The sequence below is a fragment of the Micromys minutus genome (assembly GCF_963924665.1).
Source record: "Micromys minutus genome assembly, chromosome: 1".
NCBI classification, from domain to species: domain Eukaryota; kingdom Metazoa; phylum Chordata; class Mammalia; order Rodentia; family Muridae; genus Micromys; species Micromys minutus.
In genome coordinates this window covers 180,960,869-181,105,047 of record NC_137969.1, presented here as the reverse complement: position 1 = coordinate 181,105,047, position 144,179 = coordinate 180,960,869, and the positions used below count along the sequence as shown (strand labels likewise).

Below are 144,179 nucleotides of genomic sequence, written 5' to 3'. Positions count from 1 at the left end.
CCTCAGAATTCTGCTGGCGAAAGCAGGAGCTTTCCCCCAGGTTTGGCGCTACAGGTGTGTGGGTAATAGGTTCATTTGACAAAGGCCTCTCATTGGAAAGCAGAGCAGACTCGTGGTATTTCCTGTCATTCTACACTCCACTCATGTTTGATTTCTGTCACCACTTGCTAAGACTGGACTGTCTCCTGTGTCTCTCATCCCTAACCCCAGGCCTTGGCCAACACACTCAACACAGATACCAAATCCTGCACAGTAAGGGTCCTGTGCACCAACAGGGTCCTCTGGGGCATATGGAAACAAAACAAAACAGCTTTAGAGGAATTCACATGCCTGTGCTTTTTAAGGAAAGTTTAATTCTCATGTTTGTCACGCTCTCCAATTAAAAGGGCAGAGGTGATAACAGGCAGACAGTGTGCACTGTGTGCAAAGCCCCCTGGAATTGCAAATGCTGTTTGGTTATTTATGGATTTCCCAAAAGAATTTTAATACTGTCTGTGGGGAGGAAAATGTCTCTGAAAATAGAATACAAGTTCACACATAGGGAAAGGCACTTAGATGTGGAGGGAGAGTACCAAACTTGTTTTTGTAGTTAAGTGTCTCATCACTTGGTAGGAGAAGTTTCTATTGCTTTATTCGGGATGGCTCCTTAATTCTTCCTAACAGAACAGCCCCCTCAACCAGAAATAATGATTTGCCCTTTTCTGTTATTTCTGCATGTCAAGCAAGCATTTCTCTGGAGGTACAGAGCTACCTTTGCAGTGTTATGGGAACTTGGGTCAACCCTGAGCTGCGGTTACAAGTTTTCAGTGCCATGGGTCGTGAAGCAGGCTGTGTTTCAGAGGGAAGTTCCTTCCACCTCACTGCTTTTTGAGGTCAACCTTTTGCTTTTCTGTCTTGAGTGTGCACACCCAAGAGGAAAGCAGGAAGCTAAGGAGAATGGTTGTTGGCACACAATGGTGGCCTTTGATACTGTGAGCACTTCCTTGACATTTTCATGTGTGTTTGTTACAAAGCATACAGAGGCTTACAGAGATCATTATATTAGGGTTTGGGCTTCAGAGTAATTTTATAATGGCAAGGCAACTGAAGTAAGACAGGCAGTGCTGTATATTGTCACATATACTAACAACATAAAATCATAAACATCATGATCGTTATCTGTGCAAAGCTTTATACACTTGTGCCTTTAGAAAAATACTCACAGGAGGAAACATAGATAAACTGTGGTGCAGAGACTGAAGGAAAGACTATCCAGATACTTCCCCACCTGGGGATCCATCCCATACAGTCAACAAACCCAGACAACATTGTAGATGCCAAGAAGCACATGCTGACAGGAGCCTGATACAGCTGTCTCCTGAGAGGCTCTGCCAGAGCCTGACAAATACAGAGGTGGATGCTCGTGGCCAAATATTGGACTGAGAACGGGGTCCCCGATAGAGGAGTTAGAGAAAGGACTGAAGGAGTGGAGTGAGGTTTCCAACCCCATAGGTAGAACATTACCAACCAGAACCCCCAGAACCCTCAGCAACTAAACCACCAAAGAGTACACATGGAGGGACCCATGGCTTCAGCTGCATATCTAGCAGAGGATGGCTTTAATGGGAATCAGTGAGAGGAGAGGCTCCTGGTCCATCCAAGCTTGATGCCCCAGGGTAGGGGAATACCAGGGCAGGACAATGAGAGGGAGTGGGTGGGTGGGCGAGTGAACACTTTCATAAAAGTAGGGTGAGGTGGAATGGGGAAGGGAGATTTCGGAAGGGAAACCAGAGAAGGGTATAACATCTGAAATGTAAGTAAAGAAAATATACACCAAGAAAAAGTCTCCAGAAAATTTGCCAATGAGCTTCCTAGCATCTCAGGCTGGGGCAAATATCTATCACCGAGTAACATAACAACCCTCTGCTGTCTTAATTAGGAGACACGAAATTAGCTAAGCAGGCCTTGACTTACAACCCTCCTTCCCCATTTCTATTAAATCTTTTGTAAGAATTCGTCTTGTAGCACACAGCGGGACAGAGGCAGAGAAATGGGCAGTGGCACAAATATCACTGAAAACTCTGTGCTGTGTTGATTTGTGAGTGGTTTGTCTGCTTCAGGTACAACGGTGAATGGCAGAAATTTATAAAGCAGAAGACAGGTTTCTATGATACCATGTGTAATAGTAACCCCAACAGCAATTTACATAAGACTGCCCACGTATATCTCTATATGCAAGTCCAGATTCATGACCCCCCTAGCACTGAGTTAACTATATCAATGTCTGCACTAATACTTTGGTAAATACTTAGGGTGAATATGTATAAAACTTCCTACCATCATAACTGATTTATTATGAAGAAGGAAAAATCAGCCAGACATGGTGCAGAACTGTGATCCCACTACATGGAAGGCAGAGTCAGGAAGGTCTTGAGTACAGGGACAGCCTGGGTAACATAGAGAGACTGTGTCCTACAAACAAATGGGACATATGTTGGCATATCACTAACCAGAACATGTTTTGGGTCCCTGAGATAAACATGCTTCTTCATGAGACCTGCTCAGGAATCCCTGCACAATGGAACAAGGAGTTAGTTCAACTTCTTGCCCACATCAGCCTGCCGTCCTCTTAGAGGTTTCCAAAGGTCAGGGGCAGAACATCTTTCTCCTTGGTCAACAAGGCCCTGCATACAGAGACCCAGCAGTTATCACCAGATTCTCCAACCTCGTCCCACCCAGCAGACAGAAGTCTCATGGTGTGCTGTCCTTTGAGTCAGTACACCTGGCATCTGCTGCTTCAATGGGTCATCTGATGATTCTGAAACACACCAGTATGTCAGTGCATCTAGACCAGCACTCCAGGACATGTCCTCTGTGATGCATTGGAGCTTTTTGTGTTCTCAGCATCAGTGTGCCTCTTCATCCTCAGGCTACCCCTCAATATTGGTGAACCAGGAAAACGCATATTAGAATTTAGGCTCCCCACTAGGTTTAAGGACATATATCCCCTGTTAAACCTGATACCTGGCTATCTCTCTGGTACAGAAACTTTGGACACCACAAATACTATACAGCCAGAATCCAGGCTTTGCAGCTTATGACTGCTTTTGAGTCTGGCTTCATCAATAGCACTATGTTGTCCTGAATAAAAACATGTCCTTCAGGTAGTTATGTATGGTGCATTTCAAAAGTACAGCTTATGGCTTACAAAATGGATTAGTGCACAGAGACAAACATGCTGACCTGACACTATGAATTCAAGTCACCAGATCCCACAAGGTGACAGGAGAGAACCAATTCTTGAGAACTGTCCTCTGAGCTTCAAGTGTGCACTCTGACATATAACTGTGTGCCTGCTCCAGCACTCAACTTCACCACACACTCACTCAGTGAACTCAAGAAACTTTCTCAACATTTCCAGCTGAAGAAGCGATAATCTAGGGTTTAGGATTGAACAATTACAACGTATATCTCTTTCCACCGTACCTTCAATTTTGATTTTAAAGCACATTCCTCTTTTCTGTAGTATCTCGAAGCAGCGTTATAATATTAACATGGTTGTCTCAAGAATACACACACAGGGCTCAGGGTTAGAAATACAGTTCCCTGATCCACATAAATGAGGATGAAAACCATAGATGAGTAATGGGCTGAAGACAGTTACAAAGTGCTTGCACCTCAGTATAGTCAGCAGCATGAACTCTGGAACCTTACTGGACCTGTCTCCCCTGGACTGGTTTATGATGTTATAGAAAACCCATGGCTTACCTTTTAAAGAACTTAAACTTGGTTTTATATTTTAACATGGCAATCATCCACTCTTGGGACCATTGGCACTGCTTCCTTAAGATGCTGCTATTCTCCAGATACATAGGCAGCAGAGGATAGCCTCTTCTGACATCAGTGGGAAGGGAGGCCCTTGGTCCTGTGGAGGTTTGATGCCCCAGGCTACAGAGGATGGGATGCTGGAGGGGGTGTGGCAGGAAAGGGTGGGTGAGGAACACCCTCATAGAGGGGAGTGAGGAGAGGGAGATTGTGGGATGGGGGACTTGTGGAGGGGTAACCAGATAGTGGAATAGCATTTGAGATGTAAACAAATGGAATGATTAATTAAAATAAATAAATATAAATAATAATAAATAAAAGTGAAAAAAAAACCCATGATGCTATTTACTGCAATGCAACCCCAAAGCAAGTTAATTAAAAATGCAGCTTCCAGAGCCTGACCTCCCACTGAGTGGATCTCAGCTGGTGCACTTCTGAGAGCTCCTCACTGGAAAGGCAGAAGCATAGGAGATTGGGGCCTCACCATGGGGCTCACTTTGCCCCAGTAAGAAAATAACATCTCCCTTTAACTTCTCTCAGGGGTTGACACTTCAACATTATAAAGATGGATTGTTTCATGACTTTCTCAGGAAATAAATTCTGCTCAGCACAGAGAAGAGATCAAGATTAAGAGCAAAGAAATTGCACTGAAGTTTCTACTTTTGGACAACCAAGGAGTTGAATTTCCAGTAGTGTGGGCATCTCAAAGGTGGCTACATCAAGAAAGGACAGTCTCTTTCTCCTGGTCTTCATTAGCTATTTGGCATCTTCAGATAGCTAGCACATGCACACTACCTCTTGAGCAGTGTTAGGGAGCCCAGCCTTGTATTTCCTGCAGGCTTTCACATCTGTTCTCATTTTAAGACTGGCCTGGCCATACCATGCTTGCAGAAGAGTTTTATGAGAAGGCAGAAGTTTATAAAATCAGCAAAACTTCTATTATTTAGAATGTAGTGATGGCCATGACATTTCCCTCATATTTGCCCTTGGCCAGATGGTATTCTAGGTCCTTTACTTATATATCAACAAGCTGGATAATCACAGCACTATCACTTTGACATTATTAATATAAAATCCTTTGCATGCATTCAAGACCGTGAACTGAAGTTCCTGAAATTAAAAGCCACATCTGTTTTTAATACTCCATAAGGCAAACTGACAGATAAGAACCTCGGATATTGTAGAGACACGGACAGTCATGCAGGCCAGAGCAAAACTATCCTGGGTTACTTCAACTCCCTTTGTCTTCTGTGTTTGACTTAACAGTCAAGCCTGTGATTATTAGACAAATATTTATGAAATGCACAATCAGCTCCCAGAAAACCAAAGGCTGAGGATGTCACTGGATCATCTGAGTCTATAGCAGAGTCTGTCTTACTTGGGCATAACCTACCTGACAGTCTCACCAATAAATCTGAAGAGTGCATTGATTTATAAAACCTTCATGAAACTATTACACTGGAACATGCTATTTTGTGTAAACTAAATGAGCACCTCCAGGCTGTAGTGACACATTTTTCAGCCCTGGAATAAGCTCTCTCTTATTTCATCTGAGATGAATGCATTTTTGAATCAATAAGGCCCAGTCTATGAAGATTGAAACCAGTAGAGCCAAAACTTGAACCATAGGCAGTAAACACGAGTCTTCACTCCTAAACACAGCAGTTCTTCCTTTTGGGAAAAATGACTTGATGCTAAAAGATGGGGGAAATTTTTATCAAAAGTGGGCTGGCTAAAGAAACCACTCTCCCAAGAAAACACACTATAAACAAAGTACCAGAAGCCCTCATTAAACTGAAGAACAAGGTGAGAATGTGTACCACACACTCACTGCCTTTCTAGTGAAAATGACTTTGTTAAAAGTGACTGGGGGGGGGGGACCTGTGAATATTGTGTGTATTTTGGTGGCTTTCAGGTCAGTTACAAGTTGTCGGCTTTGCTTATGAGAAATTTACAAGTTAGAGGGATTGTTATGCATTTTAATGAACCCTTATTTCATGTCTCTTGGATTCTCAAGTCATCATTAGAAATATCCTCCTCATTTCAGGAATACCAAGGAATTCTCTATTTTCTTCTGGTGCTCTTAAGATTTCTTTACAGTGTGAATTTGTAGACTAGTATAAGATTGTTATGACATACAAGTGGGATACAAGAAAACCTATTTATGACAGCTCGCTCTGTTAACTTGCCTTCTTCCTCTGTCCTGATTACCACTTCTGATTTGAGATGCCTTCTCTCCTGAAGTAAATTCTTGTACAAATTTCAGCCTAAGACTGGCCTCATTTTATTTCATGTGTGTGTGTGTGTGTGTGTGTGTGTGTGTGTGTGTGTGTTTCATTTCTGAAGTAGCCTGAGTCCTTTGAGCTCAACTATCATTTTATCCCTTGAGATAAATTTATGGTGTGTTTAGGGTACTGCACTTTTACCAACTGCTCAAATCAGCCTGGGAACGTCACAGACATGCCTTTCCTGTGATGCTTTCACCAGAAACAGACCTCAAGAAATATTTTCCTGGCCATAGGATAGGACCTCTCTCCTGATGACTATCAAGTTTATATTTTGCCTTCTTAATTCTATAGGTGACCTGCCTTTTGGAAAATAGTAGTAATAAGAATCTGGATGGAATTCACTGTGCATAGCTTGGAGCAGAAAGTTTAGACGCCTCTAACGTGTGGTGCTGCTTTACAATGGTACAAAGGCAAGAGGTGTTCAATAGTGAGCAAGCTGGAATATTTAACAATGGACCTCTTTCCTGTGTAGCAATATGCAGAACATAGTGATGATGCTGGGTGGCAGGAAAAGCCACAGTCACAGTCTTAGTGACAGACTCTGTGCATGGTTAACATCTGAAAGGGAATTGAGCACATTCTCAACTCATAAGGACTTCAACTTAGAATGTGTTTATAGGGCATGAGCCATACTGCCTCAATGCATACTGCCTCTGTCCACCTTTATCTGCCTGGCATAGTGGGAACGCTCAAGACCCAAAGCAATCTTTCTAAATACTTAGGGATGTGCATCTGATGTTAGCTCCTAGAGTCTTCCCACATTCTCCAAAAACTCCACCAAAATTACAGCTTCAGAAGTATGAAGAGGTCATGGAGGCTACTCTAATCACAGTCAGTTTCATATTACAAAGGCCATGGAGGTAGCACAGTATGAGAACTTGCTAGGAGTTACAAGGCCCTAGGTTCAATTATAGAAAGGGAGGGAGGGAAGGAGGAGAGGAGGGAGCCTGACTCCTCACACCACAAAGCTCGCCATGGGCCACTCCTTGACCCAATGTCCCTTTAAAGTCCTTATAAATCTCTTGTTTGAATACAAAGAATGTCCTGAGATTTTGAGCTTTGCACAGTACACAAAAGATCCACAGTCTGAAGTTACAAGTAATGGGATAAGGCACTGTTCTGTTTGGTCCTCAAAGTCTAGATGCAATGTACATAATGTAGCCAGCACTCTTGGCCTAATCCCTGATCCATGTCAAGCTTCAACATCACCAGCTGCAGTGAGAGATCCTGTGTGTGCCACGCTAATTCTCACTTGCACGTGTGCATATTGTACCCCCACTCCCCACATCCCCAACCCCCACCCCCCACCCCCAGCCCCCCACCCCTGTCTGCTTCGCTCTCTTCCCCCAACCCTCTGAGCCTGGACAGCTGGCAAGGCAGGCAGCCACAAACAAATTAAGTTAAAAGGTGTAAAATTTGGTGAAAAAAAAAAAAAAAGACAAAATAAGTGGCAAAAACAGGTGCCCAAGGGCTTTTGCACATGACTCCGTGAGTTTCAGCTCTTTGTGCATGATTGGCAGCCTGGTCACAGCAGAGCACATTACATGCTTATTTGGTCTTTTGATGCCCTGGAAAGAATAGCACCTGCTGCTGAGTATTGCAAGACAATGTCCAGTGCAGCTGGTTCTGCACTAGGCAGAGTTCTAGATACTGGTCTTTCAGAAGCTCCTCAACAAAGATGGTTAAACAGTGTAATGGTGCCCCTTATTGTGATGTATTGACTTGTGAGATGAACATCTAATGCCTTAGCTTTTCATTAGGAAGCTGCAAGCTTTCGTGACAATAGCATTGACTGGCTTGGCACAATCAGTTGTCTCTAAGATGTCCTGGTCATTCATAAATTCTGAGCCCACTCTGGAGACAATGGCTCTACAATTCCATCCTATGCTAGTAGGCATTGCCTGTGTCACCTGCATTCCATCGCTCAGTTGCTGTGTGGCTGTGACCAGGACCGGTGGCTGTATTTAGGCTTCAGTTCATCCTGAATTAGTCTAGGAAGTATCCTTGTTGCTTGGCCTAATCCTTGGGACCCTCCCTTCCTGATCTGTTCAGGTGTGTATTGTGTTAACTGCCACCTTGTGTTAGAATGTCCACCATGGCTGTCCAGGACCTTTTTATTTTTCTTACAGCTTATGAACTCTGGGTCAAAGGGCTGTCTCTTTGTGCTAGCATTCAAATTTCTGACACCATTTGTTCTCTGCATGCTGGAATGACTCATCTTGGCCTACCCTGGCACTATAGTCTTCACCTTTTGAATTCAAAGGGGTAGGATTTAAAATGATCTAATGAGGCATCAGGCGTCCTGCTCTTCTCGTAGAAGTCTACCATGCTGAGTCCTCTTCCTTCTCTTGGGGCACACTGTATCCCAGAAGGGTCTCAGTCCCTGCTGGGAATACATCTCTGGCCTGTCTGCTCACTTGTTCGGGCCTCAATTTAGCTCAGACCAAACCGAAGATATGGTAGTCTTATCTTCCTTCTGTTATTCCAAGTAAAACTTGGACATTTTGTTTCTTCTTGAAATTGGAGTTCTGAATATATAATCGTCATGAAAATTGCTCAATAGTTTCACCTCTGACAATGATTAGAAATTGCCTGATTTCTTTCCAAATTATCGAAGAGAAACTGGTAATACAAATGTATTATAATACATACTGATAATACAAATTGATTAAATTGATAATACAAAGAACATGATCCCTTCCTGATACTTCACAGAAAACTGCCCACTAATCAAGACAAGGTGATAATGACATCGTTGTATCCAGAACACTATGATCTCAGATTCATGAAACAGCCAAACATTTATGTTCACCTCTCATGACCTATGATATAATGTCCTGGGTTTACCTCAGTGTTATTCAAAATCCAGTCTTATTCCTTATAAGCTAGGATTTCAATCTGGCCCTGTTTTACACACTATTAATAGGTAGAATTGTGCGGTCTCTGAGAACAAAGTGGAATTCTGGATCTACCAAGTCTTAGCAGTATGACTTTGCACTGATTGTGTAATTAAGTCCCTGGAGGTACAGAATAGGGCAATACTACCATTCATCATGGTGATCCTTTCAATGACACCTGAGATAAAGTGTGCAAACCATTTGAATGTCAAAACTCAAGAAATATTACCCAGTATGATTAATCATCAATCAAAACCCTAAAGGGCCACTCTAAACTTCAGTGTTAGGAGATACAATGCTATTCTTATGAAATGTAAACTGAGTCTGATGAAGTTTAACCTCCATGAATGCACCTCAATAAAAATAAAACAGATTCTGAAAGTGGAAGGCTTACTAACATGTTGCACTCACCCGCAGTAACAGCAGAGGGTGGCTTCTGTGTCCCTGCTGCCAGATAAACGGAAGAGATAGACATTTTAAATACTTTACTGCTTGAAAGAAAACCCCCCAAAGTAATCTGTACAGTCAGTGAGAACTGAGAAAGTACAAACAGTCTGGGGAAGGACAGTGCAAACATCACTCCAAACAAAGGTAACCCTGGCCTGGCAGAGTATACCTCTAATCCCAGCAGACATCACTACAAACAGAGGTAAATCTGGCCTGGCAGAGTATACCTCTAATCCCAGCAGACAGCACTACAAACAGAGGTAACCCTGGCCTGGCAGAGTATATCTCTAATCCCAGCAGACAGCACTACAAACAGAGGTAAATCTGGCCTGGCAGAGTATACCTCTAATCCCAGCAGACAGCACTACAAACAAAGGTAACCCTGGCCTGGCAGAGTATACCTCTAATCCCAGAAGAGTAAATATGACCTCTGAGTTCAAAGCTAGCCTCATCTACAAAGAAAGTTTCTGGACATCCAGGGCTAAAGAGAGAAACCCTATAGTAAAATCCACAGGGGGTATGGTATAGGCAGGGGATTTCTCTCTCCTCTGACTGATAGGAGAATAACCCATAGGGAAACATGCACAGGGAGAAGGGCCAGGTCAGGACAGCTAGGGACCTCATGCCTGCCAGGTGTCATGTGCCTGACACTGACTCACAGCTATCCAAGATGTGCCCTGTCCTCCTGGGACCTGGTATAGCAATCCTGCTGATGAGAATTCATCTTGGCTCCATCTCTGGGCAGCCACACGCCAGCTAGGTAATGGTCCTGTGACAAAGCTTTTGTAGTTCGGAAAAGTCTGTCTGAGACAATGCCCCCATTATTTCTTCCTTTCAATCATCTGGGCAATGTAGCTTGCCAGACACTCCCTCACTGGCCTTAGGGATTTCTCTTGTAAGAATGTTCTAGTAAGCTGCCTGAGAATAATGATTTTTATCAGTGACCGGAGAACTCACTGTTAGCCTGGACAGTCTGACTACTCCACTGTCCTTTTACGATGCCTGTTGCCTCACTGGGTGAAAAAACTCATTTGAACTGTGAATAGCAGCCATAGTTAGGAAGGGTCAGGATCTCAGCACAACTAATACATTTTCTTACAATTACCCTTCAGCAGAGGGGATTAGTGAATTCTTAAAAGCCCCTTCTTGTCCCACTCTGCTTTGCCATATAAGGTTAGGAAACCCACACATACTCTGACCCAGCTGCAATTTACCACTGGAGGTAGGGAACACATCCAACCCTTCAGCCCTGGTCTCTTCACCATTTGAGGTTTGAGAGCCTGCCCACACTTCATCCTTAGCTCTGGAGTTAGCCACCTGAGGCCGGGAGGGTACTCACACTTTAGCCACAGTTCCTAGTCACCATTTGTGGTTTGGAAGTACATCCTAATTCTGGGCTGCATATCACATGGCCCTACTAGCTCAGGACACCAGCCAAGGCACAGCCCCACACCCTGTCTCCACCCAGCTCTTGTTCCTCTCTCCAACTCTTGTTTATATAATACCCAAGGTCCATGTGGCCGGCCCTGTCAGTTCCTGGTTTTTGTTTGTAACCACCATATCCCATCATCTTTCCTTGGCCTCTCCCAAAGAACACGGGCTGACCCAGTTTACAGTGTCTGTGGCACAGCCTCCTGAAGGAGGACTGTTCCTTACCCCTCTCTTCATCTACCATCAGTTACAGTCCTTTAGCTCACTATTTCCCTTTGCATTGCTTCTGCCCTTGTGCCTCTTGTCTGCTGCTCCTGCAGCTCCTATCAAGCAAGCACATACTATCTATTCTTTCTAGCAGTTATTCCTAATTCTTTCTCTTTTCTATTTTTATTCATAGTCACAATAAGTGGTGTATTATATAAAACATAATTATACATGGCATATAACTTTAGGAAGTTAATTGGGAGTTGCTCTTTAAATAGGAATTTATACTATCATTTAGAAATCCTTCCCTAAAGATTTGTCAAAAAAATTTTGTACACATGTCCACGGACTTGTACATGAGTATTCTGATATCACCTGGTTTTATGCTAATATGACAGCTAGTCTCATACTCCACAAGCTTAAAACATAATCCAAAGACTTATCTTTGTCTCATACAAGTTTTACTTGCCAGTAAACAGCTCACTGGAAGTTTGGATCAAGTGTCAATAAATCCCACAGGATTTATTCTCAGGGGCTTTGAAAGCCCAATAGAGTGAATTCAGAATTCAGGAGAAAGCTCTGCCTCAGACTGTAGTATTAGAGTAATGGAAGCAATTAGGACCAAGCAAAGAAAGAGGTGGGCTTAGAGGCTGTGCAGCACACTGTTCCAGGTGACCCGTGGAATCAGCTATGACGATGGGTAAAGGATACAGCAAAGCCCAAACAGAATCACATGTGCTAAGATTTTTTCCATCCCCAGACTGAAACCTAAGCTGTTTGCTTTTGAGAGCTGCCATTCATAGAGAGAAGGAAATGACAGCTAAATCCAGTGAAGCCAACAAGATTCCGTTTATATCTTATGAAAAAATGTCCAACTCACTACTTCTCTAATCTTCCCTCTGCTTGTTGCTGCTTATAAACCCATTGCTTGATGCAATTCACTGGCACTCCTTTTGATTTTGCAGACAGGACGCTGCCCGGCTCACAGGTTATTTTTCAAATGGCAACTCAATCTTGCAAACTAAATTTGTTGACATTTTGTTCTTTGTATCTGTTTTGCACATTTAACGTGCTCTCCGATCATACAAACGTGCTGGTCTACCCAGACTTCTCAGTGCAGCGTCACCCCTCTGTCACAGTTGATTAGTCATGCCTGAAGGTCAACCTTCTTCTCCTTTTCATGGATGATCTTTCTGGAGAGTCGCTCCATCCTAAGTATCTCTTGATTTTTTAAAAAACTTTATTTATTTACATTCCAAATGTTGCCCTCCCTTCTCAGTTTCCCCTCCAAGAGTTTCAATATCATCCCCCTTCCTCTTTGTCTCTGAGAGGAACGGTTAACAGAACACTCTTCATATCCAGAAAAACTTACAAATATTGTCCCTTCCAATCTGTGACCATGTTGTTAACAATCACCAAAACTGTAAAATAACTCAGTTTTCCTCCAACTGGGTAAATGGATAAACTGTAATTCATCAAAACAATGATTTTATTAACAATAAAAATAATGTTAAAGGCAAATTTCAAAAATTAATAAAAAGGTATATCAATATGCACCATTCTTGTAATTTGTAACTGCAGAGGAATAATCAGCTTTTATGATGCCGATTGAACTCACTTTTCATAACATCAGAGCAACTGTGTGGATCAGCTTGTTCCGTATGGTAAGCAGGGATAGAAAGGTAACATCTGTAGCCTCCAGCCATTAAAATACAAGTCGAAACTTCCCCAGTTATGATTACCAGGCAAGTCTACTAAATAAATAAAAAGTCCAGTGGCGAGTACAGGACACTTCCTTTTGAGTTTTTGGCCACAGAGAACTCAGTCTACCCCACAAGGCACCCTGCAACACACACACCAATATAAGCAGTTGCCACTGTTTTAGATTGCCCACTAGAATGAGATAAACCCTACTGCTCAAGATACACTTTGGTCATAGAACATAGGGAAATCAAGCAGGAATTGAGTTGGAAACTTCTCTGCTAGCTTTTACAGAGCTCAAAGATGCTGTACAGACTAATGGGAAGTTCATTAATGGTGTTAGGAAACTCTGAGCCCTGAAAGTACAGTATTAACCTGTCAGGAAAGATGTGCCCATTGGTGCAATAGTGGCAATGCTATTACAGGTATAACCAATTGCTTCCTTGTAGGGTTCCAGGTATGCTCCACAGGAGGGAATCCACACCTGTTACTGCTATTCTCATCAAAACCCCTTGCATGACTGGGAAGGTCATAGGCCCTAGATGGAAACTATTACTGTTGTTTTGCAATATGGACTTGTAAAACTGGCTTCTAAACACATTTTTTTTTTAACCAGCCTATTGGTGTGGTGTCCAGGTCCAGACTTGATCAGAGAAGTGCTTCTTGCAGTTGACTGTGGTTAATGTACACACTTATAACTGGTGATACTGGGAGTGACTGTTTAGTGCTCAGACCTAATGTGACATGTATTACCTCCTTCAAGGTTCAGGGAACATCACAGGAGTCTGAAAATATTTAAGAGCCCGAGGATGGGGAGGATGGGAAATGGGTGCTATGAAAAGCTGTCTTCTGAACATGACATAGCCTGCTGCATTCATGAACTCACGGCAGCAGTGGTTGGTCACTTGTACAAGATTTACAGTGTGGGCTCATCAATACTACCATGGAGGTGGGGCTCATAAAGCCCCAAACACCCATTCTAGGAGCTACAGGCAAGTTAATGGTTACTGGAGAAGGGGAATGTTCCTCACTAGAAGCTGCTGGTTAGGTTGTCCTTGCTCAGGGAAGTAAAGCCTATCCACGGTCATGTCAAGTGACCCTATTCAAATGCAGTGAGCAAAACACAAACCATGAAAGATGAAGAGGGAGTTACCAGAAAGAAAGGGGGTTGGGGCTGGCAGGAGTAGGAAGGATAAGGACACTTCAGATACATGGATTCAAGAAATAGTGGGTCTAGGGGTATTCTCAAATATTCTATGGGGATAAAAAATCTTCCAGCTTGGGGAGAAAAAAATTCTCTGAATAAGTTTTTTTTTTTTTAATTATCAGAATCTTAAAATCCTTTGAGGATACAAACAAAAAAACCTTCTTTGAACCACTTAATCAGAGTTAGAAAGTCAGTACTTAAATTGGACTTTCCAAAAGAAAAATACAAACAAGTTTTATATGATTAGAAAGTTTAATATTGCTATTCACTTTAGGATAAATATCTTTGGTTATTTTAAATGAAAATTATCAAACATACACACTTTATCCAAATATTCTGTTTAGTATTAACTGAGCTTCTTTTATATTTAAATATCAAATTACAAACAATTTGCATTTTATTTTAAATCAAAATACTACTGGCATTCTTGTAGTTATTTGATAATACATGTATCTTAACTTATTGTAATACAGCTATTGAGGCCATTGTTTTAAACCTCTTTCCCCACCTGCTTTCTTTGCCAGAGACTTGAGATGCCATAAATACACTAAGTTAGTAAACTTAGTCACTCCTGCTTTTGTTGAGTACTAAAAATTATTTGGTTCTCTTAAATTAATGGCAATCCTACTAAATTAGCCTGTTTAGGTCAATTTGTGTCCATTAAATTTAAGATGACCTACTGAGTGTGGTGGTATATATTTGTAACAGAGTACCCAGTGACGGTGAGGTGGAGAGGATACCTGAATCGCACAATGAGAGTCTATCTCAAATATTTCACATCATGTCATAGTTATACCCAAGCCTCCTGGTGCATTTAGTGATGGCCTGCCTCCATATTGCAGTATTTATATATGTTTTGCTGGTTAGCACTAAGCAGCAGCCCATAATCTGATCATCTTCTAAATTAAACTTAAAAAAAAAAAGTCAAACTTTTCAAGGTGCTACAGGTCAGCAAGTTCCACATAAGCTGAAAGAAGTCTCTCAAACGAGCCAGCTCAATCCAGATCAAATATGCATTCTCATTGGAGAATAAGCACTATAAATCCTAAAAAGTGTCTGAAGTCACTGCCATCAGAACTCACTGCCTGCCCACAAAGAGCCAAACACCCAGGAGCAATCTCCCTCCTGAGCACATGAGCCTTCAGACCCACAGGAGAGACAAACACTAGTCAAAAACAAAAAGATCACCTACAATCACTGACAACAAAATGGCAAGAGGAAAGCATAAGAACCCAAGCAATAAAAACCAAGCCAACCTGGCAACATCAGAACTCAGTTCTCCCACCACAGCAAGTAGCAGATTTCCCAACACTCCAGAAAAACAAGATTTAGACTTAAAAATCATACTTCATGACGATGATGGAGATCTTTGAGGAGCACGTGAATAAATTCCCTTAAACAATTATGGGAGAACAAGGAGAAATCACTCAAAGAGCTACAGGAAAACACAAAAAGGTGAAGGAATTTAAAATGGAAATAGATACAATAAAGAAATCACAACAAGGGACAAACCTGGACACAGAAAACCTAAAAAAGAAATCAGGAGTCATAGATACAAGATTACCAACAGAATACAAGAGATGGAAAAGAGGATCTCAGGAGCCAAAGACAACATAGAAAACATAGGAAAAAGTCAGAGAAGATGCAAAAACCAAAAAGCTCCTAACCCAAATGTCCAGGAGATCTAGGACATAATGAGAAGACCAAACCTAAGGATAATAAGTGTAGAAGAGGGCAAAGAATATCAACTAAAAGGCACAGTAAATATCTTCAGCAAAATCATAGAAGAAAACTTCCCTGCCTTTAAGAATGAAATGACCATAAACATATAGGAAGCCTACAGAACTCCAAATAGACTGAACCAGAAAAGAAACTCCTCCCGACACATAATAGTCAAAACACCGAATGTTCGGAAACAAAGAAAAATTCTAAAAGCTGTAAGGGAAAAAGGACAAGTACCATATGAAGGCAGACCAATCAGAATGACACCAGACTTCTCAACAGAAACTATGAGAGCTGGAAGATCCTGGACAGACATCATACAGACTCTAGGAAAACACAAATGCCAACCCAGATTACTATATCCAGCAAAACTCTCAATTACCATAAATGGAGAGACCAAGATATTCCAGAATAAAACCAAATTTACACCACATCTTATCACAAATGCAGCACTGAAAAAAATAATAGATTGAAAATCCAACACAAGTAAAGTATACTCTAGGAAAAGCAAGAAAATAACTATGCAAGAAAACCAAATGAAGATACACAAACATAATTCTATGTCGAACAACAACAACAAAAACAAAGACAAAACAGAAATCAACAATCACTATTCCTTAATATATGTTAACATCAATGGACTCAATTCCCCAATAAAGAGACATAGACAATCAGACTGGATACATATAAAAAGGACCCAGCATTTTCCTGCATACAGGAAACTCATCTCAGAGACAAAGACAGTCACTACCTCAAAGCAAAAGGATAGGAAAATGCCTTCCAAGCAAACGGCCCCAAGAAACAAACTGGAGTAGCCATTCTAATATCGAATAAAATAGATTTTCAAACAAAAGTTATGAAAAACGTTAAGGAAGGACACGTTTTACTCATCACAGGAAAAAAAAATCTATCAAGACAAACTCTCTATCCTCAACATCTATATTCCAAATACAAGAGCAAGCACATTCATAAAAGAAACCCTACTAAAGCTCCAAACATGTATTGTACCATACACAATAATAGTGGGAGACTTCAACACCCCACTCTCATCAATGTACAGATCATGGAAGCAGAAACTGAACAGAAACACAGTGAAACTAGAAGAGGTTATGAATGAATTTGAATAGACATCTACAGAACATTTCATTTTAAAACAAAAGAATAAACTTTCTTCTCAGCACCTCATGGCATCATCTCCAAGACTGACCATATAGTCAGTCATAAAACAAGCCTCAACAGATATAAGAAGAATGAAATACTGTCATGCATCCTATCAGGTCACCATGGACTAAGGGTAGTCTTTAATAACAACAAAGACAACAAAAAGCCCACATATACATGGAAGCTGAACAATGAGCTATTCAACAATTAACATGGTCAAGGAAGAAATAAAGAAATTAAGGATTTTCTAGAATTTAATGAAAATGAAAGCACAACATATCCAAACCCATGGGATATAATGAAAGCAGTACTAAGAGGAAAACTCATAGCTCTGAGTGCCTCCAAAAAGAAACTGGAGAGAGCATATACTAACGTTTTGACAGCATACCTGAAATCTCTAGAACAAAAAGAAGCAGATACACCCAAGAGGAGTAGAGAGCAGGAAATAGTCAAACTCAGAGCAGAAATCAACTAAGAAGAAACAAAAAGAGCCATATCAAAAAAAAAAAAAAAATCAACAAAACCAGGAGCTGATACTTTGAAAAAAATCAACAAGATCTATAAACCCTAGAGGGTACAGAGCGAGTATCCAAATTAACAAAATCAGAAATTAAAGGGAAGACATAACAACAGAAACTGAACATATTCAAGAAATCATCAGATCTTACTACAAAAGCCTACGCAACAAAACTGGAAAATGTGGAGGAAATGAACAAATTTCTAGACAGATACCAGATACCAAAGTTAAATGAGGATCAGATAAACCATCTAAACAATCCCATAACACCAAAAGGAATAGGAGCAGTCATCAAAAGCCTCCCAAAAAAAATAGCCCAGGACCAGATGGGTTCAGTGCACAATTCTATCAGACCTTCATAGAAGACCTAATGACAATATTTTCCAAACTATTCTACAAAATAAAGACAGAGAAAACACTACCCAACTCATTTTTTAAAGACAATTACTCTCAGTCCTAAACCACACAAAGACCCTACAAGGAAAGAACTTCAGACCAATCCCTCTCATAAACACTGATGCAAAAATACTCAATAAAATGATTGCAAACTGAATCTAAGAACACATCAAAACAATCATTAATGATGATCAAGTAGGCTTAATCCTTGGGATGCAGGGATGGTTCAATATACAAAAATCCATGAACATAATCCACCATATAAAGGAAATCAAAGAAAAAAAAAAGAAACACATGATCATCTCACTAGATGCTGAGAAGGCATTTGACAAAATTCAATACCCCTTCATGTTTAAAGTCTTGAAAAAAGTGGGAACCCAAGGCCAATACCTAAACACAATAAAAGCAATGTACAGCAAACCAATAGCCAACATCAAGCTAAACAGTGAGAAACTTAAAGCAATCCCACTAAAATCAGGGACTAGATAAGGCTGACCACTCACCCACTACCTATTCAATATACAACTGGAAGTCTATAGCAATTAGATAACAAAAAGAAGTCAAAGGGATACAAATCAGAAAAAAATAATTCAAAATATCACTATTTGTTGATGACATGATAGTATACTTAAATAATCCCAAAAATACCACCAGAGAACTTTTAAAGCTGATAAACAACTTCAGTAGAGTGGCTGGATATAAAATTAACTCGAACAAAGTAGTAGCCATCCTCTACTCAAAGGACCAACATGCAGAGAAATAAATTAGGGAAAAGATACCCTTCACAATAGTAACAAACAATATGAAATACCTTAGTGTGAATCTAACTAAGCAAGTGAAAGACCTGTATGACAAGAACTTCAAATCACTGAAGAAGGAAATTGAAGATCTCATAAAATGGAAAGATCTTCCATGCTCATGGACTGGAAGGATCAACATTGTAAAAATGGCCATCTTACCAAAAGCAATCTACAGATTCAATGAAATCCCCATCAAAATTCGAACTCAATTCTTCAAAGAGTTGGAAAAACCAATTTGCAAATTTATCTGGAATAACAAAAAACCTAGAATGGCAAAATTTCTTCTCAAGAACAAGAAAACTTATTTGGGAATCACCATCCCTGACAAAAGCTATAATACAAAGCAATTGTGTTAAAAATCGCATGGTATTGGTACAGAGATAGGCAGGTAGATTAATGGAACAGAAAGGAGAAATGAACCCTCACACATATGGTCTCTTGATCCTTAACAAAGGAGCTAAAAACAGTCAACGGAAAAAGGACACCTTCTTCAACAAATGGTGTTGGTTCAACTGGCAGTCAGCATGCAGAAGAATGCAAACCTATCCTTTCTTATCTAATTGTACAAAGCTCAAATGCAAGTAGATCAAAGATCTCCACATAAAACTAGATACACTGAAACTACTAGAAGAGAACGTGGGGAAAAGCTTAGAACACATAGGCACAGAGGAAATTTTCCTCAACAAAACACCAACAGATTATGCTCTAAGATTAAGAATCAATAAATGGGACTTCATGAGATTGCAAAGTTTCTGTGAGGCTATGGACACTGTCAAAAAACCAAATGGCAGCCAACAGACCAGGAAAAGATCTTTCCCAATCCCACATCTGATAGAGGTTTAATATCCAATATATACAAAGAATTCAAGAAGTTAGACCACAGAGAATCAAACAATCCTATTAAAAAATGGACAGAGTTAAATAATTCTCAACTGAGGAATATCGAATGGCTGAGAAGAACCTAAGAAAATGCTCAACATACCTAGTTCTCAGGGAAATGCAAATCAAAACAACCCTGAGAATCCACCTCACACCAATCAAAATGGCTAAGATCAAAAACTCAGATGACAGCAGATGCTGGCGAGGGTGTGGAGAAAGAGGAACACTTCTCCACTGTTGGTGGGATTGTAAGCTGGTACAACCACTCTGGATATCAGTTCCATGGTTCCTCAGAAAATTGGACATAATCCTACCTGAAGACCCAGCTATTCCCCTTCTGGGCATATACCCCAACGATGCTCCAACATATAATAAGGAACATACTACACCATGTTCACAGCAGCCTTATTTATAAATAGCCAGAAGCTGGAAAGAAACCAAAAGTCCTTCAACAGAAGAATGGATACAGAAATTTTGGTATATTTACACAAGGGAGTACTACTCAGCTATTAGAAACAATGACTTTATGAAATTCCTAGGCAAATGGATGGCATGAGAGGATATCATCCTGAGTGAGGTAACCCAATCACAAAAGAACAGACATAATATGCAGTCAGTGATAATTGGATACTAGCCCCAGAATGCTCTGAATACCCAATAAACAACTCACAGACTGTATGAAGCTCAAGAAGGAAGGCCAAAATATGGAAGCCTCAGTCCTTCTTAGGAAAAAAAAAGAATTGTGTATTCATCATATATTATTATGTAAAAAGTTTTGTGAGATATATTTTATAAAATAAATAACTTAAAATAAAAAAAGAAAAATCAATCTTACACCTGAGAATTGAATGCTTAAGCTTAAGATCTGCACTATACTCTCTGAATATTTTGGCCTCCCTAAAGGGAATGGTATGCGGTCTGTTAAATATCATCATAAAATATCTTTTTGCGGTCTTAAAAATGTGTTAGATGCTTAATCCATTCAGTCAGGGCTACTTGTAAAGCTAAGACACCAGTCCCCAAGTCCAAGACTGTTCTCTTAGTCTACAGACATCAGAGGAAGGAGAGGAAATGTAAAATGAATAGCCATAACAAAATTAGAATAGAAATGCATGTTCCTACCAAAAGCAATCTACAGATTCAATGCAATCCCCATCAAAATGCCAACCCAGTTCATCATAGAGTTGGAAAGGGCAATGTGCAATTTCATCTGGAATAACCAAAGACCTAGAATAGCAAAAAATCCATCCTCAACAACAAGAAAACATCTGTGGGAATCACTATCCCTGACCTCAAGCTGTGTTACAAGGCAATTGTGCTAAAAACTGCATGGTTCTGGTACAGAGATAGGCAGATGGATCAATGGAATAGAATAGAAGATCCAGAAATGAGCCCTCACATATATGGTCACCTGATATTTGACAAAGGAGCTGTAAACATTCAATGGGAAAAGGACAGCCTATTCAACAAATAGTGTTGGTCCAACTGGCACTCAGCATGCAGAAGAATGAAAATAGACCCTTTCCTATCTTCTTGTACAAAACTCAAGTGCAAGTGGATCAAAGATCTCCACATTAAACCAGGTACACTGAAACTATTAGATGAGAAAGTAGGGAAATCCTTAGAATACATAGGCACAGGAGAAAATTTCCTGAACAAAACACCAATAGCTTGTGCTCTAAGGTCAAAGATTGACAAATGGGACTTAATGAGATTGCAAAGGTTCTGTAAGGTTAAGGACACTGTCAAGAAAACAAACCGGCAGCCAACAGAATGGGAAAAGATCTTTACCAACTGCACATTTGATAGAGGCCTAATGACCAAGGTATACAAAGAACTCAAGAAGCTAGACACCAGAGAATCAAACAACCCTATTAAAAAATGGGGTACAGAGCTAAACAAAAAGTTCTCAATCGAGGAATATCGAATGGCTGAGAAACATCTAAGGAAGTGCTCAACATCCTTAGCCATCACGGAAATGCAAATCAAAACAACCCTGAGAAATCGGGTGTGATTCTGATTGGCCTGCCTTAATATGTTACCTGACCTTTTTCCCTTACTGCTTTTAGTATTCTTTCTTTGCTTTGCACACTTGGTGTTTTGACTATTATGTGTCGGGAGGTATTTCTTTTCTGGTCCAACCTATTTGAAGTTCTGAAGGCTTCTTTTATGCTTGTGGTCATCTCATTCTTGAGGGTAGGGAAGTTTTCTTCTACGATTTTGTTGAAGATATTTACTGTGCCTCTTAGTTGATACTCTTCTCCCTCTTTTCTTCCTATTATCCTTAGGTTCGGTCTTCTCATTGTGTCCTAGATTTCCTGGACATTTTGGGTTAGGAGCTTTTTGTTTTTTGCATCTTCTCTGGCTGTTTTGTCTATGTTTACAATGTTGTCTTCCACTCCCGAGATTCTCTCTTCCATCTCTTGTAATCTATTGGAAATGCTTGCTTCTGTGACTCTTGATTTCTTTTTCAGGTGTTCTACCTCTAGGGTTATCTCTTTTAGTGTTTTCTTTATTGTGTCAATTTCCGTTTTAAATTCCCTCTTCCATTCCTTCATCTCTTTGGTTCTGTTTTCCTCTAGTTCTGAGTGTTTTTATTGTTTCCTCTTTAAAAGCTTCTGAATCTTTTTGCTTTTCCTCCCGTTCTTGTTTAAGTATCTCTATCAGCATCTTGAGGTATGATTTCAGATCTGCGTCTTCTTTTTCTGGAGTGTTTGGCATTCCAATGTTTGCTGTTATGGGAGAGCTGGGTTCTGGTGTTGACAGGTTGCCTTGGTTTCCTTGGGATATACTCTTTCGCTTTCCTCTTGCCATTTTGTTGTCAGTGATATGTTCTTACCTTTCCCTTGTATCTGGTCTGTGTCCCTGGATCTCCAATGGTCCAGGTGGCAGATGGGCCGAGCCCTGTTCTACACCTCAGTGTCGCCGGGTGGGAACAGAAGTTCCAAAGTTGTGTTCCTGGTCCCTGGATCAGGCAGGGCAGGGGGGGGGGTGCGCTTTCTGTGCACACACCGAAAAGATCTCTCTGCTCCCTGGCTGCCTAGATCTCCTACTCACCAGTTTTTCAACCTTTAGGAGCTGCCGGTCCGGGTGGTAGATGGGCCGGGCTCTGTTCTGTTCTGTGCCCTGAAGTCGCTGCCTGGTGGAAACAGAAGTTCCAAAGTTGTGTTCCTGGTCCCTGGATCAGGCAGGGCGGGGGGGGGGGTGCACTTTCCACCATCTTGAGCAATTTCTACTGGTTGATAACTAACCTCAGAAGGCTGCAGATATAGGAATGGAGCAGAAGAAGCAGGGGACTGGGGAACCCCCCACTACCACTGCCCTGGTAAACACTGTGCTAGGGCCTGCTTGACCAAGATGGCACTTAATGTCCTTTCTGGTCTAACTCTATGAAGATATAGGAATTTCCCTCCTACAGCATTTTAAAGTGTGTTTTCCTTGTACAAATTGTTTCATTATGATACTTCATCTAGGCATATAAAGTAGTTATCATTGTCATCACCATATCCTTTTCCTTGTCTTAAAGTTCTTTTAAGCATGTGAGATATGCTTTTTCTTTTATTGCTTTTGTGGGTCTGAATTATTTAATTAACATGATGATCTTCTGTTCCATCCAGTTTCCTGCAAATGACATAATTTCATTCTTCTTTATGGTGGAGTAAAACTCCATTGTGTATATATATGCTACATTTTCTTTAGGTATGTTTGATTCTAGACAGATTCCACATAATGGTGTAGCATAGCTGAAGTGTACGGCAGTTTTTTTTTTTTTTTATGTACAAACTTTTAAGCATTTTTGCATAAAAGTATACAAATACATTTTTTAAGGTTTTAATTAAGTATTTGTGGGTACATATACATACACATATGTATATATGTAACAATAATATAAGAAAAGAGGTTATTAATTTGAGGGGATAGGAGAGAAACTGGGAGGGGCTGTAGGGAGAAAAGGGGAATGTGATACAGTTCTATTTTAATTAAAATATATTCTTTTTTTTTTAAATCCTTACACACCAAGAAAACTTAATCCTTACACACCAAGAAAACTTTGACTAATTACGGGTTACATCCTGTTTTACATGTACTTTATGTTCAATGTAAGATCTTAATGCACACTATCAAACCTTAAAAAAAAACAAGCACTGACAAAAATGTATTTGTATACTTTTATGCAAAAATGCTTAAAATTTGTACATTTATCTTTGTTTTTAAAAATAAAGTTGTTAAAAAAAATCATATTTGTTGTACATTGATTAAATGTGCTTTAACATCATATATACACATTTTCATTTCTACATGGGATCCGGGAGAACACTAAATTCTCATCTCACTTCTCCTGAGAGTGACCTTAGAAGTGCTGTTCAGTTTTCTGTATGTTACATGATATTTTTTACAATAATAGTTATAATAATATTACTGTAACAAACAGAAAAGTCAACATGAAAATGTATAGACTAAAAACAAATAGGATATTTGAATGAAAAATGTCTTTAGTAAATGCCACTGTTACTCAGTTAAATAAGCAGAAAGCCTGGGAAACAAATGATCAATTTTCTCATATAATTGTCTAACACCTTCATGCACCTTGAAAACCCTATTTTCTTTATGCCTGTAGACCCAGTTATGGAGTGGTTATGACCTAATGGTAAGGGAAAATTTTATGCCTTCAGCCCACCCTACTTGAAGCAAGTAGGAATTCACTTACCTTTTCTTAGGGAAACCACAAGCTTTCCTCTGAGCACAGACACTCCATTTGCTGTAAGGATGGCTGACACACCTACTAAACAGCACAAACTGTCAAATGTCTGTGTTGAGAAGCCTGACCATCTGGGGCTGGTTGTTTTAGTCCTTGGCAGTTGTGCAGCTATGGAGAACCAAGTCCCATCTATAAAGTCGAGTAGGGTAAATAGTACCTAAAGCCCTTGAAGCTGCTGAGACCATCCGTGAACTGTTCACTTTGGTCATCTTTATTAGAAATGCGTATTATTCTTCCCACTGCTTGGAATGCAACAAACATTAACTACTGCACATTCTCTTCTCCATATTCATGTAAATCTTTCTGCCATGATTCTACTTGAGGGTGTAGATGTTTCAACGCTGTCCAGCTTCTTATCCATTCCTTGGAACAACTGGGCTAATGAAGTGGTAGAGCTGGCCTGGCTGTTGCCCCCAAAGTAGGGCTGTTGGTCAGCTTGGTCCAGTTCTCAGCTGTCTGGTAAGTTTGTTGTAGGAGTGTTCCCACTAGAATAGCTCACTGAACCTAGATTGTATAAAAACCATGGTTTGTACAGAGTCTATGTGTCCTTTGAGTCTGGCTTTTAGTAAAACCCAGGAAGCCAGGGACAGGGATGTCAAAGATTCTGTTACAATGTACTGGGCTGTTACCATTATGGCATTCTGGATACTACTACTGACAGTTCTGTCAAAGCACACAATTCATCCTGAAGGGGGTAATATTTACAGTAGTATTCTAAGAAATATTATGCCACTTCTTAGTAAGGTAACAGGTATTGATTTGATGTCTGAACAGTTTCTGGATGTAGACCAAGAAAGCTATACATATTTTGGCCGACCAAGCAGGTCAAATCAACTATCTTTTAGAAGAGAACATGTCTAAATACCAGCCAAAATGTGAATTTAAATGACATCAATTAAAACCTGCTAAGTTCTAAATGTTTGTCTTTCAGAAAATCACTAGCTTTATGTAACAATAAAATATAAAGTTTCCTTAAGATTGCGGTAGCCAACATTTTACCCCATAAAATAAAAAATTAAATCCATTTAGTTTTAATTATTCTGTAGCTCATATACAATCTTGGAACTTGACTGCTCCAATTATAAATTGAAATTAAACTACTCAGAGACTATAAAAACAAGACTATTGAACAAGTATTTTTAAAAATAATACATGTTGCCAAGTAAACTCAACAGAATTGTTTGTTAATACTTTATTAGTATTTTCTAACAGACAGAACATAACACAAACCAAATAAAAATTTTAATTTCTGTAGTTAATAAAAATAACTGACATTCTGATTCTTTCCCCTTAGTTAAAGAAGGAGAGCATTGATAGAGCGGTTAGGCACAATTGACACTTATGTACAATGATATGCACAAGGTAATTTTTTAACAATTAAAATCCTAAAATGTGCTCTTTAGTTTTCCCTTATAATACAGGAGCCATGCTCCCATAAGCGAAACTTTCTACCAAGAAAAGAATTTTACAAGGAGTGACAAAAAGACTTTTAAACAAGTCCTTAATTAAGGTGCAGCAACAACGGAATGAAGTTGTTGGGTTAAGAAGACAGTTAAATTAGATCTCAAACATTAAAAATGTAGTTATTTTACAATTACTCAAATAAACATGCACTAAATGAAAATATTGCACAAAATTAAAACTGTAGATTATGAAATTTATGTTGTTCTTAATTTAAAAAATATGGTACATTTTCATTGCACTTAACTGTTTTTCCCCCAAACACCTGCAGCAAACTTATAGTGATCAAACTGATATATTCAAGAATTTTTTTTTGTTTTAAATTAAGGCTAACAAAGTGCATCCACTGGTAAATGGCACAACTGTTTCCAGCAACTACATGAAACACTCAAATTATAGGAAATACTCATCTAAGTGCTACTTTTGAGTCATACAATCAAATTTTAGGTGAGTGAACTATGATGGTTTCTTTGTAGTTTTATACTATGTGAAAAAAAAATCAGAAAGCCCAAAAGAATGATTAATTTTGATAGTTCTTGCCCAAAGGCACCACTGACTTAAAAGCATTTAGCAGAAGACATAAAGCCTCTTTGTGTATATGTTCATATGTGCAACAAATGCACACAATATACTAAGTTTATTAAACGTAGAACACTGTACTTTGCTTATGGGTTAAATACTCTACACAGTTGGACCAAGCCTAGGTTATCTGTAGTTATAGCAAGACCATACTCTTCGTCATAAAACACAGATGTGCAGACACGTGGTTGTTTGATATTTCTGCTCCTGAAACATAAATGCTTTTCAACCAAAAATTACCTTAAAAAACCATTTACTCAAATAGTTTTGTTTTTGCTCTTTGTTTTGTTTTGGTGTGATTACAGTTGTCTTGTAGGGCTGTTAGAAGAATCTTCACTTAATATGACCTCTTTTTCCCCTGGTTGACAGTTTTGCCACTTTATGTAGAAACACTTTCAAATGTACACTCTAGGCTCTTGCATGAATCTTTCTGTATACACTTAAATGTATTCATGTAAAAATATAATTAAAATGGGAGGCTATGTATCAAATTATTGCACTTGTGGCCAAGCTGATGCTTACTGCAGACTTGATGCATCGAAATTTTAAGCCTGGGGCCATGGAAGGGCCAGCAGGGTAGGGGCAGGAGCATATGTGAGTACAGAAAACATTTCTTCTGCCAGAGAAACAGAATCTTTTCTCACTTGCAAATTTCAAAAAGGGTCTACTTAGTAATTCTGAGAGACATGCAACACATGCTGGACGTGTGCATACAATACATATGCACGCAGCACTGGTAAGCATCAGAAAGCTCCACAGGGAGGCTTCCCTCTGATGACTAGGCTTTACTGGGTAAGAAGGATCTGAGTGACAGCAAGACACTATTCCAAACTTAAAGCTCTCAAATAACTGGATTATCAATACTCTGTCCCTTTACAATAAGCACCCAAGCATTCTTTAAATATCAGGATACTGGCTCAGTGGTCTGAAAAGTAGTTTCACTATTTTAAGGTTTTAGTGTTAAATATTTTTTAAAACAAAAAGAGTTGATATATCCAAACCCTTAGTCATTGGAAGTATTTAAAAGTACAGAAATCTTGCATATATGGGATATGAAGACTTCCTAATGGACAAAATGGAGAACACTAGGAAATGCAAAGGCTTCACACCTAGAAAAGGTATTTGTTTCACTGATATAAAATATTAGGGCCTTAAATGTATACACCAAAGGGTTTTATGGACTAGCTTTATTTAGAATTTTACATTATGCGAAGTATAAATAAAAGTATATTTTAAAAATAGTACAGTTCTGTTTTCATTATTTATTTTCATATATGTACACATAGTAGAATTAGGCATTTGTATGTTTACATAGGACTATAAGCTCATTAATCCTTTGATTTGCTATATTGGTAGTTACCTAAGGCATGTCTAGATCATACGATTTAAAGTTATCATATGGTAACTTTCAATAAAGTACTGTTTTAATTTCCAATTTTTAGAAGGACAATGTATTTGGCAGTTCTTACAATAAATAAATTCCCTTCTGTATAATCAGTAATCTGTTAAAAGATTAAAAAAAATTAACTCATAAGACAGCTACCACATGCTTCTGCACAGAATGCCAAAGGAAAAGTGGAGAGCTGAGTAACAAAAGAGCAAGGCCAAGCCCTTAAAGCACATAGAGAAAAGAACACCAATGAAAATTTCTATCAATGAATAATAAATCCAATCAAATTGTGGTTTTGACTGGTTTTATTGTATAGTGCTTTACTTTGCACAAGACTGTAATTTGGGAAGGGCTATTTCCTACACTAAGGGCATTCTTTCTCTCACTTTGCCCTGCCTTGAAACAACTGAACAATTGTTCTAAAGATCACTCTTACCTGCTAACCCACATGATAGCAAAATGTTGACAACCCACAAGATCCTTGAGTGAAGCAAAGCTCTCCAATTATGCACTGTGTTCTGCAGCTACTAAACTAATAATTTAAGTTACCTATGACCCATGAGTTTGTGCTTCCCTCACTTTTCACACATATACTCTGGCACTGGGAAAAAACGCTGATTAGTTTGGAACAGAAGAGACCAACTCCGTTCTTGAACGAGATGGGGCAGTATCCTCTCAATGTTGCAAATTATGCACCAAATCATGTAAGACACAGGAATCTCTCTTGGTAGTGGCTGGATACAGATGAGAATGAGAAGAACCAGTCTTATGGATGTACTAGTAATCCGTTTGGAGACATGGAAAGACTGGTGTAGACACAACTGTATGTGAGTTACACCCCAGAAGATCTGTCCACACCATTAGTTCTGGACAAAATGAACACCAGCTTCACAAGTTGGAGTGTCACCTTTTTTGTAAAGAAGGCGCTTGAGTACTTTGAAGTTTTTGTTTATATTTCTGCATTTGCTTTGACCTTGAATGAAGTTTGTTGAAAAGTTCACGAAATTTATACTGTGGAAATAAGGTTTCTAAAAAGCCTTCTAAGAAGACATACACCATTCTCCTGTTTAACTGGTTGTGCTGAAACATTTCAAAAACACGAAGAATACCTTTCCGTGTTGTCTCGGCTCCAATAATGTGCTTTAGTTCATCTGAATGAAGTAGAGAAAAATACAAATATTCATTTCTCAGAAGAAAATACAAAAGTAAGTTATGATCATAAATAAAGAATCTAAAGCAGAGTAACTCATAAATAGTAGGTATACAGTTAAGCTCAGTATAACTGAGTCTCAAAGCCTACACATACCGGCATATAGCATTATCCATGCACCTAAACTAGAGAGAGAGAGCGTGCGCGCGCGACAAGAAAGTTAGGAGCCATACTCATAGGTTACAGACTACAGTCACAGTTCTCTCTTAAATCCCATATGGTACTCACTTTCTTTCCTCCACTAGTGAATGAAGATTTCTCTAACAAATATCTTTATAGCTGTATAGATTTGTAAGACTTTAGTAAGATGCAGAAGCAATGACTGTAGACTATTTTGTTAAGTGGGCAGGCTGAGAACAGATACAAGAAAATTAAGAATTATCCCAGTCGCCAGCACATCAATAACCAATGGGAAGTACATAAAAAGTGGTAAGAACTGAGGTAGAGAAATCCGGCTGAGGTTTAGAACGCCTATAAGAGAAAGTATAAGAACACTGTCCGGACTGTGAGGGCAAGCAAGTGTGGTGCTTACATGGACAAACACTTATGACAGAAAGAACATTAGAGAGCCACATAGGACTGTCCTGGAATTATTCATAAGAACCCTCAAAACAAAGCCATTATTTTGCTGTGTTAGAAAAAAAAGCAAAATTTATAAGTTTACAGATAATATTGAATAAGCAAGGCCATATAATCTCTGAGAAAAAAAGATTATGTTCTCCCTCATATTTGGAATCGACTCAATAATGTAGTACATATGTAAATAAAGGCACATGCCTGTGCTGTGGACCTTGTAAAACAATGAAGGCTAACTATTAGCTGAGGAACAGCTGGAAGCAGGTAAGGTACATGAGTTATGGGAGGTGTTATACGACTAGTTGTTTTTCCAGTTCTAGTTGTGGAGTTTTCATTTTTGGGTGGTAGATAAATACACAAAAAATATTCAATAGTGAAAGAACAATTATTCTAACTGTATAGAAATCCACTGAAGTGTATAGACTCTGGATTTGGTTAATATTGGTGTATTTATTAATAATAAAAGATTTTGAAAATAACAAAAAAAAAAAAAAAACCAAAAAAAAACCTTGCAACTTCCAAAAGGTCATCATTTAAGCAGAAACACTATAATTTAGCAAAAATATGTGACCCTACTACAAACACGCAGGATTCAGTAAATACAAAATAATCCAGTTTTCATCCACCATCAACCTCTATAGGTCTCCTTCACAGCACGAACTTCTCTGGCAATCCTCGCTGTAGCTGGAACTCATGTGACACACTTCTCTCCTACTGTATTTTTTCTCCTTAGAACTGATCACTATAATGTTAAGTTTTATTTGCTTGTTTTGTTCGTTATTCCCTCTAAAATAACATAAACTTTGGGAAAGTAAAGCAATGTGTACGAGTGCCTAGAACACAGGTTCATACTTTTCAAGTAAGTACCTATGTGACTACAGAGTTCCTGCAGCTGTGCTGGGCCACAGAGCAAGCTCCTTTACCATAAAGGTGCATGAGAAATAGTCTAAGTCACTGTTCCTTGTAATTTTTCTATAGTATTCTTTCTTTATGTCACCAAATTTAGCCACATATGGGAAGAAAGTAACAGCAATGTGACAGATTTCTAATTTAAGATGGAAAACTAAACACTGAAAATCTAATTTTAAGTTATTCGGAAAGTCAGGCATATCGGCTTATGTTCATGCCTATATGCAGTATTTACAAGCCTGAAGTAGGACTGCACTGAGGTTAGACCAGCATGGGCTACACAGTAAGTATGTGGCTAGCCTGAGCTACAGCATGAGCCAATCTCAAAAATAGTAAGAAAAGGAAAAGAAACAAAGTAAAAGAAAATAGGTAACTACAGATGAGAGAACTTATAAATTCATCTTATCCATTCTCTATATCCACCAATGACACAGAGGAATATACCTAGGCATTGGTTAATAGCTATGTGCTTTTAAAGATGCTCGTGACCCAGTGACAAAACTACCCTCATCGTCTCCTAGCCAGAAAAGTCCCTTGGTCACAGGCTCTCTTAGAGGGAAAAAAAGGACAAATAAATCTATATTAATGACACAGGAGTATCACAAATAAATATTCAAATAAAACCAAGAGTGCTCATTTAAGAATTAAGCTTTAATAAAGACTCATTATGATCAATCAGTTACCTGTAGATAAATGAACTTGAATATTCTTTCTTAAAAACTCATATTGGTTGTTGTTGTTGTTTAGTTAGGGAAATATGTAAACCAGGCTGGTCAAGTGCTAGCATTAACGGTATGTGCCTGTGATGCCCACTATATTCCATGTAGGGCTTTGGCAATGCTAGAGGCAAGCACTCTGGTAACTGACCTACAACCTCAGCTACACTCATTCCTGTCTTTCAAAAAAAAAAAAGAAAGAAAGAGGGGATGGGGGAGGGAGGGAGGATAAAGAGTCAGAGAGATAGCAAGAGACAGAGACAGAGAAAGGCTGTCCCCCAAACCATGAGTTATCTAGTTCCAGGTCATACTCATAATTCTATTAGCTCATTCATCTTTCATGTTTTCTTTACATAATTGTCAAAAATATTTTAAGGTAATAGAGTATGTTTTAATCATTCAAAGATTAATTAGAATCCTCTACTCACTAACTACAAATCTTGGGTAGGTGACTTCAAGCCTATCTCCTCATATACAAAATTATAAAATAAATAGTGACTTGTTTCAAAGGACTTGTTAGAATATAAGAAACACACCTACATAGTCCTTGGCAGATAATAAGCCATCATCTGGTGGTCCTTATAATAACAGAAATGAACTAAGCTAGCATAGTATCAATGTCAAGAGTCAGAAGAAATACAAATAAATCAAATGTGTTCACTCACCTGGCATTATCGCAAATAATTTTGTTTTTCCTGCAATTCTTGTTCTCATTCGAATAGCTTTATCTCTGCAGGGAACAGTCTCTGCTAAAATGCCATTGGGCCAAAATGCATCTCTATTTAAGAAAATGAAATAATGATTGTGAGCAGTTTCATTTGCCTATTGACACTAGTTGATAACTCATTACAAACTGCTAAAAATAAAGATATTCAAAAACAGCAGTTCTAAAATTTCATATAGACATTTTGAATAAACAACATCCAACAGCAGGGATCAATTTAGAGGTGAAAGAATATATACAGAAAAAAGTAGCAGATAAATTCTGCCCCTGGTAGTTCACAAACACTAGTAAAATGGGGATATGTGGATCAGAAAGAGATGGACATTTAAACTCAAAACTGGGACCTGTTAAATGAATATCCACTCATAGCACCCTGAAAATGGACAGCCTAGCATCTTAATAGCTCATTTCTCTTGGCTATGTTATTCTATTCTTATCCTAACTCAGCTAGCAAGAATCTCAGGTTAATATCTACAGTGTACCTCACACAATCAGTTCATTCTCCTGGACTCCAGTCCTACTTATTATGGTTTGGTTCATGGGTACTTGTACTGAACAAGTCTGGACGAATGAGACTCTATAGGCCACAGAAAATGTCCAACGTTTTGCGACAGAGACATCATCTCTATTGTCATGTACAAATATGCTAAGCCCCTTCCATTGCTAAATGGGTTGACTATGCCCACTGAGAAATCATCTTAACATGCCCTAGAAACGCTCTGGGTATCAGGAAATAAGCCACTTATTGTGCAGACCTTCTACCTGTTAAACCAACCCGATCATCTGGAGAACGGTTCTACAGGGTTAAACTTCCCAGGTGAGTCCAATCTATAGTCAAGGATGAGAATCAAGTGCCACAGAATTCAACTGCACTGACTGAAATGAACAGGCCAGGGCAAGATAGTCCACATTTTTGAAACAATGTAGTCTAAAAGAGAGAAACTTTGCTTCTGAGCAGAAAATCAGATTCCCCTCTTCCTGTCACCAGAGCCTTTGGACAAACTGCTTTTCTTCTCTAACCCTCTGCTGCCTCACAACCACATGAAGAGAAGCTGCTCATACCTGATGAAAAGGATGTAAGATCAGAAAGCATATGGGGCTCAGGGAGAAGCAAGTTAGGGCAACACTGACAGCCCTTCTCATTCCTTCCTGACAGCTCAAGCCCAGTGTCAGGAGTTCCTATGCATGCTTATTTCACAATCATACACGGGGTTTATTTCTCTACTCACCAGCTGTGCTTTGCCTTCTGATCTTCTTGCCGCTAGCCCAAGCCCCATGACCAGTTTTCTAATATTATGTCAATCATTTCAAAAATATTCTATGAAGTAAAAATCTAGCCTATCATTTTAGAAATGTTTCCTTTGTGTCTAGCTCTACAGAACATATGCTTAGGTATTTGTAATTACCATGTGTATACATGCACAGTGTATATATCTGTGTGTAGGGGTGGGTACATGGGCTACAGGGTACATATGGAGGTCAGAGGACAACTGCATAGAAGTTGATTCTCTCCTTCCTTCTTTAGGTGGATTTTGGGATCAAACTCGGGCTGCAAATTGGTGTGCCAAGTCCCTTTTCCCTCTGAAGCTTCTCTACAGCCCCAAATGCTTATGATTCCTGTAAGTCTTTGCTAATCAAACCTAATGTTAAGGTCAGTAAAGGAACAAAGGCCATTAAGTAAAAGTCACCTGGGTATAGCAACTCTAAACTCTGTACTACAAGGGAGAAGCGACTGTCTTGAGATATACCTGAAACGCTTCACTGAGTCAGCTACTTGTTCCGGTGAGGTCATCCAGTCAACATGGTCAACTATTTTTCTGAAAGTAAAGGATCTTGAATGAGTAAGCTTAAAGTCTTTAAGGCAAACAAAACTGACACAAGTTCCACAGAGTGACATTTTCATTGGAGAATAAGTTACTTTTGAGAAGGAGATGTAATGCTCTTTAAAAGCCCCGAGAAAAAAGGCCATAATAAAGGCCTAGCAAGTCATTGACAAATAAACTATAGTCATCACTGGGCTTGCAGCAGTGTAACAGGAGATACAATTACCTGTTAATAGTATCACCATATGTAGCTCTAATAAGTTGCTGGAGTAAATTCTTGATATTCCTTCTCAACCACTGGTTTCTCTCTTTTAGGTCAAACACCTCATCCATGAGAAGTAGCATTACCCTAAGTGGAATATTGTCGTCCACCTAAAAGAATGAGAAAAAATTATCATAACTGCAGTTAGCTTTGTACTGTGAATGACTATTTCTATTGAACAAATAGTACCACTGAAAGAAATCAGACAATTTGTAACATTAAAGCCTCTAAAAGCTCATATTACATATGAATTCAATAAAAAGTATTTCTAACAGCCTCGTTTATATGGGATATAGAATTTTAAAATCCTATAACGTTAAGTAAGTTCTTAGGCTGTAGTTTAAAAAAAAAGCTTCTCAAAGTGGATTGCCAATGATAGTTTTATAGAAATATGACTTAGGTCTAACTTAACAGACTGGTAATGTAATGATAAAATTGAGAACTATTTTCTGGCAATATTTTTTTATTCGAACACAATTGTTTGGCTGAGTGGTAGTGGTTCATGTCTTTATCCCTCCTTTCAGGAGGCAGAGGTGTTGTTTGAGGCCACACTGGTCTATTGAGAGAGTTCCAGGGCAGCCAGGAAAACACAGAGAAACTGTCTCAAAAAAAAAAAAAAATCTTGTTATCCATATTTAGCAGATGAAACAATGAAAAATGTCTTGCTTAATTAAGATATTGTACATCTATAGAATTATATATACACACATATATATAAATTTTTAGAAAAAGTAAGCCAAATTATGATCTAATAAATAAACTAACGTAAAGCATGGATTTTAATGAAAATGTTATACTTTACTTGGTATAATTAATACTATGTTATGAATATTGCCATACTTGATAAATTGGAAGAGTTAGTTATTAAATATGACTAGAAACTTAAAATGAACTTAATTAGTAGACCTAATTATATTCAGCAAGAAAACGAATAAACTAATGCACTTTACAGACATTTTGTCTCATATTGCTCTCTTTGGGCACTTCTTGTCTTATTGGTCTTTTGCTAAATGTTACGGTTTCCAATTATGCATTTTTATGATTTGGGGGGTTTTGTGCATGTGTAATCTTTCATGAGTATCTTCACATTTTAAAAATGGTTTGTTTGTTTTCTAAAAACAGAGAAGTGGGCTGTGGAGTTGGGTGGGTAGGAATATGGTGAGGACATGGGACAAGTTGGAAGAAAAAATGCATGATTAGAATATATTATATGTAAGGTTTTTATCAATTAGAGAAAATAAATTAAGATACTTTAATTGTGAAAGCCTTCAGTCAATGATATACAAAATAGAAAGAACAACTAGAATGCTTTTATGTGAAAACTCATGCATGACGATAGGTAATAGTTACTGATTTAGAACTCCGCGGAACTGATCATTTTATGCTTTTCAATAGTTTAATGCTCATTTTTAAATTAATTCTATAATGTAAAAGATGAGAAGAGGCATGGGTTTATGACCTTTAACTACCATGTTCTAAACATTGCTTAATATAAATTTTATGCCATGAATGAACAGTTTATAACTTAAACAGTCCACAGGAGCGAGATTCATTTCACTACTGTGGTAAAAATCAACACTGCTCAATTATCTAATGAAATAACAGCAGTTTAATGATACAAGGCAGAAAAAAACGTAACTATAAAATAAAGAATGAAAGATGTTATAGATATTACACATTAAACTCATGAAGTATCCTAAAATAATCTTGAAGAAAGAACATATACACATATATGACATTTTATTATTAACAAATCTATCTGGAAACTGAAACCAAAAAATATAAATTTAAGATAAATCTGTGTAAGAGTCCACAGCACAGAAATTGATTCAAAAACAGAAGGATACATATACAGAAAGGAAAGAAAACAAACAAACAAACAAACAAAAAAAAAAAAACCCAGGGTCTTTGTATGGCTTATGAATAAGCATAATTGTGGTTTCAAAGAATGAGTTGGGTAGTGTTCCCTCTGTTTCTGTTCTGTAGAATAGTTTGGAGAGTATTGGTATCAGGTCTTCTATGAAGGTCTGATAGAATTCTGTACTAAAATCCATCTGGTCCCAGGCTTATTTTGGTTCGGAGGCTTTTTATGACTGCTTCTATTTCTTTAGGGGTTATGGGGCTGTTTAGATGGTTTACCTGGTTCTGGTTTAAATTTAGTATCTGGTATCTGTCTAGGAATTCATCCATTTCCTCCAGATTTTCCAGTTTTGTTGATTATAGGCTTTTGTAGTAGGATCTGATGACTTTAGTTTCTTCAGTTTTTGTTGTTATGTCTCCCCTTTCATTTCTGATGTTGTTAATGTGAATTCTCTCTCTTTGCCCTATAGTTAGTCTGCCTAAGTGTTTATCAATCTTGTTGATTTTCTCAAAGAGCCAGCTCCTGGTTTTATTGATTTTTTTAATATGGTTCTTTTTGTTTCTTCTTGGTTGGTTTCTGCTCTGAGTTTGATTATTTTCTGCCGTCTACTCCTCTTGGGTGTATCTGCTTCTTTTTGTTCTAGAGCTTTCAGGTGTGCTATCAAGCTGTTACTGCATGCTCTCTCCAGTTTCTTTTTGGAGGCACTCAGAGCTATGAGTTTTCCTCTTAGTACTGCTTTCTTTTCATCCCATAGGTTTGGATATGTTGTGCTTTCATTTTCATTAGATTCTAGAAAATCCTTAATTTCTTTCTTTATTTCTTCCTTGACCACGTTATCGCTGAATAGCTCATTGTTCAGTTTCCATGTATATGTGGGCTTATTGTTGTCTTTGTTGTTATTAAAGACCATCCATAGTCCATGGTGATCTGACAGGACGCATGAGAGTATGTCATTCTTCTTATATCTGTTGAGGCTTGTTTTGTGACTGACTATATGATCAGTCTTGGAGATGGTGCCATGAGGTGCTGAGAAGAAAGTTTATTCTTTTGTTTTAAAATGAAATGTTCCGTAGATATCTGTTAATTCCAATTGGTTCATAACCTCTTCTAGTTTCGCTGTGTCTCTGTTCAGTTTCTGCTTCCATGAGCTGTCCATTAATGATAGTGGGGTGTTGATGTCTCCCACTATTATTGTGTGTGGTTTGATATGTTTTGAGCTTTAGTAGGGTTTCTTATATGAATGTGGTTGTTCTTCTATTTGGAGCAAAGATGCTGAGAATAGAGAGTTTGTCTTGATAGATTTTTTTTTTCCTGTGATGGGTAAAATGTGTCTATCTTTAACTTTAACTTTTTTCGTAACTTTTGGTTGAAAATCTATTTTACTCGATATTAGAATGGCTACTCCACTTTATTTCTTGGGTTCGTTTGCTTGTAAGTTTTTTTTCCCAGCCTTTTACTTTGAGATAATGACTGTCTTTGTCTCTGAGATGAGTTTCCTGTCTGCAGCAAAATGCTGGGTCCTTTTTATGTATCCAGTCTGATTGTCTATGTCTCTTTATTGAGGAATTGAATCCATTGATGTTAACAGATATTAAGTAATAGTGATTGTTGTTTCCTGTTTTGTTGTTGTTGTTGTTGTTAGAGGTAGAATTATGTTTGTGTGTCTTCATTTGGTTTTCTTGCAAAATTAATAAATAAGTTTGGTATGTTGTGCCCTCATTTTCCTTAAATTTTGAAGTCTTTGATTTCTTTCTTTCTTCCTTGACCAAGTTATTGTTGAGTAGAGCATTGTTCAGCTTCCATGTGTATGTGGGCTTTTGTTGTTTCTGCTATTACTGACGACCATACTTAGTCCATGTTGATCTGATGGATCCATGGGATTATTTTGACATTTTTATGCCTGTTCAGGTCTCTTTTGTGACCGACTCTATGGTCACTTTTGGAGAAGGTGGCATGAGGTGCTGGAGAAGAAGGTTCACAGTGAGTTGAGCACCCAGAGGAGGTGCAGGGGCACTCTCACTCCTGAGCCCATGGGTGGGCCCACACTCACTCTCCACTGACTATCTGGGGAGAAACCTCCAGGAACTCTAAGAAAGCAGGTTTCATTGTACCACTTGGGTCTACACCATTCAGGCCTCCATCTACACTCAGAGCTAGAGCCGGCCCATTGTCATAGGAACTCACAGCTTGCCTGTAGAGGGCTGAAAACCCAGGACCAATCTCCCTCCAGAGCCCATGGCCCACAGATGCACAGGAAAGACAAGCTCCACTCAGGGACAAGAGTAACTAACATCAAAGATAAGAAGATGGCAAAAGGCAAGCACAAGAGTTGAAACAACAGAAATTAAGACAACCTGGTAACATCAAAACCCAGATCTCCCACCACAGCAGGAAGTGTATATTCCAACACACCAGAAAAACAAAATTTGGACATAAAATTGTGCCTCATGTTGATGATAAAGGGCCTTAACAAGCACATGAATAACTCCCTTAAAGAAACAGGAGAATGCTGATGAGTAAGTACAAGCCCTTAGAGAAATACAGGAAAACACAAGCAAACAAGAAGGAACTGAACAAAACCATCCAGGACTTAAAAACAGAAATGGAAACAATAAAGAAAACACATAGAGAGCCAACCCTGGAGACAGAAAACCTAGGAAAGTGATCAGGAGTCATAAGACACAAGCATCACCAACAGAATAAAAGTGATGGAAGAGAAAATATCAGGGGTAGAAGATAACATAGAAAACATTGACACAACAGTTACAGAAAATGTAAAAATTAAAAAGCTCCTAATCCAAAACATCCAGGACACAATGACAAGACCAAACCTAAGAATAACAGGTGTAGAAGATAGCGAAGACTCCCAGCTGAAAGGCCAGTAAATATCTTCAACAGTATTATAGAAGAAAACTTCCCTAACCTAAAAAAAGAGATGACCATGAACACAGAAGAAGCCTACAGAACTCCAAATAGATTGGACCAGAAAAGAAATTCCTCCCGACACATAATAGTCAAAACACCAAATATTCAAAACAATGAAAGTATACTAAAAGCAGTAAGGGAAAAAGGACAAGTAACATATAAAGGCAGACTGATCAGGATTACACCAGACTTCTCAACAGAGACTACGAAAGCTACAAGATCCTAGATAGACGTCACACAGACCCTAAGAGAACACAAATGCCAGCCCAGATCACTATATCTAGCAAGACTCTGTTACTATAGATGAAGAAACCAAGATATTCCAGGACATGACCAAAGTTACACAATATCTGTCCACAAATCCAGCCCTGCAAAGGGTGACAGATGGAAAACTCTAACACAAGGAGGGGAATTACAGCCTAGAAAAAAGCAAGAAAATAATCCTCTTGCAACAAAACCAAAAGAAGAAAGGCACACAAACATAATTCTACCTCAAATAACATAAATAACAGGAAACAAAAATATTTTTAAAGTATTTAATAGCAGATGCTACAACAGAATACACACACACACACACACACACACACACACACAAACATACATTCTGAGTCTTAAGCAGAAAAATATATATCTTTTTCAGTTTTACAACATGCATCAAAATATTCAGAGTTCTGCATAATCCAATATACAAAATTACAAAAGTAAGCCAAATTCTGAAAAGACACAAGCATTAAGAATGAACTACTAAATAAAAGCATAAAAGATTATCACAAGGTCGAACAACAACAAAACAGAGCTAATCAATAGACATAGGAGAGCAGTAATCCCTGGTGGAGGAGAAGGGTACAATAGCAGGGACAGTGGTCTCTAGGCCCTGGGAACTATTTGTTCAGGTGTTTGTTAGAATTAAAATGTTTAAGTCAGGAACATGTACAGTCTGTAAGAATTTTTCTTTTGTTTAATATAATATGGAAAGCTGAGTCAACAAAACATATGCATGTTCATTAAGATAATCTCACAAAGATGATATAAATTACAGCTTAAATAAAATTACTGAATAAAGTTAACTCACATTATCATCAAGCTGAGCTGAGACTCGACAATGTTCAGGATCTGAATCAGTCTTTGTAATTAAAGGAGGTACCTAGACATTAAAAAAAAAAAGTGAACACAGTAACATAGTAAAATATCCTAATACCATCATAAATGAAAACAAACAGCAAAACTTGATTTGATTACTTGTGTAAAGGGTTAACAAAGATTAATGCTCTATATTACCAACGTTAGAATATAGAACCCAGGGAAAAGAACTCCAATCTTCTTTTAAGATCTCTGGAAAGCATGGTAATAGGTTTAAGCAGTTAACAACTATTTGATAATGGGTAGAAGACCCCCTGCGACTCAGGCAAGCCTATTAGGACCATATGTGGGTGGAAAGGTCAACGGCTTCTCTGGCCAGGGAAGTGCTGCCACTCACATTAGTGTTTCACTTTCACACTCACAGCTGAAGACAAGCAGCCCAAAGGATAATGTTGAACAGAAAATAAACTGCCTCTAATACACAAGAAAATCTGCCTTCGGGAAATATGTTGGTGCCATTCAGATTCAGATGAAATTAGTTATGACATTCTTCTACAGATCAAGTTTTAGGTCTATAATTTGTCATCTACAGCTTTGATGGCATTCTTAAAAAGAAAGAAAAACTATGTCTAAATTATTTTAAAAATATAATGTGGAAATGTAGCAAAAGTACTCAGTCTAATGCCATCATCTAGAAATCAAAGATGCTTTCCGGAAATGTCTACCCTGCACAGAGGTATGCACTATAAGGTGGATACACTGACCAGGAGAATGACTTCCTACTTTGATTTTATGGGCCTCTACTGTTTGAAAAGGAGAAATGAGACTTATATTTCAGTAGATGGTAAGTATAAGTCATCTACAAATATAACTTATTTAATTGCAAAGAAATTAAAGAATCAAAAGAGCCCAGTGCAATAAATTGATACTTGCTAATTTTAAATTTGTACTGTACACGAAACTGTAAAATTCTACTACAACAAAGACTGATGATAGAAAGAATTTTTAGTAGCAGTTTCTGACATGAATATGACCTTTTTAATTTCTATTTTTTTATGAATATAAGTCTAAAAATTTTGGAGAAGAAGCTCAATACATCATAGGTGACATAAATACAGTTTGCTCTAGAAGCCACTGGAAATGTTTTTACCTTAAAAAATGACTGCTTTATGTCTTGCCCTAATCTCTCAGACATTCTGCCCATGTTGTCCGACATCTTTGTCACTCCTTCTGCCAAGCTGTCAGGAAGGGATTTGACTGCATTTGAAACATTCCTCATAGAGTTGCGAAGCGGGTTTACAAAAGTGTCCATCTAAAACCAAAACGAAAGTGTACTCATATCAGTTACATAACTCAAAGCCAAAGAAAATACAGAGTTGTAACCATGAGAAGATGAAATGATTTTCCAGGCAAAATACACCACTGCCTTCAAAACAAAACAAAAAACTGTTGACATGATATACCTTAAAAACACATCTTAACACACACAGATAATTTCAACATTTGACTGAGGAAGATACTATTAGGATAGAAATATAAGCCTTCACTGTTTGCTTATTTTCTGAATACCTTCCCAAACAAAACTTGATACAAATAGAATTAACTATTCCATACTTTCACCACAATGCAAAGTAACGGTGAGACATTTGCCAGAGCATAAGACATCTGCCAAAAAGCTATAGAGAGAGTGGAACTAGCCAAGAGTGAGAAGTTTGCAGCAAAATTCAGTCAGCAAAGCTGTAGAACAGAGCCATAAGCCTTCTGACATCAGACATGGAACAAGAGCTACAAATGGCAGTTCTGCTGCTGGACTGTGGACATGCTTTGGTCCAGTATTTCCTCACTATGTCCATAATCTCCCCTTTTTGGAATAGTAATGTATGTTCTGTGAAACTGTATGTTGGAAGTATGTTATTTGCTTTTGATATTGACAGAGGGTTACACTTAAGAGACTGTCTGAAGACTCAGAATCGACTTTGGACTTAGTGTTGAGACTGTGCAAGTCTCTGGGAACTCTTACGTAGACTAAACACACTTTGTGTTGTTTATGGGCACAAGCCTATGGGAGCCAGAGGAGAGTGGGGTATAATGGTCTGAGTGAGAATAGGCTATATTGTTGAAGACTTGGTCACCAGTTGGTGAAACTGTTTGGGAAGGATTAGAAATTATAGACTAAGGATAGGGGAAATTGTAACTCTCAATTACAGCATAATATTCACAATAAAGAGAACTCCACATGCATAGGAACATGCCTTGAGGTTCAAAAAGAGTTACACCATATAGTGTACTATCTGATCTTGCAGATCAAGATATAAGCTCCTGATGCCATGGACTCTAGCCCTCTGAATCCACGTGCCACAAATTAACTCTTTCATATAAAAGTTGCCTTGGGCATGGTGTTCTATCACAATAGAAAAGAAACTGATACAGCCAACCAATAAGGCAGATATGGAATAATCAACCTTAGTCAAGAACACACAAATAGAATTCATTTGTTTATTCTGTGAAAAGAATAAGTGTCTTTGTGTAGTCTTGGCTGTCCTGGAACTCTCACTGTAGACCATGCTAAAACTGGAATTTGGAGATCTCCCTATCTCAGCCTCCTGAATTCTGGGATTAAGGGCCTGCCATATCATGCCTAGCTCAGCATGCAGAATTCGAAGAGAGACTCTATGAGAATATCAATGAAGTATCTATCACAATTAAAACATGCAGCTATAGAAAAAATTGCAACTCTCAAATATAAAATAAAATTCACTAAACAGAACTTCACAAGCATGACAGTTCATTCTACATTACTAATATAAATACAGGATTTATTTTAAAACTGACCTAGAAAGGTTCTGAAGACAACTAGGGAAGAAACTTTAAAACTTTGGGGCACAAGTTAAATCACAGAGGGCCGTCACAAGCACACGCTCAGCATAATTTGTACAGGTGTTGTCTGTATGAGTTACCAGCTTGACTCAGTTCTCTGTTCTATTAACATAGCATTCACACTGAATTTGAAATTAACACTTCCAACTATAGCTAAGAATGATTTCACACCACAACATAATCTTAAATAAAAAGTTACTTCAGAGAAAGGATGTTTATCACTTATTCTATGAATTAATTTTTCTACAGATTTAAAAAAACTGATAAAACCAATAGTTTCTAAGATATTTGTCTGTGAAAAAGCCTCTCATAAAATGTTTGCAATGATTTAATCTAATGACTACTTAGAGGAGTCTTTAGACTCTATTAGTAATTTAAAATGCAATATGCAACTAACCTACATGTACTCCTGCAGATTATTTAAAGATGGTGCATATTTAATATAAAGTTTAGTTTATCTCAAAAGGCTGTTATCAATTCTATAGTTAAAATTAACTTAAACATAAAACAGAAATAAGGCAAATACCTTAAATCTAGAAAACTAGAACATATCTCTATTGACATATAAGACTGCATCCTGAATACAATTACACAAAAATTAAAGCATGAAAATATGCACATACTCTATGTGTACATATATAATATATGTATATACATATAGGTATACACACATACTTTACTATTTTAAACTCTATATATGAGAATTTATTTTTAAAACATTCTACTTAGGAGCATTAGCATCCACTGACACGTTGAAAGTTAACAATCTAATCATAGGAATTCTTATTTATAAATCCTAAGTATTGTTAATTACTTTTTATCAATTTCCAAAGTCCTGTTTTGGGTTTTGGATTTTGGGGTTTGTATTAATGGCAAGAAGGAAATGGTTGAAGCTATTTAGTTTTTATTTTAAAATCATCTAAGAAGCTGCAAAGGGTTACTGCACACCATCCTAAATTTTGTTTTTGCTCTTATTATTACCAGCAAATATTTACTAGTTATGTGTGGGATATGGTGAAGCACAGAATAAGACCTTAGTCGATTTATGCAGTGGTTTAAAAGAGAAAAGTTTTGATTTCTAGAGAAAGCATAAGTAACAAAATGGAAAATACACTGATGGCCCATGGCAAAGAAGGAAGCTGGGCTGTGAGGATTGTTCATGAAGCTTCTTCTGACACTACGACACTTAATTTCAAGCGCAGGCCTGGTACCATATTTTAAACTAACTGAAACAGGTTAAAAAAACAAACATTTTACCCAGGAGGTAAAAATACTTTCAGAACACATCCTATTTAACATTTTTTTTCTTTAATTCAACAGAAACACATTTCCCCTCAGTGGAAATATATTGCCTAGTCAGAATAATGAAAAGCGTGTAACATACTTCAGGCAAATGTTTCATAATGGACTATTTACAAGTGTGTTTGACTGTTTTCTTTCTTTCTAGTGCCACTAGATCATAAAGTAAGTTTGTATATAAGATATGATAAATCAGCCTGTCCCCATCTTTGGCTTGAAAGCCATCTTATACTGAAGACAAACAAGGTTCATTCTTGTTTGTGATTAAATCTGTTTCTCAAGGATTGGCCCTTGCCTGTAACCTTAACTATAAATGGTTTACGCTGCTGTTCCAGGAAATGACAACCATCTTTGTTTCAAAAACTTGTTACAACCATCTTCGTTTCAAAAGTTTTTTTTCGTAATTATTTTATTGGATATTCCATGTATTTACATTTCAAATGTTATCCCTCCCCTATGCCCATCTCCCCTCCCCCTCCACTTGTTTCCATGAGGTGCGCCCCCTTCACCTCAGCACCTTGGCATTCCCCTATACTGAGAAAATGCAGCTTTGCTGGACCAATGGCTTCTTCTCCCATTGATGCCAGAAAATGCTATTCTCTAGTACATATATAACTGGAGCCATAGGTCTCTCCGTTTGTGCTCCATGATTGGTGTTTTAGTCCACAGGAGTTGTGGAAGGTTTGGTTGGTTGATGTTGTCCTTCCCATGAGGTTGTGAACCCTTTCAGCTCCTTCAGTCCTTTCCCTAGCTCTTTCATTGGGGTCCCCATGTTCAGTTCAATGGTTAGCTGCAAGCATCCTCAGTTTTATCTGTATGACTCTGGCAGAGCCTCTAAGGAGGCATCCATATCTGGTTCCTGCCAGTAAGCACTTCTTGGCATCAGCAATAGGGCTCGGATTTGGTGGCTACATATGGGGTGGATCCCCAGGTGAGGCAGTCTCTGAATGATCTTTACTTCAATCCCTGCTCCTCTACTTGACCTTGTATTTCCTTCTGTGAGTGTTTTGTTCTCCCTTCTAAAAAGGACTGAGGCATCCACATTCTGGCCTTCCTTCTCTTGGAGCTTCCTAAGATCTGTGAATTGTTTCTTGGGTATTCAGAGTATTTTGGGGCTAGTAATCTGCTTATCAGTAAGTGCATACCATGTGTGTTCTTTTGTGACTGGGTTACCTTGCTTAGGATGATAGTTTCTAGTTCTATCCTTTTGCCTAGGAACTTCATAAAATCATTGTTTCTAATAGCTGAGTAGTAGTACTCCATTGTGTAAATATACCAAAATTTCTGTATCCATTCCTCTGCTGAAGTACATCTGGGTTCTTTCCAGCTTCAGGCTATTATAAATAAGGCTACTATGAACATGGTGGAGCATGTGTCCTTGTTATATGTTGAAGCAACTTTTGGGTATATGCCCAGGAGTAGTAGGTATAAGCTGGGTCTTTGTGTAGTATTATGTCCAATTTTCTGAGGAACTGACAGACTGATTTCCACAGTGGTTGTACCAGTTTACAACCCCACCAACAGTGGAGGAGTGTTCCTCTTTCTCCACATCCTCACCAACATCTGCAGCAACCTGAGTTTTTGATCTTAGCCATTCTGACTGGTGTGAGGTGGAATCTACCCGTTGTTCTAACTACGTGTTGCTATGACTATGAGTACCTTGCAGGCATATTTTTGTTTCAGGAGGTCCTTCCTTATAGTCTGGTTATGCTTGTGCTGCCCCGGTAACCCTGCCTGTTTTGCCTACCAAATCCTCCATGTGGAACCCCCACCCCTCAGCAATAAAAACCTTGTCTTCCTCACATCTAATGTTGATTTTCTGAAACCCACTTTTAGAAAGAAGTAGTCTTTGTACACAGAGTTTTAAAAGTGTTCTTTAATTAAATGCTTGCAATGGATTAATGTGGCCAAGATGATTTGGGTCAGTGGTCTTTCTTTTGTATCTTTGGTATTAACAGATATTCCAGGCAACAGCATACTGACTAAGCAAACATGCCAAAACATACTTAACATATTATTTTAAAATATATGTAAATCTATATTTTTCTTTATTAGAAAGGAAGCAAGAAATATCATAAAAGGAATGCTTACCTTTCGAGCAAAATCGCCCTTCCCTTTACTGTAGGCTTTGTTCTCAAGGAAATCATAGACACAGTGAGCCAGTGCTGGGGATGCCTTCATCATTTCAGGAGTCAAGAGTAACTAACAGGGAAAAGAAGCAATCTTAAGATTTAGGTAAGATAACATTGATTATAATTCCATTTTATAAAATATCTGGCTCTACAGCTTATCCATTTTAGAAAATTGTGCTGTTGATATAATACTGCTAAAGTTTCAGAGCAATGAAAAGAGAATTTTATTTATACATAGAAAATTTGAGTGTTACTTAAAAAGGCCAAAACATGTTGCTTTCACAAATGCAAATGAACTTAATAATTTAGCTGAGTTGTATCTAAGCCAACATAAGTCACATACTGAGGGCAGGAGCTAAAAGTACAATAGATCTAGTCACTCTTAAAATTCAGCATTTTGAAGTGCAGTGTCTAACCAGCTTTATAAACGCAACCCTTAAGCACTCCAGCTTGCGGCTGGGGAAGAATGAAATGGCAGCAAGCTCATCTTCCTCTTCCTCCTGACTTTTCAATGCACAGCAGCAAATCACATCTATTATAACTATACAAATCTGTGAAAACAAACAAACACCCAGCAACTCTGTGGTGCCAAACAGGTGGTTTCCTGCTACAGTTTGCTGATTCCTTTTGTAGGCTACAGGAAGCTAACTAATGGAATATTTACTGTCCGCTCGAACTACACCTTGTAAAGACATGCAAAAACACAAACCACTAACTAGGAGGAACTGGAAAGGTTCATTACTCTACCTGGGTCTGGGTATTCAGGTGTAAAATGTATATCTAGGCATTCACCAGCCTACACAATATGTAACTTGTAAAATATGTAATTTCATATGAAAAAACATTATGACCAAGATGATGAACCTAGGAAACATCATCAGTTCTTTTTCTTACTTAAACTATTCTGGAAACAAAAAGTGTACTAGGTTTTGTTGTAACCTAAAAAGCTCTTATGTATTAAATTGTAAGCATTTAACTGTTAGGTATACCATATTATATACCTAGTTATAATAATCTGAAAAACATGTTACACATACTCATCTAAACACAATAAGCAAAATTCTTGAGTGCTTAAAAGAAATGCTTAGGTTTAACATTAAATACAGAAACAATTAATAAACTATTTAAAAGACTACATGTCACATCTGATACATTACTAAAATTGGTTATCAGTCCACAATTACAGCCAGCCACAATATTCAGTTGTGTTGTTCTTACTGCAAATAAGGACAGATAGGGGGCAAAGGCTCACAGGCATACCACGTATATACTGTGACAGACATAACTCAATAAAAAAATCTATTTATGTTCTGTAACAAATGAAGTCTGAGGGAATTTATTAAAATGGCCTTACCTGCAAATAGGCATTTAAATCCTTTTTCCTCTTTTCTAAAAAATCTCTATCCATATTGTTAAAAGTCTTTTTGCCAGGAAGCTTCAATATGCTTGACAAATTTTCAAACTAAAAGACAAAATATATTCAATACTTCTTTTTTAAGAAAAATAACTTCCACAAAATTTCTCTACATGTCATAATATCTTCAGTTAATTTGGGGCTATATTTTCTTACATTCAATAAAACACAATCATATTGTCCACAACACCAAAAAATACAGTTACCCTTCTTAATCCTAAAAGCTGGGATGAGGAATAATAAAGGTGAACAGCTGATGAAATGGGCATTCAGCCATATCAGGTTTCACTTTGGTGTTCTCATTTTCACATTAGTCAAAATTTCATAGTGAAACAATTATACTTTTCTTAGCAACCATTCTGCACATGAAGAGAATTAATAAATTAAAATTTGAATCAAACTTATCACATTATGGCTTGCTAAAATCTAAGGAACTATTTTAATATTAGTAATTATAAAATAGTCACTGTAATATGTATCACTAAAAAGCAGAAAAGGACAAATTACTAAATATAGGCAGGAACTTACAACTCTGCATACACTTAGAGTAAATATTATTAACCTTTTCTCATCATCATATGAAGAATAAGGTAATAAATTATACTATGAAAAGACCCAAGAGTTGCTGTCATGTTGTTTTTTCTTTGTAATGTAAAAAATACAGAGCAATATAGAAGACTTAACATTATAGACTTTGCAGACTCAACATTAGGTGCAACCATGATAATAATCTACTACATCTTCTCAAGCACAAGGTGTTACTATACTTATGATAAAATGACCTAGGATCAGGCCTGGCCAACAGCCAGTACCTGAAACTTTAGGCAGTCTCTTCCCTCTTTCCATATTACATACACTGAGGCAAGCAAAGGATTGTTGTTTTTTTTTTTTTGTTTGTTTGTTTGTTTTTTGTTTAAAATACATTATTGCTATGAAGAAGACCAATTCCTGCTGCAGACATTGAGAGGAAGAGGGAGAGACAGGGAGAGAGAGGAAGAGGATACATGAGGTTCAGAATTATTTCCATCCCAAACTAGATTTTGACAATTAAATTCAGTGAAAAATCTAATGGTTTTTCACAGTATATATGTAAAGTAATGATTTTGCTTCAAACATTATCAAGAAGGAAAAGCAGATGGGGCAATAAATTGAAAGTATTGAGTAGCTGTGACAACTCACAAATTTGGCTATAAATAAAGCCAGAAGAAATAGTATTCATTGAATACAGTATGCAAAATAGTTTCTGGTACATCTATGCAAGTCTTTAAAAAATTACACTTTGTGGAAGTCAACATCCTATGTTGTTCCCAAAGATACCCAAGTTCCTAAAATATTACTATAATATGACTCTAAATTATCCACTCATTTTTTTTTCAGAGTGCATAGTATAACCTTTCTTACTAAAGAACAGGAGTCTGAACTGCATTTGTCCAAATTCAAATGTGGAAGGCCTCACCTCATACCATAATTACATATTCTAAGACGGGTCTTTAAAGAAGTAATTGAGTTAATCCAAGGCCTCTGTGTTAGACTGTCTGGGTCAGCCTGACTCTGTGCTATACTCACAGCACACACAAAGAATGCACACATACAGGGAAGAGGCCGTGTTTCTGATTGAAACAACTGAGATGCCTTAGGACAAGTCAAACCTTTTAACACCCTATCTCAAGAGTTTTAGCAGTTCAGACTCTTAATATACTGCTAAAATTTTTATGAAGTAGGTTTGAAATTATGTTAAGAACTATTCAAGATGTGTTAATACTGAAACATAAATTTCTTGATCTTTTGAATATGGATATTTAATGCCATCATTGGCATCAGGGTATCTATGCAGACTTTACAAGAGGAAACAGAAGCGCACAGTATATACACACATACACACAGAATCTGACTTTCTGGTACACTGTTATCTTACTAGAACTGAGAACAGTCAGACACACAGGAAAATCTTAAAAATTTCTCAAATGAATGGGCAGTTCAGGCTATTTTAAAGTGCACGTAACATTAAATTCTTAAGTTTTAGTTTATCAACCTATCAATATAAGACTATTTATTAAGGTCTTTAAAGAAAAGTGATTTTTATACTCATTCATTTAGATTAATAAAAAGAACATTACTCATTAAATTAAGCAAAGCCAATTTTAAAAGCATGTCTCCTTTAAATACTACTTGGAGTTAACATTTGTGTTAAGAGAAAAAGTTGCAAGTATTTGTACAGAGAAAACATCCTATAAATTCAAATTTCCCATTACTTTGTACTAAGCAAAACAATTCTTGGCCATATATAAATTTTAGGAACTCTTAACTGGGTCAGTGCATGAAAGAGTAGTGATATGAGCTTCATGCTTTTAGACATGATCTAATGGATAAAACAGAAGCACTTTTCATCCAATGTGAGCTGGAAAATCTATGGGCAAACCAACTTAAATATAAAGAAAAGATCTTTTAACACCAAAATGTATACATGAAAAGATATCCAAACACAATATCATTAAAAGAATGCTGTTACTGAGGCAGAAGTCAATCAACACCTCTTGTTTTTTGTTTTTGTTGTTTTTATTTTTTGCTTTTTTTGTCTTTTGTTTTTATCATTTTAAGACTAATAGACTATCTTACTCTGGCTGTAGAATGTTTTAATGAGATTGTCATGGTACCAACCATATTTTTCTGAATATGTTAAGTGAAAAGGATATTTTCTGACTTTTACAGTACATGTCATTTGAAATATAAATAATTATGTGTTATCTTTTTTTATTGACTAGATACTACTCATACAACTAAACTTTTGAATCAATCAAAGACGCCAAAAAAGTAAAAATAAGCTCTACAGATTATCTTTTCTATCTCATATGGTATTGTTTTTTTCTAAGAGAAGAAAAAAATCCTTATCAAAAATAGGAAAAAACAATTTTTCATTTAAAAAATTTTTATACTTACTTCTATAAAACAAGACTGAATTTAGTAAGATTTAAAACAGTATTTGGTTAATGTCAGGATCATTTTAGACTGTGGTTCAAAATGACTTAAGGAAAGGATCCAGGTTTAACAACATTTGTGGATGAAGTACTATGCAGCATAAGATAGCTTTGAATGATGCCTCTGAAACCCACCACTGTCTTCAACTGATACACAGCAGTCTTCTTCCCTGCTGCAAAGGAGGGCCTTTCAAAGCACAGGTCCTCCCTCCCTCCCTCCCTCCCTGCCCCCATCACCCACTTGCCTCTTTCTCACAGAACAGAAATATTCATTGATTTAACTATCCCATTTGAATTACCATTGGTGCTTATTGTTGTTATTCCACAATGAATTAGATTAGTTTGAGTTTCCACATCTCATTTAATGGTTCACTGCTCAAAACCATGCCCCCAATATGCCAAGTATATAAAATATCAATACATTTATATAATATGAACATCCTTAGAGAAATGTAAAATCAAAGCTGAACCAAGAAACAGTGTAAAGGCCACAAGCTTGGTCACCAGCTTTACAAAGCTCATTACCTGCTCAGTGATTCTCATGTGGAAGTCATGGAAGTCACTATAACGCCGATAGGTTTTCCACATCTCCTCAGTGTGTAGGTTGCGCCGGTGTACAGTGATGGCGTATAGTGCATATGTCTTGCCATGATCATTACAAACGCCTGCCACAGCATATGGGTCATAGTCAGCATATACTAGTCATTTCAAACAAAATGAAGAGGAACAAGACACAAAAAGAAGGGAGATGAAGAACAAAAACAAACAAAAAAAGACAACATGAAATGAAGAATTTGAAATGACAGACTGAGAAAAAGAATGGCAGCAAAGGGTAAAACAAGATTCCTATCCTCTGTGTGCACATGCTTATGGTACTGTAAATGATGACTACAACATAAAACACCTTCAAGGCTTTAGGAAGGCACCAGCCTATCACAAATCATGGTGTCTGCATTGAATTTTCTTCCCAAGAGCTTTTACTCATTATCAAGGATGCACCCTCAGAACTAACTCAGAATGAAACAGTAGTCTCCTAAATTCACACACCAGGAACCCAGAAACCAAACAATAAGCTTTTACCATTCCTTTGTGTTTAAGTAAAACCTGTTCAACTAAACAACAACAAAACAGCCACAGGGTAAAGCTTATCTCATAGTAATTCTGTTCTCAGATGACATGGAACAATTTACAAATGTACTTTATGCTGGGAATTTAGCAACAGCAGGAGAAAAAAATAAAAACCCACAAAAGTTTTCCATAACCATAAAACCAGGGAACCTTTAAAAGTAAAATCTGTTCTATTTCTGATCTTGCTGCTCTTAGATAAAAAGAAAAACTCTGAATTACATTTTTGTATGACTTTATTTTCCATTTCATTCTAGGGTGGTGGCTCTTAACTTCAAAGCTGTGCTGACCCCTTAATGTGTAGGTCCTCGGGTTGCGCTAACACCAACCATAAAATTATTTTATTGCTACTTCATACCTGCAATTCTGACACTGTTTTGAATCATACTGTAAATATCTGATATGCAGATCTGATATGCAACTTGTGTGGGTACTGTGACCCACAGGCTGAGAAACACTGTTCTAGGTCACCAAAACCTTGCTGCTTCCTTTTCATATCTATCAAGTGTATGCATGTATATGTGCAAGCATGTGAGCATGTGTGTATATGTATGTAGAATGACATAGTATATCAACATCAGGTATCATTTTAGTCTCTCCCAGAACTTGAAGTTGTCCACAGAACTGACTAGACTAATTAGCCAGCAAGCCTCAGGGACACTTCTGTCTCTACCTGCCCAGCACTAGGTTCACAGGGGCTGGATGCAGTGCTGGAACACACATGGATGTTGGGAATTTAAATTCTGACACTTTACTAACTGAGCCATCATGTTTCCTCAAAGCCTAAGCACCTACAAACTCCATCCTTCAGCCATTGTATCCTACTGCCATGTGTGGCAGACAGCAAGGCATTTACCCCTCAAGGTCTTAGGGTGCTCATCTTAATTTCAATCGCTGTATTTTTATTTTACATTTTTTATTCATCTTTTTGTGTTTGTCTTAAATTTTATTCTTCTGAATAATTTTCAACATATTTAAGTACAATTAAGAGTGTCATTTCTGATTTCTCAAAAACACAACTTTCCCTTACTGTGACTCTATTTGCTCTTGTAGCTGATTTCTACAACTCACTTTGCACCTTAGCCATCTGAATGTTCTGTATGTTAGAGAAAGGAAGAAGGGAGTGGGGGGCATATGGCCCATGGATGTATGGCGAGGCCTGGGGGCAAGGGAAATGCCACTGAGGGGCCCATGTTGGGAATCCCTTCCCCCTGAGGGACCAGTCACACAATGGTATAGTATAAAATAGAGTTTATTCAGGTCATGGGAGAGTTAAGAGGATAGTAGAGGCGCGCGGGGGGGGGGGGGGGGGCGGGAGAGAAGAGGCTGGCCATGAGCACATGGAGGGAAGAGGGAAGGGAAGGGGAAGAGGAGGGGTAGGGGGAGAGCAAGGCTGCAAGAAAGCAAGAGCCAGAGAGGCAAGAGAGAGAGAGGAGGGGGCAAGTAGCCCCTTTTATAGTGTCAGGTCACTGGGGTGGAGTATACCTGGCTGGCTACTGCCAGGTAATTGAGGGGTGGGGTTTACAGAATGAAAAGACACACCAGGACTGCTGTCACTGCTGTATGCAGTTTTCACAGTTAGCCCTCTTAGAATCAACCAACTGAGCATCAGAAATATTTTAAATGTGCTTGTATTAATATGTACAAGCTTTTTCTTCTTTCTCTTATTCTCTAGTCAATATATATTCTCTAGTCATTGATTTTTTATACAGCATTTCACTGCACTGGGTTATATAGCCATTCTAGAGATGATTCAAAGTGTATGGGAGGATATGCATGGGTCACATATAAATACTCATTTTTGCTTTCTAAAGAGGTTTGCAACTCCTGAAGAGAAACTGTATTGCCTGTATGACAGAGACCATGGAACGTAATAACTAGAGACAGTAAACTGCAGATTAGACACAAACTGAGGCCTCCTCTTTCTGTGGATATCAGGTACAGTTCCCTACCATGGTCTTCACAGTCCTTAGCCTTTACATCTGAACCTAAGTTTCCTAGTTCTTGTTTCATGTCAACCTGTCCTTTATGATACTAAGTTATAAGTAAAGAACACAGTTCTGCTTTTTCTAAACCTGATAGCATAAAAGCATAAAAAAAAAAAATGACATCAAAGCCAAGGCAGTGGTCTTCCTGTTTCTACTGCCTCTAGGCATCACTTCTTCACTTCCCAGAACTCATTTTTCCTTATGACCTATTTATAGTGCCCAGACACTGCTTCAGCTATTTTATAACACTGCCATGTGTGGGAGGCATCGTGGTAGTGTAGACTATTATATTAGCCAAAAGTCTAAAAAGATATAATGATAGATTGCAATGATCTGTAATTGTGAAGAAAAGAAAGAAAGAAAGAAAGAAAGAAAGAAAGAAAGAAAGGAAGGAAGGAAGGAAGGAAGGAAGGAAGAAAGAAAGAAAGAAAGAAAGAAAGAAAGAAAGAAAGAAAGAAAGAAAGAAAGAAAGAAAAGAAGAGGAGGAGGAGGAAGAGGAGGAGGAGGAGGAGGAGGAGAAGGAGGAAGAGGAGGAAGAAAAGGATAGGTATTAGAGCTGAATAAATGTTTTTTTGTTTTTCTGTCTTCCAATCATCCACCAAAGCAGTTTCTGTGTACCTTCTTAGTAAATTATTTCAGTAACATAAAAAGTAGATATCTATATTAGCAAATACACATGAACTAATTCTAACTATTCTTGGTAACTTTTATAAAATTTGCACTTCCTACTTAAAATTTGCTTTCCTGTCTCTTATATATATATGACCAGTATTTTTGTTTGGCCAATGATAATTATACTAACGATAACATTAATAACAAAGATACTTTGGCATCACATTCTACACATAAATTCTAGCTGTATTCACCACTAACATTTTACTGTCAACCTTTTCCTATACTCCAGCAGATACAATCATAAACACATTTTCATCAACTTAAAAATTTAGTTTTTCTAAACACTGTTGACACATCGATAAAGAAATGCCTTTGTAAATTTTGATAAAGACGTGTTTGGAAAAGGCAATATAGAAGGCAATTAAGTAGCTCATCATAACTAGTTCCAAATTAATAAGAATGAGGAGAATACCAAAGAATAGAAAAGAGACAGACAATATGTATTAAAGTACTATTAAAAAGAATCATCCAGATGTGTCACAATTGTTAGGGAGAAGACACCCAGGTACATGTACAACAGGAAAAAAAATGAAGTTTGTGTTTTCAAATGCAGATAACACATAACTTGATTTTAAATGAAGACAAGAAGCTACTGTGTGTTATAAATTTTAAGAAGATGGAGACAGAACTGCAATATTTTGTTTTAATACAGCCAATGTTACTCACAGAAGCCATATATACATGATTGTGTAAAGAATTAATTTACCAAATTTAAATCAACTTCATCATGCTAATCACATGTAGTTAGTTAATATTTTTAAGTAAGAGTTTCTTGATGAAAAAAGACACCAGAGGTCATGAGTCAATCTTGGAACAGCAGGGTACTAGATTCTAGTTTATATCTTCACTAACAGAAATGTTAAGGACATGAGATCATGAATCAGTGTCCATTTGAAAAAATAATTTTAGTAAGCACCCATAGACAATGCCTTTAAAGAATAGTATATTGTTGAAAAATAAACAACTGAATAAAACAACTAGATAATCAGAAGAGCCTAAAAAAATATTAACACCAGAGACATAGACATGAATGTCTTCTTTTAGATATATAATTTAATATTCCTAAGAAATAAAAAGACTAATAATCAATAGATGTCCTTAAAATTAGAAGAAAGGCAACCAAAGAATATAAAGACTCTTTCAAATCTTTAAAAAAATTATAAAAGAAAAAAGTAAACAATCATGTCAAAAGTTGATGGGAAAAATAACAAGACCTCTACTTTAACTGACACTGTATTCTCAAGTGACTTCTAAAGGGAGAGTAACAGGTATATTTACTACATTTAAAAGGAGAAGAAACAAGCGACAGATAACTTAGTCTAAAAACCTAGCAGACAAGAGTATAAAATGTATCTCTAGCACCATTGAAAATCACAAAAAAACAAAGCCATTTTTAAAAATGTATACTAGGTGTATACATCAAAATCTCTTTCCACTATCTAAAATGCAACCTAAATGAAATTTAATTGATGCATGTAGCTCTATAATTCAGCATGTAGGTATAGCAAAAACACTTCTACACTCTGGGAACAGTGGAAGACCACGGAAGAAACTATAATTTCTAATACACATTAATAGCATGATTAGGATATTATTTTATGTATTTATTTTTAATTATCTACCTACTACCTACCTACCTATTTATCTATCTATCTATTTATCTATCATCTATCGAATCTCTGCCTAGTACAGAGTCCTAGGTTACTCAATCCTTTAAAATATAGGTGAAATTATGTAAGGAATGTGTCCAATTTCACCTACCCTTGGTATCTATTCCAACTCTTGAGCACATGAAAGCAAACACAGATTAGGGATCTCCATAAAAAAAGAAATGGGAATTAAGAAACTATCAGCAACATTCAAGAACAAAGAGGAAAAGATTTACTGGAAATAATAAAATGCTTGTAAAATAAGCATTTTCAAATGTTAACAGGAGCAACCTTAGAAAAGAAAATATCCAAATATACAAGCGACCAAACATTACAGGACTTAATGAAAATGTGCTTCAATAAAAAACAATAGAAAATATGATTATTTTTTAAAAACATAACTGAATGTAGTAATAATGAACATAAAAATAACAGGGATATTACAACAACCCATATTTAAAAGTAGTGGTCTCTACAAAGTCTCTTACCAGTGTCTGAAATGTAGGCATGAAGTTGTACAGAATCATCAGAAGTCACACTTGAAAGGTCATCTAAAGACTATAAAGAAAAATGAGGGAACAAATTAACAGGAAAAGTATTCAGAATTGTAAAGCACATGTCCACCATTCATACCAGCTCACTATCTTTTACAGTATGTGCTCCACCCCCTCCCCTTCATGGTGGTCTCTCATTTACACTGCGGGAGCTAGATAAGGAAACTAGATCCTGTGCCCTTACACAGATATTAAATACTTTAGATGCACATATCTCATGAGCTTGTCTCAGACCCCTAATGAACTGCAAGTTATTACTAAGTGTAATGTAATGAGTTAAATAAAATCATCCATTCAACACAAAGCCATTTTATACAGCAAATACATTCCACAAAATAAATAAATAAAAACTGAAACAAGTATTTACTGAAAAATAATGTTGAAGAAAACAAAAGATAATACCATGAAGGTGATCTTTAGCACTTGTCTGGTCATGTTTCCTAACAGAATCAGATAATGAAGTCTAGCCCAGGGGACACCTTAACAGATGTCAGCCATCACAACCACTCTTTCTTACATTTCTGTCTCCAAGATAAAATGGCATTACTAACATTTTCACATACTTCACTGACTTCCAATATGATTTTTGATCTAGAGATTTCTGGATCTCTCTTACATTTATTTCATGTGGTTATTTCCAAATAAGGAACCATACAGTTGCCAGAACAACTATAAGGTTGTTCTAAACACAGTACAACTCACAACAAACCTCTGAGCTTCTTAGAGGAAATTCAGAAGGAAGGGAAAGAAAGGGAAGTAGGAATTCTGAAAAACCATTTTTAACCTCTCTGCCTTCTGTATCTTCCCAACCCAGCATAAATATGGACTGAATGTTTCACAAAACATCGTATTTCTTCCAAACGGTATTTTAGGAAATAAGTTAATCCAATAACAAGTGTTGCATATGTATAAGAGAAATAATATGTTCATTACTGACCATAACATCAAACATTACCAGGGGAGTTTATAGGCTAAATAGCTATCATTCTTAATAATAAGATATAATTGCTATAAAATTCTGACTAAGAACATTTTGTTTTGATGCACATTTAAATACATGTATGGTAGTTTGAATGAGAATGACCCTCATGGATATATTTGCATGTTTAGTTCCCAGTTGGAAAGCTGTTTGCAAAGAAACAGAGTGTGTCTCTGGGGTAGGCTTCAAAGTTTCCAAAGCTCACAGTGGTCTCTTTGTTTTCACATCAAGGCTTAGCTCCCAGTTACTTGTCCAGCGCCATGTCTGCCTGTCTGATGCCCCACTTTCCCTCCATAATGATAATAGACTAAGCCTCTGAAGCTAGAACCAAGCCCTCAAACGTTTTTTCTAAGAGTAGAATTGACCATGCCTCTTCACAGCAACACATCAATAGCTAAGTTGAAAGCTATCCAAACAACTTAATACTTCTTTTGAAAGTAAGAGAAGAGGTTTAAAACATAAAGTTAATAAATATATGAACGTAGGATTTGAAAATGATGAAATTTAATAGCTTTTTTTTTCTTTGAGAGAGATAGTCTTACTATCTAGCCCTAGCTGGCAGGAAACTCACTATGGATATCAGGATGGCCTTGAGTTCACACAGATGCACTGCCTCTGCCTCTGAAGTGCTAGGGTAAAGAAATCAATTCCTTTATAAAATGTAACTGTAGCTATGCAGTTGTGATCTATTCACATTTATTTAAAATGAAAATTCAAAGTCACATATGCCTTATAAAGTTTGTACTTTTTAATATATTTTTATTTTATTTTATTTTTACACTCAAGATTTTACTCCTTTCCCGGTCCACCCTCCAGTTTCCACCACGAGGACATCCCCACCCTACCTACCTAAATTTGTATTTTTTTAAAAGCCATAACAGTGTCTTTATTCTAAGGAGTAAATTGAGGCTTCTAATATCATTTATTTACATATATCAAAAACCTATCGGATTACTTTCAAGTTACTTTACTAACTAAAGTGCAAATAAAAGTACTTACCAAATTTATGCTTCCTGTAGGAGACCCATTAAAAGATTCTATAAAAGAAAACTATAACTTAATACACAGAAACAAAAACAAAACCTAACAAAAATGTACAAAGCTGTTGTCTAATGTATAGTTTAAGCGTCAACATCACAGGTCATATACAGTCAGAACAAGATAAACCTGTTTTTCACTTATAAATATATAACCTCTTAAATCGTCAAGCCATTTAAGTAAAGATATACATATACCTGACAGGTGAAAAGAAAGAAGTACCAAGTAACTGTTAGTAATCATTTTTACACTTCTCATATATCACATGATACTGTTTAATGCAATGCAAGAACATGGCAAGAACTCAGAGGAGAAAACTATTAGGTGACTGCAGAGACTGAGAAATTATACAGATAGCATCTGTCTTCAGTGTGAGACGCAAACACACTAGTTTTACAGTATCAGACAGCCCACTGTCCCACAGACTAGGCATAACCACACTGAGGTCTAGATTCTGGCTTTTATTATTTGTATGCATTGTTGTTTGATTAATCAATAATGATGAGAAAACAGTTTTGTCTTTTGTTTTTCAATAAATATTAGCAAAGAAGCTTGGCCTGAAGATGGGTGCTTACAAAGAGACAGAAACAGTCAGACATAGAAAAGAAGAAAAACAAGTACAAGAGGCCCTGAGACTCATTGCTTTGTAAGCTGACTTAAAACAAAACAACAACAACAACAAAAACACATGAATAAACACTAGCAAAGAAGTCAATTAAAAAAAACAAGCAGGAATCTGTTCTTCTTTCCCCTGGGATCCTATTACATATACAAGCTAACTTTCAATTAAGGTTTCTCTGCTAAAAACCTATGCTAAACCATTATTCACATACAGTTTAAAGTTACTGTACCTTTTCCAGATCTTAATAAATTTGTAAATTTAATTTGTTAAATGAATCTTCAAAAAGACTGAATTACTGGTAAAATTCTGAAAGGGGTAGCTGGTACAGCCTTCTACTCTCAATGACGTGCTATACAAAGAACACGCTTTAGTTCCCCAAATCCTGACCCCAAAAAACCTACAGAAAATTGCAACTAAAAATACTCTTTGGTTTATAAATAGGTAATTCTTAAAGTAAATAAATATGCTGACTGTCCTTCTTATAGAATGAAATGTTTCCTGCCCATTCTCTGATCTGTCAACCTCTTAAATCTTGCCAGCAAAGAAAAGCTTCAAAAATAAGTAGTAGAATAGAAAGAACTAAGCAGAAAGAAGACAACTTGAGATGTCAGACATGTGGCCTAAAATCTAAATATAAATCCAATAAAGCTGACAGCCATTTAAAATTATTTATATCACACTATTTCTCTAATATAATTTGGCTTTCACAATGGAATTATTTTCTATGTGTAAAATGTATAGAAAGCTATCAGTTGATATAGTAAAGTGTTAGAAAGCAATAAAACATACTAAAATGTGGACAACTAGATGTCTTAGCAGATTAAGGGTGATGGCTCCAAGTTGAAAGGAGAGAACTGATCTGCCAAGTAGAGCACTGACCTTAACATGTGCCTCTCTCACAAACAAGCACACATATTCTCGCTTGAGTGTATGTGTGTGCGCACGCACACACGCGTGCACACACACACACACACAGTATAATTACAATCTACAGTGATTCAATGTGAAGTTGTTCTCAGTAACTGACAGATGAGAGAAGCTCATACACTTTCGAACAAAGCCAATACAAAACATCTTAACCTAATTTATGTTGGTTTATTTTTTCTAATTTATGTTTTAAAGTATAAGGATTGGACTTAAAGGTTAGAAAAGTGAACTGAAACAGTAAGCCAACCCTATTCACACAGAATACACAGGTACTATCAACATCTTAAATCACATAGCACTTAGGTTACTTGACCATGACTGGTTTATCTTGTTCCATTCTGGATTACACAACATATCCACTTCAAAATTAACAAAAAATTCCAAATGTCTGAAATTAATACAAACAAATACTTTACAATAGTTACTTTAGTGTGGTAAGTTGACAGATGCTTTTGCAAACTTCATAAAACACCTAACATTTTCCAGCAGTGGTAGAAATACAGGTAAACTGTACAGTTTTACTATACCCCTACATGGCAAAACAAATTACACATCAAAAATATACTACTTCCTTAACTACCCAATCATAAGTAAAGGCTTGAGTACTACTGTATCTATTTCCAAATGATCTCCTCCAAAAAGCTTATGGATAAATCAATAAATAAATGGTCATATTCAAAAGACTTTCTTACAGTAATTAGTTCGTCTAAAATTTCCAACTTCCTTTATCTTTATACTGCTTTCTTATTTAGAACATAGCTATTGGTCCTTAGCACATCTCTGAACTTAATCACAATAAAATGACACCCGGATGTAGGAATTTGTGTCTCGAGACCTCCTGCTCCACCAGAATACATTATTTTCCACTTACATAACTTTATGGACGTGCTTTAACTATAAAGCATTTTAGCACACAGAATTTTCATGGTATGATGATGGAGTATCACTCCAGATTGACGAGTGACAGATATGAGGCTTGCAGCAAGTAAGCTGCTCCACAGGAATGGATGAGGGAAGGAGGGCGATGTCTAAATGTCCTGACTTCAAAGCATTTCAGTAGAACATGTCACACAAGTTCATTCTCAGTATCATATTTGAAAAACAAAGACAAACTAGAAACAAATGACCAGGGGCTTATAAAAGCCTCACCCATGAATGTGATGCAGTTAGAGAGAAGCTACTCTAACCCTGTCCATGGCTCTCTAGCACGGCACACTCTCGGGGCACTGCTTGGCTCCTCACTTACCTCTCTGTCACTCTACCTGTTACACAGGAGGGTCACTGCATGACTACTTATTAGCAGAAGGGAAATCATCATAAAAATACTTTGGCTGACCTATATTAAGAAAACATTCTTACTCTGACATTCATTTATACACTTTAAATATAAGTAACAATTTATATTTAGATTTTAAATATATCCATCTTCCATCGTGTTCCAAAGGTCATTGGTTTGGTAGTCAGAATGTACACTTTCTCCCTTACCTCCATCCCCATCATCTGATCCTCTGAAACTAGGGTCTTTTAACATGTCAAGCTCGGCTAGCATTCGCACATAGAGCGCATTCTGCCGAAAGGAAGGGTAAAATCTTTCATCTCGTAGCATCAATTCATATACCTGTTAAAATAATTTAGGTATTCAAAAGTTAATGCACATTAATTAATGCTTTTACTACATAAAGTATCGCGAAAGCTTCACTGATTTTTTCCAAGATGCATCTTTATTTTAAAAGTGTCAACAATAATCAGTATAACAACTAATGATATGACAGTCTGCACCTTTCAGTGATGAAAAGGGTCCTATGTATATATAAGGTACGTGAAATTATGCCATTTTTATGCTCTAGGAAGAAGTATTTTCTAAGAAACAAATATATTTTTGAAGACATATCAAGATAAGGTTTTCAGGCATACATACACACACATACACACACACACACACACACACACACACACACACACACATACATCTAATTACTGAATTCTAAGACTACTATCTGGCTCTTACTTCAGACTCAAACAAAGCAACTCAAAATAAAGACTTTTCTTGTTGGCCAGTCAAGGAAATAAAAAGTCATTTACATTCTAGTAATTAAGTTATCACTACTCTACCATCATTTTAGTAACTAGCCTGTATGCAAACAGAAATATTTTTCAGAAACCAACTGTTAGTACCTTTCTTTGAATGTCATCAAAAATTTCTGGAGTGGGATCTTCATGATTCAAAGTATCAGCTAATTTTGCTACTAAATAGTCATCAACAACAACTCTTGGAGATGCCTAAAAGAGAAAATAATAATGTTCTCTGTAATTTCTAACAAAAAGTAAGCACTAATAGGAGTCAATAACAGAAACATGTCATTAAAATAACCAGTAGATCAGAACCATTGGTTTCTAAATGGCCACTTCAATGTTTAAGAAAGACAGCTATTGTGTTTTGTCCATTCTGTACAATGCAAGAGACTGACAATTTTTTTAAAGAGTTATTCACTTTAAATGTCTACATATTCTTTTGTTTTGCGTATCACAGGTATTCCTGGTGCCCACAGAATTAAGAGGGTGCTGTATCCCTTGAAACTGGTCTCACAGGCAGTTGTGGGCTACCCTGTAGGTGCTGTGAATAGATCTAAGTTCCCTGAAAAAGCAGCCAGTGGACAGAGTCTAAGCCATCTCTCCAGCCCTGGCAGTCACTATTGAGCAAATTTTCTCTCACTAGGCCTCACTCCCCAGTTGGAAAAATTGGAGACAGTTCTACATAAGGTTATTCAGGATCCCTATTAAGGATTAATAAGGATTTACTTAAATCATACTGGTAGAATTTGGCACAGAAGATACACTGTCATCAGGAGATAATAAGTCTAGCAATGACTAGTTAAGAATGTAAGTAATATATGACTCACTTATTAGACACCAGGTAACCCTTATGAATGACTTCCATTACTTAAAATTTGTTTTAGTAACCAATGTGTACCAAGTTCCTATGTGATATGGAAACAAAGTAAATCTGAAAAACAAATCTATTACTAGAACTTTCATTTCAAAACGTGCTACAAACGCAGATATAAAATCTTGTCATTCTTTTTGCATGCCATTGGACTGGACTGAAGGCCTGTGCAAGCTAGCCTGGTGCTGTGCGCTGACCCATCCACAGCTCTCTTCTGCTCGCTTTCACATCTGTCTCCTCATCTCCACCCATCATGTCCTTGAATCTAACCAGACTACCAGTCTTGACTCAGTCACTTAGTATTTCCAGGAACTTGGACATACTTATTTGATTTTATAAACATTGGAGTCCTCTCTTGAGCAAAGAGAATAAAAATACACAGAAAGATTTTCCTCAGGAATAAGCAAAGCAAGGTGAATGAAGCCATCATGCCCAGTACAGTAAGTATCACACAAATGATTATGAATGATACTGCCAAAGATAGAAAATGGTGGCCATCACGAACCCTTACCTTTTCAGATAAATACTGTTCATAAATTCCAACAGCTGCTGCTCTTAAAAGACCTTTGGTTTGGTTCGTTTGCTGTTTGCCATCTCTCTGACGACTTGATAAAACCTCTAGCTGCTGCTGGGCTGTAACCCGGTACCCTTCCACCGTCATCCAGAAGAAGAGATGAGCTTGGCCTCCAGTTTGCTGCATATAATCTACCACACAGAGGCCATGGGCAAGACAGTTACCAATATCATACTTTTAGGATCATATTACTGCATGACAAATAAGGGTACAATTTCAAATATCCAGAGCTCAACATTTCACATACTGAAGTGGACCAGAACAAAAACCCATGTGTCTTCAAGGTTACACAAAGAACTACAGGCAACTAAGAAAAGCTGAGCGTGGGAGACATATTCTTTCTCAAGGAAGAGCACATCACCTGGTCATCCAATACCAAATGGTCAGCCCTGAAAACACCCACAAGTGACATTATACAGACAGATCAGGCCACATTGTATATTAAGGAATATATACGTATATACATAGATGTATGTAACAAAGTTTAAAGAAAACGAAGGTCGCTGATTTGAAGAGCAAAGTGGAGTACATTACAAGGTGGAAAAGGAGGAAAATTATAGAATTACATTAATCTCGAAAAATAAAAAAAACAAGTAAAAGTAGAAGGTTTAGTAAGTCTCTAATGTCAAAAGGTAATGTTAAAATGTAATTGTAAATTTGTTACACTAAATAACAATTACATAGTACACAGAAAAATGCTTTTTCTGTTTGTTTTTGAGAGAAAAAAAGCCTCAGTAGCAGTCCAGGCTCCCTTTCAACTTAAGATCTTTCTACTTAATACTCATGGGTATAGGCATGAATTCCTATGCTCAACTTAAAGCTTTTTCGTATCATGTCTTGAGGATAAAATTTATAGTAAACATGCTTCATGAGACTTTACATTTCTAACTACTTTGTCAACATTCAATATATAATCTGAATAGAAATTAGAAATAACATGACTTTTTCTAGATATATTAAAACTAAGATTAGCAATGTATGAAACCACATATATTTTGGTCAAACAAAAGATGACTCAAGGATTTTTACTAGAAATGTCTATCATATAAAAATAATTTTAATGTGGTATTAAAAATAATAAACAAGTACTATAAAATCAGCAAAAAAGCAAAGTCTCTCATTCACAAGTAAATATATTTTTACATATATGTGTTCCCAATAAAGTAATATTTTTGTATGCTTGTTTAGACACCGGAACACATGGAGCTCAGGCTGGCCATGGAACTGCTAAATAGGTGACAACCTTGTTCTTCTAATCCTTCTGCTTCCATTTATCAAGTGCTGGATTAAAAAAAAAATCTTTCTCAATAAATTTTTAAGCATACTAGAATAGTCTATGATTTATGATAAAATAGTATGCCAAGTGTTCATTAGGTATGAAAAGTATTTTTTATTTCCAAAAAAATCTACATCCATAATTTTTAAAGAAAAAAAAAAGTGAGTTCCAATTGGAATGTAAAATAATCATCCAAAATTCACCAATACTTTAAATTAAATTATTAACAACATGCAAGATAGCAGAACAGGAAGCCAACTCCATGATGAAATGCTGGCAGGGCCTGAGGGAACCCTAAAGAAAGCCTGAGTAAAGACCTGGGAGAGTAAACTAGCTAAAATGTAAAACAGGACAGTCACTAAAAAAAAAAAATTATGCTGGGTCTTCAAGAAATTAGTACCAAAACTTAATATGACTCACTAATTCCACTTACTGGTATATACCTAATAAAACTGAAAGACGTATCTTAAAAAGCTACTTACACATCTATACACACTGCAAACTAACTTACACTAACTAAACTACAGAGTTAACCAAAGAGCCCTGTGAAGAAATGGGGACATGAAAAGGTTACCACTGGGGACAGAAAAGGTATGTATATATGCACAGGCACACGTGTTTATGTATGTATGTATGTATGTATGTGACAGTCTTTGAAAGGAGAAAAAATTATGACATATGCTACAACATAGAATAATCCTGAGGATATGCTGAGGAATAAGCCAATCACTTTCATAAGTAGGAAGTCTGCCTTATAACAGAAGAAACAGGTTAGACAGAAAGACGTGGGATGCTTGCACCTCAAGAATGTATTTAATATCACTGAACTATACACTTAAAACTATTATGTTTTGGAATTTTTGTGATACTTGATGTCTTACCACAATTTTAAAATCTAAAATAACAAGCAAACAATGTGTGTATTATTTAAAAGTTTTACCTACCCATAAAAAATTGTAGTGCAACATTGTCTACAAGAATGCTATCCAAGGGGACTGTACAAAGTTTCCCAAAGTTTGCTGCCAGCTTCACAGTATTTATTTCCTACAAACACAAGTGGATACAAGGACGTCAATCAACAATCATTACAGTAGGATGTTTACATGAATATAAGAAAGTACAACAGTCTATCAAAACATCTCATGTATGATGGCTCCCAATAAAATACTCGGCTCCACAACTCTAAATGCTTATTCATTTTTAAAAATAGTTAGCAAATAATCATTTAAAATATAATAGACATTTTCTCCAATACAAAATATATCATTGTATTTTCATGTATCCTCTATTTCTATGTATTCTATAATAAAACAAACATTACAGGACATAAAAGGAAAAGACTATGTTTGAATGTTTCACGTATCCAAAAATTCATAATGAACCTCATTAACTTTTCGTTTTTATTAAAATTTATCTAAGAGGAAGAAATATATCCAAGAAGCAATGTTGCTTTTTACAGAGCAAAATCTGTTACAATTAAACTATGTATTTCTTTTAGCCTATATAAACAGTAAACTATTTAAAGCAATACAGTAGAATAGCTGCCAACAAAGAGAAGCAGAGAACAAGTTCAAAATTTAAAGAGCATTTAATGCCAAGCACTGCCCTGGATGCATTCCACATATTACTTCATCTAAACTGTACAGCAATCCTGTTGGTTACTACCAACCTGATCTTACACACGAGGAAAACAAACACCACAAAGGTTGGTTACTGTCTTAACCGATAATGAATGTGGGAGGGCCCAGCCCTCTGTGAGCAGAATGATCACTAGACTACTTGAGTCTGTACTGTATAAGAAACTAGCATCACAAGCCAAAGAACGAGTCAGTAAGTAGTATTCTTTCATGGTTTCCACTCCAATTCCTGCCCTGACTTCTCTTAATTATGAATTATGACCTAAAAAAGTGTAAAACAAAATCCTTCCATCTTTAAGTTGTTTTTGATCAGAGTGTCATCCCAGCAAAGAAAGGCAAGCAAAAACACATGTGAATGTGAAGTTGATCATTGACATATTCTTTTCTGTACTTATCTCTTGTCATCTCCAACTGGGCTTCAGATTTTGTTCATACCAACTTACTAAAACACTGTGGACCAGCAGTAGACTAATATATGCTGTTAAGGACAATTTGTACATTAGATGTTGGTAGTTCATATGAAGATGCTATACAGACTACCACATCACTCTCTATATGCTCATAAGCATCCTCCGAAATTAAACTTCTGTGGCTTCTAATAACCATAATCAACATGTGGGTGTTTTGTACTTATTTTTGTCCTGATTCATCAAAGTTTCTGAAACAGCTGTCAAATTCATCTTATCTTCACATACATTTCACTAATTATTGCTTAAAGCAAACCGTATGTTTGACAACTTTATCAAACCCCACCCTATAAAACTAAGACCTCTCTCCAGAGATCATCAAAGCCCAGCAGCACTGCAGAAGGGCAACTTTCAAGCTGTATTATAATCAATCTTCCTGAATGTTTTAGAAAGTGCCAAACTATATCATATAACATTACTGCTTTGGGGCTAAGTATATGCTCAGTTTACAAAGTGCTTGCTGTGCAAGCTAGAAGATTTGAGTTCAAATTCCCAGAACTTATTTAAAAAAGCAAGCCACAAAGGCTTGTTTCTGCATCCCAAGTGCTGGAGGACAAATGATACAGAAAGAAACAGCTTACTATTAAAGCACAGTGACCAGCAACTACAGTTGACAGGTGAGCGAAGGTCCACTGAAAGATCCTATCTCAAAATAAGGTGGAAAACAACCATGGAAGACACTTTTAGTACACGCACAGTGCAAGAATACACATACATGAGCTCCGTTTAAGTCCTGTTGTAAATAGTTCTAGTAATGTTTTATCCAAACTAGGCACTTTAATCAAAATGAAGTATTTGCAACTAGGCATTATTTTACAAGTATTTTATACTTACTTTGCCTGACTGTAACCGCTGTATTCTTGAGTCACATACTTTCTTTACAAATAATAAGCTATTTATTTGATTTTTGATAGTGTTAATATCTGAAGGAGAAAAAACAAACTTATTATAAGCTAAAAATGGTTGAGGTATTTCAGAAATACTTTCAATATATTTGCTGTAATTTAATTCAACAAATAATCACTACAGCAATTGAGTTTCAATTAAAAACAATATAATTGTTTCATGAAATTATTTATTTACTTTAATTTAATTATACCTATTATCTATATGCTAGGGAAAACTGCAATACCACATCACCCTCACATTTAGAAAATAATGTTTTTAGTCTAATAACATATTAATACAGCATGGAATGCTTAATTTGAGCATTAAAAAGATGTTTATGATTCCACTAATGTAACTTAAAAGTTTTATGAAGGCGAGGGTAACCCTTGAAGAGAATCACTTACCATCACCGGCTGTATCTAAAGATCTAAGGTACTGTAGCTCTTCTGATGCCTTATCTCTGACTGCTTCTAACTCTCCGATATTGTCACTCAGTTTAATAATGTTCATAAAGGCCTCATAGTTGCAATTTGAATCTCGGATCTGAAAATAAAGTTTTAAAGAACAGGTAGCAAGGGATTTCTTATAAAAAATTCAATATGAAACCATGGGCACAAGCTATTCGCTACAAAGCAAGTATGTATACCAAAGGGATAAGGCAGTGTGCATGTGCTTACATTAAAATGGGTCACACACTATAAACAAAACAGAAGCCACACATATTATATGCCAAAAAGCACAGAACCATGCTCAGAATGATTGATGACATCAAGGAAATCAAGGTAGCTGAAGCTAAACCAAAAGACCTCAAATCAGAAGATGAGATCAACAGGAACTGAGCAAAAGTTCTTTAGTTTTGGAAGGGGTTGAGTGCTCACTGTGAAACAAACCAAGTTAACTAGGGTTAGACACTCATCTGTATTCTTACTCTGCCTTGTACTCTTGGTATTTACTTATTTATTGTTTTTATATTTCCATTAGTTCCACCTTAAAATAAAACAAAACAAAACACTGTCTTGGTTGTGTAGGGAAAGTTTTCCTGGAACACCTAATATGTGTATGTCTACTCATTCTAGAAAAGGAACCCATGTAAAACCAAAGTCAAACAAAGCAATGAATTATTATTGGGACTGCTAATGGGGATGTGGACAAGGGTTCTCTTACATGGATAAGGGATGATTTAAAAGCAGCTACATAACTGAATAACCCACCACAACATGGGTAAAACTTAGAAAAGCTGCATGTCTTAGTGGTAGGTAGCTCTCCAAGTTCACAAACTGTTGTGGCTTGTGCTAGTATTAGTAAGTCCCAATAATAATTCATTGTTTATTTGATGTAAGTATTACTTTCATACATAAAGCACCAAGGCAGTGTTCTTTTGTTATTGTTTCGTTTTGTTTTAAGGTGAAATGAAATTCTTAGGCAACTGGATGAAACTAGAAGCTATCATCCTGAGTGAGGTAACCCAGTCACAAATGAACACACATGGTATGAACTTACTGATAAGTGGATATTAGCCCAAAAGCGCAGAATACCCAAGGTACAATTCACAGACCATATGAAGCTCAAGAAGAAGAAAGACCAAAGAGTAGATGCTTCAGTCCTTTTTAAAAGGGGTAACAAAATAAGGGAGGAAATATGTAGACAAAGTTTGAAGCAGAGACTAAAGGAAAGGCTATCCAGAGACTGCCCCACCTGGGGATCCATCCCATATACACCCACCAAACCCAGAAAATATTGTGGATGCCATGAAGTGCATGTTCACAGGAGCCTGATATAACTGTCTCCTGAGAAGCTCTGCCAGAGCATGACAACTACAGTAGTTGAACACAGGGTCCTGAATGGAGGAGGTAAAGAAAGAACTGAAGGAGTTGAAGGGATCTGCAACCCCACAAAGCACCCAGAGATTAAACTATGAACCAAAGAGTACACATGGAGGGACCCATGGTACCATCTGCATATGTAGCAGAGGATGGCCTTGTTGGGCATTGATGAGAGGAGAGGCTATTCATTGGGCTTGAGAAGGCTAGATGCCCCAGTGTAGGAGAATGCCTGAGTGGGGAGTGAGGATTGAGTAAGTGGGTGGGTAGGTGGGGAAGCAGTCTTACAGAGGCAGGGGGAGGGGCAATGCGATAGGTTTCAGGAGGTAAAATCAGAAAAGGGGATAACATTTAAAATGTGTAATCTCTAGGATGCACACTGTCAAGACTCCCTCTAGTGGTTTACATGCAAAAATAAACAAACAAACAAAAACAGAGAGAGAGAGAGAGAGAGAGAGAGAGAGAGAGAGAGAGAGAGAGAGAGAGAGAGAGAGAAAGAGAGAGAGAGAGAAGAGAGAAAAATACCAAGAGTACAAGCCAGAGTAAGAATACAGACAGGATGAGTATTCCTTTATGGACTTATAATGAGGGAAGATCTCCCTATCACAAGCACATTCAGGAACTAAAAGAGAGGATTATATTAAACTTAATCACGGCTTTGTTATCACATGGCGAGTAACTGAGCATTTCATATCTACACAACAATCTCTATTTTAATCACTGTGTTGGATAAAACATTCTCAACTAGGCAAAACAACAGAGCTATGAAAAAGTAGCAAAACATCTGTAATTCTCAGCAGAGAGCCAAGGTACTGGAAATTGCAAAGGCTCAGATCCACAAAAACAGACAGTCATGATACTGACGTTTGCTTTTCATTAGAAACAAGGAAAGCATGAAGACCAGATTATTTTTCCAACCAAACACCTTTAAAGTACTAATATGAAGCTGTCAAAATCACTAGAGAAGATGGAAATATTATGGAACCTGATAGCAAACAGTTCCCAATAAGTAAAGGCTCAGTGAGTTTGACACCACTGTGGTCAACAAGCTTAAAACGTTTACAAATTCTACAAGAAAGTTTGCAGAAGAAAAGAAAAAAGAAGAAATTTTAAATTATAAGAAAATGTGGATCATTAAAAATGATACATATAGACTTGTACTCAGAGGTTTTATTTGTCCTTGGGTTTTTTTATTTTAATAAAAGAAACTAGGATTCAAAAAGCCTAATTTGCACCACTGAATAATAGTATATAAAATATATGTGACATGAGCCACAGGACAAGGACTTGAAATGATACTTTTGGCAAGGCTCAAACTGGATATGAAACCCTGTTCTATACTTATGCTGTTGAAGCTGCTCATTCTAAATTTTACAACAACCACTAAAATTGTAATAGTTATAAAACAGGAGGAAGAAATATTAGCTCAAAACCCATCTGACCCACTAAAACCTACTAAAATGAAATTCTAAAAAATAAAGCCAGAGTTTTAAAAGTAAAAGCTTCATACTTTGGGGACAGCAAGACAGGTCCTATACATTGTTAACATGTAGGAGCATTGTTAAAAGTATGTATAGATAACACAGGCAGTAAAAACCATTACCTTAAAACAAGTAGTAGCAACACCATAGTGGTAAGGAAGGTGCTAGAAAATGTACAGACTAATTTAAAAATGTTTTTGTATTTAATTTCTTTAATATACTGTTGCTTAATCACTCTGATTTCCAAATATTATTTTTACAAAAAACCCTATTTTAAACACACAAAGACAAGTCATAATTTTCAAAGAAACTTACCATCCATATGACATATTGATTAATATAATCAGGATCACTGAGTTGATTTATTAATGGAAGAAGAATTCCTCGTGCAAGGATTTCCTAAAATTAAATTTAAAAATACATAGCTCAATTAATTCAGCATCTTCTCAAATCTAAATTTGATTTCCTGAAACAACATTAAGAGCTATAATTCACATGGAACATAGAATCATTGAAGCCTTACAAAAAGGTGAGCTACCACCTTCACGTAAATTAGATAAAATTACCACTATCAACTTAAACACATCTCTACAACAATTAGAGGGGAATTATTTTTTAAAAACAGTTAAGGAACACCTGTAGCATATTAGCAATTATGTGAATTTTTAAAGGACAAAATATTACAAGCATCTACATTATATGTATTTTAAAATGAGAAAGAGAAGATACACATCAATTTGAAATTATGCTTACTTCAAGTAATAAGATGGAACAAGTACTGTATAGTATCAACATTTGATAAATCTGCAAAACTGGAACACAAGTATCTCCTCTATCCAAGTATTTTTACATGTGAGAAAAAAAATACTACAATCTACCCATTTTTGTACAGTCCCAGGCCTTGCTGTTTTTATGTCCTCCCTCTAAGAACCAATGATCCCGAGCCTTCCAGCAGAACTTTTGTTCACTTGCAAGTTTAAAACACAGCTTTGCCTATATTTCCAGTATTTGTCTTTTAGTATTATTCTTATTTTATGTCTTTATTTCCCTGATACAGTAGCGCTTCCCATGTATAAATGCAATTCATCAACTAACCTAGTTATTTAGTCATCTTTAAATATATTTATCCACTCCTCTAAGCTACTTACGTCTAACATGGCCATTTATTTATAAAAATGAAGACATAAGAAATTTAGAACTAATACTACTAACAGATTTTAAAGCAGGGTTTAGTCATAGTTTAATGCCTGTAATATCTGAAATTATCAAAATACATTCTTGAGAATACTCATAATTCTAACAATACAATATTTATGTAACAAAGTAAAAGACTGATTCTCTTACAAAGCCATTTTCTTGTGTGTGTGTGTGTGTGTGACACACACACACACACACACACACACACACACACACACACACACATGCACTCAGAAGTCTTTTTCCTTTAAAGAAATACTATAAATACTGCATGAGCAAACAGTGTCACCAACAACCATTACCCCACAGTGAATTAACTAATACTTTAACAGAGTAATGCAGGCACCAGGAACACCTAGACACTGAGACCGAGATTCTTTACTGCTCTACATTAAAGGAACTGATCCTATCAAAGTGCGCTGTAACTTCTAACTTTTCATTTCTTTGTTTTACTCCTTAGATGGCTTCTCAGGTAACAGAGGTTGGCCTCACACCTTTTATGTAACTGAGGATGACTCTGAATACCTAACCCTCCTGCCTCAGCTTCCTAACTTTGGAATTATAGACATGAGCCACTACACCAAGCTTTCTAATGTCATATATATATGTTTATGTCATATATATATAATGTTTATATATATATAAAATTTAAGATAACCAGTGAATCTGTCTCAGAAAAGTATTCCAGTTTTCTAATTCTCCTCATAAAATGTCTGTCAGGACAAAGGTTTGTCACGGGATTATACTGCATTCCTGTAGTCCCAGGAATGGATAATAACAGCCTCTGGCTTGCAATTTTTAGTGTAAGACCCTCAACCTTTTCATATGTTTTATTACATCATGGCAGGGGGACACATCACCATGTGTGGACAAAGGAAAACTTGCATGGCCTTCTCTTCCATTATGTGGGTTCTGGAAACTGAACTCAGGTCATCAGGTTGGTGCAGATGCCTTTACCCACTGGGCATTCTTGCTGGTCCAAAGACCTCAAATTTCTCAAAGACTGCATCAAATGCAAATAAAAGTTACTGAATCCAAGAATTCTTTAGTGAATAAACCACAGCAATAGAAAGTAGTTAAGTAGTAATTACCTTGGACAATTACTATATTTCTACAATCTATGCATCAATAAGATGCATACTATAGAAAGACCTCTTTATTATAATTACTAATTTTAATTAATTATAAGTCATGATTAACTAAATTATATTTAATTGTTAATTTAAACAAAACGATTCAAGTGAAGTTTGAATTTAAACAAAGAAAACTGATAAAGGGCTATAAGTAAAATGAAAAAAAAAATGACTGGCTGAAATCAGTGCTGTACTAAAGTAGATTTGACTAGAAAGAATGAACTCTGTCCTAGAGCATGTAGAGCAAGACAAATACATTGACTACATTTTTGTGTATTTTTAAACAATAATGTCACTTCACAAAACATATCTTCATTCTTGGCTCTGCAATAACATGTATGCCATAACCACCAAGAGGACTAACTGGGTTTCATTTTTCATCACAAGAGAATCACTGGTTTGGTATGGGCTATATATCACACACTGAGCTAACCACTCGACTCACAACAGTATTACTTGTTTGGTATGGTCTCCGTTCACAGTCCATTATGGAGAAAAGCACCAATTTATAAATACAAAAAACGATTTATCACTTTAAATACAGAAAATACTATGAAGAAAAAGAACTCGGCACTGCCTTCAGTACTGGGAAAAACTGAACATGATCTAGCTAAGAGAGTAACAAAAGTTATTCTGAATGAGAACAGAGAAGCAGGAGACAACTGTCAGTGAGTGAAAAAGAAAATGGTACTTTTAGGGGAAGAAAGTGGCAACTATAATTGACTGGAACAACTTTATCCTCAATACAACTCTTTAGTTACCTGAAGCCTCTTCCAAATTAGACCTCCACCTGTTTTCATTGTTGTAGCCAACATTTCAGGAATAATTCAACCAAAGGTGTTTTTCTAGAATGCCACCACCCTCAATCTCTGACCAAATTTCTCATCCTTACTCTTGCTACCTATCTGATTGTAGCCTACCTCTAGCAAAAATCCTAATGAGAGAACATAATCATTGGCCACTCCTGATCTTTCATCTGTCAGAGTTAGCTTCAGCTATCAACTTGATATAAACGGAAGAGTCAATAAGGAAACTCAAATGAAAACCTATCCAAACCAGATTGGCCTGCAGCCACTTCTGTAGGACATTTCTTAATTGATATAGGCACCATGGTCAGTGCCATCATTACATAAGTCAGTCTGACCTATAAAAATAATGTGAGCTGGCATGTTGGTGAGGATGTGGGGTAAAGGAAACATTACCCCACTACTGGTGGCTCCCCAAGAAGCTGGGAACAGATCTACCTCAAGAGCCAACTATATCACTCTTGGTCATACACCCAAAGGTTCCTACATCCTACGACAAAGACACTAGCTCATCCATGTTTATTGCTGCTCTATTCAAAATAAGCAGACACTGGAACAGACTAGATACCCATCATTAGAAGGATGGATAATAAAAATGTAATGTTCAACCCACTGATCACCCCCTATTCCTTGTAGTTCTATAATGAAGCTTGATTTCCCCCATTTGAACCATTCCTGAATATAATCCCTTTTTGGAACTTTACTACACAAATTAGTTTCCTTTGACACTTTATGTCATAAAGGCTACTGATAAAAATTACATCATACAGAATCCAGGAGGACTCTAGATTTGAAAACCTTGCTTGATGGCTATATTATTTTCACTGGAATTTAAAGGGGGAGAGGGCTAAGTTGGAGAGATGATATAGAATCAAAAATAAGACTTGCATTTTGATGTTGGAGATTTTTTTCTTTTTACCTGCACATGTGACTATCTGTATATGTATATTACATCATGAATGTGGACACTCTCAGCAGCTTAAAGAGGAACTTGCTCTCCTGGAATGGAGTTAGAGGTATTTGAGAGCTGTCTGATTTACATACTGACTATAAATTTGCATTCACACCAGCAGTGGGTACTGAACTTCAGTCCTCTGTAAGAGCAGCTAACCTAGAAATCATCTCTCCAGCCTTAGCACTTTCATTCTGGTTAAAAGTAACTGAGTTAATCAGAGTTATTTCAAATGAGGTCAGCATAATATAGAATTCAGAAGCAAAGTTTGAACAAAAGATACAAAGTCAAAGCTAATCAGAATTTAGACAGTATTTAAAGGTACAGAATGGGTAAGAACAGGACTTAGGTCTGAAAAATTTAAATACTTATAAATTAGGCAGAAGAAATAAAAAATAATGTAGCTTTGAATCAAGTAACAGACATGATGAGAATCAACCACCTTTTGTAAGGATTAGCCCAATAATTGGCTTTTACTCTATCATACTCTTCCCATGAAACCTTTACCACTCATTTTTTATACTTGTCGTCAACATGTCTGTAAAACAAGTGTTTACAAATGTTGGAAATTGTGTGGTACTGACTGAACAACAGCATAGAGGCATAAAAGCAAGGTTGCAAAAAATGCTGTATACTTTGGAGGAGGAAAGACTTAGGAGTTTACAGTTTAGGCCAATGTACTTTTACTTACCCCCCTAACCAGGATATATACTTCTCTTATTATTCATAATCATCAGCTAAAGCCAAAATTTGTATTTACACACAGTTTTAGACAAAAGACTTGAATGAGAAAATATGACTCCTGAGCACTGTTTTCATCTTGGTCATGTTACAAGTAGGAAAAGTCAACTTCATTTTTAAATGTTTATCTAGAAAATTTAACCTATCTAACCTAATTAATATAAAGCTGTAAAGCCAAAGAAAACATTTTAAGTCTCATTCTTGTTAGCCAACTAGTCCTCATGGAATACTCTAAACACCACAAGCTGCTGCCAAGACTATTTGGTTGCTCACCACAAACTGATGGCAAGGTCCACTGCTGAAGATAACAATTATGCCATCAAACATGGAAGAGTTTGTGATAAATAAGCCAGTGTCTAAAGAGAAGCTTCACCCCTAACAATTAGCATTCATGGTACTGGAAGGTAGTCTACTGGTGGAGAAAAGTAATCAGTACCACCATAAACGCTGAGACTTACAATAGTGACCTCCCTGGGAGATGTGCTGGTTCAATAATGACACAAATGTCATAGGTATAATCAATAACTTTCTTACCAGATGAAATACTCACTTCAAGATATTAGATCCCATACCTGACACTGTAAAATGACCAAGAATCTGACAATAGGGTCATGGGTTTAAAGAAAAACCTACTAATGTTCTTCAGCTAAAGGAACATAGCAATAAAGTAACTCTTAATGAAATATGGCTATATTCATAGATTTGTGCTTTATTCAACCCAAACCAGAGAGGATTCTTGTTGCATGGAATGGAATTAGCACAGATACACAAATGGATAAAATGCAGAGATTGTGAGTCTTTGGCACACTCAGTCCTAAAAGGGATATTTTCACCAAACCTCCTCTCAGCGTTAAAGGAGCAAAGGAGACTAAATGGAAGCAAAAGGAGTTTTAAGACCCAAAGGTGATGGATGACTTCAAAGAAACATTATCATCCAGCCACAACAGGACTCATATATGATTTTAAGCACTAAAACAGAAAAGTAGACACAAAATCCCATCTGTAACCAAGAGGCTATCTATAATTGATGCTACTGGCAAGGAGGAAAACCAACTTTCTCCCATGGAGTCTCACTGGGCATATCAACCACACTTCAGGGAAGGTCCCATGCCCAGGAGTAGTTGCACAACAGGAAACAAACCCACTGATATTTGTGGACTTCATGTTTTGTTTTGTCTTACTGTGATTCTATTTGTTGTGAGATTTTTCTGTGTTTCTTGATTTCTGTTTTGTTTTTGAGAGAGACACAAAAAAGGAAAATGAAGTAGGTGGGTAGGGAGATCTCAGGGAAGAAACATGATAAAAAATATATTGTATGAGTAGTTTTTCAATTATACAAAGGTCTATGCATTATAACCAAAGATTAAAGAAAGCATCTAACTGAAACACAATTCTCAAAAGTATTGGCCAATGACCTTGGAAGTATTCAGAAAAGGTCCCCAAGGTCATTTCTCCTATTCAAATACTAACCAAAGTCAAACCTGCTTAGTTTATGAGATCAGACAAGATTTGTGAGCTCAGGGTAATGTAGCCATAGATAAATGCTTTTCTCAAAAAATGGACTTGGTAAAATCCATTTTCATAATGACACTTTATTTACTTTTTATTCTCAGCCTCTAACAAGCATATAGTAAGACTTTAAAAGAAATAAGATGACATGTCAGTGATCTATCAGCTAATGAAGTATATACTTACATACTCATGGTTTAAAATTTCATTTTTGTATTTTATTATATATATATATATATATATATATACACACACACACACATATATATATATATATATATATACACACTATACTATATATGTGTATGTATATATATCAGGAGCTTTTAAAAATATGATTCTTCATCTATACTATATGTGTATGTCTGTGTGTGTATATATATATATAGTATAGATAAAGTATTATATTTTAAAAAGCTTCTTGATGCTTCAATAATTATAAAGTTTAACTGAGTCTTGCAGCCAAAGATTTTGAGAACTATTGCTTTAAGTTCTTTTATGTCATTATTTGGTATGAATTTAGGCTTACCCTGACAAAGTATCGCATGATCTTGCTCTGGAAATCTCCAGGAGGTAGCAATAAATATAATAAAACCTCACACAAATCTCTTAGGAATCCTAAAAACAGAAAAAGTAGCTATAATAACATTAGAAAATCTAAGAGTTTCTATCTATTCTTAATATAAAAAACATTTTATTTTAAGGTGGTTCATATTTATAACAGCTTCCTACTTTGCTACTTACATATGTCCACTAAATCGTCTTCTCTGTTCTCCAAATATGACTTCATTAGTCAAAGTCATAATTAATCATGAAGAATTTTAATGACAGAAATGATTTTCTCTAAGACCGTTTTAAGTACACAATGTATTCTTATTTCTATTATGTATTAATTATCCTTGCATACTTGGAAGTTATTTGTGCATGTAATGATAACCTAATAATTATTTCAGAAAAACAGCACTTCTGCCATTTCAGCATGTAAAAACAATGTAGCCATAAGCTCTTCTAGTATACTGGTTTAAGAAAACTCACCTCATATTTATACTTCATGCCACTTAACTATTTCACACAATGTTTATGAACTAGCAGTGAAAACTGAACTTAATAACACGTATAAACAGAAAAAAAAGACAAAACAGGAAAGAAAATAATAGTAAAGGCAAGAAAAGTTTAGTATATTCTCAAAACTGAAGGAAACCACTTCCAGAACTACCAATTCTTCCTTATTGTTTTTCCCACATGGAAATTTCCTGGGAAATAATTCAACAGCTAATCCCATTGGTAAAAAGACATTCTAAATAGGAAATGCCTAATTGTGACACTAAACAAAAGTTAAATAAAAAACATTTCTACCTAAAATTTGTCTGACTTCTCATCAAGAAAAATTTTATTTGAACATCAAGAAACACTTATTCCAGTATCTAGTCAAATAAATAAAACAGTATATAACAATGTAAACATTTTATTTAAAATTAACTAGAAACAATTTTAGGATAACAGATAAACTCTTAGGGTTGAGATATTAAGTTGAAATTACTACTGTTCCTAAAATATAGGCGTTCAGTTATTTTAAGATAACCTTCAAGATGGGAAAAGAATGCAGAAACTACTTGAAAGGATTACAATAAAAATTTTCTCTACACAAAGCTATCCTGTGCAAGAAAAATGCCACCTTAGAACTGCTCTGCCAACTTGTCTCTATCCTGTGACTGGACTCAAAAGGGTTATAGTAAAAGTAAGACCTTCTTCATCTTTGGGAGAAGTACACACTAGATCCCGGCAAACATCCTTCTCCATTTCAACTTCAACTTCAAAAAAGGTTTCTACCAGATCCTCTGCTGTACCTAGAACAACAAGGAATAACTGAGAATATACAAAGGAATTAAGAAAATTTTAAATCCTGACTTTCAAGTGAAATAGAGTCAGTACCTTTTACTTGATCATCTTTCTCTGTTACTCTCTGTTGGGCCTTTCTGAATACTCGTAGGTGAGTGCCAAAATCATCTACAATGCGTGTAGTAAAATAAGGCTGCCAGTCTATTTCTTTTGACCTTGTAGAGAAAAAAAAAATAAATCATTTTATAAATGCTTAACAAAAATTTACATTTACTTTAATGAAGGTAAATGTCAGATACCCTGGAGAAAGAGTTACAGCAGTTGCAAGCTGCTAGTCATGGGTGTCAAGAAGCAAACTCGAGTCCTCCTCAAGAGCCAAACATGCTCAGAACCACAGAACATTCCTTAAGTTCCTTGTGTTGTGATTTTGTTCCTTAATTATTTTCTATCTCAGAGTTTATTACATAAGACTTTTCAGAATATCTACTTGCTTAAGAGTGTTTCGGACATTTCTTGGTTTCTTCTGAATCCACTCTAAATTTTCCATTCATTCTTTTAGTTACACAACCTATCTTCTGAAACCAAGTGTCTATGGTAATGTACTTCTCTTTGTATATACCAGAACTTAAAACTACAACCACTAAGTAACATCACATAGAGAACTGCTTAGCTAAAAGATGATGCCAAGCACAGCATGCACAAAAGTTTAAAATCTTGAATACGATCAAATTATCTAGTACAGTATTTCAACAGCAATGAGTCCCAAGAAACATTCTAGTAACTAGTCATACAAATAAAAATAGCATATAACTCTGATAAAACGTTCAGGGTCATACCTACAGCAAAAAGAAGACATGTGCATGAAGATGATGATCAATGAGAGAACCCAGGTCAGTGGGACTGGGAAAGAACACATTCATTGTGACCACTGACAACACATGTGAAATGAACAACTCATGTAGATGTTTACTTGATGGCTGGCACTGTGTTTCTTCTCAATTAGAGGTTTTGCATTCTAGCAAATACACCAGTTTTAATAAGGAAGCAAAGACACTGACTGAAGACTTAGATAAGCAGCAAGGACAAGATGAGCATTCTGCTTTTGTCGTGAATATCAACCTATCACCAAGCAGGCTGGCAGTCCTATCAGCAGGTAGCACACAAGTAAATGTTCATAAAACTCAAAACAAGCGCTAAGAGAAACACTGAAGGGCACTGAGAAAGTATGGATTATTTCCCAAAACAAATCTTGTCCATGAATTTTAAAGGCACACTTATAGTCTGATATACAAACCTTATCTAGTAATTATAAAAGCACAGTTATACTTTGACTTACATAAGAAGGTAGAAATTAAACATAACAGTGTTCAGATCTTTAGGAGCTGAGAAGGAATCAATGGTCTCCAAAAATAAACACGTGTTTAAGCATACATACAAACCTGGCAGCAATTTTATGATTCAATATAAAATACAAAATAAAACTGTGAACTGTCACAAACAAACCCAGTCCACCATGTTGATACACATGTGACTCAAAGCAAGCTGATGAGGGATCTCACTTCAGAGGTGAGTCTAGGGATACACGCTGAACCAGAGTCCAGCCTTGGTTGCACAGTGATACTGTGGTCCTTAAGAACCATTTAAGTCAGAGTTTATATGAGCAACTTTCAGTTTTATAATGTACAGTGTACTTACTACAGGCCTTTTATTCCATAAAAGGTTCCATCAAACAAGTTTGAAAGAAAAAATAATATACTATTTCATATTGGTTTTTCTTTGTGGAACAATGCCATTCATTACTGAATTTTTTAAATGACATAAAATTTGCCAAAATTAAAGGGCATTTTTAACCTATCTCAATTCATTAGAATATCTGACACTTAAAATTAATAAAAAAATCAAATAATGCTATTATTTAATATACACAATTTAATAATCTACATTTTAATTTCTCAAAATAGAAATAAAAAGAGGAAAAACAGTACATTCCCTCTATTTTGACTCTTACAATTACATGCAATTCTATGAACTCCAAAACATTTCCTACAGTAAAAACAACCACACTATTGCTTCTTATTTATACTAGAATACACTAAAAATGCTTAATATCTATATTAAACAGAAAACTTAAATAATGAAGTAATTTATAAAATGGTGCATGATAAATATGTAAGAAATGAGATAAATATGAATAGAAACCACTGAACTACACATTCCCAACAGAGCTTCCTATGAGAGTCTTAGTATCAGTTGTTCTGAAGTTATAACCACACTGCTTACAATACTCCCAACCATACCCACCGCAGGAAAAGCACATGGGTCATTGTACAAAAAGTCTGACAACTAATACTTCCATCTTGTCATTACTCATGAGGTAATTAATACTCCTTCAACTTAAGAGCATATGTCACCAAAAAATAATAATAGATTAAAAAGGAAAATAATACGCTCTAACCTAAAAAAAAAAAAGTACATATGCCCCCAGCAGCTTATATGCTTTGACAAAATGGCTGCAAAAACAATTAAATTAACTACCCTTAAAACAAGGTGATGGTGTTTTTTAAGCACAAGGCCAAAGCATTACACATTATTTTTTCAAGCATAAGTTCTGTGTGTCCTCATATCTGTGTCTGGTCTAAGGTTCTTACTCCTTCTCAACTCTCTGTTTCTAGGTCTCTCACACCTAACTTAAATACAGATATACAAAACAATAATAAAAATGAACACTTGACAAGCTCTACAACACACACCCCGTACTGTTACGATCACATATATTCTCTCCAATCTTGCATAGCTAAACCCTTCACAGTTCACTCTTCCTCCATCAACTCTGCAGACTGGAAGGCTTTCGCTGCGATTCTCAAGCTTAAATGGACAAATTCCTCAAATGTGTCTAGGTACCACTAAACAACCAAGCCCCCTCTCCACTACCCACATACCTCCCTTTGCTCTCCCACGCTTACTTCAAAAGTCCAAATTTCAGCTTCACACAGAGCTATCTAAAAGGGCAATCCTTATGTGGTATGCTTCATTGACTCTTACCCATGTTACTACTGCCTCCAATTAGGTCAGGTTCTCTGGTTACATGTTCTGGTATCACCACGCTTTACACTTCTTGTAAAACTCAAAGTTAAATACTTTCCTTGTTGAAATAAAAACAAATCTCAGGAAAGCATATTTTCTTTTACTGTCTCTCTACTCATTTACAGTTGGGATCTCAGTGCCTAAGTGACATGCACAGTACTAGCACAAAATACATGACTTACTGAACGCTCTCTCAGAACCAAAGCACTGTTAATAGGTGCCTGAAGAATGGACACATGTAACACATGAATGCTTGTCTCTTTCATTTTGGAGGTCTAAACAGCACATATACTGAGAAGCTTTGTTCCCAAGCAACATGCCCTTAAAAGGCAATGAATGTCACTAATCTGTGAGCTGGGATCACAATGATCAATCACGTTGCTTGTTCCATCAACTGTAGGCAGTATATAGCTCCTTACTAGTAACATAACACAACACAACTAGTTAATTCTAGAAAAATATAGACTAGTACAAATATCCTTTATTAAAACTCATCACTTCATTAGCTATGAAATTATACATATCATAGAACATGCCAGAATCTGTCTTCTCTAAGAATACTTATAGCTTTCTAAATATAATCATGCCAACCTAATAATTGCACTGTTAACCAAAATGGCTGTGTAATGCACTGTAACATCACATAAGAAACCTAGTTCTACATGGGTATTTTGAGCTTTTGGAATAATCTCCACTTATAAGTGAGTGCATACCATGTGTGTACTTTTGTGATTGGGTTACTTCACTCAGGATGATATTTTCTAGTTCCATCCATTTCCCTAAGAATTTCATAAACTCATTGTTTTCAATAGCTGAGTAGTATGCCATTGAATAAATCTATATTTCTATATCCATCCCTCTATTGAAGGACATCTGGGATTTTTATAGCTTCTGGCTATTATAAATAAGGCTGCTATGAACACGGTGGAACATGTGTCCTTGTTAGATGGTGGAGTGTATTTTGTGTATTTTGGGTATATGCCCAAGAGTAGTAGAGTTGGGGCCTCAGGTAGTACTATGTCCAATTTTCTGAGGAACCAACAGACTAATTTCCAGAGTGGTGGTACCAACTTAACCCCTCCAACAGAGGAGGAGTGTTTCTCTTTCTTCACATCCTTGCCAGCATCTGCTGTCACCTGAGTTTCTGATCTTAGCCATTCTAATTGGTGTGAGGTGGAATCTCAGTGTTGTTTTGATTTGCACTTTCTAGATGACTAGGGATATTGAGCATTTCTTTAGGTGCTGCTTCTCAGCCATTCGGTATTCCACAGTTGAGGATTCTGTGCCCCATTTTTAATAGGGTTATTTGATTATCTGGAGTCTAACTTCTTGAGTTCTTTATATATATTAGAAATTAGCCCTCTATTGGATGTAGAATTGGTGAAAATCTTCCCAATCTGTTGATTGCCATTTTGTCCTATTGACAATCTCCTTTACCTTACAGAAACTTTGAAATTTTTTGAAGTCCCATATTTGTCAATTCTTGATCTTAGATCATAAGTCACTGGTGTTCTGTTCCCTGTGCCCATGTATTCGAGGCTCTTCCCCACTTTCTCTTCTATTAGTTTCAGTATATCTGGTTTTAAGTGGAGATCCTTGATCCACTTGGACTTGAGCTTTGTACAGGGGGAAATTTTTGTTAATTTGCATTCTTTTGCATGCTGCCTGTTGGATCAGTACCATTTGTTGAGGATGCAGTCTATTTTACATTGAAGGTTTTTAGCTGCTTTGTCAAAGATCACTTGACCATAGGCGTATGGGTTCATTTCTGGGTCTTCAATTCTATTCCATTGATCTTCATGCCTGTCTCTGTACCAATACCATACAGTTTTTATCACAACTGCTCTGTAATTGAGCTTGAGGTTGGGAATAGTGATTCCCCCAGTGGTTCTATTATTGTTGAGAATAGTTTTTGCTATCCTATGTTTTTTGTTATTCCAAATGAATTTGCAAATTGCTCATTCTAACTCTATGAAGAACTGAGTTTGGATTTTGATAAGGATTGCACTGAATCTATATTGCTTTTGTCAAGATGGCCATTTTTACTGTATTAATCCTATAAATCCATGAGCATGAAAGATCTTTCCATCTTCTGAGATCTTCAATTTTATTCTTCTGAGACTTGGAGTTCTTGTCATACAGATCTTTCAATTCAGTTCCTTGGTTTGAGTCACACCAGGGTATTTTATATTGCTTGTGACTATTCTGAAGGTTGTTCTCTAATTTCTTTCTCAGCATATTTATCTTCTGAGTAGAGGAAGGCTACTAATTTGTGAGTTAATTTTACATCCAGGCATTTTGCTGAAGTTGTTTATCAGCTGTAGGTGTTCTCTGGTGAAATTTTGGGGTCACTTAGTATACTATCATATCATCAGCAAATAGTGATATTTTGACTTCTTCCTTTCCAATTTGTATCTCTTTGGCCTCCTTTTTCTCATTTAATTGCTCCGGCTAGGACTTCCAGTACTATATAGAATAGGTAAGGGGGAGAGTGGACATCCTTGTGTAGTCCCTGATTTTAGTGGGATTGCTTCAAGTTTCTCTTCATTTAGTTTGATGTTGGCTACTGTTTTTGCTGTATATTGCTTTTACTATGTTTAGGTATGGGCCTTGAATCCTGATCTTTCCAAGAGTTTTAACATGAAAAGATGTTGAATTTTGTCAAATGCTTTCTCAGCATCTAATGAGATGATCATGTTTTTTTTTTTCATTGAGTTTGTTTATATAGTAGACTATGTTGATGGATTTCCATATATCCTTGCATCCCTGGGATGAGGTATACTTGATCATGATGGATTACTGTTTTAACGTGTTCTTAGATTCCGTTTGTGAGAATTTCTTTTCAAAGAGAAGCAAGTGTGGTGGTGCACTCCTGCTGTACCAGCACTTGGGAGGTAAAAATGAGAGGTCAAAGGTCAGCATTATCCTCACCTATACAGTGAGCTTGAAACCACTCTGGAACCAAGTAGTCTGGTGAATAAGAGCACCTTCTGCCAAGGCTAGATTTGAATTCAATTTCTGTCTCTATCTCTGTCTGTCTGTATGTCTGTCTGTCTGCCCCCCATCTATCTCTATCTCTCTCACACACACACATTCTCTCTCTCTCTCTCTCTCTCTCTCTCTCTCTCTCTCTCTCTCTCTCTCTCTCTCACACACACACACACACACACACACACGCACATTCTCTCTCTCTATCACACACACACACACACACACATTCTCTCTCTCTCCTCTTTCTCTCTCTCTCTCTCTCTCTCTCTCTCTCTCTCTCTCTCTCACACACACACACACATTCTCTCTCTCTCTCTATCACACACACACACACACACACATTCTCTCTCTCTATCACACACACACACACACACATTCTCTCTCTCTCCTCTTTCTCTCTCTCTCTCTCTTTCTCTCTCTCTCTCTCTCTCTCTCTCTCACACACACACACACACACACACATTCTCTCCTCTCTCTCTCTCTCTCTCTCTCTCTCTCTCTCACACACACACACACACACACACCTTATACATTAAATAAAATGCACCCTAATGAGACCTTTTGCTCCAAAGATTGGGGAATCACCAAGACGGAGCAGAAGAATAGTAAGCTAGAGAAGGGAAGGTCTGCAGCAACAGTGTTTGCCAGGTATGACAAAACAGCAGTACACATAGACCCAGAGCCACAGGAGCTGCACACACAAGACCTGCCAACACCAAGACAGCCACAAATTTAATTTTACAAGAGGATAATAGAACCTAAAAAGTCATCTTGGCTACCTTTATTACTGATTATTATACGTTTTATTGCCTATCTATGGCTATAAAGCAAAATACACAATTTATAAAATGCAATTTTTTTCTTTAAATTTCTGGAATTAACTACTATAGTCAGCCATAAATTAAAAATCCGAAAGTCACTGCTAGTAGGTGTTATGCTTATAACGTCACTGTCAGATACTTATAAAAGTAGGTTAAAGGATACAGCATATACTACTTTGATACATTTCACATATACTCAATCTTTTTAAAAGACTTAATGGCAGAGATGGAGAGAGAGCTCAGCAAGTCAGAGCACTGACTGCTCTTCTAGAGGACCGGAGTTCCTAGCACCTACACAGCAGCTCCGAGTGGTCTGTAATCTCCATTTTAAGTGGACTTGACACTCTCTTTTAGTCTCTCTGGGCACCAAAAACATAGTACACATCAAGAAATGCAGGCAAAATACCCACAAATATAAAACAATAATTAAAAAAAATTAAATGATGACAAAGGTGTCTATTCCTAGATAAGTAAACTTCCTTTTCTAATGAGAAATATAAAAAAGTATTTCAATGAATGCCCCTGACCTTTGTCACACTCAGGCAATTTCACCAGAAGACTACAAAGACCAAGAGAAGGACAAACAAATGAGTGTTAACTACCCAAATGGAGACAGGCTCTCTAGGCCTACCTGGCTCTTCTGCTGTACTGGATTATAGAGGTACACTACCATGTCCCATGGGTAAGTATGGAAAATAATAAAGTACAAGTAACCTTATTTTAAAACAGAGAAAAGGTATGCCTACCATCTCCTTAGTGTTGATATATAATGGCTAGTAAGCATACGGGAGGATGCTCAATGTTAGCTTTCAGAGAAATGCAAGGCAAACCAAATGTAATGCTATCTCACTCCTACTAGGTAGCTATAATCAGAAATGACAGGCATACGTACAACTGTCAACAAAGAGATATTGTATATAACTGAGGTATTAAATAGACTTTAGATATATGCCTAAGATAAATGAAAATATTCATGTAAATATGTGAACATTATAAAATGTGAACATTATATTCCATAAATCTACTTTTCTACTTATCTTTCAGTTAAAAACTCTCTTTCATGTGGAAGTTGTTTTCCTGTTGTAATATGACATATATGAATTTTCTCTATATAATCATAAACAGCAGCTTACCTAGTAGCAAACTGAATGAGTGCATTTTGAAGAGTTTGCCTAATTTCAAGAAGAAATGACTCATCATCACTTAATGTGTAATACCAGTACTGGACATAATCCCTCAGGGAAAACTGGATAACCTGCAGCAAAACATTAAGGAAAAACAAGGTTTTAGGATTTAAAAACTAACATAACAAAAACTTATTCTTCTTCTATACATTTTAAATGGTGATAATAAATTCCTATCTTTAATATAAAAACGTCAGGTTAAAAGACATCATAAAAAATATTTTGAAACCCCAACTCATTCACTTCTAATTTTTAAGCAAACTAAAACATCTAAGACTACCTAGACTCAGACAAAGAGTGTGAAAAGATTTTGGATTTTGGAATACATTCTCAGCCCTGTAATATGCTAAAGAGTGCAACCCAGTTTAACAGGACATAAATAATGCTAACAGGCATTAATGAAAACAAATACTTTGAAGATACCCTCATCAGATCTGTTGTAATCTAATTATAAAAACTAACTTAATTCCACTAATACCTTTAGTGCAGCCAGTGCAATTAGTCCATAACATCAAGATGATTTCTACATGTAAGTTAAAGATGGGTTCGTATAAGAAATATTAAAAGTTTAAAGTATAGATTTTAAATGACTACATAGTCAAAACATCATCACAAATATATGAGGGGATATCTTTATCTAATTCTAATTAAAATTTTTAACCAAATAAGAAATGTGTAATTTTAAGGAATAAAAATAGCTCAAAAGTCTAATTTACCTAACCAATGGGAAATTTATAAAATTACTAGAATATTAGATGGCAACAAAACTCTTTCTAATCTAGAGCTAACCCATAATAGCTATCACATTAAATAAACCACCTCATTATAGGTACCTAGTAAGTACAAAATTCAAAAATAACATTATTGTGTAATTTCAGGACATTTTTTAAATACATAAGAGGTGTACTTTAGCATTTGCAAAAGAAACATACATCAAATACAATAGATGGAATTGAAGTCCCACATACTGAAACTCACTTGCTGGAGAGGCTCATCAATTATATTGGCACCCGTCAATCTTCTGTCAATCTTAATAGTCCTGGCTTCTCGTTTCATTTCTTCTAAGCACTTAAGGGAAACCGTCATCCATTACTGAATATCTCCTTGATTTCAGATTTCTCCAATTAGCTTCAAATTGATGTGTTATTAATACTTTTCTGTATTTTTCAACCATTAAATAATTTAGTAAAATAAGTATGAGCCAAATTTGATTTCTTGGGGTAATAAAATTAGATACCCAGGTGAGAAAATGCTATTAATTTTTTATGTTACATTAGCAAAGGTGATTTAAACAAAAATGTGTAGAAATAGAAAAGAATGGTAACTGTCATTGTTCAACTAAGCCTTCAAACTATGCAATTAATATTTATGATCTGCCAATTTACTGTCTTTACTGATACTCTAAGTTTTTCTTACTTTTTTAGCTACCAAGAGCATACAATCAAACAAACTTATTTTAAAGTTGATTTTAATTAGAGACAATTTTAAACAACAAAGAAAACATAGTTCTACTTTTTAGTAGTCATCAGATCAATCTTGATGCTGGGAATCGAGAAAAATGAACTAGGAGTCCCTTAAATAAATCTAAGGACCAATATATAGTCATACAACAAATAACCCTTCAGTAACCATGGGCCAAGCAGCTGAGAAATTCCTATCACCAGCATGAAAGCAAAAGAAAAGGAAACTACAGATGATATGATAGTCAAACACACACACACACACACACACACACACACACACACACACACACGAGATAATTTACTGCCTAAGGTTTATCAGAAGTTTTTATACATTTCTACAAGCACCCTTAAAATCCTTGAAAGGAAAAAATGTAATAATAGTTTTTATTAGAACACTTTTTTTCTTACTTTGTTTTGTTTGAGATAGGATCTTGCTATATAATCTTGTCTAGCCTAGAATTCACCATGTAGACAAAATTGTTCTCAAACACAAAGATCTATCTTCTTCTGCTTCCCAAATCCTGAGATTAAAGGCAATAAACAGAGTGTCCCACCACAAAAATGTTAGACTACATTTTTTTTTTGCTTCTTTTCAGTTTAGATAATGCCAATACTTACCACTGCACTAGGGTGGTCAAATTATTTAGTACAGAAACATACTAAGTGTGCCATCTAGAGCAAACTCACAACCCTACGGAGGCAACAGGCTATACCATTTAGATTTGTTTCTATACATTCTATGATACTGATACTAAAAAAAATCCCTTAATGAACTGCTTAGAATGCAAACTTATCGCTAAAGACTGCACAACTATATTTAAAACACATTTTTAAGTATAATATGAACCAATAAGGATTTTTCATAGACTATATTTGCAAATCACACATTTAAGTAACAAGTCAAAATTTATAAAATTGATTATGGAAACATAACTATCTTGACTTTATTGCCATGTAAAATCTTAATTCTTATGTTTCCTATTCTTTGTTATGCATCTTCCAAACAAATGAAAGCTATAGACAGCTAGGAAAGACAAGGCCTAATTCCTTAGAGTTTTGTAAACAAAATCAAATGATATGTAGTGATAACACTTCTAAAGGAACAGAAAAGCAGAAGTTCAGATAATTAAGAAAGTTAGGCATATTACATATAGCTGTACCACTCCAAGGTATTCATCTTTGTAAAGTTAAGTCAGAATGCAGAGAGAGGTGCACAGCCGTGTTTACTATGCACTACTCACAGGATCCAAGACAGTTACCCCAGAGATGAGTAATCAGTATAGGCATGCAAGGAAGCACTACTGCGCCATAAAAAAGAAAAAAACAGGTCCCAGGCAGAAAAATGGGCATATCTTGAAGACAATGTATTAAGCAAGATAAGCCAAACAATGGGTGATAAGGTTCATGGTTTCTCTCACACCCAGAAAGCAACAAGACAACCTGGAGTGTAAAGGGACTGTGAGAATAAGTACGGAACTGGGGAGAATGGAAAGATGAAGAAAATAGGTCAAAGAGTGAATGTGATCAAAGCATGTTTATATAGAAATTTTATACTGAATCCACTAATGTGTGTAGTTAATATGGACTAATAATTACAATAAACAGTATAAAGAAAACAGTTGTAAAATGTGTAAATGGAACATCAGCTGATGAACATAAAACAATGGTGTGGGATTCTTCCATTTCTATACTATAATCTAATATTGTACATTATTTATTCATCTACATTTTAGTATTAATGTGACTTTAAGGTTAAATTATTGGCATTAATTTCAAATAATTTGCCTCTCCATCCACATAAAATGAGACCCACATCACACAAAACTTGAAAATATAGCAACTATGAAATCTATGTACCCACAGTATAAATATCTACTTCATTTATAAAAATTGATACTTTAATACTGACCGCTGAAAAGAAGTGTACTATGAGGCTTCACATTCCTTTACAGACCTACCTTAGGGACCCCAGATGATGCTGGAGGAAGAAATGAGTGTTCACACTGCTCTAGGTACTTTTCTGAGTTAGTTTTCCCATACAGAAGAGTAACCACTAAACCCCTATGGGGGAAAAAGCAATTAAAGATTTAAAAACAAAGTATTTCTATACTTTATTATATTTATTACTAAATATACTTCTTAGACCTCATGGCTTAGCATTTCTTAAAATTAAAGTCTTGAAATTTCAAAAATCAAGATTAATAGATTTTTTGTTAGGCTCTGAAACTTAGAACATCTATAAGTATTCAGTGAATTACAAAGTGTTTTTCAAAGTTTAACTCAAATAACTTTTATTTTTAAAACCTTGAGTCCTAAGAATAACAGAGTATCCTTTAATTCTAGCACTCAAAAAAGAGAAGGGCAAGCAGTTCTCAATGCATTTGAGACCATCCAGGGAAATGTAGAAAGACCCTGTGTCAAAGACCAAAACCAAACCAAAACAAGGGGGAAAGGGGAGGAAAGTCAACACAAAAGGAGGGAGAAAAAGTTAAAATAACACTAATGATATTTAAGAAGGTCTTAAGAAATCATATTGTTATGTATTTACCTAATATACATATGACATCTGTGTGTGTGTGTGTGTGTGTGTGTGTGTATGTGTGTGTGTGTGTGTGTGTATGTGTGTGTTCAGAATTTGTGACACATACCACCTGTAGATGATATGCCCTTATGTTTTGGTCCTGTGTTTCAGTTTAATTTGATTATTAGGAGCACTTATAAATACAATAAAGTAATTATTTAAACTGTACTCTTAAGATCATGACTGATAAACACTAAGTCAAAGAACACTAGTTAATAAACAACTAGTTCATTCTTTAGCTGATGCTAAAGAACAACTTGAGGCTAAAATTGGCTAGAGGATGGCTGCAGCACTAAGGGTTTGACTCAATCAAATCTAGGGCTACAAATTATTAATAATCCATCTAGCTGGGCATGGTGGTACATGGCTTTAATCTCAAGCACTCGGGAGGCAGATTCAAGGCCATCCTGATCTACAAGCGATTTCCAGGATACCTACAGCTACACAGAGAAACCCTGTCTTGAAAAAAAAAAAAAAGTAAATGAATAAAAAAATAATCCACACAATAAATACAACAAAATATCCTGAAATACTGTAATGCTGATTATCACGTGATTTAACAACCACCACCACCCTCGTGCTTCCCCCTGTCCAAAGTGTTTCTTAATATGCAAATAAGTGATTAGCTTTAACTATAAGAAAAAGAAAAGTCTATATCATCATCATTTTAGATGAATAAACTACAGAACACTTTAAAACTTGATAAGTTCTTTTATCAAAGAGCCAGATGGGTTGTTCACAGGAAAATATATTCCTTTCAAATGTGCACTTTAAGTAAATAGCATCACGCCTTTAAAAACTTAAGAAATCCAAAGCTAAACTAGCAAATGACTTTCAATTTATAAAATGTCATAACATGACTCTAAAAAATCTATTTTGTTGCTTAAATTTACAATACACTCAATGACACAAAGTTTCACTGAAGGGACAGTCAGTCCACATAATCAAGGTCACAAAAAAAGAAGATACAATTCAGAAAATTATGACCTTATTGGCCACAACTAAGCATTCTGAGAATGTCTGATTAGCTAATTCTCTTCAACTGGATTACAGGGAAATAAAAGACCCTTATTATGTCACAGAGCCCAATAGGACCAGTGGGCTAGTACAGCATCACACTAATTTACAGTACAGCATTAGTTTGGAATCTCACACTCCATCCTATGACTATAAACACTATTTAAAGAGGTTTTACTAACTTCACCACACCTCCCAAAAATCTAACTTTATCTAAAACCTTTATAGAATTCTAGGTATCCAAACCATTTCTGGAAATTATTCCTTGATAAATTAACAAAACCAGGAAAAGATCAATAAAATTTCTAGTCACTCTGTAGTAAGTAGATGATCACCCTTCCATTTATCAAATTCTGTTTGTAATTTATTGTTAAGTCCTTCTCAAGTGGACAGTGGTGACACACATTTAATTACAGCATTCTAGATGCAGAGATGGGCAGAGCTCTGAGTTCAAAGCCAGCCTGCTCCAATTCCAGGACAAGCAGGGCTACAGAGAAATCCTGTCTCCGAAAGAGAGGAGAGGAGAGGGGAGGGGAGAGGAGGGAGGGGAGGGGAGGGGAAAGGGTGGGGATGGGGTTCAGGGAACAGAAACAGAGACAAAGACAAAGAGAGATCCTGCTTATTGTCTTAGAACTCTCACCTTTGTCTCTAAGGCCATAATTTCCTCTTTTCCAAATAGTGAGAAATATTTTTAAATACTTTTCCTTCAATCTTAAAAAGGGAATTATTTTAATTATGAATTTAGTGTAATCTCTACCTTTAAGCATCTCTTTATGGAAAATAATCTTTCCAGTCAGTAAAAGCAGCCTTGACCCTGTGGTGTAAAGTGCAACCCAATGTTGTTAGAGACCTCTTCTGGCACTGGACTGGCACATTGGGATTCAGATACCCTGTATCAATGTTTTCATTAAAGATATTCTCAACTCTGTGTCATCTGATTCCTGTGGCTGAAATAGATTTAAATACTTCAGTTTAAGATACTGCATCTAGGCAATTACTAAGAAAATGCTAAGCCTAACAAAAATATAGTTTTGTGGCAGAACTGCTAAATAACCAATGGTGTGTTTCCTAGAAAATGGCCACACACGACTTTCAATATATACTTATATACATATTGCAAGTCTGCCTCAAGGAGAGAGGATAGGTAGTAGACACCTTCAGAACCTATCCCTTCCATGTCCCACAGACTCTGTGTCCTAGTTTACGTGCTTATTCAAACAGCTAAAGCCACCTGAAACTGGATGTTCAAAAATGTGTCCAATCAAAGGCTTCCAAAGTATGAGGAAGTGTATACTGTATTACATAAAATGGGCTTTATAAACACAGACATAAGTCAACAACAAAGTACTCTAGCTGAGCTACACTGGATGGTGTTTCACAGGCATTCTACCACCTAAACTTTCCTTATAATTCTATGTCTAATACCAACAGTTATGTGTACAGAGCAAGAATATACTTTGGATGGAATCTTCTTTGTAAATGTTTATAATTTAAGGGAAATTATATTATAAATCAAGTAACCATAAGAAAAAAACTTAGAAAAGCAAGTATTTATCTGAATTGTCTGGACCAAAGTAATAACATTCATCTGAAGGCAGAATGATTATTTGACATCTCATCAATGAAATTGTATCTCCTTTAACAAAAAACTAGATGTGTTATCTCATCTGTTCATAGTTTCCCAATAGATAATAAAATTCTAACTTTAAACCAAGAATATTAATTTTTATATTTTAAAAGATATTCTCATGTTTATAGTTAAAATTTCATTTTTAGAGATAATCACCACATACAAAAGAGTATCTTAATTTTACTTGAAATTTCTTAAACTTTGGTAAACAAAATTTGAAAAATAGCATTCACAAATAAATCATACTCCTAGTTCTCATAGTCAATTTATTTCTATTTAACAAAATTTCACACTTAAAATGATAGAATATTCACTGCACATACTTACCCTCCCACAAAGCAGAGGATATAAAATGCCAAATAAAATATTACAAAGGGTCCAAAGGTTATTAGAAAAAGGACAATGCCAAGGCTTCCCCATCCCCATATGGATAGACTGGCCTGAAATAAAGCAAAGGAACAAAGGGGGGAATGTAAATAAAAACAAAGGAAAGCATTCTTCATATAAATTAGAAAAAAAAAATTTTCAGTAGTTTTTCATTTCTCCTTTTAAACACCAATGATTTAAAATTTATCATTTTACATATTTATGGTATATTTTAGTAAGCATTATTTACTTTTGTAAATGCAATATATCCTTGAACATTTATTTTTAAGAAACAATACACAAGAAATTTAGAGAGATCATTAATGAATACTGAGAGAGAAAAAGTGGTAATACAAAGTTGCAATAAGAGATAGCTATACAAAATACTGAATGAAAACCTGAATAAAAAATAAAGTATTTATAAGATAATTGAATACTTATATTTGTAAAAGCATAAAGAAAAGTATTAAGATAACTGACTACAAAGTTATTATTTACAAAACTTTAAAATTAAATCTCAAGAACTATAACATAAACATATTTAATTAAAATTTCAATGCATATTATCTTACTGAAAATTATATTTTATTGTATCCAGCTACTACACAGAAACTCAAAAAAATTTACTTGAGAAAAATCCCAATTTCCATCATCAAAGCTAGCCACATGTTTAACTGTGTGCAAAATCATCTTTTAAAGAAAAAAAAAAACTAGTTATAGAGAAACACACTGTTTTATACAGTAAAAGTATTCCTTTGTTAAAGGCAAACTGGAATTCAGCAATTTAAGTCTTAATGAATAAATATATTCAATTCAAATAGTTTCTCCATAAATTTGCTATGCACTGTGATGTATACAAAGATGGTATTTGTCTCACTCCTGTTACCAACAGAGGAGACTGTCTTATAAGACAAAACAATGAGACACTGAGCCGAAAGAAAGAGAGAGAGAGAGAGAGAGAGAGAGAGAGAGAGAGAGAGAGAGAGAGAGAGAAAGAAAGTTACAAGCTGCTACACTATGCAAAATTAACACCAAAAAAACCCAAAAAACTACAGCACAGACAATACATGTCTATTATGAATGAAGGGGTTTTATGTAGACATTCACCAGTCCCTGACTCCTTCCTGTGCAGTTAAGCACAGTCCAAGGTGTACAAGCACAGTCTTATGTAGCCAAGCACAAAACTGTGTCAAAGAAGCACAGGTATACATGTGTATATGGCTCCACGTGTTTACATTCTGGAGAGCTTAAACACAAACTAGTAAAAACAGTTCATCAGATAGGACAGCTCCTCCAGAGAAAACACCCAGCTAAGAGCGATTAGAGAACACAGAAACAGGAAGCTCCTCCACAATGAAATTCTATTTATTCATGTTCTCTTCTATGTTCTTCATTAGTCTTTATCACTACCACCTCCCTGCTTTGAGAATAGCACAACTATTGTTCATTTTTATTTTTTATTTATTTTTATTTATTTAGGATACTTTTTTTAAGGTTGTAATTAAGTATTTGTGGGTACATATACATACACACACACACACACACACACACACATATATATTTAACAATAATATAGGAAAAGAGGATATTAATTTGAGGGGATAGGAGAGAGACTAGGAGGGGCTGTAGGGAGGAAAAAGGGATGTGATACAGTTCTATTTTAATTAAAATATATTCTTTTGTTGTTGTTGTTGTTGTTGAGCTTTACACAGTCTGTGAGTTGTTTCTGGGGTGTCATTCTGGCCACTGACATTCTTTAGCCGCAGCCAGAATTGTCATACATTAAAGTAGGACAGCGACTGGAAGTAAAGCAAAAGACACCCTTGTCCCTCTGATCATCACTGAACTCAACATACAGCATCTACATCTCACCACAGTATTTCCAGATGCCCAACAACAAGAAATATTCTGTCTCCCCAGGTCCAACCATACTTGTTTATTAACTTCCTCCACCAGCTCTGTGAACTCCCCAAAAAGGTGAAATTAGATGGTCCAGGTATTATTCAGCCCACTTTCTCTAGTGCAATCTGACTTAATATTAACATTAATATTCCTTATCTATACAGATTGATGTTTGTTAACTAAATAACTTGTTGATTAATTCATAATACATGAAGAGCTTGCTCATCTTAGAGAATGAGAGAGCCTTCTCAAATACTTATTGACCAGGCTATTTAGTTCTAATTGGACAAAGCTTCTATTTAGTATTATGTTTGAATTATAGCTTTCTCAATTAAACAGATTTTTCAAGGGGCTGGCAAGATGGCTCAGTGATAAATGTTCCTGCTACCAAGCCTACAAACCTGAGTTCCTATCTGGGATCCACAGAAGAAAAAAACCAACTCGGGCAAGTTGTCCTCTTTACATGCACACAGTGAGACGTGTACACACACAAAATAAGGAATAAATGCAGGCATAAATATGTAATATTTGATTTAATGAACAAAATTTCAAAGTAAGCGCAATTAATTCGTATTAATAAGTAAGACTATTTAACACAACAATTAGTTACCAAGAAAGTCACAAAATTTGTCTTAAATCTCGAGTTTTCTTTAATGAGGGTAGGGAAGGAGAATACTCAAACAGACTATACCAAGACTGGCCTAAAATGTGTACCGTCTAGACCAGTTCAAACACTAAGCATTTCCCGTTTAGACTCCTAATAAGTGTGCATCACTATACTATCAAATTTTTAGATTCTTCCAAGTCTAAGAGTAAATTAGTGATACCTCGTACACGTAAGTGAGGGCCCAGCTATACCACTCCTGGGCATATACCCAAAAGGTGCTCAACATATAACAAGGAAACATGCTCTACTATGTTCATAGCAGCCTTGTTTGCAATAGCCAGAGGCTGGAAAGAAGCCAGTGTCCTTCAAGAGAGGAATGGATACAAAAAATATGGTACATTTACACAATGAAGTACTACTCAGCTATTAAAAACAATGACTATACAAAATTCTTAGGCAAATAGATGGAACTAGAAAATATCATCCTGAGTAAAGTAACCCAATCACAAAAGAACACACATGGTATGCAATTACTGATAAGTGGATACTAGCCCAAAAGCTCGGACCATCCAAAAGACAATTCATAGACAATAAGAAGCTCAAAAAGAAGGAAGACCAAAATGTGGATGCTCCAGTCCTTAGAAGAAAGAACAAAATACTCACAGTAAGAAATACAAGGACAAAGAGTGAATCAGATACTGAAGAAAAGGTCATCCATTGACTGCCTCACCTGGGGATTCACCCCATATGCAGCCACCAAACCCAGTCACTATTGCTGATGCCAAGAAGTGTTTGCTGACAGGAGTCAGATATGGATGTCTCCTGAGAGTGTGTGTACCTGGTGTTCACAGAGATAGGATGAGGGTGTCAGATTCCCTAAAACTAGAGTTACAGTTATGAGCTGCCATGTGGTTGCTACAAATCAAACCCAGATCCTCTGCAAGAGCAGATAGTGCCCTTTACCTCTGAATCATCTTGCCAATCCCCAAGTATATTTTTGATACATTATATTCAGAGGGTAACCAAACAAATAGGATCAAGAATCAAAGTTTGTACAAATTTAGTGCCAACCTAAGAAATTATATATAGTTCAACAACTAAAACAGCCCTAAAAGTGGCATTATCACAAGTCTAGCCTGTCTTCCTCCCACCTGATTCTATCTATATTAAGCTAAAGCTATTCTCTAGGAATTTTTTGAATCTTTTTAATTGGATATTTTATGTATTTTCATTTCAAATGTTATCCCCTTTCCTATTCTCCCTCCCCCGCCCCTTGCTTCCATGAGGGTCCTCCCACTCCCACCCACCTACTCCCACTTCTTCCCCCTGGCATTCCCCAACCCTGAGGAAATGAGCCTTCACAGGACCAAAGGCTTCTCCTCCTAGTGATGCCAGACAATGTTATCCTCTATTACATATGTGGCTGGAGCCATGGGTCTCTCCATGTGTACTCACTGGTTGGTGGTTTAGTCCCTGGAATCTGGGGGGTTTTAGTTGGTTGATATTGTTGTTCTTCCTATGGTGTTGCAAACCCCTTCAACTCCTTCAATTCTTTCTCTAGCTCCTTCATTAGGGTTTCTCTAGGAATTTCAATTGAATGTTATTCTGACAAGAGACTTAAGCCTCATTTAAGACTATAACATAATCAAGGTTTGGTATATACATGTCAATTTACTAAATATCAATCCATTTAGTAGCTAAAAAGGAAAAACAGAAAAATAGACTAGAAGAGAGAGATACAGAGCAGGATAAGGGGAAAGAATGCAAAAAGCAATGCTAAATGGAAATTCACCTCTTCAGCTGACCATATGGCTTCAAGCATCACATGGTCATGCAAGTACAACCCATGCCAACACCCCTCTCCAAAACAAAACCAATTCAGGGCACTATCCTCCTTCTCCCGGGGGATTAACACATAAAAATAGTAGCAATCTCTTGGCTTACTCCACATACTCTGGCACAATCTATCTAACCACCATGATTTGCAGGAGCAGCCACACAAGCATCTAAAAGTCTAAATGTGAAGCTAAGGGCCCAACCTTCACTTTTCATATTCAGCAACAGAAGAATCTTTCATTCACCCAATTCAAGGTACCTAATGTACCTTTGGGAGGATGCCTAAAAATGGTGACTTGGTGTATGTTTTCAATACAGCTGCCAAGTAGACATGGACAGAAGACTTGTGAGGACAGACATTTCAGTCAGAAACTTGGGTCTCAAAGCTAGCTAACTGGCCAGCAAGAGAACATGATTACAATGGAATACAATACCCTCAGAGTTTCTCCTTCCTATCACAACTGGAAGGTGACCACAATAAATAAACTATATACATACATATTGGTTCTTTGGTAATAGAGCTTTCTCCTTTATACTTTTTAAGACAATTACTTGCATATGTGTAGATGACTTCCAAACAAATCCTTAATATTTTAATTAAAGCAATAGTAATATATTCTCTCTCTCAAGCTAAAAGGACCACAAGAATCTAATAATAAAGAAAATATTTGAAAACAAGCTGCTATGAGTTCAGTGGGTTTTAAGAGTACTTATTACTATTGCGTGTATACCTGCTATGCACATCACAGGGTCAGAGGACAGCTCTGTGGAAGGGGTACTTACTTTTCTTCCACTTTGCATGAGTTCTGGGGATAAACTCAAGTTTATACAGAAGTACCTTTATCTAAAGAGCCATCTTGGAAGCTCAAATTCTATGTTTTTAAGCTAGAGTTTATTAATTCTGGAATACCTACAAAATGTATAAAGTAATAGCAGGCAAAAAATAATAATATGAACTATTCAGAATACAAACTAGATTAAGCAGCATTCTTCCTTCTTGCTCCTATAATGCAAACAATAAAATCGACAAATTAGAAACCAAAAACATCTAGTGTTTAAATTAAAAAAGTAATTATTTCCTGAATGCTTTTTCTGATGCAGAAAGAATATTAAGACTATATAAAATGCTGATGGGATATACAGAAGTAAGCAATCCTAGCAGACTTCCCACAAATACTCAAAGTCAAAAAATGTATGACTGGTTCACTACAATTTTCTAGATTTCCAACAAGAGGTTTGGTAGTGAGGTAGAAAACAGACACTACTGGAAACTATTATACCTGTCAATAAAAAGCTTTTAAAATTTTAGTACTCAAAGTTTTTTTGTTTTGGTTTGGTTTTTTTGTTTTGTTTTTTTTTTTTTTGTTTTGTTTTGTTTTGTTTTGTTTTGATGAACTTGAGGCCTGGAGATATGACTCTGATGTTAAAGGTACTGGCTGCTCTTCCAAAGAAGCTGGTCTGATTCCATATATAACTCTAATTTTAGGGATCCTGACACCTCCTGGCTTCTGTAAACATCAGGCATGAAAATGCTACAGACATATATACAGGCCAAACATCCACACACATAAAAGTAAGTAATTCTTAGATTTTTTTAAAATAATTTATTTTTACTTAGTGTACTACATGTATGCCTGTGTGAGGGTGTCAGATGACCTGAAATTGGAATTACTGTGAGCTGCCATGTGGGTGTTGGGAACTGAACTCAGGTCCTCTGGAAGAGCAGCCAGTACTCTAAACTGCTGAGCCATCTCTCCAGCCCCATGTGTTTTTTTTTTTTTTAATAACTTTTCAGCACTCAGAAAACAAAATAAAACAAAACACAGACATGCACACACATATACAAAATGATGATGCCTTCACTTGTCCATTATGCCAAAAATGTTAAGTTAGTACATGCTATTAAAGAATGCTATTTCAGGGATGGGAAGAGGATGGTTATCATATGACAGAATTTTCACTATTTAGAAAGCAAGTTGGTATTTATAAGCATTTCCCTTTGCCAGATTAAGGTCAATTTAAAAATTTTTAGCGATAACATTGATGCTTATCTTATCCAAAATTTCTCTTAAAAAATAACTGAAATAAAAAAAATTAATTGAAAGCAAAAATTTAGATACACCAAAGATTAAGACACTTAAATTTCCACTGTGAGTTAATTATGAGTTAATAGAATTCATTACACCAAAAATGTCAATCCTAGTTATTTTGAATAAACTTTTTATATCAGCATATGTATTCTATTATTTTTGCTAAATAAAATTGTATATTGTTAAAATGTACACAGCTATCAGAGAAAATTATAATGCTCCCTTTTTAAAGAAAATGATAGACAGGTTTTGTCAGGCAATGGGATACAGGGGACGGGGTGAGAGCTATATATTTCTAATAATATTTTGTTCTATATAAGACCTTCGAACAGTACAAATATTTTACATGATTATGAAAACTACATTCAGTGAGAATAACTACGTATAGACAATCTCCTTCCAGTGTTTTCACAGCATGGCAAACTGACAGTGGCTCTTCACTGGAAAATAACCTAAGAATAACAGGCAAAATACTACTATCACTTTAAAGAGCCTTAAGTATTTTACCTTTCTGTAAAAAGCAATGTTGGCAATAAGATGCATCAAGACTAACTGGAAGAATAACTGCTCTCAGTCAGGTACAGATGTTCTTAGGATGAACATCAACATCAAGCACCAGAAAGTGGCCATGTTACACAAGAATTCCAAAGGCACCCACATGGCAAAGACAGAGCAATGACTGTTATGGACTGACTTCTTTTAAATCCCAGTGATCTTTTCTAAAGATTGGCAAACAATCCTGTCATTCTTCTCAAAGGTAGAGAGAATTACACATACAAGGTCATCAGTGTTGACAAAAATTAAGGTTGTTAAATATTTCATATGATAATGGATGTACTGCAATTCTTAATGGAGTACACATCTACATAATCAAGCTGCTGATCCTTGAACATAAAAGTAACAAAGACAGGTGCCTCATGGAATAATGCCATCTATACAAACACCACTACCTACAGATTGTGCTACTAGAAAAAATAAAATTAAATGTGAACCTTGTTTTTAAAATGCAGAAAACTGTGAAAATGTTAAAAATGCAATTGAAATGAATGAAGCAAAATTCATATGGTAGGAAACACCAGAGGGCAAAAACCAGAAGGAAACAAAGTTTCTTCAACAAATGAAATTCAAGAGGAAAAAAAGAATGATGTAAAATAAGGGCAGGAAGCAATCTACAGATTAAAAACATTATGTGTTGAAATTTCTCAAACTGATTTTAAACAACATATGGAGGGAAAAAGCAAGAGGAGAAAAAGGAATTGGGTAGTTCTAAGCAGTGGTAGAATAATGATATTAATAAATTGCTATTTTTAACTGGCATAATGATATAGTTGTTTTAGCAAAAGGAACGTTTTAAAAATATTTTCAAAATGAAATCAAGTCCCTGAAATTTTCTTCAAGATCATCTTCAGGGTTCTTAATGGAGAAAAAGTAGAAAGCATATTCCTACAACAGGCTATGGGTTGACAATGCCTGCACTGGCATTGAGCACAGGGTGTTTGGCACATTGTTCTTCCTACTGTACTGTTTGTACACTATGTTTCCTGCTTTCATACTTGACCTAAACATGCTGCATGTTTACAGACCAGGAAACTCGAGTTATGTGAGTAAGGCATGTCCTATGATGAGTTAACAGTGGTGCAACACACATGAAGCTATCACACTAAAAAAATTATTTTAGATACAAAACTACTGGACATAATGAAATATATTTTAGTTCTAGCACTTAAGAAACAGAGGTAGGTAGATCTCTTGAGTTTGAGGCCAGCCTGGTCAGGTTCCAGGACAGCAAGGGCTACACAAACAAATCCTGACTCAAAATACAAATTAATAATGATGATGATGATGATGATGATGATGATGATGAAAGTACTGAACTCTAACATCTTGTTTTATATATAAAAAAGTAAACACTTGATATAAAAACTACTGTCATTTGAAAGATTGTTTTGGGCATTTCAGACTGATTGTACAATAATTAGGTATGTGTCAAGCCTTTATTTTGAAAGTATAAATCAAATAGCTTCTGCTTCCAAGGGAAAGGAGATAATATAAGCTTGGCATGCTGGTTTGTGCCAGAATCCCAACATTCTGGAGCTGGGTACAAAAGGATCCAGTTTGTGGCCTGCATGTCCTAGACTGAAAAAGAGGATAGGGAAGGCAACCACATGGCTCAACAGGCCAAACTTCTGTACACACGTGGCAACCTATGGACAGGGGAGATTCTGCTCCTAGTCGTTCTCTAACCTCCCCACATATATATGCACTGTGGCACACATACACATGCACAAACAGATATTCTACAATAAGTTTTAAAGATAAAATGCATATGTAGAAACATGAAAAGTGCACAAATTAAATAAGGAATAGCTTTTTAATGTAAGTTAGTGTTTCCGGACTTGAAGTTCTCAAATGCCTTTTAAACTGTCTTCAAAAGGTAGTTTTATGGCCTGGGAATATATATCAGAATAGAGTACATACCAAATCTACACAGGAGAAACCCATACAAAAGAACAGTCATAGTTTCCAGTATCAAAGAGAAAGCTAACACCAACACAAAAGACACTTTTGCAGTTTGGCCAAAAAAAGAAAAAGAAAAAACAAAACCCCAATCATATTAGTGTTGTTTTACTAAATGGACATATTGTCAAACTGCCCTGTAAACATTTATGCTTACCCACATAGGGTAGTTCTGCTCTCAGTCTTAGCAGAGACTCTGTGTGCAGTGGGTAGCAGTTAAAGCAGTGACTCATAAGCAGTCAAAGCGCTGACAGTAAGTTAATGTTCAGGGTTCAGCCCTAAACAGGATATCTACAACAGCAGCCCTACTCAGAGGACATCACAGAAGAGGGGCAAAATCATGTAAGACCCAGAGGATGTTCTGAAATGTGGTCTGCTAGATATGAGGCAGCCACCCATCATATTCAAACACTCACAGCACAGGATCAAGCCAGCTTGGTCAGTCAGCATTAGAGCAGACTGAAGTAATGAGTCCTCGGGATTACAGAAAGAAAAGATAAAGAGAAGACAAAACATGAAGGTGAGAGGAGAAGATGCTGGGGATTACCTGAGAGAGCAGAAAAGTGAATTGAAGATGGTATTTTATATCAAAGAATAAACAAAAGATATGAAAAAAAAAACCATCTCTTCCAGGAATTCAGCCCATCTCCTTTTCTATGACTGTCAAGAATATTACAAAATGTTGTAGCAGATGATGCTGCCTTGTGCTTATTACAAAGAATTTTAAAACTGAGAAAGTCAGCCACTTCATTTGTCCAACATACATATTTTTCTTCCCTAATGCTCTAGGTTCTAAATATTTAAAAATCATGAATTGATGTTTCTGACTTAAAAAAAAAAAAGAAAAAGAAAAAGAAAAGAAAATTCTGGCTGGGATCCACAAACGTTTTAAGATCTTAACAAAGCAGTAATAAGATAAATAAAGTCCAATAGTTGTATAAACCATGAAAATGAACATGATATGCCCTAGAGCCATGGTCTCCACATGTGCTATTACACTTGATGCTGAATCTAATTTTGTTTGAAAACTGGTCTCTCACTAGGTTACGTACGCTCTCTGGTGCTGAACTCCTGGCCTCACATTAACCTCCTGCATCCATCTCAGGAGTAGCAGTCGTGCTGCAAAGATAAAGTTTTACTCCTGTTTTAATTAAAAAAAAAAAAAAGACAACTGTCTATACATAAGTCACTATCAATGCACAAAACCAAGAGACTGATACATCTTTAAGCTGCAGACAGCCCATTTCTTAGTGGAGGTTAAGGCATAAACACATGCCCATTTCACAAAGGCATTTGACTAAGCATTCTGTCACCCTAGTTTAAATTTAGAATAAATCCAGTTATCTGAGGAATAATTAACTCAGTGGAGTAATGGAGGAAAATCAGAGATTACAAAAGGAGGTTGCATACAGAAAATGTCTGTAATCTGATAAGAGTGAGAAAAGGGACCAAGAAAAATAAAAATTACTTTGTAAGTAGACCTGTTATTATTTCTAAACACAAGAAAACACATAACTCTCAGGATTAGCCTTACAATTATGTACACAATCCTCAGATATTCTTAGTTTTATAAACCATAATTTTTTTCTGAACATATAACACCAAGTTTCAGTAAGTTGCATACAACTACATTCTTTTTATGTCAGAAATTTTCATGGGTACTACAAACTCATCATGTACAAAGTTAAATTCACTGCACTCACAAAATATCTCTTTTATTTCCTCCCTTAGAGAGACTAATGCCTACTCAATAAGAATGGGCCCATATGCTCATATTTTTGAATGTCTGACTCACAGTTGGTGGACTGTAGGTAGGATTAGAATTAGGATATGTGACTTCATTGGCAGGTGCCACTGGTAGGAAGTTTTGAGGTTTCAAAAACCCACACCAGGCTCAATCTCAAGATGTCTCTCTGCCTCCATGTCAGGAATCAGATGTAAGCTCTCAGCTACCACTACAACACCATGCCTGCCTGCTACCCATGCTCCTGCCATGGTGATCATGGAGTAACCTTCTGAAACTGTAAGCAAGCACCCAATTAAATGCTTTCTTTTATAAATTGCCTCAGTCATGGTGTTTCTTCAGAGAAATGGAACAGCTACTAATACACTGACTCTCCTACATTCTCCTTAGTGTCAAAACAATTTTTGATAAATATTACAGAATAATTTTCCATGAGTAAGACCGGTTAATTCTCTTGTTTCTGTCTGCTAGAACAGAATACTGTTCTAATCCGGAAAGATTCTCTCTCTAGAAAGTTCTTTCCAGGAGCCAGCACAGTGTTATCAACCCTTCCTTTTAGACATCTGTGCTGAATAGTTTTATGTCAAGTTGATATAAGTTATCTGAAAGGAGAAAAATCTCAATTGGGAAAATGCCTGTACAATATCTGACTCCAATTTTCTTAATTAGTGATTGATGGGGAAGGGCCCAGCCCGTTGTGCATAATGCTGAGCATGTTTGGTCTGAGTTCTCTATAATGCAGGCTGAGCAAGGCATGGGTAGCAAGCCAGTAATAGCACTCCTCCATTAGCTTCTGCTTCCAGGTTCTTGCCCTGTTTGGTTTCCTGTCCTGACTTCCTTCCATGAACAGTGACAGGGAAGTGGAAACCATAAAAGCCTTTCTCTCCAAGTCCCTGTGGTCATGGAGTTTCATTAAAGCAGTAGTAACCCGAACTAAGACAGCAACTGTACATTCATACATCCTTAATTTTAAGAGACTAATATTTTTCATAATGTAGAGTGTGTAAGAAGTTCCAAAGGAATAAAGTCCTGGGTGATGTGTACTTTGACATTGGCATAGCCTGTTGAGAAATCCAAGACCAATTGGTCCATGGGAAATTGGCCAAGTCATTACCCATATGGCCAAGCTGAAGAGAAAAGACAAAGCTGCTCTCAGGAGTCCAGTATGAGTGTTTCTGAATGGCTGCTCATTGTGTAAAATGACTAACAACTGTGGCGCCCTCCTCCCTAATGTGGACAGCCGGAGACTGCTAGCCTACAGAACTGTTATACTGAAACTAGCCAACCCCCCCATATCCTGTACCTATAAACATGCCCAGTTCCCAAGTAGCCTTGGAGCACTCCACTTGATTCAGTTTCAATGTGTACATCTGTGTGTCTGTCATATCACCCAAGCCAAAGGGGAAAGGGAACATATAACGAGTAATGAAAAACAGAAACCATGAATTTTAAAGAAAACAAGGAAAGGTATATAAGAGGACTTGAGATAGAAAAAGAGGACAGGATGGTGTAATTACATTAAAATCTCAAAAATTTAAAAAAATATATATCAAGGCAAATTACATCCAAACTGGTCTGTAGATCTCTACTTTTTAAGATCAAACTCAAAAACTTTCATTCAAAATGTCTATTCCAGTTGTTTCCTAAATTATATATAAAAAGATCCTACTGTTTTTACTGAGCATAGAATGAAGGTCCTACTAAGTGGTATAACAGCTTTTGGGTATTTTTTAAAAAAATAATTATTCCGGGCGCAGAACAGGGCTCGGCCCAACTGCCACCTGGACCAGCAGTTCCCAAAGATTAAGAACTGGTGAGAAGATCTGAGCAGCCAGGGAGCAGAGAGATCTCTGCCAAGTGCCCACGGAAAGCCCTCCCCTGCCCTGCCTGATCCAGGGACCAGGACCCCAGCATTGTGACCTCTGTTCCCACCTGGTGGCTTTGGGGCGCAGAACAGGGCTCGGACCATCCGCCACCTGGACCAGTGGAGATCCAGAGACACAGACCAGGTACAAGGGAAAGGCAAGAACATATCACTGACAACAAGATGGCAAGAGGAAAGCGAAAGAGCATATCCCAAGGAAACCAAGACAACCTGGCAACACCAGTACCAAGCTCTCCCATCACAGCAAACATTGCCAAACACTCCAGAAAAAGAAGACGCAGACCTAAAATCATACCTCAAGACAATGATAGAGATCCTTAAACAAGAATGGGAGGAAAAGCAAAAAGAATTGGAAGCTTTTAAAGAGGAAACAAGAAAAACACTCAAAGAACTCAAAGAACTAGAGGAAAACAGAACCAAACAGATGAAAGAATGGAAGAAGAAATTTAAAACAGAAATTGACACAATAAAGAAAACACTAAAAGAGATAACCCTAGAGGTAGAACACCTAAAAAAGAAATCAGGAGTCACAGAAGCAAGCATTCCCAATAGACTACAAGAGATGGAAGAGAGAATCTCGGGGGCCGAACACAACATTGTAAACATAGACAAAACAGCCAGAGAAGATGCAAAAACCAAAAAGCTCCTAACCCAAAATGTCCAGGAGATCCAAGACACAATGAGAAGACCAAACCTAAGGATAAAAGGAAGAGAAGAGGGAGAAGAATATCAACTAAGAGGCACAGTAAATATCTTCAACAAAATCGTAGAAGAAAACTTCCCTACCCTTAAGAATGAGATGACCACGAACATAAAAGAAGCCTTCAGAACTCCAAATAAATTGGACCAGAAAAGAAATTCCTCCCGACACATAATAGTCAAAACACCAAGTGCCCAGAGCAAAGAAAGAATACTAAAAGCAGTAAGGGAAAAAGGTCAGGTAACATATAAACGCAGACCAATCAGAATCACACCCGATTTCTCAACAGAGACTATGAAAGCTAGAAGAGGCTAGACAGACATCATGCAGACCCTAAGAGAGCACAAGTCCCAGCCCAAACTGCTATACCCAGCAAAACTATCAAAAATAGATGGAGAGATGAAGATATTTCAAGACAAATCTAAATTTACACAATATCTGACCACAAACCCAGCACTGCAACGAATTGTAGGTGGAAAATCCAATACAATGAGGGGAATTACATCCTAGTAAAAACAAGAAAACTACTAAGCAAGAAAACAAAAAGAAGAAAGAGACACGGACACATCTCAACCTACAAAACCAATAATAGCAGGAAACAGCAACCACTATTCCTTGATATCTATTAACATAAATGGACTCAACTCCACAATAAAGAGACATAGGCTATCAGACCGGATACATAAACAAAATTCAGCATTTTGCTGCATACAGGAAACTCATCTCAGAGACAAAGACAGACACTATCTCAGAGTCAAAGGGTGGGAAAAAAAACTTCCAAGCAAGCAGCCCCAAGAAGCAAGGTGGCGTGCCTATTCTAATATCGAATAAAGTAAATTTCCAACCAAAAGTTATCAAAAAAGATAAGGAAGGACACTTTTTACTCATTACCGGGGAAATCTGTCAGGAGGAACTCTCAATCCTTAACATATATGCTCCAAATACAAAAGCACCTACATTCATAAAAGAAACCCTACTAAAGCTCAAAAAATGCATTTCACCCCACACAATAATAGTGGGAGACTTTAATACCCCACTCTCACCAATGAACAGATCATGGAAACAGAAACTGAACAAGGACACTGCAAAACTAGCAGAGACTATGAACCAACTGGAATTAATAGAAAACTACAGAACATATCATCCTAATTTAAAAGAATACACCTTCTTCTCAGCACCCCATGGCACCTTCTCGAAAACTGACCACAAAATTGGACACAGAACGAGCCTCAATCGATATAAGAAGATTGAAATACTCCCATGCATCCTCTCAGATCACCATGGTCTAAAGCTAGTCTTTAACAACAAAAACAACAAAAAGCCCACATACACATGGAAACTAAACAACACTCTGTTAAACGATAGCAGGGTCTAAGAAGAAATAAAAAAAGATATTAAGGGTTTTCTAGAATTCAATGTAAGCAGGGTCTAAGAAGAAATAAAGAAAGAAATTAAGGATTTTCTAGAATTCAATGTAAACAAAAACACAAGGTACACAAACCTATGGGATATAATGAAAGCAGTACTGAGAGGAAAACACATAGCCCTGAGCCCTTCCAAAAAGAAACTGGAGAGAGCATACATCAGCAACTTGACAGCACAGCTAAAAGCTCTAGAACAAAAGGAAGCAGATACAACCAAGAGGAGTAGACAGCAAGAAATAATCAAAATTAGGGCACAAATAGACCAAATAGAAACAAAAAGAACCATCCAAAGAATCAACAAAACCAAGAGCTGGTTCTTTGAGAAAATCAACAAGATTGATAAACCCATAGCCAGACTAACTAGAGGGCAAAGAGAGAGTATACAAATTAACAAAATCAGAAAGGAAAGTGGAGACATAACAACTGAAACTGAGGAAATTCAAGAAAACATCAGATGCTACTACAAAAGCCTATACTCCACAAAGTTGGAAAATCTGGAGGAAATGGATGAATTCCTAGACGGATACAAGATCCTAAAGTTAAACGAGGACCAGGTAAACCATCTAAATAATCCCATAACACCTAAAGAAATAGAAGTCATCAAAAGCCTCCCAACCAAAAAAAGCCCAGGTCCAGACAGGTTCAGTGTAGAATTTTATCAGACATTTATTGCAGACATAACACCAATACTCTCCAAACTATTCCACAAGATAGAATCAGATGGAATACTACCTAACTCATTTTTTGAGGCTACAATAACCCTCGTTCCTAGACCACACCAAGACCCTACAAAGAAAAAGAACTTCAGACCAATCTCACTTATGAACATTGATGCAAAAATACTCAACAAAATTCTTGCAAACCTAATCCAAGAACACATCAAAATGCTCATTCACCATGACCAAGTAGGTGTCATCCCTGGAATGCAGGGATGGTTTAATATAAGGAAATCCATCAATGTAATCCACCATATAAACAAACTCAAAGAACAAAATCACATGGTCATCTCACTAGATGCTGAGAAAGCATTAGACTAAATTCAACACCCCTTCATGTTAAAAGTCCTGGAAAGAACAGGAATCCAAGGTCCATACCTAAACATAATAAAAGCAATATACAGCAAACCAACAGCCAACATCAAACTTAATGGTGGGAAACTTGAAGCAATCCCACTAAAATCAGGGACTCGACAAGGCTGCCCACTCTCTCCCTACCTATTCAACATAGTACTGGAAGTCCTGGCTGGAGCAATTAGACAGCAAAAGGAGATCAAGGGGATACAAATTGGAAAGGAAGAGGTAAAAACATCACTCTTTGCAGATGACATGATAGTGTACTTAAGTGACCTCAAAAATTCCACCAGAGAACTGCTACAGCTGATAAACAACTTCAGCAAAGTGGCTGAACACAAAATTAACTCAAACAAATCAGTAGCCTTCCTATACTCAAAGGACAAACATGTGGAAAAAGAAATTAGGGAAAAGATACTCTTCACAATAGTCACAAAAACTATGAAATACTTTGGTGTGACTCTAACTAAGCAAGTGAAGGACCTGTATGACAAGAATTTCAAACCTCTAAAGAAGGAAATCGAGGAAGATCTCAGAAAATAGAAAGATCTCCCATGCTCATGGATTGGAAGGATCAACATTTTAAAAATGGCCATCCTACCAAAAGCAATCTACAGATTCAATCCAATCCCCATCAAAATTCCAACCCAGTTCTTCATTGAGTTGGAAAGATCAATGTGCAATTTCATATGGAATAACAAAAGACGTAGAATAGCAAAATCCATTCTCAACAAGAAAATATCTGTGAGCATCACTATCCCTGACCTCAAGCTACATTACAAGGCAATTGTGCTAAAAACTGCATGGTACTGGTACAGAGATAGGCATGTGGATCAATGGAACAGAATAGACGATCCAGAAATGAGCCCTCACATATATGGTCACCTGATTTTTGACAAAGGAGCTATAAACATTCAGTGGGAAAAGGACAGCCTATTCAACAAATGGTGTTGGTCCAACTGGCACTGAGCATGCAGAAGAATGAAAATAGACCCTTTCTTATCTCCTTGTACAAAGCTCAAGTGTAAGTGGATCAAAAATCTCCACATTAAACCAGATACACTGAAACTATTAGATGAGAAAGTAGGGAAAACCTTAGAACACATAAGCAAAGGAGAAAATTTTCTGAACAAAACACCAATGGCTCAAGCTCTAAGGTCAAAGATTAACAAATGGGACTTAATGAGATTGCAAAGTTTCTGTAAGGCTAAGGACATTGTCAAGAAAACAAAAAGGCAGCCAACAGAATGGGAAAAGATCTTTACCAACTCCACATCAGATAGAGGCCTAATATCCAAGGTATACAAAAAACTCAAAAAGCTAGACACCAGAGAATCAAACGACCCTATTAAAAAATGGGGTACAGAGCTAAACAAAACATTCTCAATTGAGGAATATCGAATGGCTGTGAAACATCTAAGGAAGTGCTAGACATCCTTAGCCATCAGGGAAATGCAAATCAAAACAACCCTGAGATTCCACCTCACACCAGTCTGATTGGCCAAGATCCAAAACTCAGATGACAGCAGATGCTGGCGTGGCTGCGGAGAAAGAGGAACACTTCTCCACTGTTGGTGGGGTTGTAAACTGATACAACCACTCTGGAAATCAGTCTGGCAATTCCTCAGAAAATTGGATATAGTACTACCTGAAGACCCAGCTATTCCACTTCTGGGCATATACCCCAGAGACACTCCAATATACAACAAAGATACATGCACCACAATGTTCATAGCAGCTCTATTTATAATAGCCTGAAGCTGGAAAGAACCCAGATGTCCTTCAGTAGATGGATGGATACAAAAATTGTGGTACATTTACACAATGGAGTACTACTCAGCCATCAGAAAGAATGACTTAACCAAATTCTTAAGAAAATGGTTGCATCTAGAGAATATCATCCTGAGTGAGATAACCCAGTCACAAAAGAACAGACATAATATGCAGTCACTGATAGTGGGATGCTAACCCCAGAGGCTCGGACTGCCCCAGAAACAACTCACAGACTGTGTGAAGTTCAAGAAAAAAAGAAAATAAAACAAAACAAAAAAAACAAACAAAAAAGAAAAGTCATGCTCAATCCTTACACACCAAGAAAACGTTGACTAATTCCGGGTTACATCCTGTTTTACACGTACTTTTTGCTCATTGTAACTAGTAAGACCTTAATGCAGAGTATCAAACCTTAAAAAAAAAAAAAAAAAAAAAGTCAAGCACTGACACAATTGTATTTCTATGCATTTATGCAAAAATGTTTAATTTTTTTCTCTTATCTTTGTTTTTTAAAATAAAGTTAAAAATGTTATGAAAATGTGTACATGTATCTCTTTTTTAAATAAAGTTGTAAGGAAAAAAAAAGAAACAAATTATTCAAAAAAGAAACCCAATTCTTATATAGAGCTTAGAAATGATACAGTATAAATCTATTCCCTTTAATTTCTATTTATATTCATATATACTTTTTATTAATGTGATCATACAATATACACTAAGTATCTTGACCATAATTAATCCATTTAGCAAAATATTTATAATACAAATCATGTACCAAAATTAGTCTTAGTCAAACTATATACAAAGACAGAAATTAGAAAACCTAACCAATCCTGAAAATGAGTGAATAGTAATTTTCAACTAGAGACTCTAAAAGAAAGGTTGGAGTAAATTACTCACAGACCTTTCTTCTAAGTTTTGAGGGGTGCAGACTCACTGATTACTGACATTCTATGCTTGGTCTGGCACTTAGTACTTATCTTATCAGAGCTGATAAATCTGCACCTAAAGTTCAAATGGGCCACAAGACTCAAAGAGTCTTAACATCCTGCTTTCCTAAGGTTAAAGACCATAGCAAATCCTGCTTTGGATATATTCCAATATTGCAAATGATGACTTGAGGTACCAAAAAATAATACTACACAGTATAACATAAAAGATTTAAAACATAAAAATTTGTAGCAAATGATGTTACCTATCACAGCCAAAACAAGAAAAGAAAAAAAATCTCAGTTAGTAGTCCTACAAACATTCTGAATCTATAGCTATAAAAATAAAACTGCACAATGAACCCCCAAAGACTTATGAGAAATGACTTAGAGCCATTTGTTAAAGCCAGAGTTTTTTAACAAATAGCAACCAAGTTTTTAAAAAGTGGGAAAAATCCATATTCAACTAAGCATTGGATAAATTAAAGTAAGTGAAATAAAGGAAAACAAGCATAATTGTTCCTCAGTTCCCATCTTCCAAGTAATCATATCTAAAACTATGAATACAATAATCACAGTCCCCCTATAACAGTATACTTTTGGTATAGTTAATCACCATAACACAACCCAAACTTCATCTACTTGACATTATAGCCTAAGCAAATTATTCTGAGTTTTATAATTCAAATACATGTGAAATTAAGTAAATATATACAAGATAATCTCATTTTTAAAAACTAGGGCCAGCTAAATGGTTCAGTAAGTTAAAGCACTTGCCACCAACCTTACCAACTTGAGTTTTCTTCCTGGATACACAGTGTGGAAAATTAAAAAAAAAAAAAAAAAAAAAAACTGACTGTCTACTTCCTCTACGCTCCAACACATATATGCATGTGTGCACACACAAAATACCTGTAATAAAAATTTTTAATTTTTAAATACAGCATGTGTTTTGCTTAGTAAATGGGTTTTAATTACTAATTAACATGGTAATACTACAATTATGTACAAGCTGCATTTTCGCAGAGTACGGTTTTTCTTATTTCTCCTATAAGGTATCAGCGGATTTGTTTTACAGTTCACCTAATTCTGACTAAAAACTTACTGAAATTGTGTGAAAACATTTTCAGTAAAATCCTTATTCATACTCATCATATTTACCCATGTCCATTCTTAAAGCCTGGAAGTATTGGGCTTCTAAACGTGTTCATTTTTAAAAGAAATTGAAGCAATCTACTAAAGTCATGTCTGAAGTCTCATATCTTCAAGTTCAAAGAGAATTACATGTAAAATTAGCAGCACATGTTGGCTGACAGGTTTGGTGGTGTGTACCTGTAATTCACGCACTCCAGAGCATGGTCAAATACAAATCTAGCCGGGCTGCATGGAGTAGCAAGCCAGCATAGGGAGCTTTGTCTAATGTATGAGTAGTTATAAAAAAGCTGATTTTCTTTTAGCAATATGAATCAGTATCAATCACAAATTTTCAGTCCCATGTAGGTTTTTCTTGAGAATAAGGTAAGCAATTTCTTTATAAAAGGTTTTTCAAATCACTGTATCACTCCCTAAGCAAAAATACACACATTTAAGAATGTAAGTCATCAAACTAAATAACCCAACTTAAAAATGGGGTACAGATAGAGAAATTCTCAACAGAACAATCTCTAATGGCTAAGAAGCACTTAAAGAAACGTTCAACATCCTTAACCATCACAGAAATACATACTAAAACAACTCTGAGATTCCACCTTACCCCATCAGAATGCCTAAAATCAAAAACTCAAGAAAAAGCTCATGCTGGCAAGGATGAGGAGCAAGGGGAACACTCTCCATTGCTGGTAGGCATACAAACTTAAATAACCACTTTGGAAATCAAGTTGGCAGTTTCTCAGAAAACTGAAAATAGTTCTACCTTAAGCACCAGCTATAGCACTCTTAGGAATATACTCAAAAGATGCTCTACCACGCTATGAAGTCATTTGCTCAACTAAATTCATAACAGCTTTTTCCATAATAGCCAGAAACTAAAAACAACCTAGATGTCCCTCAACCAAAAAAATGGATAAAGAAAATGTGGTGCATTTACACAATAGAGAAATTTTCAGGCAAATGAATGGAACTAGAAAAGATCATCCTGAATGACATAACCCAGACACAGAAAAAAATAAGCATGGTAACTTTAAGTGTGTATCAGTCATAACATACAGGATAACTATGCTACAAACCACAGAGCCAAAGAAGCTAAGTAACAAGGAGGGACAGGGAGAAGAGGGACAGCAGTTAATCTGGCTGAGATGAAGAAATAAATTAAACATTTGGTGGTAGATGGAAGGAAGTGAAAGCATAGTATAGGTGGTGTGGATTGAAACTGAAGAAACAATTGGATTGGGGGTAGAAGACAGGCATCTCTGGCATGAGCTAGAAATCTAGGACAATGGAAACTCCCAGGAATCTATGAGGGTGACCCTAGCTAAAGATTCCTGGCAAGGGGAGATAAGGAGATTGAACTTGCTATCTCCTGTAACTAGGCAAGACTTCCAGTGAAGAGACTGGGACACCAACCCAGACACAAAACCTTAGGCACACAATTTGTCCTGCCTACAAGATGTACAGAGTTAAAAGTGGAGCAGAATTTGAGGAAAGGCCTAAACAATGATTGGCCCAGTTTGAGACCTGTGTCATAAGAGGGAGCCCAGCCCTGACACTATTAATGATATTCTTCTATACTTGTAGTCAGAAGCCCAGGGTACCCATCATCAGAGAGGCTTCACCCAGCAGCAACTGATGGAAACAGATACAGAGATCCAAAGTCAAAGAGTAGGCAGAGCCTGGGAAATTCTGTGGAAGATGGGGAAGAAGAATTAAAGAAGCCAGAGGGATCAAGGATACCACAAGAATACCTACAGAATCAACTAAACTAAGCCCATAGGGGGGCTCAAAGACTGAACTGCCAACCAGACAGTACGCATGGGACTGACCTAGGCTCTCTGCATATATGTAACAGTTGTACAGCTCAGTCTTCATATGGGACTCCTAAAGTGGGAGCAAGGACTGTCTGTGACTGCACTGCACCTTTGGATCCCTTTGCCCTAGCCGGCAGCCTTCTCTAACCTCAGCAGAAGATGGACCTAGTATTACTGCAACTTAATATGCCAAGTTTGGTTGATATCCTTGAGAAAAGTCAGTCAATTTGTGATATGTAGAGATAGCTATATATTAGCTACTTTCTATTGCAACAAAACACCACAGTCAAGGCAGTTTATAGCAGAAAGTGTTTAATTGGGCTTATGGTTTCAGAACGTTAGAGTCTATGATGGCAAAACTAAGGCAAGGTGTGAGGAATATCAGAACTTATATCTGGAACCAAGAGCAGGAGGCAAGAGCACAATAAATGGTCCAAGCCTTTTTGAAACATTAAAGCCTAGCCCCAGTGACACACCTCCTCCTTCTTACAAGGACAACCCTGCTAATTCTCAAACTGTTCTTTTAACTGGGGGCCGAGTATTCAAACATATGAGCAGCCTATGGGAGCCATTCTCATTCAAACCACCACAAAAAAATTAGAGTTCCCATATAAACTTAATGACAACTATTCATATGTAAGTTTTACATTACTTTTATTATTAAACATTTTTAAGGTACTAGACATTCATTCTGAAGAATTTCTTGATTAAAATAAAATTTAATACACCATAAAACTAATCTTAAAACCTATTTTCCTAAAACCTGTATGTAAGTAATATCCACTAACTTCTAAAGTCTATTATTTAGTTCTGTACATTTTATGCATTTTATTCTTTGTTTTCTCCAACCTCCCTCTAGTCAAGTTCTTTCTAAAAGGTTCAAATTACTGCAGTATTTTGTGTTGAACAGTTAGGTTTTACAATAGACAGACAGACAGACAGACAGACAGGAAGAATATATATAAAAGTAACACATAAAAACATTAATTCTAAAACAGTTGAATTATAAAGTATCTTATGGCTTGAAGAAACACTGAGTAACATATCATCATATTTTGAAACCACATCATTACCTTATACATTTTATGTAATAACTGAAGCATGTTAAAACTTTTGTTTCACAGTTATTTCTTCTATTGAAACAAGTCCATTTTATAACCTTCAAACCTCAAGAGATGGTGATCTGAAAGGCTATTTTTTGCATATGTTGGTTCTCAAATAACAATAAAAAACTTTAAAACTCACAATACAGAGGATTATTATGTGTCTATCTTGTTCCAAACCACAAACAGGATAAAAACAGTCTCAATGTTTCGGGAATAAAATCAATTCAAGATTAAAGAAAGCAACATCCAAGGACTTTTCAAATATGAGGTTCAGGTCAAGGATGAAGTTCAAGGAGTCAAAATTCACTATAGAGTTTTCAGAAAGGCATGAGACTTGGAGGAACTATCGCAGTTGACACATACTAGCTTCTCGTGCTACAGAATATGCTATGTAGATCATCACACTAGTTTAAACATCTGAACAAGGCAGAAATATTGATAAAGTACCATGAAAATCAGCCATTTTGTACTATTATAAGCAATCTCATCTAAGTTATTTTTTCACTTGTCTTAATTTTTCTTGATTAACTGTTTACTATTCCTTCTATCAACACATACTTTAGTGTGAGGTACCCAGTTTAAAGTTCTGTTTCAGACTGTGTGAATGGAGCTTTAATCATCACACTCAAGTACTCACACTGGTAGGGAAAAAAAAATACAGTAAGTAAATGTAAAGTATGAAGCCATCAGACCAGGGCGTGCATATTATTTTCACTAGGTTAATGGGATTTGACAGTCTGTCAGTAAAACGTGATATACTACTCTAAGAATATGTAAATCTCTTGAAAAACAACACTCAAAGGTCTTACAGCTCTTTTTTAGAGACAGAGCACCTGCCCAAGGCATGAACACCATAGACTCCCAACACCCACGGAAGAAAAAACACAATAGTCACAGACATTCTCTACCTAGCCTTCTGGATTCTCTTCTAGAGCAACTGCAGGTGGTCAGGAAGTGAGGACAGTGCTGCTGTTAGAAGCTGAATCACGACTGCCAACTCATCAAACACAGTAATAGCTTCACCTGGAGTTATATGGCTAAGCCAAGTCAAATTCAACTTTAACTACATTCTCCAACCTTCTTTTCCTCTTAATTTCACTCCTGAATCAGATAACTTGCTTCATTCTGGCAAAAGAATTTAAGACATCAGTTTTAATGGCCAAAGTGTGGCAAAGAACTAAATTTAGCCGTGACAGTGAGGCGTCTGAACACAGATTTCTTAGTCTGACTCACCACATAACCAGATCTGATTAGCATTCGCCTAACACAAAGTAGCCAGAATCTCATTTGATAAAGCAAATCTACCTCCAGTACAATTTTTACTAATATAAAATATAGTTTTATATTATTTATAATAACATGTTTTAATTTTCTTTTCACAAATCATCCAAGGTTGTTATTATCTCATGTTTTTACTCACAAGGAAACTAATGGTTACAGAGTTCAAAGGACTACTTCATGATCCCATCATTAAATAGGGATTGTGAATCATTCCTTATAATGCTCAGTGTATACGCTAATTTGTATGTTGTCTAACTCCTGTAATAATATTAGCAACAGATTTAAGTATACACCACCATTATTCAAACATATGCATTTGCTCAATTACAATGTTTTTTAAATATTTAAAGCAACTTAAAAGCTATCATTTGCTGTAATTCAAACTTCTCTCTATGGAATATTTGGGACATTATATTATCAAAATAAAACCTGACTCTAAAAATAGAAATTTAATTCTAGAGTATTGCCAGGTGAGAAATACATGACAGTCTGTGGAATCACAAAATTTAAAAATTGTAATCTGAGAAGCTTGTTCAGGTAAAGAAATTTGTGAAGTCACTTATCACTCCCATAAACTGTTTCTTCATCAGCCAGCACTGGGAACTCTCAGGACAGCAGTCAGGTTCTTTCTTCTCTAGTTCATGCTCCTATTTTTTACTGCTGCTTGGCTACTCTGCAGTTATTCAATGATTTCACCTGCCTCAATCTACTTCAAATATCCCCTCGAATCTTTTAATGTAAACTAGAAATAACACAAATCCTCAGTAAGTGTGAGTACTACACCTCTCAATATGATTCCATTAAAACATACAGCCTTTTATTGTCTGCAAAAGTCTACAGGTAAGTGCTGGTAGTGTTTACATTAAGAAATGTATAGTAAAACATTTTGCAATGACTATATGATTTATAAAGACCTAAAATCTTGAAGCTATTTCCCACTCCACCCCAACATTCAGTTTATTTCCCCCAAACTACAGGGAAACTTGTAAATATATACCAATGTCAGAGTGCTTCTCATCATAACCTAATAGTATACCAACCATACAATCCTCTATCGATTTCTGTGAAAAACTGGTCATCAAACTATTTGGCATGTAAATACTACTTCCATAGCATGTGAAAGGCCTTCAGTTGTAGGTGTTAACCAAAATATCACCTTTTTTGGCTTTTGCTTGCAATTAGAACACCTCCTTATAAACAGGAGGCACAGTGACACACATCTGTAACTCCAGTTCTCAGAAGAATAAGACTGGAAAACCTAATGCCTAAGGCCAATTTTTGCTACACAGTAAGACTCCATTGCAACAGAAAAGAATAATCAAAAAAACAGAATAAGGGCATGAAGAATTAAATTAATAAAAATAAAAATAATCACAAAAAAATTTTATTTTGGTGTCCAACCTCTAAAACTTGAAAAAATACAAAAGTGAAGCCACTTAAATTTCTTGAAATAAATATATATATGTACATATGTAAAAATATGTACATATATATACTGTTATCATTTTAAAATTAAAATAAACCTCTTTTAAATTTTTGTACACAGGATGGAGGAAAGAGAACATGTAGTCTGGGTCCAAGAGTAACTTTGTAAAATCTTCTGTCCACCTTAATGTGAAGTCTAGAAATTAAACTCAGGTTACCAAGCTTGTAAGCAAGTGACTTTATATGCTGGGCCATCTCACTAGGGTCCCAAAATAAAGTTCTGGGATGGGAAGTTCAAATTCCTTGCACCAACTTAGAATATGTATTTAGCAGCACAAAAATGGTATCTATTATTCCTCTACTAGGTGTAGCAGACACAGGGTAGATACGGGGAGCTTGCTGGCTAGCAAGCCTAGCAGAATCAGTGGGGTCCGGGTTCAATGAGCCATCCCATCTCAAAAATGAGGCAGAGAGCACTAGAGAAAGACACCCTTCCAAAACTCCTAGCTTCTACACACACACACACACACACACACACGGGATAAGTAAAGTTTGAAGATAAAACAATTCATAGAATGGTAGAAAATAATTGCAACCATACCTCTGGTAGGGTTTACTGTTCACAACATATAAGGGATTCTAACATTTTAATTTAAGAAAACCAAAAACCCATTTTAATAATGAGCAAAAGGCTAACATAGAAATGAAAAACTGTTCATCATCAGGAAAATATAAATTAAAGCTACAATGAGATATTACTTCCTTTCTACCTGCTAAAGTAGCGATTATAAAAAGATAAAAGACACCAACAGTAGCATGGAAATTGGTATAGCTGTAACAGAATAGGATACATAGACATCCTTCAAAACACTGAAGCAGAAAATCCTATATGATCCCACAATACAAATTTTGGATACACATCTGAAGACTTGATGTATATGTCAAAGAGATATGTGCATTGTAAATTACAATACTTTTCACAACATCCACATAGCTAGTCAACTTAAAGAGTCCATCAGGATAAATAGGGGAGCATTTACTACAAGATGGGTGGGCATGCGATTCATTATGGGAAATGAAATAAACCAAGCAAAGAAAGAAACACTTCAATCTCACATACAAACTGCAAAATGAACTCACATATGAAAGGAGAATGGACATTACCAGGGTTCATCTGGTAGACATGGCAATGGTTGGCCAAAGACTACAAAGTTTCAAATAGGGAGAAATTTTTAGATAAACTAGACAGAATCCTAATGTATTTATTTAAAAACTAAGTAGAGTTCATTTTAAAAAGGATGACTGCAGAACCTGGAAAAACAGTAACTGCTTTAATACTCAACAACGCACTGCTATTATGAAGGTGTGTGTGTGTGTGTGTGTGTGTGTGTGTGTGTGTGTGTGTGTGCATGTCAAAATATATTGATAAAATTTGAACTTTTGGAGGCTTTAATTGTGCTATCAACTGAACAAAAATATATACCAATTTACTACAGTAAAATAAAGCTACATAGAAATTAACAGTCATGTTGGGCTAGAAATAGTAAACAATTTTCCACTTGCACAGAGATAATGCACTGTATTAAATATTTAAAGTCCTACCTATAATAATTTGATTATAGAAAGAAATTAAGAATTCCCTAAATCAAAGTGAGGTGATAGATATGTAATTTAGATTCCCTGAATCATTTCAAACTATATACATTAACTCAAAATACCACACTATACTCAATTAAACATACAAGATTATAAAAATAAAACATTCATTTAAAAATTAAATCTTGTAGGGTAGTGGTGATGAATGCTTTTTTGATCCCAGCACTTGGAAGCCAAGAGGCAGAGGGAATCTCAGTGAGTTCAAGGTTAGCTGGTCTACAGAGCAAGTTCCAGGTTAGCTAGGGCTACCCAAGAAAATCCTGTCTCAAGAAAAAACAATGTTTAATAAAATAAAAAATTAAATTAAATACTAACATTCAGACTTCATACGTGTGGTAGCACACACCTTTAACCCCAGCATTAGAGAGGTAGAGGCAGGCAAATAGATCTCCATGAGTTCAAGACCAGCCTGGTCTACACAGAGTTCAAGGACATGAGATCTTGTCTCAACAAAACAAAACAAAACAAAACAAAAAGTAACAAAACAAAACTACTATTCAGCTTAGCTCTTCTAAGCATGTCAAACAAGGAATGTGTACACTAGCAAGCCAGGGTCATTCCACTCCCTTTGTAAAACCCTTTTCACACCTCTTCACATGCTTTGAAATACCAATAGGCCTTCAAAGTTCTTGCTCTGGTTAGCAGCCTTTACAATGTCATTAATAAATAAAGAGGCAGCTCATATAGTTTAAGAATTAATCGATCCCAAGAGTATTTCCACCATAAATACACTAATCAATAAAATCCTGCCATAATATTTTACATAGTACTTACAGGCAATTGTGTGTGTACAGTTATGTACTAAAGGGTCTCTAGAAGCTCAGCCCTTTCCTTGATGTACAACCATGCACTAAGACTCAAAGCTTCACCACATACAGCACAAGCATTTCTGCAAGTCTCCATGGTCACATAACTTTGCAATAAGCTATAGCTGTATCACTTTCTTTCTAAGTCAATCACCCATAGAAAGCAATGAGCAGTCCTCCAGAGAGAAAACTGATTTCATTTTCACTGAACAAGTGTCCTCCTAATTCATCTGAACCACAAAGCCTTTTAATTTCTTAACAAGGTGGACTACTAAAAGTCCCATTTAAGGGTCTTTTCCATCTGTTTCATATCTGTTAACCTTGAAGTAAAAAGAAACAAAGTTCATATCTAAAAACCAATTAAGCTGGGTGAAATGCTTTAACACAGATATAAACTATTTTATTTAAAATTCACTTAAAGCTCCATATATACTAGTGTAGGCACTTTGTATCTCTAACTTTTACTGCATTTCTCATTCTCTTTTTCAGCTGTTGTGTTTCTGAGGCAGGGTCTCATGTAGCCCAGACTGGCTTAACAACCAGATGTTGGCTTAGATCCTCTTGCTCCCACTTCTCAGGTGCTAGAATTGCAGGTCTGAACCATCTTGCCCATTCATTGTCCACGCACAGAAATGGCAAATATCCGACAACTGATTACATCAAACAGCTTTATGCCCTATCACCACAATCAGCTTAGCACATCTTCCTCCAAGTCCTATTACTCTTACTTATCAGAAACTATTTCCAGAATTATAATAGTTTCTGGATCAGTATAACTTCTGAAATATCAAGAAAACTTTAAAAGCTTACTAATGAAATTCAGTGATATTTAACAATATTTTAATACTGAAAAAATTCACACTAATTAAAACCAAGGTTGACTTTTAAAACGCCCCAATTTTGAGATGTAGAGTTTACTATTCATAAGCTGAAAGCCAATGTTATTAGAGAAACATTAAAAATAGTAAGTCTTATAATGATAAAATCAGAGGAAAAAATCTAAACTGGATATTAAAAGTACCTGTCTCATTCATGATGAAAAAATATAGATATACAAATACACAAAATGAATAGTATTCCAAAAAATTCAACTGCACTAAAAAATACTTTAAGGGAGAAAATGAAACCAAAAAGTTAAGAATGAGAACTGACTAACTAGGTCTACACTTTGCATTCACACTATTACTTTTACACGTTTTACAGTTCAACGTAAATATTAGTTTGCTTGATTGAGTAATTTTCCCCTTTGCCTTATTTAAAATAGCTCTCAATGAATAATCACTCATGCCATCTCATTCCTTATGGTTCAATTAAATGCAAAATTTGACAAATGCAAAAGTAAATATTTTCATATGAAGAATTATTATTGATATTATGATCATATATTTATGTACCCCAACTTTCTTAATTAAGACTAGCATAGTGACAATATCAGAAGTGGACATAAAATAAGAAGGTCAGAAATGGAAGAAAGGAAGAAGGGAAAGACAAGGAGGAGGAGAGATTCTACATTGTGTGGGAGATCCCAACACACCACAGAACTTTAAATAAGAAGGCTTAAGTGTAATTCTTGTCCTGTGGTTTTTAATTATTTTCACCTCAATCCGTTTTTGTCACACAGCTAATGGTGACAATATCACCTACCCCAACTCACTGCCTTCTGACCAGGGATAATGCCTGCTGAACATGACTAATAAAAAAGTAAGAAAGCCTTTCACGATGCAGTTCATCACATTAGATTTTGAGACCTAACAATTAAATCATGTCCCCCAAATCCTAAGGCCTGCCTTCTGGTGTAAGTCATCGCCTGCAGACACACAGTCATTTGTACCTACAATATTTCAAAATGGGCCTGTTTATGGGACCTCAAAAAAAAAAAAAAAAAAACACAAGCTAAGTTCAGCAAAACTCTCAAGTAATGAATTCTTTTCTGTTAAACTAATGACAATATTCAGACCAGGAAGTAAGATGTTTTAAAATTGGTCAAGAAAGCTGAAAACTACTCATAGAAAGGCTGCTGAGCAAAGTGGTTGTTCTTAAGCTGAGTCAGAAGATGTGATTTCTAGTGTCAAGTATTTCACTAATAACTGTTTGACCTTGGGCAAGCCTCTGGGCGTCAGTCTGCTTATCTATAAAATGTATACTGAAAATCAGAGATGAGATCAAAGTACAATTTAATCTGAGTTTTACTTTAGAGCAGCAGCCCCAAGTACTGCGTGATAAAAAACTCCACAGGAACTGCCAGCATTGGAACACTGGCTCTGCCACTGACAGGACACAAACACACAGCATAAAAGGACAGCTTACTACCATCTCGGACCTGTTTAAAATGCTTCACTGAAACATTACGTTTTCTATTAAAACACAGACGTTTAGAATCCTCAGGGTATCCAAATCAGGACAGTATCCTTATATTAGTATACTACTTTCGTGTGAAAAGATCAAAACTCTAAAAAGTGTTATCAAAACGACATTTCATGCTAGATATTATAGACACCTCTGGAAAGTAATTAATACTGATATATAAGAACGGCTTCGCACTGAAGTATCAGAGTAAAAGAAACTAAAATGCTATCTACATTTTAAATCTACAACTAATGACGACTTACGATATAACCATAGCCTGTGACAATGAAAGTAACCAGAAAAATGAAGAACTGGGAACCTAAAGTTGAACATGTAACTCCTAGAAATGTGTGGTTCATAAGTTAACAATCAACCAATAGCGGTTTCCCAGATTCTGGGCACAGATGAAAACAAACACTACAGTACAAGGCTTCTTAGCTAGACAAGTTCCCAAAACTTGGAAAGTCCAGTGTGTCCTATTGCACCATCGCTTTTCACGCAGGAAGATCCACTTGTTTTGAATCTTTTATGTCCTTTTTGGCCCGTGTAGGACTGCTTCCCAATTCCCATCAACGTTATTAACCTCACGTCATCAGCCCACAAAGATCTGCAAACCAGTCCCTGACATCAGGATCCTAAAAGAACATAACTGAGCATCTTCTGGGATTTTATCAAATCTACAAGCCTCAGATATCCACACCTGCAACAGACCATTCACACAGCTATGTCACCTCTGGTCATTAAACTAGTTGCACCAACTAAGTTCTTCCCCTAAAGTATTGCCAGTGCAGACAAACTCTACTTCTTCAAAAGTCTGGTTTTGACACTGGGCAGTGGGCACTAAGGAAAGGGAAACTGATTGGTTCATCGTTGTTGCCCTACTTCCATTTCAGGTCAAATGAGAACAACTGTTCCACATAGAGAAGCGCGGGGGCCATCAGCAGTTCAGGAAGGTGGATGTCAAACTGAACTTTGGGATCAGGGGACTGAGGGAACGTGATGGGATGTGGGGGCAGGGGAGGAGGGCACGAGGCCAGCGAGTGTGGCTGGAGGAACCTGGCTCACTTCGCGGAGCAGCCAGAGTAGGGGTGAGAAGCAGAATCGCTCAGGCCGGTTGCCACCACCAGGAGGTTGACCCAGCAGGGAGGGGAAGGGCCCCGCAGTCGGGGACGCCAACAAGGGCCAGCACCGGGTCGCGGGGACCACGACCGCCTCAGGGCAGCGGGGCGCGGACTCCGGAGGAGCGACAGCTCGGGAGAAGGGGAGCGGCGGCAGGAGGAGGTGGAACTCTGCCGAGTCAGCACCGCGCCCACTCGGTGGCACTTGTGGGAACCCTGCGGCTGACCGGCCGGGCCGCGGCTCAGGTCGGGCCCAGCGCCGGGAGCGGCGTCTGTGACGGGCTGGCGCCGGCCGCTCACCCGCCTCTCAGGTAAACACTGGGCGCCGCTTACCTCTGTTAACATCATTACACCCCGGGGGAGTGAGGTCCTCCCTAGCCTCGCCGCATGGCAACAGCCGTAGCAGCCGCGGAAACTGCCCGGGCCGCCGCCAACGGCGGCAACTGCTGCTTCAGTCCTGTCCCGGGCGGCGGCTTTACTCGGCTTCGCTGGCTTCCCCCCGGCCCGGCTGCTCGCGACGGACGCGCCGCCATCTTGGAAGAGCGACGTCCGCGTCTCCCCGCGACGTGCGCTCCCATTGGCTGGCGCGCCGGGCGCGAGCGTCTTGTGACTGTCTCCATGGCGCCGGCGCGCGCAGGGACGGAGGCGGGGGCCGGGCCGCGCGCGACCCGGGACCTCCGCTGCTACCTGGATCTTGGACCTCGGAGGTGGCGGGTCTGCGAGCTGGTGGCACAGCGGAGGATGCGTGCCGGTGGAGAAACTTCCGTCGCGCATCTCCCCGGCCCTGTGGAGACCGTACAGTGCTCGGGACACTCGGCTCTGGTACCCTCCGCCGCGCGGTGACCTGAAACCGCCGCCCGCGCCGCGCCTCATGCCGAAACTTTGGCCGAAACTTGCCTCTGTTGCTGCCAGCGCTCAGTAAGTCCTGTGCTGGGTGCGCGACAGGTTGTAGACGTGATCAGGGCAGATCGCCTTCACTCCGATCCTGGCACAGTTAAGGGCTGCTGCTTTGCTGATTGGCCAGAACCGGCCCAAGCTTGAAGGCTTAGTGTTTCTTCCCCAATAGAGAGCCTTAAAAATCGGTCAGCTCTTGCCCGGGAGCTACGGTCTCCAAAGCTTTATTGTGATATATTTTTTAATAATTTATATAATGTTTATATATCAGAGTAAACGCGTTTCGATAGACGTCTCTGTAAGTAGTTACGAATGAAATAAGACTGAACTCTGAAATTCTGTGACTAGAACTGCTGATTCCAAGACACCTATTCCAGTCCACTTTTACACGGATGATAGTAAAGTTCACTCTCTTCTTCCTGAATTGACGTGAAGTAGTTTTCCTGAAAAGCCTCTGCTGTTACAGATCAGTTTAAAAGGAAAATGAGAAGTGTTCGGACTTGAAAAATAAAACACTTGTATCGCGTTCTTGCAGAAAAAAAAAAAAAAAAGTTTATAAAAGGGATTGTGGAAAACTAAAGCCAACAGTTACTTCCTCTGTATGGGAATCTTCGCACTTAACAATGGTACTATTGTGCTAAATGTAATGTAAGGAGGGACTCATAAATTCTCACAGCAGTGAATAAAGCAAATGCATTACAAACCATGTGTTATCTCTACTCTGCTGTCTCCACCCAAGGAAAAATTGATTTATGATACCATACAGAGTCTGAAGGAAAACCCTGACCCACTCACTCATTGACTTTATAGCAAAGTTGGTTTTTGTTTTCACTGGGCAATTTATATCTAATTTCTCCATTACTGGAACAAGAGCATTCTAACTTCTGCAATACAATAAAATATAATTGCATGTGTTGGCAGATTAATCTATAACTAGGAAACAAGATTTAAAAAAATACAAACTGCATTGATACTAAAAGAAACCAAGAGAAGAGACAAGGAACCTGAAAGAAGATACTGTTCCATCCTGTAAATAAGAATGCAGAAGGTTCATTAATGTTTAAAAATACAGACTATTGAATTAAAACTGCAATTTAGGTGGCTTCCCTGGGTATTTTGTTCCACTTTTTCCATCATTTTCCTTTTATAGAACCAAGATGAGCTTCCTTTTTTGTAAAAGTGACAAATTGGGAGCCCTGGCTGAACATGCACAGAGCCCTAGGTTAAATCCCCAGTTCCACATAAGTCAGGCATAGCAACAAATTCCCGTAATCCCAGCTCTTGGGCTGCAAAGCCTGGAGAATTAGAAATCCGGGGTTATTGTCAGTTTAGAAATAAGTAAAACAAGTTCAAGGCCATCCCAGGCCAAGGGAGACCCTGTGCAAAGTAGAGAGGAGTGGAAACGAATTTGCATGCAACCCTGCACTGTGCTGTTGGTATGCCTTTACATTTCAGGACTTCGTAAGCCTGGGAACAAATCAAGATTCCTAAGCCTTCCAATCAAAGCTCTCAGCCAGAACTTATTTCGACTACGAAGTTTGTTCTAACAATTCAGGCCGGCCCCCTGCTCCTGTAATGACTGTCCTGAGACACTAGCCAGCACAGTAACAATTAGCACAATTAGCTCTATTGAGAAGAATTTTTACCAATACCAGCAAGGCAGCCTTCCTTCAGCTCCCCTTCACTTCCCATCTCCTTTTGCTGTGTTCTTTTCAGAGTACTTTCGCTTGCTTCTTTTCTTTCTTATTTTCTGTCTTCTAGTAGAATGCAAGTTTCATGGAATCAGGACTTTCTATCATGTGTTCAGCTATATCTCCTTGGTGTTCCCAAATACTGGAGGCAGTATATGGCACAGAGTGGATGTTCAATGCCTCTTACAGGAACAGTGAGCCATTTCCTAAGAGACCGCAGGAAAATACCATAATGAAAGCTAGAAACAAATCCTTTGTATTAAAATTAAAATATTTAAAATTAATGTTATCTATTCTTATTTTGTAATCATGGGACCATCACTTTGGCCACTGCAGAGCTAGAGGGTATCAGGACAGACTGTGAGCTTTGTGATTTTCTGGTGACACTAGAAATGATCCTAGGCCTCATTGCCTGCTAGAAAAGAGCTGTACAGTGAACTATATCTCTAGATTTCTTGTTACTCTGTTTACATAGAGTCTCAATGTGTTCCTCCAGCTGACCGTGAACTCACTGTAACCCAGGAGGACCTTGGGTTTTCAATCCTGCCTGGGCTCCTGAGTAGCTAGGATTATTGGCTTAGTTTCTCATGACTGTCTTACAACGTTTTTGTACAAAACTGTTGCATATTGGATGTACATAAAATGTACCTTTGCAGAAAGTTACGGAAACTTGAGTTATGTAGCTGGAGAAGAAAATGCTTACACAAACAAATAACTCTAAAATTCAAAGTAAGACCCCGATGTAGAAAGGGTCACAACTTCATTCCCAATGTCCTTGAGGACGTCCTATTTCTACCAGTGGATTCAGAGGAAACCTGAGATAGGAGGTTGCTGGACTGCCGATAAGAAATTTGAAACAAAACAAGCTTTCTTTGGAAGCACATAATACTGCAAAGGGTTTGCTCCTATCTGCTGTGTGGGTCAGCCTGAGTAACAGAGAAGATGACCAGAAGAGGCGATGGGCAAACGTTAGCCCGAGAACAGGCCACCAATTGATGTCTAAGCCTCCAAAGACCACATATCTATTGCCAGATTCTTAGTTTTTGAAGCAAAACAGAATTCTACATACTCATCTTTCCACAATATGGGTCTAATTTCATGTTGAGAAACTGAAAAGGTGTCCTTAACTTTCCAGGCAAGTGCATCTGTCCAGCAGTTTTCATGTTCGCATTGTTGTGCAATAAGCCAATCTTAGTTTTATTTGTAAAACATGATTATAGGGCTCACAGTGTTGCCATATACATATTCAGTTAAATCAAATTAGGAAAGTTAAATGTTTTATTATCATTATCATGAAAACTTCCAAATCCTCACTTCTAAGAAATTCGAAACAAGTCACTTGCTGCTGCTTTCCACTGTCCTGTAGTGAGCGTTAAACATCATACTTTCATTAACAAGGTCCAGAGCCAAACCCCATAAAACAAGATTGAAATAACATATTGACCACAGACATACATGCTAAGAACGGACAACAGTGTATCCCCATTCTGTTAGAAGGTAGCAGGTTAATTCGAATATCAGAGCTGTAAAGTCAAGCTTTGAATAACCCAGCATATCGTTTTCTCTTGCATGGTACTTGGATGAGGACCTGCTGACCCAGTCCAACCCTAAGACAGACTGAAATTATATGGAGCTTCTGCTGGCAGCATAAAAAAACCACAAAATGACAATGTTCATATATCTCTTCCTTAATTGGTCTAAACTGAAATTACACTAAGATCTATAGAGAAGGAATACATTACAAATATATAATAGCCTGATACTTTAGTAGTATAATAAGTTAATAGTGCTACAATCAATAGTTTAAAAATCAAATACTTCGGGCTGCGAGATGGCTCCGTGGATAATGCTTGCTTATATATATAAACCTGAGGATCTGAGTTCAGGCCCCCAGAACACATGAAAAGCTGATCTAGGTAGGTCAGACCCATACCCCTGCTGCTCTTCCAGGGAGACAGTGTTTGAAGGCCAGCTGGCCTGGTCTCTGCAACGGGAAGAACAAAAGAGACCTTGCCTCAACTGAAGCAGAAGATGAGAAACAACACCTTTGGTTGTCATCAGACCATACATAGCATGTACATCACACACACACACACACACACACACACACACACGGGAGTCACTTTTGAGTATTTAAAACCATAAAAACTAGTCACAATCCACTTTTAAACATTTTATTCTTAATCACAGAAGCTGTCAGTACCTTTTAGCGTAGCATCATAGCAGGCATTTGCAAGAGGCCTTCCAGATCCATGACAGGTGTCTCAGGTCACCTGCTCATGACCTCACTGGGACTGATGTTTGTCACTGAGGTGCTTCCATCCTTCAAGCTCTCCTCCTGGAAAGTAAGTCACGAAGGGCAGTACTTTCCTAGAAAACTGAACTGTGTGCTGCCCTTCCCCGGGGACAGTGCATTAGCAAATCACTTGGAATTCTTTCCCATGAGAGGTTTGTCACTTCCCTATTTTGAAAAACTTGTTTATTTGACAGTTTTATACAAACAATAATACATTTTAGTCACTTAGCATCTTCTTTCATACTTTCCTTTCCTCCATCCCCTGACCTTCTCCCCATCAAACCCTCTCTCACTGGCCTGTCTGATTGTTGTGTCTAACACTCCTAGTTCAACCGCAGTACACAAGGAATCAAGTCTCTCATACAGACATGGGGGCGTAGGTACTGCTTTTATCTGGTGGTTGTAATCCAGTACTAATTTATTGATCTGATTCTCTGCTTTTTATTGGAATGAGTGTTGGGGGGTGATGGTTTATTTTTTGTTTTGTTTTCCTTTTGACTACTTCCTCTATTTCTGGCTGAATAGGCTTTAACTAGCCCTTCTTTGGCCAGACCTAACATCAGTTGTTTCTCAAAGAAGCCTGAGTTCCATTCATTGAGAAATAATATTAGAAAAAAGTCCTGGACTCTTTGCTGCTTGGGCTGTTTTTCATTTTGGACCATTAGAGCTCACAGAACCAAGAAACTGCCTGAGTTACTTGTTGCTGTGTTAAAAGCCCAGATAAAAGTACTTGAGAGATTAATTTTGGATAAATTTCAAGAGATCGATCCCATCATGGCATGGTGTTATAGTTCAGCCTATGTCAGCAACAGTGCAGCTTGTTCACTGCGACCAATCAAGAATGGAGGCCACCTTTATGACCTGTCCCAAGAACAATTTGTAAGCCATTTCACACAGTCCTAAAGATTCCACAACCTTCCAAAACAGTGCCACATGAGTGTCACCAAGTGTTCAAGCATGTGCATCTATTGAGGACATTTTGCATTCAAACCAGAACAGAAATGCATGCATATATCCTCATCCACAAGTATGTTTGTTTATAACCATCTATATCTATATTAAGCTAAACATAGATAGGTGGTCATGTTAGTTCAACCCTATAGTTCCCACTGATTGGGAGGCTAAGGCAGGAATTCAAGGCCAGCCTGAGATATATGAATTATTATCTACAAACAAGTAAAAATGTATACACATTTCCCAAATCTAATATACAACCAGAAGGTCATTCTAGCTTTCTCTCCTTATGTACAATTCATACTTCAATAGTAAGAAACAGGCTTCCTATCATCTATATATTTACTTAGTTATTCCTTTCAATATACATAGAGAGCAAAGAAAGATTTGACTCAGTAAAGTTTTATTTTAAAAACAGAAGTTTGATCCTCAGAACCCATATAAAATTTTGCGCATTATGGTGCACACTTGTAATGCTGGCCCTAGGGAGGCAGCCATAGCCCACACTGGCCAGCCACCCCCAGCCAGTAATGAACTCCAGGGCCAGCAAGACTCTGAAAGGAGATGGACAGCATTCTTGAGGATTACACCACACCTGAAGCTGCCTTCTCGTGTACACATGAGTGCACATGTGTGCACACACATACCCAGAGGCACATACAAACAGGCACACACATGCATTTATAAATGCGTGTATAGCAATATCAGAATTATTAGTATCTGCTCTCATGGGAAACATTTATTACCCCGAGTACAGAGCTTATGCCTGCAGAGTCTTTAGTTTTACAGACTCAAATATTTCCAAGGTTACTTGGTATAGCACCTCTTCTCCCACAACCTTCAGTGAGATTGTTTCACATACTTATAATACAGTTGGGTTTCTGGTGGCCATTTGCTTTCATTCCTGAGACCTACGTGATCTAAATGGCTTGGTTTCTTTTTTACTTGTGACTGTTGCTTGTGATGTGACATTCTACGAGTCTTCACAAATCCTTGTCATGTACTCACCTTCATAATACCACACAGAATACTCTCCTGACCCTAAAACATAAGGACAAAAGATTACACAGCTGCTTTCACATGTTCATCTGTAGATCTGAACAACCAATGCCTTTATTAAATAAACATTTTTATAATGCTTATCACCTAATATTTACTAAGTTTTACTGTGTGCCAGATTCTAAGGGCTTTGACAGCAACCCTTAAGATAATAACTTATTATTCTTATCTTACAAAGACGCTAACTACAACCAGAGAGTAAAAATATTTTGCCCAACTCACACACAAATATAATAATACTATCAATATTTTAAAGAGTATATATGCATAGGTACATTTATCTTTGATATATATATATAGTCTTATATGGATAGATACATGTGTGTATATCAGACTTATATGGTTAGTGAGTATTATGTCTGTATTTATATTCAGATTCATTAAATTAACCTTAAAGCTAAGTCATTTCACACGTTTTTGTCTTGGATTTGACACAAATCACGAGTGTGACTGGGCTCTGGCCTTCTGTTTTTGTCTTCAAAGGAGGAAATGAAAAACGGAATCAGTTCTAGACCAAGCCTAATATGTCCCCTTATATAAGGCTTACCTCAGCTACTTCCATGTTTGCAGAGGAAGGGTGAAATCAAAGACTGCCATTATATTGCTTCCTGTCTTACTGGCCTAACAACTAATGTTGCTAGTTCTTACAATAGTTTGTTCTAAGAGCTCTAGTATATTTTCCCATAGCCCTGTGTTAGTGGGCTTGAAGTTAGTCTGGCATGCCTTCACCCTTTCATCAATGATATTTTGTTTTCAGTGAAAATTTTAAGCTGAAAACTACTTGTAGTAAATATATAAACAGCTAAATGGAAGAGAAATTACACATGTGCCCTGGATAATTACTGCCTATGGGATAAAAATAAAGCTGAGAACAGAGTGTTTGCAGCATGGCCCTGCCTCTTGATATTAATAGAACCAAATCCCTGAAGTGAAAACTCACCAGTTAAGTTGTAGTTCCTTTTTCTGTAAAGGTAGATTGAAAAGTATAGTTACATTAGCCCTGCTATATGGCCCATAACACAGCAGGTTATCTTAATCACTGGGCAAAGCCTGGGCAGCAAATCAAAAGCTTCTTGGGTTCTTTCTGCTGTAAAACTCGCTGACAAGAAGCAAGTTGCAGTTTCCTTTCCTATCACTTTTCTTCAACAAGCACATCCATCACCCACCACCTTTTACAGAACCTCACTGCTGAACAGAGACACGGGCTGCTTGCTGTGAACTGTTTTGCGTATGGTAATGAGCTTGCATTGCCACCTTTCCACCGAGAGGACTAGACACCTCCTGCTTCGAAAAGCGTATGTGCAAATGATCATAAATCAGAAGAAATGGGGGGGAAAAAAAACAAAACACCAAAACAACAACCAAGGCCTGCTGGCATATAAGAGTAAAAAAGGAACATGTGAAATCAGTCTGCTCTTGAATCTATAAGGACCTTTCACCTCCTTTGGATGGGTAAGACTTATAATTTGGCTTGTTCGTTAAATCAGCAAAATGCTGAGGGTTTCACATTTTTATTTTTAAAAATAGATGTCCTTTTCGGGCTTTCCTGTTGCTGGGGAAGCGTTCTTTCCGTTGCTAACGAAAAGCTAAATGTTCTGCTTTGAATGGGACCTGTTTGCTTATATTAATAGAAATGCTATATGGATGGATGAATGAAGGAATGTGTGTGTGTGTGTGTGTGTGTGTGTGTGTGTGTGTGTGTGTTGTTTGTGCATGTATGTGTGTGTTGTGTCTGTGTGCGTGCGTGTACATGTGCCTGTGGTGTGTGTGCATGCATGTGCATACATGTGTGTGTGTGTGTGTGTGTGCTTTTTTTTCTGTTTCTATAAGAAAATGACCTGCTTTGAAATAAATGATTGATAGAGAGCTAATATCCAAAATATACAAGGAAGTCATGAAGTTAGACTCCAGAAAATCAAATAATCCAATTAAGCATATGTTGGTGAGGATGTGGAAAAAGAGGAACACTCCCCCATTGCTGGTGGGACTGCAAAATGGTACAACCACTCTGGAAATCAGTCTGTCTGGCAGTTCCTCAGAAAATTGGAAATAATTCTACCTGAGGACCCAGCTATGCTACTACTAGGTATATACCCAAAAGATGCTCCAAAATATAAAAGGGACATGTGCTTCACTGTGTTCATATTTATTTATAATAACCTTATTTATAATAGCCAGAAGCTGGAAACAATCTGATGCCCTTCAACAGAAGAATGGATATAGAAAATTCACATTTACACAATGGAATACTACTCAGCTATTAAAAACAATGACTTCATAACCTTTTAGGCAAATGGATGGAACTAGAAAATATTATCCTGAGTGAGGTAACCCAGTCCCAAAAGGACATACATGGTAAATCACTGGTAAGTGGATATTAGCCAAAACGTTCAGACACACATGGTATAACTCACAGACCATGTGAAGCTTCACAAGAAGAAAGGCCAAAGTCTTGAAACTTCAATCCCACTTAGAAATGGGAACAAATAATCGTGGGAGGCAGAGGAAGGAAGAGATCTAAACGGGAGAGGGGAGGGGGAGGGACAAAGAAGGGCAGGACCAGGTATGAAAAGAGAGAATGAATAGAAATAAGTAGCAGTGGGGGGTAGGGTACTTGGGGAACCACTAGAAAGTCCCAGATGCTAGGGTTGCAAGAGGCTCCCAGGACCCAGTGGGGTTGACATTGGCAGAAATATTCAACAGCAGAGAGATAAAATATGAAAAGACCACCTCCAGTAGATAGACATGGCCCCCAGAATTTTTAACCCAATTGTCCCTGTCTAAAGGAAATCAGAAACAAAAATATAGCAGAGGCTGAAGGAAAGGCTATCCCAAGACCACCCTGCCTTAGGATCCATCCCATCCACAGACACCAAACCCTGATTCTATTGTTGATGCCAAGATGTGCTTGTAGACAGGAGCCTCGTATGGCTGTTCTCTGAGAGGTTCTGCCAGCATCTGACTAAGACAGATGCAAATACAACCAACCATTGGACTGAGCCCAGGGAACCTAATGGAAGAATTAAGGGAAGGGCTGAAGGAGCTGGGGGTATTGCAACCCCATAGGAAGAACAACAGTATCAACTAATTGGATGCCTCAGAGCTCCCAGGAATAAAACAGCAACCAGAATATACATGGGTCAGTCCAAGGCTCCTGCTACATATAGTATATGTGTAGCACTTGTAGCAGAGGACTGCCTTATCTGGCATAAGTGGGAGGGGAGGTACTTGGTCCTGTGGAGGCTTGATGCCCCAGAAAGGGGGGATGCTAGAGGGTGAGGTGGGAGTGGATGGGTGGGTGGGAGTGCACCCTCTTGGAGGCAAAGGGGAGGAGTATGGAGTGGGGTTCATGGAGGGGAAACCAGGAAGGGGAATGTTTGAAATGTAAACAAATAAAATGATTAATAAAAAATTTAAAAAGAAATACATGATTGGCTAGTCACAAGGTAATTCTTTAATAGAATCTTGGAATTTGCTCTTCTGTTTACATGTTGTTTCTGATTACCCTTAAAGTGCACTGACTCTTCAAACATAAAGATTGCAGATGGCTGCAGAATTCATTCAGGAAACAGTATCACTCACCATCTGGTGATTAGGGGTTTCAAAGAAGGCTTTTCTGCTCTTCACATTTTTGCCTGATACAATTTAGCCTTGCATACAGGGAAGACATAGATGGAGTCTGACTCTCCCATCAAATCCCGTGGTCACAGAATTAAAACTCAGTGTGATTCTCTGTTTTTTCCTGTTGCTATGATAAGATATCCTGACAAAAGCAGCTAACAAGAGAAAGGATTTATTGTAGCTCACAATACAAGTACAGTTCATCACAACAAGGAAGTCTCAACATCTGGAGCTTGAATCACTGGTCATATCACATCCACAATCAGTATGCTGGAAGGGAAGGATGCATATACTACTCAGTCCCCTTTTTGTACACAGTCAAGGATCCCAGTCAAGGGAATGGCGCCACCCACAGCAGGCAGATTTCCCACTTCAATTAATGTAGCCAATATGATCTCCACAAACAAGCCACGAGGCCCGTCTCCCAAATAAGTCTAGGTTTGGTCAATTGGCCACCAATACTATCACACTCTATTTAAGGAAACCTTATTGGGAAACATCACTAGCAATATAATGCAAGGTATACATATACCCAGTGTTCCAGGCTGTATGAAAATATACTAGGGATGGTAGTTCACGACTAGAGTTAGGGTAGACATCAATGTAGGAACCAACTTAGAGACCAACGTGGACACAGAGTCTGAGGCCAGCCTAAGCCACATAGGGAATTGTGGAACAATGGTACACTATGGTAATTTCAGCACTAGGAAAAGAGGCTGAGACTCGTGGATCACTGGAGTCTGAAGATCTTCTGGATTACAGCCATAGATCAGAGGCCAGCCTGGGCTACATAGTGACCTAATGAGACCCCTTCTCAAAAAACAAAAATAAATACAAATAAAAAAGGGAAGAAAAGACCATATTATTATCCTACGCTTAAGATAGGATCTAAGGCCTGGTGATGGTGGCACATGACTTTAACCCCAGCACTAAGAGGCAGAGACAGGCCGATCTCTGGGTTCAAGTCCAGCCTACAAAGTTAAATTCTGTATTACTGTGGTCTTCAGTATGTTGCCGTGAAGGATTCTTTTTATTTCTACAATTTTAAAAAGAATTCTTTTGTTTCTAAAATTTTTAAATTTTGGTGCACACACACACACATGCACAGTAGCTAGAAAACAGATCATAATGTTGTCCAGAATCTTCTGGACCTGAACTAATAAGTCTTTGCACAATTGTGAGCCTCCTTTTCTGCTGAGTGCTGTTGACTAAACTTTGGTTCTTTGGGGGAGGGCAGCAAGTACTCTTAACCACTAAGCCATCTCTTCAGTCCTAAAACTACCAGGGTTTTGTTGTTATTTCGTTGTGATTTTTGTTTTTTGTTTGCTTTGCTTTATAATTTTGAGAAAAGATCTCATTTTGTAACTCCGGCTTGCCTGGACCTCATCATGTGTGGCCAAAATGGCCTCAAAGTCGGAGATCTCCTTTCCTCAGTCTCCCCAGTTTGAGGATGAAAAGTCTGTACCACCATACCTGTCCCCAAACTGTTTCTTCTTAAAAAAGAGTTTCTTCTTTAATCTATGCTCATTTCTCTGGGTGTTTTGTTGAGCTTTATAATTACATCAGAAATTATGATTACCAGGAATCTCTACTTTGTGAAAATATATTCATCTTTGTATTTTTCACACTTAGTAGCAAGTTGTCATTAACTTATGAGCCACTGGAGTGGCACATAGTATCGCCATATTGATGTGTGACCTGTCTGTGCTGTGAACTCGCCCATTCCGTTCTTGAACTGAAGGAGATTGAGTCTCCTATGTAGGTAGAGGTATGGAGCCCGACTCAATCTTGGTGGAATGTAGCAACCCTCTTTTTCTGTCCTCTTAAAAAACTCTGGATGCTACAAGTCAGGATGTATATACTCAAGATGGAGAAACATCTATCACATTGGATTATTTTTTAAATATACAATTATTTTTAATAAGTGACCAATTATTATTGTGGATTGTCATTAGGGCAGCTAGCAAATGCAATAAAACACTCTCTGGATTAGAGCATTATCTGATTGAAATTCGAATGCACCTAATTAGAGGAATGCTTCTCCTACCTTACAGTCCCTCATGATGATTGGCCCATTTAAGTGATGTTGCTGAAAGAGATCTACATGCATACACAGTTCTCTGAAGAAACCTGCTTGAATAAGGCACCGCCAGCATGGTACAGATTAAACACACGTTCCATGGAGATTAAGACCCAGAAGCCTATGTTTTGCAAGGCAAAAGGTTTAGGAGTTCAATACCACCCTCAGTGACATAGCAAGTTTGAGACCAGCCTGGGCTACATGAGACTCTGTTTCAAAATGAAGGAACAAACTCCAAAATAAGATTCAGGAAGGGTTGGATCATCATTAGACATTGCTGCATCTTAACTATCCAGAAAAACGAGCCAAGGAAATAATTGAATGGAAAGGAAATTAAATAAATAAATAAATAAATAAATAAAATTTATCAGGAAGAAACAGATGAGAATCACAAGTAGAGACTTTGAATGAATAGACCTTCCTGGAGAATTTTAACAGTTATTAACCAAAAATTGGGACCAAGTTAAGAGCTGAGGAAAAGAGTACAGTTGGTAAAAGAAAGGGAGGCTGGCTCTCATTAAATCCCACTTCACACTCTAATTTTTTTAAACAGATTGACACTGCTGTGTTTCATTTGCTTGTGAGTTCTCCACTAAACCTGGAAAGACAATTTGAATCTAGAATTTTCTGAGGCAAAAATGGACTCCTTTCTGTGCTACAGCTCTCTCTGTCCAGACCCAGCTGGGAGAGAGCTGGTTTTCCAGAAGTGCTGATGCACCTGAGAGCACAGGAGGTCAAGCCACAGTCAGAACCAGCAAGACCAGCTAACACCAGAGATAAGCAAATGGGGAGATGCGAATCCAAGAACCTACGTAACAGAAACCAAGGCCACACGGCATCATCAGAACCCAGTTCCCCCACCACAGCAAGTTCTAGATACGCCAACACACCGGAAAAGCAAGACCCCGATTTAAAATCACAACTCATGATAATGTTAGAGAACTTTAAGAGTTCATAAATAACTCCCTTAAAGAAATACTGAACAACACAGGTAAATAGGAAGAAGCCCTTAAAGGACATTTTCAATAGGACAAAATGGCAACCAACAGAGTAGGAATAGATCTTTGCCAATCTTACATCCAATAGAGAGCTAATATCCAATATAGACGAAGAACTCAAGAAGTAATCAAACAACCATATTAAAAAAATGAGGGACAGAGATAAACAAGGAATTCTCAACTGAGGAATATAAAATGGCTGAGAAACACCTAAAGAAATGTTCAACATCCTTAGTCATCAGAGAAATGCAAATCAAACAACCCTGAGATTCTACCTCACACCAGTCAGAATGGCTAAGATCAAAAACTCCGGTGACAGCAGATGCTGGTGAGGATGTGGAGAAAGAGGAACACTCTTTAATTGTTAGTGGGATCACAAGCTCATACAGTCACTCTGGATATCAGTTCCATGGTTCCTCAGAAAATTGGACATAATCCTACCTGAAGACCCAGCTATACCACTCCTGGGCATATATTCAAAATATGCTTCATCATATAACAAGGACACATGTTCCACTATGTTCATAGCAGCCTTATTTAAAATAGCCAGAAGCCAGGGCAAAACCCTGTTGTCCTTCAACAGAGGAATGGATACAGAAATTGTGGTACATTTACACAATGGAGTACTACTCAGCCATTTAAAACAATCATTTCATGAAATCTTAGGTAAGTGGATGGAACTATGAAATATCATCACAAGTGAGGTAACCCAATCACAAAAATACAGACATGGTATACACTCACTGATAAGTGGATATTAGCCCAAAATTTTGGATTACCCAAGACCACATGAAGCATGAGAAAAAGGAAGATGCAAATTCAGATGCTTCAGTCTTTCTTAGAAGGGGGAACAAAAATATTCACAGGAAGAAATACAGAGACAAAGTTTGAAGCAGAGACTGCAGGAAAGGCCATCCAGAGGCTGCCCTGCCTGGAGATCCAGCCCATATACAGCCACCAAAACCAGACAATATTGCTGATGCCAAGAAGTGCATGCTGACAGGAGCCTGATATAACTGTCTCTTGAGAGTTTCTGCCAGAGCATGACAAATACAGAGGCAGATGTTCACAGCAACCATTGAACTGAGAACAGGTCCCCAATGGATGAGTTAGAGAAAGGATTGGAAGAGATGAAGGAGTTTGCAACCCCATAAAAACAATACCAACCAACCAGAGCTCCCAGGAACTAAATAAACCACTATCCAAAGAGTACACATGGACAGACCCATACATAGCTCCAGCTGCACATGTAGTATAGGATAGCCTTGCTGGGCATCAATGGGAGGAGAAGCCCTTGGTCCTGCCCAGGCTTGATGCTTCAGTGTGGGGGAATGTCAGGGCAGGGAGGCCAGTGAGGGTGGTGGGTGGGTGAAGCAGCAGGATGGGATGGGATAGGGGGTTTATGGAGGGGAAACCAAGAAAGGAGATAACATTCAAAATTTAAATAAAATTATCCAATAAAAAAATGAACTTCTTTTTCCACTTTTCTCTCACAATACCATTCTGAGTTCTGTGAGGCAACTCCTTAATAAAAAACTGCTTTTCCTAATTATTATGATTTTACTCCCATCTAGAGATGACTTGCATTTCTTGTTTAACGACGTTTCTCCCTTCTCATTTAAGGAGAGAGGAGAGCTTGAGCCCACTGGAGTTGTATCTGCTTTCTTTTCCTCAGTTGTAGAAACCTCGCCCAGAGTTCCGTTTTAATGCAAACAAACTCTTCTTCTCTTGACTATAAACTGCTAATTTCACAATTGGTTCCATCTTTCTCATTGACTTGATACTATTCCTTCAGTGAAACAGATCAGAGGACCACACAGCATGGATACAGATATGATTTCTTTACTTCTCCCCCATGGCCATGAAGCACCCACTACTTCATGTTTGCTATACTGTAACCTAAGGCTCTCCTGTCTGTTACTTATGGTTACTCTGCTTTCCAAATGGATGCCAAACCTGAGCTGCATCAGCTGCTTTTTCTTTAACTTTCCTCTACGAAGAGCCTAACCTTCTCTTTCCTAGACCAACAGCATTTCCCTCCAGTCACCTGATAATCAACCATATTGATAATTTTGTCCTTTGGCCAACCCATACTCTTTCACCTGAGGCTAGTCCTTGTCTCCTAAACCAAGAGCTCATGCTTCAGCAGAGCACAGAGAGATGACCCAGTGACCTGACACTTACCAGGAAGAGCAAGTCACAAAGCTGGTATATTTTTTTATATCCATAAACTGATTGTGCTGTTGTTCTCTTATTAGTTTATTAAACATTTTTATTTTTAAGCCAGATGCCTAGAAACATTTTTTGTTGTTATTTTGAGACAGGTTTGCTCTACATTTCCTTGCTTGTCCTGAAACTTGCTATATGGATCAGGCTGAACTCGAACTGGTAGAGATCTGCCTGTCTTCGAGTTCCTGGTGTTAGATTAGGTGTTACCTGGCCTTAGAAACATTTGAATGCATGTGTATCTCTTATAATTCTATAGTTTGGCCATCCGTTTTTCTTTCATTACCGTACATGTGTATCTCTTATAATTCTATAGTTTGGCCATCCATTTTTCTTTGATTACCGTAAGGAATGAATAGGAAGAAAGACAGTGCCTGCCTGTAGGACCCCAAGTCTGCACTCAACACAATATCAGGTAAGACAACTGCCAAGTGACGTAATACTATGCAGTTTCCAAATTCATTTATTGTAAGATTATCCCACTCACTTGTTCCTTCTGTTTCTTAAAGCTTGTATGAGTTTCGAATTACAAGAAAGCCACCAAGGAAGAGACTTGCTTTCCTAGCTAAATACATGAAAATAAAATAAACTATCAAATGTTTCTCAGTGTAATTTCTGTTAGTCTTAAAAAAATAGTAGTACATGGAGCTAAGCTGCTCGGACAGCCTGTCTATCATCACGTTCCCTGCTGGTCATGCAGAAAATTGGTAGAAAATGTAAAAGACAGACTCGAATCACAAAGCAAAGAATCGGAAGTCATTTATAATCATGCACACCAACAATAACACAAGAAAGGCTTTCGGAGAATCTGCTCTCTCTCCTTTTTTTAGTTAAACTATAAAAGGATGGAAATAACATGCTTTGTAAAAGCGGTTACAAAAAGCCTTTTTATCATTTATACTAATAAAAGAAAAAATGAATTTGAAAACTCCCAAAATACTGAATACTCTACCATCCATCAAATCCTAAAGTAAAATTATTCAAATCGGAGTTGCTCTTAACATAGAAACCTACAAAAATATGGTTTGAGGAGTCTGTTTTCCCAGATAAACCTCAGCCGAGAGAGACACTGCAGCAGCTCTCCGGTTGGGGAACAATTGTTCAAGTTGTTTCTTCACTGGTATTTTCCTCTTTAGGAGCCTGCAAGCCATCTGCTAAGATTGGGTTGAATTGGCTCACATGAGCAATCGTTCCACTTTTACTATTTGTCTACATGATTTTCTATTACCATGATTGAAAGTTAAAAGTGTATAAGCCAGTTGTAGCCAACCAAAGAGTACACATGGAGGGACCCATGGCTCCAGACACATATGTAGCAGAGTATGGCAGTGTCTGGCATCAGTAGTAAGAGAAGCCCTTGGCCCTGTGAAGGCTCCTTTCCCCAGTGTAGGGAAGTGTCAGTGCAGTGAGGTGGGAGTGGGAAGGCGGGAGGTGGGAGCACCCTCATAGAAGCAGGAGGAGGGAAGATGGCATAGGGGTTTGCGGAGGGGAAGCCAGGAAAGAGGATAATATCTGGAATGCAAATGCATAATATATCCAATAAAAAATAAGCCAGATGTAGCAGTGAACGGCTGTCATCTGGGAGGTGGAAAGTAAAGTCACAAACATGACAGGTTTGTTAGTAGTCAGCCTTGGCCACACTAGTAAGTTGAAGACCAACCTGGGCTACAAGAGATACATTCTTTAAAAACCAACAAACAAAACAATGATAGAATAATTATATATTAAAGCATTTAAACTTACAATTAATAAGTTACGTATAAATGTTACAAACATTGGGAAAAAAAAAAAAAACCTTCCCAATTTTCCTTCCCAAAAAACCTGCTCCGTGAGGTTGGATAGAGTTCACTGGAGGCTGTTCCATTAGGAAGCACTCAGAGAAGTGTGCTCGAGTGGAAAACTGAGATTAAAATATAGTTTGCTTGACTCTGCAGAGTTAAGAAAGAGAACAGGAAATGCAGAGCAGAAAGTTAAAAGGTACCATGACAAGCTTTGACATCATGACCGCCACCGAAGACTGAACCACCCTTCACGTAGCAGCAACTACTCTGCAATCCAGCAAAGATGCTGCCCGCACTACTGACAAAGAGGAAAGTCCCACCAGCTCACTTTTAATGAAAAAGAATATTGCAGGCAGCATTCATCTTTGTCAGACACCTTTTGTCATGTTTAGCTCCCTATTAAGGATACAGAAGTTCAACAAAAGCGTTTGAAGTCACAAAGCAATAAATGTTATGTTATTTTGTCTGCTGCTTGTTATAAAAATAAAATACATCTTAAATTTATTGGTACACATGTACACATAGTTTCCTGCTCTCTCTTGGCACTGCAGCCTGCTGTCATTACCCACTATCTTTCCAGCCTGAAGAGCCACTGTTCTCTCCTACTCAAAGATGAACCGTCGCCTCATGACAACTCTTCCCTATCTGCAGTGAGTTCTGCAAACTTCCTCAAACAGTACAAAACTTTGTGTGGTTGTTTTTAAGTGAGTTTTTGGCCTGGGAGAGGGTTCAGGCTATCATCAGATTCATGAAAAAACTGTAAATCCATAAAATCTCACCAAAGTTCACATGAATTAAAATAACAAAGTAAATAGCTCCATGTGCTAGAATTTGCTCAGTATCTTTTGCTCTAGTCCAGTAGTAACTGCAAGCACCTGAGGTTGATCTGAGTTTGCCTTCACCTGATTTCTTAACCTAGATTTGAGGCCTCCCTCAAAGTTTGAAATCCCAGAGGAACATTAGGTTTTCCTTTGATCTTCTTTGCTTTCTTCACATTCTACCCTATTTGTGTAT

At 37.1% G+C, this 144,179-nt stretch overlaps 1 protein-coding gene across 2 annotated transcripts; it reads right to left on the bottom strand.

Annotated features, from left to right (window-relative positions):
• Positions 1-25,432: 25,432 nt before the first annotated feature.
• On the bottom strand, positions 25,433-127,015 carry SNX13 (sorting nexin 13). Of its 2 annotated transcripts, none has more exons than XM_080934600.1 (26): positions 125,899-127,015; positions 94,349-94,461; positions 90,752-90,854; positions 88,309-88,398; positions 87,280-87,401; positions 79,344-79,465; positions 79,157-79,258; positions 77,941-78,029; positions 71,389-71,472; positions 68,177-68,315; positions 67,719-67,807; positions 65,725-65,824; positions 63,442-63,635; positions 62,162-62,266; positions 61,472-61,604; positions 58,399-58,436; positions 56,355-56,424; positions 50,955-51,127; positions 47,395-47,502; positions 46,000-46,110; positions 40,883-41,044; positions 39,725-39,796; positions 33,831-33,976; positions 33,530-33,598; positions 31,723-31,835; positions 25,433-28,797 (listed from the first exon to the last, which is right to left on the bottom strand). In XM_080934600.1, the coding sequence occupies exons 1-26, from the start codon at positions 126,436-126,438 to the stop codon at positions 28,550-28,552; spliced, it is 3,435 nt and encodes a 1,144-aa protein (XP_080790726.1). In that variant the 5' UTR covers positions 126,439-127,015; the 3' UTR covers positions 25,433-28,549. The 2 variants fall into 2 exon arrangements, with proteins under 2 accessions (XP_080790726.1, XP_080790727.1); XM_080934601.1 differs by having other exon boundaries at positions 50,955-51,094.
• Positions 127,016-144,179: the final 17,164 nt, after the last annotated feature.

Coding starts and splice junctions, on each gene's coding strand:
- SNX13 (XM_080934600.1), bottom strand. CDS start 126,438: ATGAGGCGCGGCGCGGGCGGCGGTTTCAGGTCACCGCGCGGCGGAGGG. Junction 79,466..87,279: donor CTCATTCAGTTTGCTACTAG/GTAAGCTGCTGT, acceptor TTTCTCTACAAG/GTCAAAAGAAATAGACTGGC. Junction 56,425..58,398: donor CTACAGGAAGCATAAATTTG/GTAAGTACTTTT, acceptor TTTTCTTTATAG/TCTTTAGATGACCTTTCAAG.